Raw genomic sequence first — 118,994 nt, 5'->3', positions numbered from 1 at the left:
GAACGGAAAAGGCCAGCAGCCTTGGGGAGCATGTCATTCGGATCTTATCCGAAAGCACCACCCGATACAGTTCGACAGCTTACATATGTGCAAATGGCAATCCTGCCCACTGGCAAGGATCACTCAAATGTGAAATGTATGTGAGAGCTTGAGCTAAAGGGGTGAGGAGAAATGTCAGCGGATAAATGCTTTTTCCGCTGTTTTTTGTATTTCTACCTGTTCATGCCATCAGGATGAAGAGTTAGCCCAAAGATATGCTTTTCAGTCAAATGGCTGTGGATCAAGCTGTGCATAATGTGTGTGCACCGAAGTAGTTTTGTTTTAGTCATTAGTCAAGATCACGAGGCTTCATCTGAGTGTTGGATGAAGTCTTTTAATCTACACAAGCACCACCTGCAAAGATGGTTTTAATAAGCAGTGCTGGGTGGTGATTAATTTCTGATAACAGTAGTGAAAGCTCCCCAATAACCTAAGCACTAAAGTAAATGATTTAAACACGTGTTATTATTTAACAAAACAATATATATAATTGTTGATACAGAGAAGCTGTCTTGTGAGAAGACTTTAATTACCATTTATGGAAGGAGTCTCCAGTGTTAGCGTGTTGTAATGGTCAGTAAGTTTTCTGCCATAGTCTTCAGAACAGAGGTCGTTGCACTTTACAGTTTCTTGGTAACATGACAAGCTGTGTTTTTTTGTCTTATTAACTTCAAGAGAGATGAAAAAGAGAATCTGGTGAGACAAATTTTTTATAGCTGCTATAACATGAGCAATAACAGGAACTAATGTGTCTTACGTCATTCCACAATATTAAACGTAACAACCAAATGTACACTATATGGCCAAAAGTATGTGAACACATGACCATCACACCCATATGTGCTTTTTGAACATCCCATTCCAGATTTAGTCCCCGTTTACTGTTATAATAACCTCCATTCTTCAGGGTTGGCTTTCTATTAGATTTTGGAGCGTGGCAATGAGGATTTACCCATTCAGCCACAAGAGCATTAGTGAGGTCAGGCACTGATGTCGGGTGAGGAGGCCTGGGGTGCAGTCTGCGTTTCAGTTCATCCCAAAGGTTTTCAGTGGGGTTGAGGTCAGGGCTCTGTGCAGGACGCTCGAGTTCTTCCACTCCAACCTTGGCAAACCATGTCTTCTTGAACAATTGTGTGCTTCCAACTTTGTGGCAACAGTTTGGAGAAGGCCCACATATGGGTGTGATGGTCAGGTGTCCATAAACTTTTGGCCATATAGTGTATGTGTCATTCATTTATAAATGAAAAATTATTATCATTGACAAATTCCTGTGGTATAAGAGGAATAAAATACTTTGGGACATGCCATTATTGGAAAATTATCAATCCACTTCATGTAGGGCCGCATCACACCTCCATGTCATTGATTATTTCCTTGTCCTCACTGGAAGTGGCATTAAATGTGTTATCATTGAGACTGTAGCTTATCTAATTCAGGTTATTTATTAATTATTATTAATTATTTTATGGACATACAGTACATTAGAATTCAACACTGGTACGAGTGTGATTTGCATATAAGCTACTTCTTTTGTATTTCTCTTAGTTCTTAGTAGAGAAATTGGGAGTGGTTCATCAATTTATGGTGATGCCGTTGTTGTACTGCATGCTTTACTTCTAGGATTAGCTCCTACTCCTCACCAAGAGTTGCTCTGAGAACTTTTAAAAACTTTTATTTTTATCCACAACATTTAACTAAGACATTTTATGCACTTAAGTAAGACTATTTAAGAGTAGTTTAATCTTCAGTCACAGAAAGTAAATGACTGAAGGTGTTCCCTGGACAGTGCTCTCCAAATCCACTTCTGTACCATTGTACAATGAACATACTGTACTCCCTACCATGGGAAAAGTTTCCTTAGAATACATGGATTGAATTTAAAAAAATTGGCATTCTTATAAGATTTGTGTCTCTTTTCACCATGCAGCGCTGAACATTATCTTGATCACATCTTCTTTTGGGGACTTTAAAATGGTAGTTACCTATGAACTTTTGACACTGAGATGGTTACCCACCCTCTGGGCGTCATGGTGGACACTTCCTCTGATGAGGGCGAGCTGTCAAATGTAAATGTGATGCAGTTTGAGTGTCCTGGCCTAGATGCATTGAGGTGGAAAAGCAGGGTGTTGCCCCTCAGGTCCTCCTGTCATGCTTAACAAGCTCCATAAAGGAGAGCAACGGACCTGTTCTTCCTACTCTGACAAGTAGACAGGAACTGAATTGAGATCCTGAAATAATGTACCTGAAATAACCATTCACAGTAAATGAGCTGTTTGGTCCACTGCTAAGGTTTTCGGGTGGTTACTGTTCACATTATTGTGACAATCTGAGATTGTATGCTTTGCACCATCATGGCTCAACTAAATTCCTGGAGTTTAGTTCACACACCTGGCTTTAATCTTCAGTTGTATGGTTTGGAGCTTATGTCATGTTGGGTAACTGTAATCACCACCTTACACCTGGGAAAAATGTTCATGTCAGCCTCCGAATGGGTATTTGAAGCTTTATGACAATCCTCATCTCTCCAACCAAATCTAGAAGTGAAGCATTATGGCTGCCAACATGAACATGCCATCTATCCAGGGCAATAAAATCCTGAAAATTCATTCATACATTTTCCTTCCACTTTCCTGGTGAGGGTTGTAGTGGCAAAAGGCTGAGAAAGTCAGTCTGGACTTCTATCCCTGGCCATGGATTCCAGCTTCATTTCCAAACCAACCGTGTGAAATAATCTGTCCAGCAGGTCCTGGGTCTGCCACAGGGTCTCTGTCTAGGGGAATGTGACTGATACAGCTTTAGTGGAAGCCAACTAGGTCACTGAACTACCTCAACTGGCTCCTCTCAATTTGGAGATTTAGAGTCTATACTCTGAGGCTGTCCCTGATTGTCAAGCTCCTCAACCTTGACATTAACACATATTACCAATAACAATGTTATTACCGATAACATTTCAAGGATATTTCAGCTTTCCAGTTCAATCGCAGAACCTCCAGCATGGTATTAGGGACACTCTTTACAGAGATCCAGAATCTCCCTCATCAGAAGGGGCTTTCTTCATGAACTGTGCACATTTGCTCTCACCTCTTCAATAAGATCACTGACTTTTCCCCTCTTGTTGGAGGCCAAAAGATCTCTAGAGACAAGTATTGATCTAAAAGGCAGTGGACTCTGTCAAAAATGCCTTTCTATCCTCCCTGCATGAGCTTTCCACTCTGCTGAGCTGCAATCGTGGAACCATATTCACTGGTTCGGAAATGTGGCACAGGCGTAAAGAACAAGTTCTTCTTACAGTCAGGGGAAAACTTCTCAAAACTGTGGTTGAGTACTGGGTTTATGACACATAGAACAAAGGAAATAACATTTTCAACTGAGAGTTTGAATGGCTGCTATAACTGAGCCTTCATTCAATCTCCATTTAACAAAAAAAACCTTCTGGTCATTATTAAATATATGCATAGAGTATCAGAATGATCAGAGATCAATCCTCACATTTGTCACAATGGAAAATATCCAATATCCATCCCTTTTCATTATGTTGCTTCATCACCCGGACATCTGAAACCATGAGGTACCCAAATGCAAGGTAATTTTTGTACAGAGAGAGTGGCAGCTGGAAAGAAAGTGAATTATTGATGGCAAACATGGCAGGATGCAGTATTTATCAGTGTGGAGCTGGAGACCCAACATACAGAGATGCTGTAAGCGGATCTTTGGAGAAAGTGCAGCAGCCATTGTCCTCTGAGTGCCGGCGCTCTTGGGTGTGCGATACCTCACCATATCTTATCGCCTCTCTAGTGAAAGCAATACGCCTACCATGATGTTGCCGACACTGTGCTCTTTCACGCGGGCTTAAAGGGGGTTTGAAAGAGGGCCTGGGGAATGTTAGCATGGTGATATTATAGAATCATCATCGGGGGAACATTTCAAGAACTGCTTCTGGTTTAAGTCAGTAAATGGCACTAGATATTTTTCCATGTGTGGCTAGACTCACTAGAAACTAAAACACTACTGAAAAAAGTTTTTGTCTTGTCATTCCTTTCAGGTTATTTGGCTACAGTAAGTGTAAAATGAATACAAAAAATGTAGATCATTTAGGCTAATGAATGCTATGCAAAATCTAATAAATCTTGATAGTTTATGCTAATTAAGTTCTGTTGTTTGTAGCCACTCATTTATTCTTAGTGTAGTACTGACTATTGGAATAGATTGAGATCTTTCTACATCTTGGTGCTACTGAGCTGTTTTTGTCACTTTTTAACACAGCATGTTTCACTTTGACTGTGACTCCTTATCTTAGACTGACAATCCATTTTATTTACCCGACCATTGCCATGTGAAACAATGCTAACAAACCTGGTATCACAATAAGCTGCTATCACAAATCCCCAAATAACAAAACAATGTCTTTTATGCCTCCTTCTCCTTTCCCTGTCTCCTTTTCTTTACGTGATCAGAACTGAAAGCTTATATCTGCCAAAGCAAATGTTAAGCTACGGCGTGTGCTGTGGGCACAATAGGCAGGGATCAAGCTCCCTTCTTAGCCTTCGATTTCTTGGTGAAAAGGTGCATCTCCAGTTACCGCTACTTGCTTCTTCTCAATCTTGTTTGCAATTAAATATTCCAACGTGTCATTAAGCGGAAGGCGACGTGAGCTGCCACTCAATGTGGATGAAGCAGCGTGCCCAATGTGACAGGTAAACAGAGAAGCGAGAGCGAAAGGCACAGCTAGGGTTACAGGCCTGCTCAAGTCGTGCCACTCACCGGCTCTGTTTCCACCGGGAAGGGATCGATTTACTCGCGGCTGCCACATAAAATGGTCCGGTCCAAGTATACTGCCTGCCTCCGTGATGGAATGATTACTTATTCATGGAAAGTTGGCAGGGGGAGGGAGGGTGATGTGAATGGGAGTCCTTGTTTTTTGGTGGGGTTGCAAGACATGGCTGACATAAGGGTATCTATTACAAGCGTGTTCTGAGAGTCTGGCCCCCCTTATTGCCAGAATTGCTGGAGATTGTCTCAGCTCTGGCTGGGAGTGACAGATCTGGAACATACCACTCATGTTCACCATGGGTTTCAATCACAAAACATACCAGATTGAACACAGCATTCTGCATGTGCGCCCTAGTTATGGAGCATGGCACCTTGAATGTATTCCAGCAGGGGCATGTATGCCAGCTGACTTCATCTCCCTTTCTAAAGTCACCCCAGGTAGCCTGACACCTATCTACTGGCCTTGAAGGACACATTTGCTTTCTCTCTCTCCTCTGCTGCTCTGAACATCACCACCCTGACACTAGAGAGTCCGCGCCATGTTTCGGGCGTGTGAAATCTCACACTACCTGCGGATCTGAGGGCACTGGGGGCTGGAGCTTTAACAGGCAACTGCATGAGAGGCTTTTTTTGCTCTGAGCCAAGATAGGCTTATTCCATGCAAACCTTAATCCTAATCAGTATTTGAGACCCCACAGACTCTACCTCTGGATAGACACTTTCTACCAAACATTCACACAGAATTCTCAAGTATCATCCAGCTCCAGGTGCTGCATTTTCATAAAGCCTGTGTTTAATTCCCCATTTTTTCCCCCCTACCATGCCTTCTTTCAGGCCACCGCAAAACTGGCTGACCACTTTAATTAAGCTGGAATTGTGCATCAAAAGTTTCATTCAAGCATGTCCATCAGCATCTTTTGGATGACGACTGAAATCTGAGACTTGTCCACTATTCCACCTCTTCTTATCGCAGTCTGGCGCCTTGCGCTTTCACTGTAACACTCCGCCGCTTGGCAGGAACGCGTAACCTAAGTCACCCTGGAGTCATTGTGCTGGTTGTAAGCAATATGTTCCACTGTGTGATGGCCGAGCACATTAACACAGATTCTTTTCACTCTTGCGCCCATGATACCCCACCGGCATTTGTGTTACAAGCCGCTTGATTTCCAGCAATTCAAAGCCAAAGTCTGGCGAAGGTGTGAGAGGGCTTCTTTAGCAGCACCGAGGCCAAGTGTAAGACTACTGCTGGAGCACCTGCTACTGCGCCCAAGAATCCAACCTGAATGCTAATCAGGAATTCCAAATAGGGACAGTTGGTACCACTGTGACCGGGCTAAAAAGTTTCCCAATACGTAATTCTTCTTCTATGTAGCCTCCTGAATTTACAGGGGTATGAAACACATTATAGGTAATGCACCACATTATACTTACTAATTACTACTAATAAAAAAAATCTGAATTCACAAATGTATTGAACCTATACCACCTACAAAAAAGATTAAGAGCCAATCTTCTTGCATTAGTATTCAACCTCCTTGAACTTTTCCACATTTTGTAGTGTTGCAACCAGGAAATTAAATAGGATTTTATAAGAAATGGATTTAACTGAGATTATATTTCTAAATTTTTGCTTGCTAATTAAGATTTACATATCATTAGCACATTTTTTCTGTGTTTTTCTGACCTTTGGTGTGAGAATGGCCTATATAAATTAAAATTATTATTAGTAGTAGTAGTAGCAGTAGTAGTATTAAATAATAATAATAATAATAATAATCAGTAGGTGAGGTTATGGCCATGGGTTTATTGCTTTACTTTGCCCTCTAATCATGGAATAACAGAGACACTTTATTTCTCCGAAACTTTCAATTCAATTATGTTCATTTTAAATTAAAACACAGATCATAAATTATGCTGGGCCAGATTACAACCTTTACTGGGACATATATTTGACAACCCTCTTTTAACATGCTGTTTGGGTGAGGGTGTGAGGGTTTCTTTTTCTAGCACAAAAGGCAAGACAAAAATAATGCAATACAGAGCTCATTTGTTTTCAAAGAGCAACACTGACCTAAGCAATAGATTATCATAGGGACTAAACAGGCTTGATCAGCTAATATCAGCAAGCATAACTATTCTTGACACACTTAACAACAAATGTTTAATAGTAGGCTTTACCAGTGACCGAAAACGGTTTGAAAATGTTGTTTCATTACCGACAGCTACAGTGTCAGCTTTAGTGGACTCTGCTGACCCCTACTGGTTACTTATAGAAATTCGTGCATAATGGAAAATGTCCTTTGTCCTATGTTGTTGTTAATACTGTTTGATATTTTTTACACAGAATTATTTTACATCATTTAAATACTATATCCATAGTATTCTAGTTTGTACAAATTATTTGGAAAATGTAAATGTAATAAGGAAGCTTTTATTATTATATTCTAAATTAGTTGCTGTATCAAAGATGGCCACTGGGTGTCAGTGCTTGCCAATAATTCTCCCAGTTGATCAGGTCCATCTACCATAGTATGCATTAGAGTCACTTTAAAAATGGATTTTCTCACTTGTGCATCATTTTCTTAGTATATTTTGACGATTTAATAAACTAATATGAGGTTTTGGATGTAGTCAGAGGTTTCCATCCATCTATCAATCTATCTATCTAGCTAAAATTTGTTAAAATATCAATAAGTTATGTATTATAGAGAGTGGGAGCATTAGTGATAATAAAAATGCATTATTTTTCCCCCCTTTTTCATAATGTTCCTTTATTCCTTTTCTGCTAACTTTGTAATACATCCAAGTACCACAGTCTCCCGTTGTCTAGGCAACAGAAAAAGCTAACTTTCACATGGACACATCCAGCACAGCTCCAGTCTCTTGTATTGATTTTGGCTTTAACCCCAATGCCTTTTTTCCCCCCTCTATTGATCAGACTGCTATCTGATAAAAAATAAATTGGAGAAAGAAGTTATTACATAAACTATTACTAAACTGTGTGCTTTGGAAATATACAAACAAAGGTTCTGAAATTCAGAGAACGTTTTGTCCGCTTCATGCCAGACTGTTGAACTTGAATTCATCAGATTTCAGATTCTGATGCCTTTATGATGCCTTTTTTTTTAAGTCAAAATGAGAACTAGCTCATATTTTCTTGAAGATTCCCTAAATCCTACATTTCAAAATCAAAAACGCAATGGCTGCACCAAAAATGCTATACATTATATAGTATATACTATATAGCATAAAATAATGGTATAGCTATACTGTAAAGCGAATGAGGAACGAATTCAAACACAGGCCAGGAGTGATCATGGAAGTGATTCGTTTTAAGGAATGTTGTTACAGAATCAACAACAAAAAAGATGTTGCTCTAGGAACATGTTCTACTTGGAGAAATTATGACAAAAATGACCATATATACAAAACATTTCCCTCAAGTGTAGGTTAAACAGTCATCCAAGACCTGTATGGTGTAGTTTTGCACTGCAGCCATGAAGCTAAGAGGAATAAAACACTTCATGATGTGCTGTTATAGGAAAGTAATCAATGACAGGGTGATATGAGGCGGAGTTACTGTTTCCACCATCAAGTTGATTGTTTTCCAATAACGGCATGCCATGAAGTGTTTTATTCCTCTTATACAACAACGATTTACCAATTATTACAATTATTTATTGAATAGGAAATGACATGCTGTAATTCTTATCCATTTATGCTTACATTATATTTACATGTTGTAGAATATCCACAAAAGCTTATCATTTATTTTATAGCCGATATAAACAATCGTTCCCTTTCTTTATGCTAATAAGACAAAACACACAGCTTGTCATGTTACCACAAAGTGCAAAGTTCTCTGTAATGAAGAATTTCCCATGACAGAAAACATACTGACTGTTACAAACCGCTGACACTGGAGACTCCTTCCATAAATGTTAAATAAATGTCACCATACTGAAACCTTTTCTTTGTCAAATAACAGTTTTTTAAAATCTGTATATTATTAGTCTTAGATTACATGGTGTGTTCGCCATACACATAATCGTGAATTAGCTGTTACTATAGAAACAATAACATATTCGAACCAGCTCATTAATATAAACCTGTGATTTGATCTGATCAATCAGATTTGAGAATTCACCAGTGTAATTTTTTTAACCCAGAATTGGTCAATGCATAGATTTACATTTTTAAACAGATTTATTCTGCTATGTTCAGCTAAATGTTTGTATATTATGTTTGATACTTATGTTGTTATGATGATGCTGACTGTTGACAAGCTTCTGATATTAAAGAAGCATGATTTTGACAGTAAGCTTGTCTTTGCCTGCTGGCTACATCTGAGGTAAATGAAACTTTTGTATTTTTTTTTCCTTCAATTATTCCCTTCAAAGGTCTCAAGCTGATGTTTATTTAATCAGGCTGTGGAGCAGGTGATGTCTGCATGATCACTAAACTTTGAGCTGAACTTGAACCTAAAATTGAGGTTGCACAAGACTGATATTTCACTGTTCTTAATCAACCTGTTTACACAGTAGTTGGATTGGATGCCACTGTCTGCATGATACGTTTGGGTGAGCTCAGGTCAAAGGTGCTTCAGTATTTGAAGACTTGACTCTATCTACAATTAGCTTAGCATATACAATATTCTAAAGAGAAGTAATGGATATCAGAATGTGCATGTGGGCTGTTATGTTAAAGCCAGCTTTCTGATGAAGCATTTTGACATGTACATTTTGCTCATTTGGAGGACTACATTGTTGGACAATGATTTTATCCAACGTGACTTACAGTTGAGCTGAGCAGATGAAGGTTAAAGGTCTTGCTCAAGAAATCAACCATGGCAGGTTGGAGGTAATGGGATTTGAACTCACAACCTTCTGATCAGTAGCCCAAAATGTTAAAAACCGAGCCACCATTCCCCTTCAAGCTCAGTATGATAGTGTCAGAATTACTGATCCCATTATTCCATTTTCATTATGATACTGACACCAAAATATCCCTTGATACCCAAGTAGTTCTTCCAGGTTGATGGGTTGCGACTGTATCAGTGCATGGGTACATCAGCACACACACAGACATCATTAAATAAACCTGTAAAATTCAATCCAATACTGATCCAGAGTTTCAGGCCAGTAATGACTGCTGTGGAATGAAATACTCAGTAATAGATTTATGAATCCGTGGTCCAAACATTACATCAGTCAGACCTAAAAGTTGATTCCTGTCTTCCAGTTCTTTCACTTTGTTCACTCAAGAATTACAAATATATTATCATTTTTTCTCAGAACTCACTGAGCTGTCCATGCCAGTGTCAACTTCTGGAATGACAAATTAATACTTGGACAGTGTTTGTTCTTATGGAGTTTGTTCTTTCCAATAAAATTGTCTTTTCATATTTGTCATCCAGTGAACTATAGACTAGACCAACTTAACAACACTATTAAACTAAATTGATCTTTTGATCTTTTTGTTAATGCTTTGATAAGGGAATATTATTTAGACTTTGTGACTATTACTATCTAAGCAATTATATTAGTTATATGTTATTTGTGTTACTTGTGATAATAGCCCTTGTCCAAAAAAAAAAAAAAACAATCCTATTGGAATTTCAGTTTATCCTGTAGGATCTTATTTGATTTTTAGAATCGTATTGGAACTCTACTTGTATTTTATTGGAGATAATGTCTTGTTATTGGAAAGTTAGTGGAAATTTACAGAGGGTGCTTTTGGGAGTTTTAAAATCCTAAAAGATTTTCTTTAAAATGAGAGTATTTTCTATTTTTTTTTTGTTTTGTTTTGTTTTTTCTTAATTAGAGTATTGTATCCTAAGTAGGTTTTGTCTCTCTTTCTTATTTGTTTTCCAATCAACACCCAACACAACAGCACTACCCTCTCTGCTGCTGCCCCCCACATGTTGTTCACATGATGTTGCTGTAGGTTGATCAGTTGATAAGTTGTACAATATCTACGCCGATATATATATATATATATTCAACAATCCAAAAGGTTTATTTTTTCCACTGTGTGTATATATATATATATATATATATATATATATATATATATATATATATATATATGTGTGTGTGTGTGTGTGTGTATATATATATATATATATATATATATATATATATATATATATATATATATATATATACGCAGTGGAAAAAATACACCTTTTGGATTGTTAAAAATATCACATTGAATTCCCACATAGGAACCCACTGAAAATCCTTTAGAAGTGGTCCTACAGAATATTTATGTCTGTAACTATAGACATATATACTTATGACTATAGAAATCTTACAGGAATCTTATAGACATTGTTCCAAAATATGATAGAAATTCTAATTAGAATTAATTAGGTTCTTATTAAAATCATTTAGGATTTTTTGACAAGTGCAGCACCTGTGAAACCCTAATTTTTATCACATTTTTTTTTTTTTTACATTTATTTCCCTAAGGCTATACAAACTTTTGCACATAAGTATGTGTGTGTGTGTGTATGTATATATAATTAGTTGTAGCTCTTTTGCCCTTATTTGTTATTGACCTTCCTGTCTATTGCATTGCATAATTAATTTATATTATGTGGTATATAAATAAAAAGGAAAACAACTTGAAACTAAACTGAAAACGATATCAGGATGTCACTGTGACAATTACTTTCCTTTTTTTTCAGAACATCTTTCCCTCCATCCTGATTGTACCGTCACCTTTAATTTCTGCACTGATTTGAGTCGGATCAGGCGATACCGCGCACAAACACGCGGTTCTCGAGCACCTCTTTCTCATTGGTTACACCTCTCCTTATTTGCATGTTTGATCCCGCCCCCGCCTGAGAATCGAAATCCTATTGGCTCAGTCTTGCAGCGTGAGTCTCTTAGAGGTCATAGTTCGACGGTCTGCAGTAACCTCTTTCCTTAACGACTTGTTTATTTTTTCAACCCACATTCCGAAATAACACTTCCTTGTTCTGTGATTGACTGGTGCAACTGGCCAATCAGAGATCTGGTCTTGGGTGTGAATTCCCGTACGACCAATCACAGTGAGGGAGGCGGGAGCGTTGAATATGAGTGGGGTGAAAATAACGCTTCCGTATCACACCACAGTGGTGTCGCTGTCAAAGCGGTGCTTCGCGGAAATGTGAGGCTGTAGCCAGCGCTGGAGGACGAGACATGCTGTTATTTAGAGGACAAAATAAGTAAAAATATATATATATAGTTAATTCGTCGGAAATACCTCTTCAGAATAGCTTGCCGACTCATTTCTCACGGTGAGTAGTTAAGCTTATTAGCGCAGAAGCACGCTAGCTGGATGTTAGCCGGCTCGTGCAACATTTCAATGCAGCAAATGTAACTAGAAATGTTAATATTAACAGAAAAATGTCCGACAGTTTTAAAAAAAATGGGATTACTCAATGGTGACCCATTTTAAAAGCTTGGAAACGTCTGTGAACATCACTGACATGCTTTATTTCTAAATACAATAACGCGTCCCATCCCCTGCACGCGCACACAACCCAAGTAAACAAACAACGCGTTGTTTATTTATCGATATTTTTCAGCAACAATTCCGTCTACTAACTAAGCAGCAGTGTGTTTTGAGCTCCCAGCAGCTAAGACACGCGTGTGGACTCGTTTATCAGGTTCAGCAAGATGGTCTTAAGGTGTGTTCAGGTCACATCAGACCCTGCAATGAGTTTTAGGAGCATTAAATATTCGATATATTATTTAAAAAAATATTTTTCTGTGTCTATACAACACATCTCAGGTGATATTTTAGCCTGAAAGTCTTATCTGTATATTATTTTCAAAGATCTTTATACAGTTGTGGGCTTTCTTCATCAAGACCACCCACTACTCATGAATATTCATGACGCAGAGACCCGATACTCATTAATATTCATGTTACAGCTACGTTGTTGAATTCTCGATTCTGATTGGTCAGGAGGTGGGAATAGATTTTCTATCATTTCTAATACATTATCGTTTCTATAGTAATGAATAATTCACAAAGTTGTTTGAAGGATGCTCAGGATTATATACGGTGCTCAACAATAAATAGATGATTAAAATTATAATACAATAAAAAAAATTTATTTACCAAAAAAAGAGTGATATAGTGATATAAACATTAAAACTAAAAGTTAACGTAGTAACTCAGACACAATAAATACAGTGAAGAAATGTTTTGAAATTGTTCGTTAAAGAGTCAAAACTAGGAAACATTAGTACATGTCTGATCTCACTGAACTGAATCATATTGGATCAGTAGTGAATCGAAGTGTATCGGTGCTGAGATTAATAGTATTGGGTCAGTAGTGAATCGAATTTTATCTTTGCTGAACTGAATCAAATTGGTTCGATGCTGAACGGAATCATATTAGATCAGTAGCGAATCGAATTGTATTGGTGCTGAAATGAATCATATCGGATCAGTAGCGAATCGAATTGAATTGGTGCTGAACCGAATCATGTGGGACCAGTAGAGAATTGAATTGTATTGGTGTTGAACCGAATCATATTGGATCAGTAGTGAATCAAATTTTATCAGTGCTGAACTGAATCATAATGGTTCAGTAGTGACTCGAAATGTATTGGTGCTGAACCGAATCCTATTGGATCAGTAGTGAGTCAAATTGTATGGGTGCGGAAACTAATCATATCCCATCATTAGCGAATGGAAGTGTATCATTCCTGAACCAAAACTGTATTGTCTCAGGTGTGAATCGAAGTGTATTGAATCGTTTCTTGTTTAACTTTATAGCTTATTTACAGAGATGTGTATTATATTGTCTGAAAGAGAGAAATACACAACCCTAGTTAAACTCTTCACTATCAGCTCTTTATAACAGTCAGATGAAATGCTGTGTATATCTGCTATAACAAATTATAGCAGAGATGCACTAATCAAGAAATAAATCAGTTTTTTTATAACACTTTAAGATGCTCTTTAAGTTCAGTCACTTCAGTTCCACAGTACAGCTGATCTGAATGACAATATGAAGAAAAAATGGAGCAATGTGTTTAATTTTAAGACTCGTTGTTGGGGTCTGAGGTAAAGTTAGCTTTCTCAGGTCAAGTAACTAGAGAATATAAATTTATAAGCTGTCTTCAGTCCAAACCTGAGCAGGAGCACGTTTCATAGTTTCTCAGTTTTTTAAAAAAGTTAACCTTTTAAAGTTTCTTAAAGGAATCTGATAGTGATGATAGTGACACAAAAGTTGGAAAGAATGTTCACAGTGTTAGTCAAAATGTAGCCTTGAATTTAAGCCATTCTTGATCGTGGACTTTATTAATACCGTCTATAATTTTGATCCAGTGGTGCGGAAGTGACCCTCAATCCATTTTGAGATGTTTTTTGCTTTCCAGTCTGTTGAAACCGAACAGGGTGTGGTTTGATTAAAGGAGGTGGGGATTCAAACACCCCATCATGTGGGCGGCTCCTAAAGTGTAAAGGACAGACGAGATATCATCAAATTCATTTCTAAATTTTACAACAGAAGTGCTCATAGAACTGAAATTACCTCCTCAGAGACTACAAAAAAAAGGGTGGAGCACTTTCTACGCCACTGTTAAGTCTGAGTCCAGTGTTGTGTTTAATGCATGCTGTCCATCTTTATCATCCCTGAATATTTCATTCATCCTCCCTCTTTCTTTTTGTCTTCAGTGTTCGGAGCCTGCCAGTGTCGTCCGGCCATGGCGGAGCAGGATCCCCCGGCGGAGAAGCCTCCGGCCGCCTCGCACTTCATCATCGGGTCCGTGTCGGAGGACAACTCTGAGGACGAGACTCTGAGCAAGTTGGAGCTGTCGGCGGAGGACAAGGAGTGCTCGGAGTCTCCGTCCTCTCTCAGCTCGGACAGCACTTTCGAATGCCTGGACGGGCCGTTGCACAGCATGAGGTCAGCCACGTGTTCAGCTCTTGTTGCGAAACACGTCTGTGTTTGTTTGCGTCATCACTGTCATTAACCGTCTGAATTGCGCTCATTTAGATCATTATCCGGAGTCAGATGTGATAAAACAGAGGGCAAGTTTACTGCAACTACAACGTGTTCAGTCTCAATTCTACACAAATGACCTTTCTTTCATACGTTATTGCATACGTTTTAATTCTAATTGAGAAAGCAGTGGTGTGAAATAGCATAGCAGTTAGGTCTCAACCTTGTTGGGCCCCTCACGTGTGTGTGTGTGTGTGTGAGTGTGAGTGTGTGTATGCGTGTGTATGTCTGAGAGAAAAGCTTTGGCTCAGTGTAAACTCATCTGTAGCTCTCACTCTCTGCCACAAATAGCTCTGTTAGATACAACACTTCTATCTGTGTTTTCTGTCAGTATATTGCTTTATAATCTATATTGCGTTATTACATGCAGCATTAGCAGCACTAATAGACATGAACCCTCTGTTCAATCACTAGATTAGACGTGTGATGTTGATTATTAGTGAAGCACTGAATCAGACTGAAACTGTTTCTACTTCAGTGGAAGCGCTACCCTTTAATGCGGTGTAAGGTGCATTTAATTAAATTTCTCACCTTTTTTTAGCTGAATCTATCTCCTGATTCATACCAAAGATTTGCTGAACCAAAAGCCAAAGTAGTAACTACTGTAATATAATGACATGAGTTATTATAATAATATATACGTTTCTAACGTACATCATATTTGCGTCCTGGACAAAAAGTCAGCAAGTCGTGAAAAACTGCTGTTGTGAGACATCGAGACCCTCCCCTGTGCTCTACCACTTTCCTATTGGTGGACAGGAGCATCTGCGTTGAGCAAGTAGAGAACAGGCAGTGCTCTGTGTGTGTGTGTGTGTGTGTGTGATTGTGTGTTAGGGGTTAGGGAGGATCACACCATGCCTCTATTTCAGTTACTAGCATACCAGTGATGATGTAACGGCGCAGTATCAGGCCAGGCAGAATTCAGTTAAACACACACACACACACACACACACACACACACACACACAAGGAAGATTTTTCTTCACACTCTGCCCCCTCAGTCCCTCCTCCATCATGTGTGTGCATGGTACAGAATCCTGTAAAACACTTTCCAGGAAGCAGTGCTTTTGGATTTGGAAATCAGTGCAGCAGCCATTTTTTTTGGTTGTAAAGTCACCGAGTGTTACACTTCAATTTTTTTGAAAAGTGTCATTATTTTTTCTGAAAAGAAAATAGATCTTCTTACAAGTAATGGATGTAACACTGGCATACAGCATATGATGATGAACCTCATTTATCAAACTGAACATCAACACATTTATTGGTAAAAAAAAAAAAAAATTGTTCGCAGGAGCATGAAAATCCAGGTAGTTCATAAAAACTTTTGTGTCATGTGTAAGGATACTAATATGAACCTCGACTGATCGGCATTAAATCACAAATGTCGATGAGTTACTGAGAAGATTTAGCGCACATGGCATTCAGAAGGCGCTCTTTCACCGTTTACTTGTCAGTTTGTTTTCCGCTCTCAGTGAGCTTTGCCTTTTATGGAGTTTTGTGGGCGTGACTAAATGTAAGTGTAAATGAAGGTGCTTGGTGGTTGACATTTATGAACATATATAGAAAATCGGTGTTTCTGAGTGTTTTGTAAATCTAGCAGGAATTTTGGTTTGGTTTGTCCAACAAAAACATTTACACACAACTTTACTAAAAAAAATGGATAAATGAGGCCCAATAAGTCTGAGTCAGTGTAGGACGGGAGTCCTTTTATTATTCCAAAATGAGAGTGATACATTCGCTGTCCACTATACACTTTATACTTTTTAACTACAGTTATCCAATCAGCCAATCATGTGGCAGCGGCGCAGTGCATACAATCATTCGGATACAAGTCAAGAGCTTTGGGGACCATTCTGTGTATACTCAGTATTTCAGCATTTTCTGAATTACTCAAACCAGCCCATCCGGCACCAACAACTATGCCACGGTTAAAGTCTCAGAGATCACATTTTTTCCCCATTCTGATGATTGATGTGAATATTAACTGAAGCTCTTGACCTATATCTGAATAATTTTATGCACTGTGCTGCTGCCACCTGATTGGCTGATTGCATAACTGCATAATTGAGTAGGTGTACAAGTGTTCCTATTAAAGTGGATGGTGAGTGTATGTATTAATTGTCACGTTCTCTTGGGGAATACACACCAAAGTTTGTGGAAAAACCTCAAAAAATATAGGAAAAGTGTCCTGTTTGTCCAGGAAAAATCTAATGTAAAGAAATTTCCTACATTTCTCAAACATATTCTGGAACAAAAACCAGATTTGAAGCCAGTTCACACGAGATGCATTTCTGAAGTGTTTTTTAAATGGGTCTGAGGCATTAAAGAATGAAATAATGATATTTGATGCTTTTTATCCATTTATAGACAACGTTAAACAAGCGTTTAATGTTGTGGAATGTCCATGAAACAAGTTAGGAACTTGATTGCAAGTCAGAGCTCCCCGTGAAGTAAAGTGTAGTGTACATTCTCATTATATTGCCTGGTGTTTTTATTTTCTTTAAGGCCCAGTATGTCTGGTCTGCACCTGGTGAAGCAGGGTCGTGATCGCAGACGTGTAGAACTGCACAGGGACTTTACTGTGGCCTCACCTGCTGAGTTCGTCACCCGCTTCGGAGGAAACAAAGTCATCGAGAAGGTAAATCACATCACATCGGAAATTCTGAAAATGTTAATCGGGCTAATGAGGAATAAAAACTAACAAGTACCACCTTGGGATCTGAGCTTCATACTGGGTACTGGTGTCTGTTTTCTTTTTAGTAATAGTTAGCTAGTTTTTGAGGTGTAAATCATGCTAATTTTATGGATCTATTATGACTGTAACCCTGAACAAACCTGAACAGAACAGCACTTTACTCTGAGTAAGGCCATATTTAATATGTGCATGTACATTGATGTCGCAGGTGCTCATCGCTAATAATGGCATTGCTGCTGTGAAGTGCATGCGCTCCATCCGGCGCTGGGCATACGAGATGTTTCGGAATGAGCGCGCCATCCGTTTCGTCGTCATGGTCACCCCTGAGGACCTGAAGGCAAATGCGGGTGAGTGAACAATACAAGCCAATGAAAGGGGAAAAGAATTTATGCCATTCACTGGCGAGGGTGAATATATTATGTCAGTTTATTCAGTACAGTCTGGCTTTGTCCTGGCCAAGCGCGGCCTAATTACAAATACAAAAAGAGCCACTGATTAGTGACGCGAAAGGAGAAGTGTCTCCACTGATGAATGGACAAGGTCTCTTCAAGGCTCTTTGTTAGATTTAATTCAGATTGATTGTATGATTTGGGCATATCCATTTACCAGCACTGAACAACAGGAACTAACTTGTTTCACAGATGTTCCACACTATTTTAATGGACCTGTAAACAGAATAAAAGTGCAACATATTTTTTTTCTCATTGCCCACAGAGTACATAAAAATGGCTGATCATTATGTACCTGTTCCTGGAGGAACCAACAATAACAACTACGCCAATGTAGAGCTCATTTTGGACATTGCTAAGCGTATTCCAGTTCAGGTATTTATTACAGACTTAGTAAAGCTTTATTAGGAAAAAATATTCATTCATAGTAATAATTTATATCAGATTGCTTAGTTATAATGTTTACCATAGTGTATTCTATGATTTCTGTTTATTAATATGAATCTCCTTTCATTGCTAGGCGGTGTGGGCTGGGTGGGGTCACGCGTCTGAAAACCCAAAACTCCCAGAACTCCTGCACAAGAACGGCATTGCCTTCATGGGTTCGTCTCCACAAAATGTCCACCTGATTCCACAGCATGTAGACTGGATTAATGTTAGCCTGTTTTAATGGTGCTTGCATCTTTTTTTTCTATTCCCAGGTCCTCCCAGTCAGGCGATGTGGGCTCTGGGAGACAAGATTGCATCGTCCATTGTGGCTCAGACGGCTGGCATTCCCACTCTACCTTGGAGTGGAGCAGGTCTGTTGATTCTCCCCAGGAATAAATGAAAATGGCTAGTACATGGGAAAATCTCAAAATGCTAACTTACTTTGGGCTGAGTCCATGTGAAAGCCCAAATTGTTAAAATAGCTTGGGTCAAGGCCATGTAAAACCTCAAGATGTTAAAATGGCTTGGGTCGAGTCCATGTAAAACCCCAGAATGTTAAAATAGCTTGTTAAAATGGTAAAATAATTTGGGTTGAGTCCATGTAAAACCCCAGAATGTTAAAATAGCTTGTTAAAATGGTAAAATAATTTGGGTTGAGTCCATGTAAAACCCCAGAATGTTAAAATAGCTTGTTAAAATGGTAAAATAATTTGGGTTGAGTCCTTGTAAAACCCCAGAATGTTAAAATAGCTTGTTAAAATGGTAAAATAATTTGGGTTGAGTCCATGTAAAACCCCAGAATGTTAAAATAGCTTGTTAAAATGGTAAAATAATTTGGGTTGAGTCCATGTAAAACCACAAAATGTTAAAATAGCTTGTAAAAATGTTAAAATAGCTTGGGCTGAGTCCATATAAAACCCCAAAATTTTAAAATAACTCGCATCAAACAGAATTTGAGAGACCACCCCGCAAAAATATTAAAATAACTTTTATGGATTTATGTTAACAGGGTTAACTGTCGAGTGGTCAGAAAATGACCAGAAGAAGCGAATCATCAACGTACCCAGTGAGCTCTACGAGCAGGGCTGCATCCAGGACGTGGAAGCCGGTCTTAAGGTACTAATATTTTCAAATTTTTAATGCTTCATGGCTAGTTCCTGCTAGCTGCTAGCATATCTGAGCCGCACGTTCTGCCTGACAGGCTGCAGAGAAGGTGGGCTACCCGGTGATGATCAAGGCTTCGGAGGGTGGAGGAGGGAAAGGTATCCGCAAGGTCAACAGCGCCGATGACTTCCCCAACCTCTTCCGACAGGTCAGTGGTGCAGTTTAATTAGCTGCTGTAATGCTAGTACTGAAGAGCATGCAACAAAATTACGTAATCAAAAAAAGTCATGAGTATGTTTAAAACAGCACACTACTATAAAATAATGTCAAAGTTGTCGAATGGCATCTAGCTGCAAAAAGCTGCCAAAGCCTTATTTTAATCCTTTACTTTAACACTTATTTTTAAAGCCATAATTGTAATCCTTGGCAATAAAATAATTATTGGAAAAACAATTAAGTTTGGAGTGTAACATCAGGATGCATCATTGTGTCACTGATTATTTTCCTGTAACAGCACACCACAAAGTTTTATTCCTGACATAGTGAACTACCTATTATCTACAAGTTGGGGATTTCAGTTAATATAGCTAGCTAGCAAATATTAGCCAGGTTTCCTAGTGGTCAACTAATGTTAAATAATTAGGTAGTTAAATATAGATAATTAATTAACTAACCTAAGAGCTAGCTAACTAACATTAACAGGCCAACATTTGACATTAGGTGAAAATTAGTTTTCTGACTTACGCAACATAGCTAGCTAATGTTAGCTTAGTTAAACGTTACTTCCACCGAGGAAAGTGCGTTATTCAGTCAGCCTGAGGCTTCACATTGGTAATTTGTGGGGCTGAAGCTAAGCCCTTCTTAAACACAGTCATGTTTGTGGTAGTCTTTGTATTTAATGTAAGTAAAATTGTATTGATAAAACTGATTTTAAATGAAGAATTTTTGTCACCACAGGTGCAAACGGAGGTGCCCGGGTCACCCATCTTTGTCATGCGGCTTGCCAAGCACGCACGGCATCTGGAGGTGCAGATCCTGGCCGATCAGTACGGCAGCGCCATCTCCCTGTTCGGCAGAGACTGCTCTGTTCAGCGCAGACACCAGAAGATCATAGAGGAGGCGCCGGCCACCATCGCCACCTCCGACGTGTTCGAGAATATGGAAAGGGTATAAAAAAACAACAGCATGCTCTTTTCTCTTATAACTATAGTTATAAATATAGTCATAGTTGAAAAATAAATGAGAACTTTATCGTATAGTGATTGCTCATATGCTACAGATTTGCCATGTTGCCAAGTATTAGAAACACTTAGTAAAGATGTGTGTGTGTGTGTGTGTGTGTTTGTTGCTCTCAGTGTGCAGTGAAACTGGCTAAGATGGTGGGCTACGTCAGCGCAGGAACAGTTGAATATCTCTACAGTCAGGACGGCAGTTTTTACTTCCTGGAGCTGAACCCGCGTCTGCAGGTGGAACATCCCTGCACCGAGATGGTGGCTGATGTGAACCTACCCGCCGCCCAGCTGCAGGTGTGTGTGTGTGTGTGAGGGAGGGAGTTGCTTTGTTCTGTGTAGTAATATGTAAGTGTACATTTAAGGTGGGTCAGTGTGTGTGTTATCGCTTAGTCTTGTAATAGTCTTCACAAGGGCTCGTTTGCTCGCACACACACACACATACACACGCATTCTGTATTGTGCTGCATGTAGGTCAGCGAGGCTACAGTGGAGGAGAGTGTGCTTTCGGGTCAGTGTGTGTCTGGGGGAAAGGTTAATGCTCTTACACCATGCTCTCTGAGACAGAGGAATCCTATTACAGCACATAATAATTATGGAAACAGGAGAAAAAATTAAAGATGTAAGACTGTTTGGTGCAGACGAGATGTGTGGTTTTTTTTTTTTGTTTGTTTTTTTTTTTGTTTTGTTTTTTTTTTCCCTCTCGGTACTGACCGACATGAAATCCGATTTAAAGAAGCTAAACATTGCGATAAATGATGATGATCAATAGATATAATATTCATATGGTTAAAAACTAAGCACTAATACGTAAAGAATTAAACAGTTCAGGATGTGCTGTTATAGGTAAATAATCAACGACGGGGTGGTGTGATGAACTCCAGTGTGAAACAGAGTTAATATCCCGAAGTTGATTATTTTCCTTAAACAACACATCATGGCATGTTTTATTCCTTTTATACTACAGTGATTTTTGACAGTGATTGCAATTTTTTATTTATTAAAGAAGAATTTTTGTCCATTTATAGTTACATTTAATGTGGACGTTTTGTGCTTGTGTCTCAGATTGCCATGGGCATCCCTCTGCACCGCATCAAGGACATCCGCATGCTGTACGGCGTGCACCCGTGGGGAGACTCCCCCATCAACTTCGAGGCGCTCTCTACCTCCCCCTCTCCACGAGGACATGTCATCGCAGCTCGCATCACCAGCGAGAACCCAGATGAGGTAGGTGTGTGCGTGGGTGTGTGTGTGTTTTTCTGTGTTTGGTTGCATATGAATATATTGTGGATTCATTAAACACACCTTGCGTAGTTTGCTAAGATTGATATGAGGAAAAACTGTTTGTCTCAGGGTTTTAAGCCGAGCTCGGGCACGGTGCAGGAGCTGAACTTTCGCAGCAATAAGAACGTGTGGGGTTACTTCAGCGTGGCCGCCGCTGGAGGGCTGCACGAGTTCGCCGACTCGCAGTTCGGTCACTGCTTCTCCTGGGGGGAAAACCGTGAAGAGGCCATCTCGTATGTACACTTTCATTATAATATCGTAACTGTGTATAACTGTGTGTCATTGTGTGTGTCTGTGTGTATTAATATGGCAGTATGATGCGTAACATACATTTAACATCATTCCCACATCTTTTTTTTTTTTTCATCAGGAACATGGTGGTGGCTCTGAAGGAGCTCTCGATCAGAGGAGACTTCAGGACCACAGTGGAGTATCTGATCAAACTGCTGGAGACTGAGAGCTTCCAGCACAACAGCATTGACACCGGCTGGCTGGACCGCCTCATCTCAGAGAAAATGCAGGTACAGATTCTTACACCACCATAGTTCTTACTCTAATGTAACCTCTGCTATACTGCTACTACCTTTTCTATATGGCACCTTTTACACACTCAAAGTTATTTCACCAGAAACCTGTTTGGATTAAAGTTCTTCATTCCTCCATGATGATATAATGGAAATTTTTTACAATGCATTTAGAATTTTGTAATTTAGAAGGTGGAAAGAGTGAGCTCGTTTTTTTTTCCTTCCAAATTCCCACGTCATTTATTTACTATCTGTCTTTCCCCTCTCTCCTTCTCTCTGTCTCACGTAGGCTGAGCGTCCAGACACCATTCTGGGGATAGTGAGCGGAGCACTGCATGTAGCGGATGTAAACTTCAGGAACAGTGTGTCCAACTTCCTGCATTCTCTCGAGAGGTGAGACTTACTCCTCTCTTCTCAGCCTAAAAGGACTTTCAGAAACCTGCACTGTGTTTCAAATATCTCACTGTTTACCACGTCCTTCCTTTCTTCCTTTCTTCTCTGCTTCTATCTTTTCATCATTCTTACTTATTTTGTTCTTTCCTTCCCTTCTTTCTTCCTTGCTTCATTCTTTTCTTTGGTCTTCCTTTCCTGCTTCTCCTTCTTTCCTCCCTTGCTTGCATTCTTTCTTTTTCCGTTGTTCTTCCTTTTTTCTTTCCTTAATTCTTTTTTTGTTTGTCCATTCTTCCTTCCTTCCTACTTTTTCCATTGTCCTTCCTTCCTTCCTTTTTTCCTTCCTTCATACTTTTTTTCCTTTGTCCTTCTTTCCTACTTTTTCCTTTGTCCTTCCTTCCTTCCTTCCTTCCTTCCTTCCTTCCTTCGTCCTTCCTTCCTTTCTCTCCCTCTGCAGGGGTCAGGTGTTGGCAGCACACACACTACTGAACACAGTTGATACCGAGCTCATCTACGAGGGCGTGAAATACGTCCTGAAGGTGACTCGCCAATCTCCAAACTCCTACGTGCTCATCATGAACAACTCGTCAGTGGAGGTGGACGTGCACCGGCTCAGCGATGGAGGCCTGCTGCTGTCCTACGACGGGAGCAGTTACACCACCTACATGAAGGAGGAGGTGGACCGGTGCGACTGTTACTTTAGCTACTCTTTGGGTTCGGGTATTAGGATTTTGAGGCAGTAAGACCTCCAGTAGCTCTAGACGTGTGTGTTGTTTTCAGTGTGTGCTCTCTGGTCTCGTAGGTATCGCATCACCATTGGTAATAAGACGTGTGTGTTTGAGAAGGAGAACGACCCGTCGCTGCTGCGCTCTCCGTCTGCTGGTAAACTCATCCAGTACACTGTGGAGGACGGGGGCCATGTGTTTGCGGGCCAGTGCTACGCTGAAATCGAGGTGTGTTTGGGTGAAATATTGTCACTACACCTGGTTTTTGTGGTATTGTTGCAGTCCCAGTAGTGCTTTGTGTGTATATGTATATGTGTGTATGAAGTACTATACTTGGAACACATCTTGCTCAGGTTTCACACACAATGGAGGAAGTGACTGAAGCGTGTAATTTTAACGTTTGCTTAATTTAAAGCTGCTGTATGTCTTTCTTTAAACATTTTTTTAAAGAATTAAGTAGCATGATTGAGTCAGGAGAAAAATAATAGCCTGTTGCACTGCTGCAAGTCACCATCAAAAGCCAGAAATATTATTCAGCGCTGTGGTGTTGGATTTAGCATGTTGTTTTTTTTGTACTCTCTAATGCAATTTAACTGCTTTTCAAATTAATCCAGATGTGCGAATGGGGTACAGGACAAGTGCAAAAAAATATAGCTTGAAATAATTCTAGCAGCAAGCTGGATAACCAGCAATTATTTACCGCTGCTTTAAGTAGTGACAAATTTAGAAAAATAGTACTTTTTAGTGAGTTAAAAGTGCTTAATAAGTAGCTTCTCCATCATTTGTGTATATGTGTGTTTGCATGCGTGCGCTTGCGTGTTCCAGGTGATGAAGATGGTGATGACACTAACTGCAGCAGAATCGGGATGTATTCACTATGTAAAGCGAGCAGGGGCCGTGCTGGAGCCGGGCTGTGTTATAGCCAAACTGCAGCTGGACGATCCCAGCAGAGTGCAGCAGGTAAACCTTTTAAACTGGTTTGCATTGCTGCTTGTCACATGATCAAGTTTACCATTAGCTAATTAAATTGAACTTAAGCTCTGGCCTTTGGAACAGCGACTTCTGTCACTTGGCAAAATCAGGATATGTTAGGACTCAAACTGGGATAGGTAGGTGTATAGCTGATTTGGTGTGTGTGTGTGTGTGTGTGATCTAGGCGGAACTGCATACCGGAGCATTGCCCAGTGTTCAGGCCGTGGCTCTCAGAGGGGAAAAGCTGCACCGAGTCTTCCACAACACTCTCGACCACCTGGTGCACATCATGAACGGCTACTGCCTGCCCGAGCCCTTCTTCAGTGCCAAAGTAACACACCCACATGCACACAGTCTCTATCTCTTTCTCTCATTATCTCTCTCTTTCACTCTCTCTCTCACACACACACAGTATAACCCAGTATCACCATTTTGGCACATTTTGGTATGTCCATTGTACAACTTTGTAATACAATAGTGTTACTAATAATAGTAATACAACATGTGTGTGTGTCCTCAGCTGAAAGAGTGGGTGGAGCGGCTGATGAAAACCCTGCGGGATCCGTCACTGCCCCTGCTGGAGCTGCAGGACATCATGACGAGTGTTTCGGGTCGAATCCCTCCCACTGTAGAGAAAGCCATCAAGAAGGAGATGGCGCAGTACGCCAGTAACATCACCTCTGTGCTGTGCCAGTTCCCCAGCCAACAGGTACACACACTCTCTCTCTCGCGCTCTCTCTCTCTCTCACTCACTCACACACTCAGTCTCTGTAAGCATCAGAATAAAAAAAATCATGTTTGATTTTCAAATTTATCAGTTTATCACTTTAAAAATGAAGCCTTTTTAAACTTAACATCCATTTTTATTCATTTATTTTTTTTTTTAAAAAGTTCCATTTTTACCTAAGGCCTGTTTTTGTCAATTTATGTTTTTATTTTATATGTATTTATATCTTATATTTATTTATATTTTTATTTTTTATATATTTTAAAAATAAATTTTTCCCTAGCATTCATTTTATAATGAAAAAAATTCTCCAGTTTTACTCAACATGCATTTTTTTTTCTTAAAAAAAAACTTTTTTACTAAATGTGCATTATGTTAAGTAAATTTAAGTAATTAAGCATTATTTTATTACTTTCACTGCTCGTCATCTTCTTTCCTCTTTTTGTGTCAGATTGCCAACATCCTGGACAGCCACGCGGCCACGCTGAACAGGAAGTCGGAGCGCGAGGTCTTCTTCATGAACACTCAGAGCATTGTGCAGCTCGTCCAGAAGTCAGTAACAACATGTACAAAAAACACACACGCATCTGTTTCTATTAACTTAACCAATATTGTAACCATAAACATAATCTTAGTTAACCCAAACCATTGTTGCAATAGTTCTGGCACCTTTTATTTATACACAAATGCATTAAATGTATTAACTCTTTGGAAAAGTGTCATTTTAAATACGCAGAAGCTTCACACGTGCACTTGGACACTGACTGACTGACTGACTGACTGACTGTGTTGCGTCCACAGATATCGCAGTGGTATCCGCGGCCACATGAGGGCAGTGGTGATGGATTTACTCAGGCAGTACCTGAAGGTGGAGGTGCAGTTTCAGCACGGTGAGGTTTCACTCTTCCACTCCAGCTGTTTTTTCTCATTCACGCAAATATCACGCAAATAGAACATTTATTTTATATTGAATAATATGCCTCAGATGGAAACACTCAGTGATGAAAACACTCAGTGAATATCCATGACCACTTAGTGTTGCATGGTCTGCATTTGCATAATGGACTTTTTTAGCTTGCGTCTTAAAAGAATGCAGCAACATGCTTTTTTTTCAGTAATCTTTGCACTCAGATAAATTTACCCTCAAACGATTCAAGCATAAAAACACGTTTTCTGAAGTTTAGGGTGACTTATAGATAAAAATGTTTACTCTACAACCTCGTAGTAATTTCTATTACATCCACTGTCTGCTTAAAAAATCACTTTTTTTTGCCTTTCAAAAAGCCACTTAACGCTGCAATTTTTCAGCAAACCAAAAAAAAGACTTACATTTGGCTATAACCAAATCCATAAAAATGCCATAGATTTGTCCAAAATGTACACGTGGACATGAGTGTGCATGAAGAGAAATGTTTATATTTGTGTGTACATGTGTTTTCAGGTCATTATGACAAGTGTGTGTTCACACTGCGTGAAGAGAACAAAGGCGACATGGCCAATGTGCTTAACTACATCTTCTCCCACGCCCAAGTCACCAAGAAGAACTCTCTGGTCACCATGCTGATCGTGAGTACACACCTGCATCCTCACGCAAACACACACACACACACACACACACACACACACACACAGTATAGAATGAGTTGTTTTTCCTCTCTCAGCTCAACTCTTATTATTTTTTCTCTCTGTCTGTCTTTAGGATCAGTTGTGTGGGCGGGACCCCACGCTGACCGATGAGCTCATGGCCATCCTTACCGAGCTCACGCAGCTCAGCAAGACCACTAACGCCAAAGTGGCTCTGCGTGCCCGCCAGGTATACCCAAACACTTACACACATGTGCGCACACACACTGGACCAATTTGACAAAAGCTGTGAAAGCTGCTTGAATCAGTCCTGCGAAGATACTGAAGCGTTCCTGGCTTTGATTTTAAGGTGCTGATCGCGTCTCACCTGCCTTCATACGAACTGCGCCACAACCAAGTGGAGTCCATCTTCCTGTCTGCCATCGACATGTACGGCCATCAGTTCTGCATCGAGAACCTGCAGGTACACATTTAGACTATAGACGGCTTAAACACTTTCAGAAGCTGTGGAATATGTGCGCTTGTTATACTGTGGCCCCATCTGCTGGTCATTTATGGAACTTTCTGTTAGGAAACTTCAGTTGCTTGGCTGATTTTTTGTGATTTTAGTCAGGTCACATTTTCTCCATCTATTATTTACTCTTCACACCTGCCATTAATATATTCCTCAGGGGAAGCTCGGAAGGTGTCTGTTTTTATAAATATTGTTTATATTACTAATAATTTTGACATACAGGCATGACCTGAGTTACTACTTTCTTTCCAAAGTAGTAAACAGAACATGAGGGTTAATTGAATGTCTGTTCATTAAGTCAGTCATTAATCCATGAGCAGATTCTTGAGCTGATTAATGCGACGTCAAGTTGTCTTACATCATTTTCCCTCTCGTTCTTCATTATCTAGAAACTCATTCTGTCCGAGACGTCCATCTTTGACGTGTTGCCCAACTTCTTCTACCACAGCAACCAGGTGGTCCGAATGGCCGCGCTAGAGGTAAGTGGAGGACTCCTCACAAGATAACTTTTTTTTTTTTTTTTTTTTGAAAGATTGTTTACAGAGCATGATTTTTCTTTTTTTAGGTGTATGTTCGGAGAGCATACATAGCATACGAGCTCAACAGCGTCCAGCACCGGCAGCTAAAGGACAACACGTGTATCGTGGAGTTTCAGTTCATGCTGCCCACATCGCATCCCAACAGGTGCCCCAAACTCATGCTTAGAATCTCTAAAATACCACTCCACCTCACCCCACTCCATTCCACCTTTCTGTTGACACTTTGGAGGAGGACAGGAATAAAGGGAAGAGGGAAACTGCCCAGGGATTTTCATCACTAACTTTGCATAAACATAAGCTAAGCTCCGCTTTCAGGATTAAGGTGTATTCTCTCTATCAATGACTTCATAAAGAGTGTTTAATACATTTTATATCAGGGCAAACGCTTTAATAGTGGTGTTGCAGAAAAGATTCTGTATCTGATTGATAACTGAACTGGACCAATACGATTTGTGCATGCTCAGCATGTTGGCTCTGATTAGCCTTGCTTAACCACTCCCACTCTCTCTTCACTTGCACAGCTTGAACTAAAAACCATTTACAATATAGCCAAAAACAAAATGGCTGCCTGCTTGTAAAGCCTGTTCTCAAACACATTTCATTTCATTGCATGCCTCACTCTTGACCTTCTCACCCTTTTGAATCAGCACTTTTGAAATCTTGAAATGCTGTGAATGTTGCATGTGTGTGCGAGGGAGGAGGACGCAGTCTCTAGAGTGGTATAGTTTGGTGATTTTAGGACATTTAAAGGAGGAGGGCGTTGTAAAATTGTTCATCTTTTCTTTCTATCTACTAAAGAAATATGTAAAATATTTAAGTGATAATTAGCGTCACACCATTTGAGACTGCCTCCTGTCCCTCTTGGCCTGACACTAACCGATCAATAATCAATGTTATTTGATTGCAGAGGGAACATCCCCACTCTAAACAGGTACAGTACACATTCTTTCTACTGTCAACCAATATGTCTAGCAGTCTGTTCCGAGTAGTGTAGATCTAGAGTAAGTAGTCTCAAAAAGCAACATGGCCAAACACTTAGGCATCCTATCCTATGGACTCAAAAGCATGCTCTTCAATTATTTTTGAATTGGAATAGTTGAATTACTGCTAGCACACTTAGAAATCCCCCCTAACCTGTCAGAATAGCTCATATTCACTAACTGACCAGATTTGGCAGGAAATATACTGAATTTTTATGAATATAACTTAGAAATTCTGTCAGATTAGCTCATGTTAGCTAGTGGACTAGCTTTTAGCAGTAAGTATTGTTAACATTAAGGAATATGACAGAAATCCTCTCAGAAATTCTGTCATGTTAGCTCTTTTTTGGTTATGTGGTTAGCTTCAGTAAATATTCTGAATATTTATGAATATGATTTAGAAATCCTCTCAAATCCCTTTTAGGTTAGCTTATCTACACTAGCTGACTAGCTTGAGCAGTAAATATTCTGAACATTTATGAATATAACTTAGAAATCCTGTCAGATTAGCTCATGTTACCCAGCTGACTAGCTTTAACAGTAAATATTCTGAACATTTATGAATATGTCTTACAAATCCTCTTAGAAATCAGGTCAGCTTAGCTCTTGTTAACTAGCTGGCTAGCTTTAGCAGTAAATATTCTGAAAGTTGTATTCAGCAGTAAATATTCTGAAAATTGTCTCTCTTTTTTTTAGCATTCGTCTTACACATCTGAAAGAAATGTTGACATTTCCAGAAATTTTCTCTCATTTCAGCTCTTACTCAACATTTACACTGACCTGATAACAGACTTAATGTCAATATGCTAGCTAATGTGATGACTTCAGTCCTTAGCTAGCTTATTCTAGCTAGCTTTTTTTGGCTCTATATTGAAAAATGTCACAACTTGTTGACTTTAACTAAAATACTGATTTCCACATAAAGAATGGGTTGGTGGGTGTAAATATGTTGCAGACAACTCTAGTTAAGAATTTTTTTTTATTTTAGATTTAACAGCAGTGTTTGCCCATGATACTTTTCTAGTATATGTATCTGTGTGTGTGTGTGTGTGTGTGTGTGTGTGTTTATGTGAGAGAGAGCGTGTCTGAGTGTATAAATCTACTGCTGTGTACAAATTCATTCAGAATTTTAAAGCCTGATTTTAAGACTCCAAAACTAATTTAGCATGGCTTATTGTTGTGTTTATGTGTGTAATACGGTCCAGACATCATGCTGGTTTTGAATTAAGTGTCTTAATTATTGAGTTTAATTGGGACGTACCCCTTGCCGAGTGTGTGTGACTGTGTGCCAATGTTCTCTCAGGAAATTCTCTACACCACTACTGGACAACAAAACTAAATCTAGAGCAGCTAACCGTCGAGCCAGTGGTGCTAGAACTGCCACGACTAGCTATGACACCTCTACGGCTAGCGCAGCTACATCTAATGACCTTGTGGACAGGTAGAATGAGAACAGCTCACTGAGTTAGAGCTTTTAAATCCCAGGTACTGTTGAGTGCAGTGTAAGGACGCTGCGCTCAACAATGCTAAACATGCTAACACTGTGTGAAAGTTAACGGGAAACAATTAACATTTATTATTAGCGCTGGAATTTTGAGTGTAGTATTCCCCTAACATCTGGGATTGTTCTTTAACAGAACATGATGAGATATTAGGGCTTCTTTTAGGGGAATCATGGGCTATAAGGGTGAAGGAGTTCTCGGCTGCCATTTTGACTAACCCCAGAGTTTTGATTTGTTTTCTTGTCAGGGTTCATTTGGAAAACATCTTGTGGTGAAAGTGAGAATTTGACTGGTTTACAGGGAGCCATGTTGTCTTTGGGTTTTTATTTTTTTTTTTAATATATATTTTCCATTTCAACTGTAATTTGCCTTATGAGATGCTTTCAGTAGAGTTTAAGACTTTATATATTTGAAGATCAAGCAGCTCTTAAGAAGGCAAAGCTGTTCGCTCACATCTTGTAGGGCACAGGGTTTATTACAGGGTTTGTTAACTGATTGTGTGTGTGTGTGTGTGTGTGCGCGCGCCCGTGTGCGTGCGTGCGCGTGTGTGTGTCTGTGTGTATTGCACTCTCAGAATGTCCTTCTCGTCCAACCTGAACCACTACGGCATGGTACACGTGGCCAGCGTGAGTGATGTTCTGCTGGACACCTCCTTCACACCGCCGTGTCAGCGCATGGGTGCCATGGTGTCCTTCCGCTCCTTCCAGGAATTCACCAGGTGTGTGTGTGTGTGTGTGTGTGAGAGATGTGCATCTTATATATTTACACTCTTGTAGGAGTATTTAAAACAAAAACTAAACAATAAATTGTCCTCACTTTTCCAGTAATATGTAAAAAAAAAAATAATAATAATAAAAAAATTTAAAAAATTTGTCATGCTTTTATTTTTACAGAAATACTTAATTGTATTTGTGGGTTTGATATATTTATTAATAACTGAAATACTTTTAACGTAATAGATTACAGATGTGATTTGAATTTTGAGTGTCATACTTTGACTGGACATATTCAATTTTCAGTACTTCTTATGAGGAATGCACTTTTTTCCCTCTCAGAAACATTAACGACATCCTGAGCTGTTTCTCGGACTCTCCGCCCACCAGCCCCTCCTTCCCCGAGGGGGGAAACCCTGTACTGTATGGAGAGGAAGACAACAAGGTGAGGCTAATGTTATTTTTTTGTAATGTTATAAAGTTATTTCCTTATTTGATTGCAGCAACAGCTCCAGCATCACACCATATAACAACAGGGGAACTCTACTTCTTGGAAGTTGCCGCTTTAATTCTGACTTACAAAGTGCTAACACTGGAGACTCCTTCCATAAATGCTAAATAAACATCTCCTCGCAGAAAACTTCACCATGTCAACAATGACACACACTTTACTATGGACACTATAACATATTTGAACGAGCACATTAATACGAACCTTTGATTTGCCTTATAGCTGGAGCTACATTCCAAGCCGTCCAACATTTTCTTTGCTCATTTAAATTCTAAATCTGTTGAAAGTTATCAATGCCGATTATCAAATTTTGAAAATAAGAAACGTTGAGAAACAATTAAAAATTAGAATCGGTGCCTGGCTCTAGGGGAGATCTGAGAGTGTAAATGCAGGAAAATGGTGTAAAATACTGATTAATTCTGCCATGTTCAGCAAGGTGTCTTGTATGTTTGTAGAGCACACTAGATGAACCCATCCACATCCTGAACGTTGCTATTAAGACCGACAGCGACATCGATGATGACGGTTTGGCTGCCATGTTCCGGGAGTTCACCCAGTCCAAGGTAACCCCATTTCAGACTCTGCAAAATTGAAAGCTTTTCTCTTTGCCTCATCTAAATTTATTTACTGGAATCTTTGCTTTTCAGAAATCGGTGCTGTTTGAGCACGGCATCCGGCGGCTCACCTTCCTCGTGGCGCAAAAGGTAAGAACTACGTTTCCTCAGGATGTAGCACGGTTTTGTTCTTGTCCCGCCATCCCGTTCCTCTTATCCGTGTCCGAGCTTTTACTAAAATGATCCAAGAATGTGAATGCAAATGATGTTCAGACGGAAACCCGATCTTAATTCAGACTCAAATCTAGCTGTTCCACTGCATGTTTCTTTCTGTCTCTCCATCGCTTTGCTGTCTCGACGCTGTTACTAACAGGATTTCAGGAAACAGATCAACTGTGAGGTGGACCAGAGATTCCACGTGAGTATTTCTGGGTGATTTTATGTAAGAGAACAGATCTACAAATACCGGTCTCTTCTTAACTCATAATTGCAGCTTGAACTGATTCCAGTTGACTGATCGCCAAACAATTTGACTTTAGTCGTAGACAAATCCCTGAATGCTTTGGGGTTTGTTTCTGGGGCATATAGCTGAGGTAACTGATGTTTTCATTTATCTTACACAGAGGGAGTTCCCGAAATTTTTCACCTTCCGTGCAAGAGACAAGGTGAGTAAATGTTAAGTGTAAGTGCAAACGTAAGGCCTGGTGTTTACATGTCGGGTTACTTTGCTTACATTGTTTTTGATACTGACAGGTTAAACTGATAAATAACAAACAGCAAACAATTTTGGAGTACAACAAAAACAATTGTAGTAGCTATATGGGCTGGTCCAGATATAGTTATATTTAATAAATGATTAAATGTGTCCTTAGAAATGATAAAGTTTATCAAACTGCAGTAAAGCAGCAAAACTTCTGAAAGAAAGGATTTCATAGAAAGAATGAAGGGAAAAAATTGGAGAGAAGGTCTGGAAGGAAAGGAAATAAGGGAAAAGAAAGACAGGAAGGAAGAAAAAAGAAAAGGGGGGAGGCAGGTAGGAAAAAGGGGGGGACAGAAAGAAAGGACAAACAGACAGAAGGAAGAAAGGGGGGAAAAAGACAGGAAGACAAGAAAGGAAGGTAGCAAAAAGAAAGAGAGGAAGGAATGAAGGAAAAAGAAAGAGATAAAGAAAAGGAAAAGAAATGGTGGGAGGGAGGAGAGAAGAAAAAAGAAAGAGGTGGAGTGAGGAAGGAAAGAAGACAAAGAAAGGAAGGACAGACAGAAATAAGGAGGAAGGAAGAAGGGAGAAATGAGAGTGAGGAAGGAAGGATGAAAAGAAACAGCAAGGAAGGAAGTAAAAAGAAAGAGGAAGGAAGGAATGAAAGACTCATCCTTCTCCAAGACAGAACGATGAGGAATCCACTGTAAAAAGTGTCAGTTTCATTGAGCACAGCGGTTCATTTTAAACCGGGGTGTGACTTGTTTTTCATGGAAAGGATAAAAGTTGCTGTTTTATTCATGTCAAAACAGAGCTGTTATCTGGAGTGTCCTTTCATCAAAAGTGTTCATGTTCTGCCCATTTGGTAGGAAAGTTGAACACTCGGAAGGCTTTTTTCACTTCAAAACCGTTCTTTCTTTTCCATAACGCTAGAGTAGAGGAAGTCCTCCCCTCCTGCGCCTGCACTCTCTCTGATAGCCTCTCAATCATGGTTGATAATGGCTCCTCCTGACTGTGATAGTTTTCTAAAATGGTTCCACCAAAGCTCATTACTTTAATGAACTTTTTAATTATTTTGCCCATTTGAGAGAGATGACGTCCATTAGCTAGCTGTGATTACCTACATTTACTAAATCTAGCCTGCTATTAGCGCTGGGGGAGGGGAGGGGGGTGGGGTTGGGTGGAGAGCACCACTTTCTGCTCTCATACACTCCGAATTTAAAACAACTAATTTCGCCCTCTTCTTCTCCAGTTTTCTTTTTTTTTCTTTTTTTTTTTTTTTTTACTTACCTCCCCATGTTTCTAGGAAAGTTGAATGTTTTTGATGACTTGTTTTACGTGGTTGTGTGTGTGCTTCCAGTTTGAGGAGGACCGGATCTACAGGCACTTAGAGCCAGCGCTGGCCTTCCAGCTGGAACTGAACCGCATGCGTAACTTTGCGCTCACCGCCATCCCGTGTGCCAACCACAAGATGCACCTGTACCTGGGCGCCGCCCGCGTGGAGGTGGGCACCGAGGTCACGGACTATCGCTTCTTCGTGCGCGCCATCATCCGCCACTCAGACCTCGTCACCAAGGTAAACACAAGCACGCTATAGGAAAAACATGAAGGTTCTTCTTCTTATATTCCTCCACACAAACACAAAGGATTTTTTTACTCCACACAAACATACAGGATTTTTTTTCAGGCTAGGACTGTTTTTGAGCTTTGCTAGTCACTATTACAAATAAAGAAAGTATTTTAATTACACAGAAAAGAATTATTCAGAGGTTACTATTGATTGAAATGTTTTACGTAAAAGCTACGAGAACTTTGAATGTTTTTCTAGACATAACCATTGCTTTAAATATGTAAGGTTGGCATATTGGTGTCGTATTATGTGATTATTATTATTTTTTTTCTATTTGTTGTGCTTTTTAGGAAGCCTCTTTTGAGTACCTACACAACGAGGCTGAGAGACTGCTCTTGGAAGCCATGGACGAGCTGGAGGTGGCCTTCAACAACACCACAGTTCGCACAGACTGCAACCACATCTTCCTCAACTTCGTCCCCACCGTCATCATGGATCCCTCGAAGGTTGCAAATCTTTTGTTTTTGCTCAATAATTCAGCATTTTATGTTGCTCAAATACAATAGTGAACTCTAAGACTGAAATATTGTGTGTGTGTGTATCAGATTGAGGAGTCAGTGCGCTCCATGGTGATGCGTTACGGCAGCCGTCTGTGGAAGCTGCGCGTGCTCCAGGCCGAGCTCAAGATCAACATCCGGCTCACGCCCACGGGCAAGCAGATCCCCATCCGCCTCTTCCTGACCAACGAGAGCGGCTACTACCTGGACATCAGTCTGTACAAGGAGGTCACGGACTCTCGCACGGGACAGGTGGGGCCCAATGACCGCCAGGTGGGGCTCACACGTCTCTCACTCACACACACACATACACACAGACACACACAGTTTAATGGTTTTAGCACTAATGTCATCATTTTTACACTCTTCCACATTATCACAAGAAAGCAAGTAATCAGTAATGAGCATACTAAGACAAAATAAAAATGTGTTACAAGTTTTTGTATTTTAATTTCTACAGCAGATGAGGTAGGTCTCTTCATCATGTTGTCTCTTCAGGTGTGATTTGTCCGCTGTAAAGTGTGCACTTGCTAAAGCAATCACATGCATAATTTTATGCTATATGTATTAGTCGATGTTTACCTTCTATTGCCAGTTTTAAAAACAGTTCTTTCAATAATGTTATGTTGTACTTACTATGCTATCCCTGTTTGGAAAAAATTTTCAATTGAGTTTATTTTACGTAATTATTTTATGTATGATTTTTTTTGTTTGTTTGTTTGACTTTCATCTATTTCATTTATAATCAGATTATTATTATTATTATTATCATCATTATTAACTTTATATAAATGTATTTTTGTATTGTATTTATTTATTACAAATCAATGTATAAAGTTAAACCAAATTACCTTTATATAAATGTATTATTATACTGTATTAACTAATAGTATTTAATCAAGTTTTTTTAATCAAGATTTTATCAATTATTTATTTATTGTTTTATTTTAAACCACTTTGACCTTTATCTCAAACAAAGTTGATCTAGAGAATAAAAAAGAAATAATAAAGAAATAATTAAAATAATTAATAAATGATGATAATAATAATCAAATATATCATGTTAATAATTATGTAATATTAGCACAAACTTTGATGATTTATGCTGAAAGAAAGGCTTTAACTGTGTGTTTTATGCTTAAACCCAGACATCAGTATCGTTCATGCTCATGTCATTACTGCAGTGTGCGTCAGACCGCTGTTCTGTGTGTGTACCAGGAAGGGATTGCGTGTATGTTCTTTTCTTCTTCTTTAACACTCTTTGCCGTTTTTTTTTTTAAATTGTTATTCCAGATCATGTTCCAGGCGTACGGAGACAAGCAGGGGCCTCTTCATGGCATGCTCATCAACACGCCGTACGTCACCAAAGACCTCCTGCAGTCCAAACGCTTCCAGGCCCAGAGCCTCGGCACCACCTACGTCTACGACCTGCCCGAGATGTTCAGACAGGTACACTCAGCAACAACAGCAATATTAATAATAATGATAAAAAAAACAAAAATCAATAGGAAAACATCTATGTAAAAAAAAAAAACAGATGCAGGATGAAAAGTAATGGAAAAATAAACAGCATGTTAATGGACATGAGTGAAAAATAATCAGAAATAACCAGTGCACAGAATAAAACTCATGAATCACTCAGTGATGTATTATATTTTTTATTTAATAATAGCAAAGTATGAAAGGTAGGTTTTGATGTCTCTAATTCAGGAAATTGTTTTTGGGGGGTCATGGTGTAGTGCTGTGGCTTTTCTTTCTTTCTTTTCATTTTCCCTCCCACTTTCGTTCTGTCATTCATTCATTCAGGCTCTGAAAAAGCTGTGGCAGTCCATGGACGCGTACGCTCACCTGCCCAAGTGCCCCCTGCCCTCTGAGCTCCTGACCTTCACTGAGCTGGTGCTGGACTCGCAGGGTCAGCTGGTGCAGATGAACCGCCTGCCTGGGGGCAATGAGGTCAGACTCTTAGCACTATGTACAATTTTAACCAAATGGCTAAAGTGAAACATTTAGATGTCTTGTTAAAGTGAAATCATTACAAGAGGCACCAGATGAATCATGTGCACTAAAGGAAAGTCTTTAACTGTATGTTGTAGATTGGCATGGTGGCATGGCGGATGACCCTCCGGACACCCGAGTACCCTGCAGGCCGTGAAATCATCGTGATCAGCAACGACATCACCCATAAGATCGGCTCTTTCGGGCCGCAGGAGGACGTCCTCTTCCAGCAGGCGTCGGAGATGGCGCGTGAGAGTGGCATTCCGCGCATCTACATCGCTGCCAACAGCGGCGCCCGCATCGGCCTGGCAGAGGAGATCAGACACATGTTCCACGTGGCCTGGCAGGACCCGGCCGACCCGTACAAGGTGAGACACTCCAGTGTGGTGTGCGCATGTGCAGATAATCAGTGATAAAATACCCTACAATATTCAATATTCTACAATATGCACCTTGTGAACACGTTCAAAATTCTCACTACAACTACAACTACCTGGTCAGGAGTATAGCGTGCATTTGATGCTCTAAAATACACATAGAACTTCATACGTGGGTTATTTGGTTTTGTCTTGCAGGGATTTAAGTACCTCTACCTCACACCTCAGGACTATAAGAAGGTCTCAGCACTGAACTCTGTGCACTGCGAGCACGTGGAGGACGAAGGGGAATCGAGGTGTGCACACAATTATGTTTTCATTTGTTCATGCTGTTATGCAAATGAACTTAAAACTGAAGTGCTAGTACTCAGCTATGCACATTTAAAGGGTTTAATATAGAAAGAGAGTGTGTGTGTGTGTGTGTGTGTGTGTGTGCATGCATGCGCGCATGCAGGTATAAGATCACAGACATCATCGGAAAGGAGGAAGGCTTGGGTGTAGAGAACCTGAGAGGCTCAGGGATGATCGCTGGAGAATCATCACTCGCTTATGAAGAGATCATCACCATGAACCTGGTACGCTTGAAACACGCACAATGTTTTTTTTTTTGTTTTTTTTTAATTCCAATTCAGCATTTATTAGAGTTGGGAAATAAGACAATTTTTTAAACTCATTTTTGCTCATTTTCTTTGTTGTTAATAATTAAAGACTGAGTGGACACAACTGATTTAATGTTAAAAATTTGCACTAAATATTTCGCATTGAAGCATTTATACAATATATCTTATTTTTTCTTCGTTTTTGGTGATAATATATTTCGTAGACATTAAATAAAGCATCATTAAACACAGTTTTTCACGGATCTTTTTGTAAAATGCAACACTACTGTCATGTATTGTCGATTTTTTTTTCGTATCACCCCTAGCTTATATTCATCTTGAGTATTAGTAACATAAACAATTTTTATGTTCAGCCCAGAAGATAGCTGTAATCATTGTAGCTGGTGTTGCTACTACTAATTTCACACACTACTCAGTTGTTATGATATTTGATTTTAGAGTGTGATTTGGTGTTAATTCAGCATGTGTGTGGCGTCGTTTTGCTCAGGTGACATGCAGGGCCATCGGGATCGGAGCATACCTGGTGCGTCTAGGCCAGAGGACCATCCAGGTGGAGAACTCGCACATCATCCTGACGGGAGCCGGAGCCCTCAACAAGGTGTGTGTGTCACTGCTAGAGCCATTCCTGATTGTCCCAAATTTCTTCTGACTGAATGATTCCTGCAGTTATCCAATCATGTAGCAGCAGCGCAATGCATAAAATCATGCACATACAGGTCAAGAGCTTCCATTCATGTTCACATCAAACATCAGAATGGGAAAACGGGATCTGGTTGTGGGTTCCAGAACGGTTAGTTTGAGTATTTCAGAAACTGCTGATCTCCTGGGATTTTCACATACAACAGTCTCGCACGGAATGCTGCGAAAAAACCAAAAATCATCCAGCGAGCAGCCGTTCTGCAGGTGGAAACGTTGATGGTAACTCAACACAACTCTTTACACCCGTGGTGAGCAGAAAAGCAACTCAGAATGCACAGCACCTTGATCCTTGAGGCGTTTTTTTCAGGATACCATTTTCAGAGAGATGAAAATAATCGTATTTCTACAGTAACAGCTGAAACCATTTTTAATAAATAATCCAGCACTTTCCTTAACAATATAATTTTTTTGACAATATCCTCTTAAAAAACAGGAATAAACTATTTATACACAAATCCTTTACTGTAACAGCTTAGAGTTGTGAGATATCTACGTAAGTGTACTTCAGATCGTGATATTGCATAGATAAGCAAATAATTCAATTTTACAGTACTAATGCAATTATACAACAAACTCCAAATCCATATCCACAAATCAGTTAACGGAAATAGAACAGAGAATTAACAAACAGACCTATGTCTGGAATTATTCTAACCCTAATGCTGAAACCCGTTTGAAAATATACTCTATAATCGGTTCCACTTTCTGACCCGCTGCACGTTAATTGATGCAGCAAAAACCATTTTCCCCTTTTAGCCTCCCGTATACAAATGGCCGTCATAACTGTTTGCTCACATGCATAAATTTCCACGCTGCCCCGGCAGATAAGGGCAGTTTAATTTGCTCCCGCTTTAATTGCATCAGTAAATTCAGGCCGTGGAGTGCAGCATGGTGACAATGTAGGATCTGTTTTGTTTTGTTGTTTTGTTTTTTTTTTCTTTCCCCTCAATCAGATTCTCTCATCTGTGACTCAATAGATTGCTGTTTGGTTCGTGCAATTAGTACATCTACATTTTGATAGCAAGGAATGTTATGAATTGGTATAAAGGAAAGTGTATTTGTTCCTCGAACAGGTCCAGGGAACAACTGCGTTTCATCCATTTCCTTATATTTGCTCTACATATTTATTAATTATCTGGATCAGTGGTAGCTCAGAGATTAATGTGACCAGACGGTCATGAGATCCAATCCCAGCACGACCATTATTATTCTCTTTACCCTCAGCTCTGTGTTCAGATTGTATTCCACCACACATAGAAATCATTCTGAATTGTTTGCCCATCAATTTCACATTTTCCCTCCTCAGTAATCTCCAGCTTCCTTCTTTACTTCCTTCCTTCCTTCCTTCCTTCCTTTCTTCTCTCAGTGTCCTGCAGGTCTGGTAGTGTTAATAGAAAAAAAGAATTGTGACGTCGTTATTTGCATAGAAATAGCTTGATGCCCGAGGCTGGGGAAAAGGGCACGCATATCATTCCTCGGGAAACTATCTCTCCATTGATATCCATAGATTTTTTTTTTTTCCATTTCATTGTGGTTAAAATGCTACTTATTGCAAAAAATGGTTTGCTTTGTCCCTATTTTTCAGTTCCGTCCCTCTGTATGCGTGGATGCAAATGAAATTAAATGAGGTTCAGTAGTCCTGTGCACTAAACCTACGCCTGACACTGAAATCCACAACAAACGTAACACTGAATTTAAACTGAAATTACGCTAGTATGCATTATGTATTTACTACTACAGCTAGCATTGCGTTTGCAGAGAGTTTAGCCATTATGGAGGATTTCACTGAAGGAACAAGGATGGTCAAGAGACTCGGCTTGTGCATCGTCTCTACATGATCTTACACTGCCATGACATCCAGGGACGTTTACTCCGATTATATCATGGTATATTACTTTTCTGACTTTTATGCGTTTTGCGTCGAAACTCTGAAATTTAACACTGAAATACGCTAGTACGAGTCATCCCTTAAGATATGCTGAAAGAGCTGTCTCGCTCTCTCTTTCTTTGTCTCTCTCTCTCTTTTTCTATCTGTCTCTCTCTCTTCCTCTCTCTCTGTCTCTCTCTGTGTATCTGTCTCTCTCTTTTTCTTTCTCTCTCTGCCTCTCACTGTTTCTCTTTGCATATATTGCTCTCTCTTTCTCTCTTTTCCTCTCTCTCTCACTGCCTCTCACTGTCTTTCTCTGTGTGTATATATCGCTCTCTTTTTTTCTTTCTCTCTCTCTCTGCCTCTCTATGTGTATCTCTCTCTTTTCTTTCTCACTCTCTCTGTTTCTCTCTGTCTCTCTCTGTGTATATATCACTCGCTCTCTCTTTTTTCTTCTCTCTCTCTGCCTCTCACTCTTTCTTTCTCTCTTTTTTTTCTCTTTCTCTGTCTCTATGTATATATCTCTCTGTCTCTCCCCCTTCTGTTACTCTGTACCTCTCTCTGACTGTCTCTGTCTCCTCCTCTCTGTCTTTTTCTCTATTTCTGTCACTTTATTTCTCTATCTCTCTCTCTCTCTCTCTCTCTCTCCCTCTCCCTCTCGGTGTTTTTTGAAAACAGTTATAAATGAACAGTTTCTGCTAGGCCTGTAGTCATGCTAGTCTTATATGTATGATCATCCACAGAGAGAAATCATTTCTGGGCTACATGCACCGAGTAAGAATCTTCCTGCTCATTTTAGATTTTGGCCTTAAAAGAGTAAAAGTTGATTTTTAAACAGTAAAACATGGTGTAATGGGTTTATCAGGTCAGTGGAGTGACCAGGAGGTCAGAGCACACAGTGACCCTTTTCATTATTCTTTATGAGCTCCTCTGGCTCACAGGCAGGTGCTAATGTATCCAGTGTAAACACTCGATAGCTAAACTTCACACAGCGCAGAGTACGGCGGAGTAATTTATGAGCTTTAACGGCTGCTCTTCAGTGAGCAGAGGTCTTAGTGCTCCACAGGCTTTGAATAAGTCAGCGTCAGTGAGTTGGAAGCCTTCGAGCACTGACGTGATAGCCGGGGTGATGGTGTCATCCACACTGAGGGAAGCTGTGTGACTGCAACAGAAAACACACAACGTTCACACTCCAAAAACTAAAACCAGATTTGTTTGTAAAAAGTGGTGTTAGTCAAACCTGCTATGAATTTCTACCTTTATCATCATGTTGCTGAAGATTTTTAGTTTTCAAGTTAAAAGGAAAAAATTAAACATGAAGAAGGTTTCTAGGTTTCTTAGTCATGTTTTCTAAATAACCAGTGAGATCGTTTATGAGATTTTCTAAATATACTTCTAAATAAAAATCTATTTGAAAAATCTTTTTTTTTTTTTTTTTTTTAAATCGCATTAACCCTTAACTGACCTTATTTAATATCTTAGTTAACATGAACATTAATAGCATTAATACAGTAGAAATAACATTAACAAATTAACTAACACACAGAAGTGAGGCTGAAGCAGGGTTTAATATTTACACTTGAGGATCATCCTGCTGTAATTTAGTTCTGGATCATTTCTAAGGACTTTTTTTTTTTAATTCAATGCCAGTGCATTTCATTAACGTTTAAATAAACCTCAGTTAATACATGCATTAACTTATGGTTCATTTATGCTGATGTTCATGGTTTAAAGCATTATCAAAAAAATAATGAAAAAAATATCAAATGGAGTAAGTAACTAAAAAAAACGAGCACACAAAAAAATGTATACCAATATAAATATAAAATATATAAAATATATGCAATATAAAAGCAGGTTAAATTCTAAAAATCTAGAAGTGTGTTTGACGTGTTTGCTCTCCCCCTCTCTCTCTCTCTCTCTCTCTCTCTCTCTCTCTCTCGCTGTCTTTCTCTCTTTCTCTCTCTCTCTCTCTCTCTCTCTCGCTCTCGCTGTCTTTCTCTCTCTCTCTCTCTCTCTCTGCAGGTGCTTGGCCGGGAGGTTTACACGTCCAATAACCAGCTAGGAGGCGTGCAGATCATGCACAACAACGGCGTCACACACACCACGGTGTGCGACGACTTCGAGGGCGTTTACACGCTGCTGCAGTGGCTCTCCTACATGCCCAAGGTGGAAAATCACATCCACTGCACACTGTTTTTATCAGATAGATGTGTTAAAAGACCCAGACAGCTGATGACATCATGAAAGCTGGTGACATCATGAAGTATTGGTGACGTATTGATATCGGTGCTCTCTGTCCACGCTGTGGTAAAAGCTGTGATGTCATTAGATATGACTTTGTGAGCATCAGCTAGATATATAAAGTATAAGTCTGGTCACATGTTCAAGAAAAACTAACATGGAACTTAATTCTATAGTTCAGCATACATTAAAAAAATGTTATATGTTTTATGTAAGGTACAGAATAAAATACGGTAGGCATGCTTTTATAGGAAAATAATCAACCACCATGTTACTGTTACCAAAAACAGCGCATTTTTCACTTTTTATTCCTCCTTACATCACAGCAGCATTTGCTGACAAGTACAATTTTTTTAATTTATTAAAGAACAACTGGACAAAAAGTACAACACTTCATACTTTTTATCCATTTAGAGTTACGTATAATGTAGTGGAACATCCATGAAACAAGTTATTTACAGAAAACTTCACCATATTGACGCATTTTTAAAACTGTAGTTTAGTTTGTGCAGTGGTCTTCATGAGGTATGGATTAACGGCATATTTTAAAAAATAATTATTCATTTTATTTTTCAGAACACTTCGAGCCCCGTGCCGCTCCTGGCAGCCAAGGACCCCATCGACCGGCCGGTGGAGTTCGTACCCACCAAAGCGCCATACGACCCACGGTGGATGCTGGCAGGAAAAGCCAATCAGAGTGAGCACACACACACACACACACACACACACACACACAGTATACACACCTACACTCGTATACAATCTGCATTTATTTTCCCAACTTGCTCTGTTCAACACTTCATGTTCAATTCATCCGCATTATTTTTTGCATTTTCTACCAGTATTAACAGAATTGTAAAATAATGGTAGAAAATAAATGAAATAATTATCGGATGAATTATAGGATGAAAATTATATTTTATGTATATTAGAGAAATTTAACACATTTTTAAAGAACATAAGGATTTGGAAGGTTTTTGTGCCTCCCGTGTTTAATTGGTTTGTGATGAAATCAGATAGCAGTGATATTGGAGAAGAGTGTGTGTGTGTGTGTGTGTGTGTGTGTGTGCGTGTGTGTGTGCGTGTAGCGCATGGCTGAGGGGTCAGGAACTGCACCAGTAGATCACTGTAGACTCGCTGTAAGATGTTCAGGCTCTGGGTTCACAGAGATAAGGCCGCGATGGATGGCCCACGCTTTCCAGCCAGGAGAGATTCCACATCTCTATAATTACAGCAGAGGGAACGAGACACGGCCTCGAGCCCAGACACACGGCTTAATCCCACACTGACGTCATACCTGCGACTTTGTTGCTGGAAAAAATTGTGAAATCTTGGCTGCCAGGATGACTTGTGGAGATGCTGATGAACATGTGACCAAAAAAACAGACTGTCTACTCTGTCTAAAAAGAGTGAAACTGAACAGTGATGGAAGTAAAATGGCAGCTGAAGTTATGCAACACAACTCATTTCTACAGTATTCTATAAAAGCAGGTTTATACGTTTCTCTAACAGACCTCAGCACTGTGGAAGTGTCTTTCTGTCTCTCTCACTGACTGACTCTCTCTGTATGTCTCTCCCTCTTCATCTTCTCTCTCTCTGTCATTCTCACTGTCTCTCTGTCTCTGTTGACGTCTATATCTCTGTCTCTCTCTCTCTCTCTCTCTCTCTCTCTCTGTCTCTTTTTGCTTTCTCTTTTTGTATCTGTCTCTCTCACGCCCTCTCTCTCTCTCTCTCTCTCTCTCGCTTTCACTCTCTGTCTGTCTCTCTCTCTCTCATTCTCACTGTCTCTATCTCTCTTGATGTCTATATCTCTGTCTTTCTCTGTCTATCTCTCTGTCCCTGTCTGTCTTTCTGTCTCTCTCAATGACTCTCTTTCTCTCTGTCTCCTCTCCCTGTGTTTCTCTGTATATGTCTCTCCCTCTTCCACTTTCTCTCTCTCTCTCTTTTTTTGCTTTCTCTCTCTGTCTCCATCTCTGTCTCTCTGCACACATATCTATCTCTCTCTTCTCTCTATTTTTCTTTTTGTTTCTCTCTTTCTCTCCCTCTCTCTCTCCCTCTCGCAGACCCTAAAGGAGCGTGGATCAGTGGGTTCTTTGACTACGGCTCGTTTATGGAGATGATGCAGCCGTGGGCACAGAGTGTGGTGGTGGGCAGAGCTAGGTGAGTGTATCTATATAAATACATTTAGACATAATCAAGGGACACATACTGTACTGACATCGTTTATTTCCTATTGCCATTACACTAGAAATGCAGGTCACTAAACCTTCCTAATGATTAAGCTCTCCTTCAGAGCTACTCCTCCTCTCTCTGACCTCACTGACCTCTGACCTCAGTACCTCCAGGCTAGAGCATTTGTCCAGAAACACACCCAGCTCTCATTAGCACACTTTAAAAGCTTTTCATGGAAACCATTAGTTCTTCATCAGTCTTGTGCTGTACCGCCCTGGGTCAGAGTGTTCTGAGAAAGTCTTCAGGTTTTCCCTTTTTTGTGTCTTATCAGCTACTGTTTATAGCTGCTCTAACATAAGTTATAACAGGAACAAACTTGTATCACATGTTCTAAAACGTTTTATGCTACTATAAATGGATAAAAAGTACTGTGCTCTTTAATAAATATAAAATTTGTTGGCAAATTTCTATGATATAAGAGGAATAAAACACTTTGGGACTTGCAGTTATTGGAAAATAATCAACTATGGGGTGGTAGCTTTAACTTGACTGTGCGTCAGGCTGCATCACACCACTCACTCACTGATTGTTTTCCTATAACAGCATGCCCTCAAGTGTTTTTTTTAGTTCATATTGTATAGTATAGTAACAATCTAACTGTTAAACAGTTAAATCCGACTTTTCAGAATCAACATATCAGTATCTTTTCTTTATTTTTCAGAACTAACAATAATTGACAGCAAGTTTCATATAGACCCATAACTAAATATTATTAATAATATAAGTGCTTATGCTATGTTTGCAGGCTGGGAGGTATCCCAGTCGGCGTGGTAGCCGTGGAGACGAGAACAGTCGAGCTGTCCATCCCAGCAGATCCAGCTAACCTGGACTCGGAAGCCAAAGTGAGCCTCACACTCACACTTTCACACACTGACACTGCTACACGCAGACTCACCGTTCTCACCATATGTGTGTACGTCCGTGTGTGTGTATCGTGTTTAGATCATCCAGCAGGCCGGACAGGTGTGGTTCCCCGACTCTGCGTTTAAGACGGCTCAAGCTATTAAGGACCTGAACCGCGAGGGACTTCCTCTCATGGTGTTCGCCAACTGGAGAGGCTTTTCTGGTGGCATGAAAGGTCTGTGCATTGATAATAAAGTTATATGGAGTGAAATAAAATGTAATCTTCCACCCTGAAGTTGATTATTTTTCCTCTGACAGCAAATATATAAAACCACCTCTGTCCAACTTTAGCTCTGACTGTTACAAAGCACTAAGACTGGAGACTCCTTCCAAAAATGATAAATAAAAAAAATTTAAAAACTGGAGCGTCCAGTATACGAGTCCCTGTATAAGTTGTTACTGTAGAAATGATGCTGTATTAGAACAAGCACATTAATATAAACCTGTGATTTGCTTTGAAGAGATAACTACTCTCAGAGCTGCTGTTATTGAAAATAAACAAACAATTTCTGACCAATCAGAATTAAGGATTCAACAGCACTGCTGTATAAAACGTATTATAAAACACATCTCGCCTGTAGACATGTACGACCAGGTGCTGAAGTTCGGCGCGTACATTGTGGATGGCCTGAGGGAGTACAGACAGCCGGTGCTGGTCTACATCCCGCCTCAAGCCGAGCTCCGTGGAGGATCATGGGTAGTGATCGACCCCACAATCAACCCACGCCACATGGAGATGTATGCAGACAAGGACAGCCGGTAAGAGCTTTACATTTATATAAAACCTAATACTGTATCAGTTTGTGTTACAGTGCACATATTTATTACTCATTAACAACACATGAATTATTATTAGTTATATAATGAAAGTTATGTTGTGCAGTGGTGGCGTGTTGGAGCCGGAGGGGACGGTGGAGATCAAGTTTAGAAAGAAGGATCTGGTCAAGACCATGAGACGTGTCGATCCCGTTTACATGGGTCTGGCTGAGAGACTTGGTGAGTCCAGAAATCGTATGGAGTTTCGTGATTAATAATAATACTATAGATTTTTAGAGCAGGTAAAATGAACAAATTAACTCCCAGGCAACAAGCAGGTATTTAAGTTGAGACTTTCTCAATTCTATGCAAATTAGGTATGACATGTTAATACAGAAAATTCAACACATGGCTCGAATCATTCCTCGGACCAATGCTCACAACTGTAATTACTACCCGCAATTACTGCTTGATGTGCAAAAAGAAAAAACTTACAACCATGGTTTCATCTTACATCCTCTCATTAAATGTAAAAAATAAAGCTTAGAAGGAAGTAGCAGAGATCGTTTGTTGGTACCTCTGGTGAGTGAACGTAACTAGTACGGTTAGCTAATCTGCCAAAGACGCTAGTGTGACATCTAGCAAGTGACAAGTAAAAACCAGGTACACTACGGTGAAGCATGGTGGTGGCAGCATCATCATAAACACAAACAGGATGCTCAATTTGCAGTATCTTAGCCAAGGGTCTGAATATTTTTCAGTCCTGTTTTCCTCGGGTCACTCCAATTTTTTTTCCTTAACCACAGCGAATAACGTTTTACTTTTCTACGGGAACGTTATTAGCCCAGAGCAGATGACATAGTCACATGGATCATTGTATGTGGTGCTGTTCTCTTGGTTCATGCTAATCCTCACGTTATATCTGCAGTCTATACAGCTGTGTGTGTTTGTGTGTGTGTGTGTGTATACACAGGCACGCCGGAGTTAAATGTATCAGAACGTAAGGAGCTGGAGAGCAAACTGAAGGAGCGAGAGGAGTTCCTGCTGCCCATCTACCATCAAGTAGCAGTGCAGTTCGCCGACCTGCACGACACGCCGGGCCGCATGCAGGAGAAAGGAGTCATTACTGTGAGCCTTTGATTTATTTTCATTCCATTATGCTGGCGTGATGACTCATTATGTTACTGTATTATATTCCAGCTGCTGGGGTAACATATGATCATAATTAGCTTCTCACCGTTAGTTATAGCTTCTGTGGTGAATGTACCTTCGGAAAAAAAACAACATTGTTCTTTTGAGTAGGGCGGGAATGTATTTAATGGAGGTGATGTTTTGCTTTAATCAGAATTCACTTATTAGCTGCTTAACTCAGAAACTGAGGTGATTTCCTTCCTGCTCACTCGACCTCTGTGTGCCTAAGTTACAACAACTAGTTAATACAATATAAACATTATACAATATAACAAAACTTGTATGACAATCTTACTTCTCAATGTTTGCATTTTTAGAAAGCAGAAATGATTAAATGTTTGTTCTGCGTCGGCAGGATGTGTTGGAGTGGCGCACATCACGGCAGTTCTTTTACTGGCGTCTGCGGCGGCTCCTGCTGGAGGACACGGTGAAGAAGAAGATCCAGCAGGCTAACAGTGAGCTGACCGACGGCCAGGTGCAGGCCATGCTGCGGCGCTGGTTCGTCGAAGCCGAGGGAGCGGTGAAGGTGTGCATAAAAAATTAAACTAAAAAAACTTTTTCTTTAATATTTAATTTGATTCATTTAATTAATTTTTTTATTTGGTAATGTTGTTTAATTACTTTAACATTATAAACACTTAACACTAAAATATTTTTAATTGTTTTTAGGCTAAATATAGTCTCATTAAATATAAATAGTAAATTTAAGCAATATTTCTTTAATAGTTATTTAATATTTAAAAACGTATTCCAATTATTAAACATAATTGAGATGATCAAATTTGCATATATACACTTCTAATTATTTACTATAAATATATATACCATGTATTTACATCAAAATAATTATCTCTGCATTAAATATTTAAAATATTAAAATATTTCACCTATACTTATGTAGATTTTTAATTTACTTTAATGTATTTGATAATAAATGTATATTTATATATACACTGGTATAATACTAACAGATTTTACTTAACATTTGTAACTTTTTGGCCTTTAAATGGAAATAAAAAATAAATAGTAGTAAATAATAAAGCCGGTTTATTAAAGGTGCCATGTTTGAGTCCAGCTCAGTCTGTGCGTGAGGGACACACCAGGCACCTGGCGCGATGCCAAGCGCCGGCGGCACCTCACAAGTATCCGTGGAAGGAGACGGTGGCTGAAGCGGCTAATGCATTAGCCCCAATCAGAGCGGGCTATCTTAAGCCACAATTAATCTCCTCCCTGGCACGCACAGATAGGAGAGCAACATGCTGTTTCTTAATTAAAAGCAAACGGATTAAACATGATTAATAAAGGCCGTTAAATGTTCCCGTCGACTATGAGCTCAGGTTATTTTTTTTTTCCCCCTTTTCATTAGCAAATCTTTCAGAGTCCAGCTTTGTTCCAAATCAGCCTGGATTTATCTGTAGGGCCCTAATCAAGAGAGCGTTTTATTAAAATTTGGACTGTGATGATCATCAAATACACACACATTCTTCAAAAGCAGTTTATTTAGTCTGACAAAGTTTAAAAGAATTCTTGGTGCATTTCATAATTACTTTTCTGTATACGTGTGTGTGTCTCAGGCGTATTTATGGGACAGTAATGAGGACGTGGTGGAGTGGTTGGAGAAGCAGCTGACGGAGGAGGAAGGAGCACGGTCTGTCATCGATGAGAACATTAAGTACATCCGCAGGGATCACCTTCTCAAACAGATCCGCAGGTAACGTCTCCCGTCATCACAGCAGCATTCCTAATTTACAGTCTTCTTTTTTTTTCCTCTGCCCTCTATGTATTAAAATAGACATGAGTCTGGAGGGACTTTCAAAGTCATCTTTCTGCTCATTGCCTCAGTTTTTCCCCTCTCATTGTCTTTGCCTGTCTATGCATCCATCCATCCATCCATCTGTCTATCTCTCTGTCTACCTGTTTATCTATTCAGCTGTCTCTCTGTACACCTGCCTGTCCATCTGTACATCCGCCTGGATGTATTTGCCCCTATCAAACTGTCTGTCTGTACACTCATCTATCCATCCCTACATCTACCTGTCTGTCTGTCTGTCTGTCTGTGCACCCAGCTATCCATTCATACATCTGTCTGTCCATACATCTGTGCACATCTGCCTATACGTCTGTCCATTCTTACATATGCCTATCAGTCTGTCCATCTGCCTTTGTCTGTGCATCCGTACATCTGTCTGTCTCTGCCCTCTCTGTCCATCCATTCATCTGTCTGTCTGTGGCCTGTCTGTTCCTCTGTACATCTGTCTGTCTGTACCCATTTTTCCATCCATACATCTATCTTTCTTTCTACACCCCCATCCACTTATGAAAGTATCCATCATTTTCTCTCTTTAATCATCCAAACACTGTCTGTCCCTCCCTCTACCTGTCTCACTGCACTGTCTTTCCACTTTTATTTTTAATTCTTCTTTACCTTTAGCACTCTATTGCAGCATGTTTATTTTTATAGACAAGCTAGCTTTCCTTCTATGTCTTTATTTCTGTTTGTCTATCCATCTAGCTTCTTTTCTTTTCTTCTTAATAACATTAATAATTCACAACATACACAACGAACAAAGAAAACCAAAACAAGTCTATGAAATATGCTAATGTCTCCCCCCCCCTCTCTCTCTCTCTCTCTCTATCCTTCAGTCTGGTTCAGGCGAACCCCGAGGTGGCCATGGACTCCATCGTGCACATGACGCAGCACATCTCCCCCACGCAGCGGGCCGAGGTGGTGCGCATCCTCTCCACCATGGACACGCCAAACTCCTCCTGAACACCACACACACACACACACACACACACACACACACACACACACACACACACACACACACACACACACACACACACACACACACACACACACACACACACACACCCCAAGAGGAGCCGACACACCAGCATGGTGGCTATGATTCTGGACTATAACTGTATTGTCTCTCACTCGTCTCAGTGGTAAAACTTCATGGTGAGAACTTCACTGTGTACATTTTTGGGAAGCGCAAGTCCAAATTTGTCGTAGAATTGCACTTGTTAATCACGTGTAAATTAAAAAACGAAACTAGACAAGCAGAGACCAATGTGATTACAAAAAAAAAAAAAAAAAAAAAAAAGACTGATACTGATTGTAGTCAAAGAGCAATGTGTCATATTGATGTTATAAAAGGTGTTTATTTTTGTCTTTAATGTTCCCTTAGGCTCGGTTTTTTTAATGCTCTGAACACAGCCACTTCGGAAGCCGCAAATCCATTTCCACCAGGTAGAAAAGAAAAACACTGTATAATATATTTTTCCTTTATTTTGGGTGACAGCAGTATTCTGAAATTTTGACTTATTGTCTTAAAATTCTGACGACTTATCTCAAAATTCTTACTCAGTATCTCAAGATCTTGACTTATTGTTTTAGACTTCTCATTTACTCCCCCAACATTCTGACTCATTATCAAAAGATCTTGAATGCTTATCTCAAAATTTCAAAATCTAAAAAACTCTCATTTATTACCTCAATTCAGACTAATTATCTTGACTTATCTCAAAATTTTGCCTTCTCAAAATTCTGACTCATTATCACAAGCTCTTGATTTAGCTCCAAATTCTGACTCATTGTCTTAAAATTCTACGTCATTATCACAAGATCTGCTTATCTCAAAATTCTGATTTATTATCTCAAGTCTGACTCATTGTCTCAAGATCTTGACTTAACTCAATATTTTGACTCGCTTTCTCAGAATTTTGACACTATAGGGCTATGCAAGTAGTGAAACAATCTTACAGTAATAAATGCAATCAAATAAGTCAAATTTGAGATAAATCAGAAATCTGAGATAAATCAGAATTTGCAATTTTTTTCTTTTCTACCTAGCTGAAATGGGCTTCCGTAGCGTCCTTTCTGTCTAAACGAGTGTGATCAGCCCAAACTGATCCCTGATGAGGCCAGAAAGGTGCATTTTTTTTCCTTCCAAAAGAGAGCAAAAATGTTAAGCTATAACACTACACACACTACTCTTTAAAGCCAGTACAATCATAACTCCGCTCACCTCCGCATGCACCTTAACCCCTTCCTTACATGTTTGTGTGGTTGACAAATACTTGTGTTACACGCACAATATGGTGTTGTTTTGTTTTTTTTTATCATGCGTTATGCAACTCTGTAATTTATTAACTGAAATTGTAGTTTGGAGAAAAAAAGGTTATTTGTGCTAACAAACAATGGTGAAGTGTGTGTGAAACTCAAAACTATACATTTAGGACCAAACTTTTTTTTTTCTTTTTTGCTAGAAAGAGCAAAATGGTTTAAATAATACACTATGCTTTAGTAACTAAAAACAAGAGAATTCATAATAAAAAGGAGGCAGATGGAGGGATTCGGGGTGGAATTATAGGGTCATTAACGCTGCTGAAAGTGTTTGGGTTCTGTGAAAGGTCACGTTTTTGCACAGACCTGGATTAAAAGTGAATCCGTTGTAACGTTTGAGCGTCTGAATCACTACACTAACCGTGCTACCGATGAAACGATAGTGGCTCGAGGACTGACCCGAACAGAGGAGTGCGTGATTAAGGCGGCGAATGTGTTCCCACTGATTTTAACTCAATAAAATCAACTTCATCCAATTATGAGTCTGATGGTTTTTATGAACTGAGTGTGTTGTGGCCTGAATGAAGGAAAAATAAGGAGTAATGAAAAATGAATGAAGAAAAGACCAAAAGTCAATACTATGAAAGGAATATGGAAAGAATGAGCAGAAAAAAAAGCAAAGAAAGAATGAATTATTTAAAGAAAGAAGGATGAAAAGGAAGGAAAAGAAGAAAGGGATAGAGGGGTCTCCTGTGTGTTAAAACTAATGACTGAAGTGCTTTTTTTTTTTTTAATTAATGGAATGAAGTGATAAATAATGGGAGAAACAGACAGAAAAACAAAAAGGAAAAGAATAGGCAGAAAAGAAGCTAAAAATAAAGGAGGGAGACAAAGACAAGAAAGAAAAGGAGAAATAAGACTGCATGAAAGGACAGAGAGGAAGTAAAGTCAGCAAGAAAAGCGAGGAAACAGAAAGGCAGAATAAATAAAAGAAAAAGAAGAAACCTAAAGAAGAGGCAACGTCAGAAATACGGCATGAAAAGACAGAAAAGAGCAGGAACACAATATAAATGGAAGAAGAGAGAGAAAAAAAAAGGTAAAATATATGAAGAACGTGAGAAAAAGAGAAAGAAATAAAGAGGAAAGGTAAAGGGGAAAATAGGAGCGTTAGAATGTCAACCTGCAGTGAGTGTGAGTTTAAAGCTGGAAAAGTTGTAACGGTTGGCAGATCGCTGTGGTATAAGAGGAATAAAACACTTCAGATGTTCTAGGGAGGTAACAGTGACCCATCATTGATATAAAAAATAAATAAAATAAATAAATAAAATCTTTTACCAAACACTAGCATGTGAGATCCAGCACATGCGATTTTCTGCTGTAAGAAATTTTCTCTCTCATATTGTGTGAAAAAAGTCACTTTATATTACAAACGCAGATTCAGCAGATCAGAAATAAAGTCTGATTTCTATAATTATTTGCAAAGAATAACAATGACATGAGATTTAAAAAAAAAAAAAAAAAAAAAAAAAGGAGTTGTTTTCTGCGAGTCCCAAAATTCTGCCGGCTCACATCAGTCCAGATCACTGCAATGTCTTTTTGCATCTCTCATTGCACAATGAGGGGTGTGTGTGTGTGTGTGTTCCTTAGTGTGTGTGTGTGTGTGTGTCTGTTTGTGTGTTCCTTAGTGTGTGTGTGTGTTCGTGTGTTCCTTAGTGTACGTGTGTCTGTGTGTGTGCCTTAGTGTGTGTGTGTGTGTGTGTGTGTGTGTGTTCCTCAGTGTGTTACACCTCCCTCAGTAGCATCACTGAAGCATCTGGGATCCAAACAGAGATCGGTACAGCTCGGACCTGAACACAGAGAAACCACAAGTTTACAAAACTTTATTACAAAATAATCCATTTAAAAATGACATCACACACATCACACACGAGTACATGAACATTTGGCAAACATCAACACAGCAAAGACGTCTCGGCTGATCGAATCCGTCTGGAGAAAGTAGAAAACTGTGTAAATGAGATTTTTCGCTGAACTATTCCTCATTTTTTTTTGGTCTTAACTTCAAGAGAGTGGGGGAAAAAAGATAGACTGGTGAGGGAACGACTGAACAAGAAGAGGAGTTAATATTCATGAGTGAAGTGAGGGATTTAAAAAAAAAAAAAAAAAGTAAGGAAAAGTAAGGAAGAAAAACAATGAGATGGAGGAGGAGACAAACACAAAGTACGAAAAAATAAATTAAATGCAAGGAAAGAGAGAACGGTAAAAGGAGGAAGGAGAACGAAGGAGAATAAGAAGATGAAAGAAAGAAAAAAGGAATCAAAAGGAAGGGGAGAGAAGGAAAGAAAATACAGGAAGAAAGAAAAGGAACAGAAAAGAGAATATAAAAAGGAAGGAAGGGAAGTAAGGAAGGAGAGGGGGAAAAAAGTAGGGGGAAAGTAATAAAGAGGAGAGTGAGGGAGAAAACAGGGGCCTGCACTGTGTGTGTGTGTGTGTGTGTGTGTGTGTGTGTAAGTCGTAATTATTTCTCCTGTAACAGCATGCCCGTCGTGTTTTATTCATTTCTTAATAATTAGCAACATTTGCTCCAAATGAAGGAATCTTTCCAAAGTTCAGGCAATTAACAGTTTCATACATTTTAAACCTGTTTGATTCTGATTCGATTTGACTCTTCATTCTAATCATGACCTGGTCTTTAAAATTTAAGCCAAATTCAATGAGTGAATAAAAAATTTTAAAAAAGAGCTCCAAAAGCTCATCAAAATCTTAATGTTGATCATCTGGAAATCACGAGTTCGAATCCCAACAATGCCACAGTCAACCCTGGGGCCGAGAGACACACCCTCTCTCTCCACTGTCAATCACAGACACACCAGCCAATCGTGGGCGTCTGTGAGCTCAGGTATGAGGAAGAGGGCAGACAGCGCTTTCCTCTGAGAAATATCCAGCTGTACTTTTCATTGATAGTGACACCAATGTGTATTTCTTAGAACATATAGAACTGTTTACTGTTAAAAATCTTGATCAGGTGCAATTTCATTTTCAAGAATCCCCCATTGTTGGTTTTTACTTTCTTTAGGTGGTTAAAGTATCAATTAAAGAGATCAGACCTAGACACACACACACAAGAAATGAAGGCAATCTTCTCTTAGATATTTCACCAATGTTTTGATGGAGTGTCCTGAGCGCATTCAAACCGCAGCCACTAGGTGGCAGTGTAGCGCTGATCAGCCAACATCAAACATCATCCTATAGAAGCGTACCACTCTTCCTTACATCCATCCTGATTATATATATATTTATATTTATCCTGTTCATATAAACCTTTAAAACCTATGGGCACAGTTATAGTCCTGTTATTCCTGATGTTCCCTCCCTCCCTCACACACACACACACACACACACACACACACACAGGTGGGAGTTAATGTCCCGAGGGTCCCGGGCCGGGCCGTTTAATCCTCAATCCCTGTTTGAAATGCAGCGGTAGTGGCAAGGATTATGGCACCCTCTGATTATCATATAATGCATACATTCTTATTCTGACGGGGCCATGGCAAACATGTGCGCGCACACACACGCACACACACACGCACACACACACACACACACACAGGTGGGATCAAAAAAGGAAAGTAATGGATGACTCCATATCAAAATGCATCACCAGCCACCATTAGAACTAAATGCAGAGTGCTAATCTCAACCCACTATGGAATACCTACAGAGTGTGTGTGTGTGTGTGTGTGTGTGTGTGTGTGTGTGTGTTCTCCTATACGGCCACATTAACATTCATGGGGCCAGTGGTCCGTGTCAGTGGGGGGTTGGGGGGGAGGGGGTGGCTACACAGCCACTGTTCAGAGCCGATGGGGGAGAGGAAGACGTGTGTGTGTGTGTGTGTGTGTGTGTGTGTGTGTGTGTGTGTGTGCATGTGTGTGTGGAAAAGGTCACCTGGAATCCCACTCCTGCAAAGGTCAGTGGTCAGCCGGCTGATGCCGTTGCCATACATCATTATTATTACTGTAGTTCATTGATAGCTATGTAAATGAGAGAAAGCGAGCGAGAGGGTGAGAACAGAAAAGGTCACAGTGTGTTTCTGTTTTTCCCATGACAAGCGCTAAAAAACAACACCACGCGCATGACAAACTAAATGTTTATTTTTTTTTTTCATTTAAATCAAAATTTAAAAAAAAAAAAAAAAAAAAAAAAGCAAATTTCTGATCTCGCGAGAATTAGTGTGAATTAGTGCGAATTGAAAACGCGAGCCAATAGCCAAAAGAAGATACATTCCTTCTTTCTGAATAAACAAAACAGAGGAACTGTAGCCATGTCAGACTTTTTTCTTCAATATCCTTTCAATGTTGCTTGTTAAATAAAGATCCAAAAAAGCAAACTAGCTACCTCATGCTAGCTGTTCAGTGACGACACCCATGTCATCCACATAATCACTCATTTTTTTCCAATCCTAGCAATGATAAAAGCACCTGATATCACTGATATGTCAAATATTCCCAAAAGGTGTGACACTTGCTACTAAATTTAACAGACAGCCTACCGGACAAGTAAAAGCTCCAAAGTGCTGCCCAAGCCCATGGTTTGGTGGCCCAGAAAGCTAATTTACTAGGCTAAAAAGTAGTAGCAAACATAATGTAATAACATACTGCAAGTTAATTGTTGAGTGCGTTAATACAGAAGAAGTGTATACATGATTACTCTCTTCTATCAAAGTACATCATGTTTGCATTGAGAAAAAGTCAGCAAATCACTAGCGAATGTTTAAGAATAAATGGTTGATCGTGAATAATCATCATTAAATATAAATAACAAAAAACATGTACAAGTTAGCATGCAGAGTGTCCTGAATTTTGCCTTATGTTGTCACTAGGATTTTACATTCATTGCACTGCTACTCGCTACATCATCAGTAATTCCGAAAAGGCTGTTTCCATCACCAAGTCTCCGTATCAACACACCAACTTGAGGCTTCTTTCCCACAGAACTCGCTTTTTGTGTTGGATGAGACAGAAATCTTAAAAACCAAATTTCCTGGTAGAACCTTGTTTTGTTCTTCTTGATCGTCCTGGAGATAAAAAATTCTCTGAGCTCTTTCTCGTCGGATTTCTCTCTCACTCAGGATGAGTGCACTGTGACCGTGACCACCAGACTGGATCCATCAGTCTCCTCAGCCTCTTAGTAAATCCTCTCAGCACCCGAATCCGTCCTCCTTCTCTAAGCCATGCCTTGACTCCGCTCCTATCCCTCCATCTCCACCTATATCCCCCTCTACAACACCACCGTGACAGATCAGAGTGACCCTCAACAAGGTCTTATCATGTCATTAAAATGAGAAAGAGTGCTGAAGGTGGTATCAAGTACAGTGGTCTATGGACCAGTCATGTTTCTGCACCAATAATGATTTCAATGCAGCCTTACTGCTCAGAAGTGTGCATCAGGTGCACATATGAGTGGCCACATGCAGCAAAACAGAAGAGCGTACAGCTGCTGCGGTTATATAAGCTAGGCAGCAACCTACTTTCCTAGATGACTAGCTAGTGGAATAAAGCAATATATATGGAGTTCACTATGGTGTCAGAGGTAATTCCATGTCAGAGGTAACACTGTGTACAAGGTGACACTGTGTCAGAGGTAACTCTGTGTACAAGGTTCCCCCATGTCAGAGGTAACTCCGTGTACAAGGTGACACCATGTACAAGGTTCCCCCATGTCAGAGGTAACACTGTGTACAAGGTGACATGTCAGAGGTAACTCCATGTACAAGGTGACACCGTGTCAGAGGTAACACCGTGTACAAGGTGACACCATGTACAAGGTTCCCCCATGTCAGAGGTAACACTGTGTACAAGGTGACACCGTGTCAGAGGTAACACTGTGTACAAGGTGACAACATGTCAGAGGTAACTCCATGTACAAAGTGACACCGTGTCAGAGGTAACACCGTGTACAAGGTGACACTGTGTCAGAGGTAACTCTGTGTACAAGGTTCCCCCATGTCAGAGGTAACTCCGTGTACAAGGTGACACCATGTACAAGGTTCCCCCATGTCAGAGGTAACACTGTGTACAAGGTGACACCGTGTCAGAGGAAACACTGTGTACAAGGTGACACCGTGTCAGAGGTAACACCATGTCAGAGGTAACACCATGTCAGAGGTAACACCATGTCAGAGGTAACACTGTGTACAAGGTGACACCGTGTCAGAGGTAACACCGTGTCAGCGGTAACTCCATGTACAAGGTAACACCGTGTCAGAGGTAACTCCATGTACAAGGTGACACCGTGTCAGAGGTAACTCCATGTACAAGGTGACACCGTGTCAGAGGTAACACTGTGTACAAAGTGACACTGTGTCAGAAGCAACACCATGTACAAAATTACACCATGCCAGAGGTAACACTGTGTACAAGGTGACACCGTGTCAGAGGTAACACCATGTCAAAAGTAACATTGTGTACAAGATTACACTTTGTCAGAGGTAACACCCTGAATGAGCTGACATCCTGTATGAGGCTATGATGTGTATGAGGTTACACCAAGTATGAGGTAACACTGTGTACAAGGTACAAGGTCACAATGCGGTAACACGAGCTTCATTGTTGGTCATTCTATATGGAAACCCTCAAGAGCAGGGATCTTCATTCTTATCTGCAGAGGACCAGTGTGGCTGCACGCTCTCATTCCAGCCAAACAGGAGACACACTTGATAGCTGATTGCAGCCCAAGACGAACTGAAAACAGGTGGGACTCCTGCCTGGTGGGAATGAAAGCCTGCGGCCACACCGGCCCGTTGCGGACAAGACTGAAGACCCCTGCTCAAGATGATCAGATCTTCACAGCAGAGCGAGCAGAGAAAAGCTCATGAAAGTATACACAAGTTAGAAGTTTTGCTTTTCAAGTGAAAACTTGTTTATGCTCTTTTCCATGTCAGACTATTTTTATTGTTTATTTCATTCTTATTTACTGTCAGAAAGTGATAGCAACAAAAGCACAAAAGTTTGAAAAAAGGGAAAAGGACTTAAATTGCTTTCTTTGTGTCTATACAAAAAACAAATTCTGAAAATTGCGAGGCAGCGAGTGTGTGTGTGTGTGTGTGTGTGTGTGTGTGTGTGTTAATGAATGTATATCTACAGAGGGAGGGCGAGGCTGTTTGATTTGCCAGCGCTCTGTTTGAGGGGGGATTAGGGTTAGCTGACAGGCAGGCACTGAAGAAAGACAGAGACAGACAGAGCAGCACCATTAATTAAACACACACACACTCGCGCTCGCTCACACACACACACACACGCAAACACACACCGCCCTCTCCAGCAGGATCCTCAATATATCACTGCAAGGCAAACTTAAACTGGCAAACACAGTGTGGATTCAGGAGCTGAAATCTGCTGTATCATTTTAATAATAATTAATAAACCAGCAGTCATGTCTGCAGGAAGCATTAAATCACAATTAAATTAATGTGAATTCAAACCATCATGGGGTGGATTTTCTATAGATTCCTAGGGATATTAGCAGAAGACTGTTCTGCAGGTAATATCACTGTGATGTGAGGGATGGATGGATGGACAGATATGTTTGTAAGTAATAAAAGTATAAAGAATAAAGAGAATTCACTCACCGAGCTTCATCACTCATGGTACTGTGGTCAATAGGAGCCATAAAATTCATCAGCTTACTGTGTACATGGAATCTGAAACACACACACACACAGACACACACAGACACACACAGACACACACACAAAGGGTCAAAGGTATTAGATAATGAGCCTAAACACAATCCCAATTTTTTTTAAATAAAAATTAAAGAGAAATGAAACAAAAAAGAAAGGATGAAAAAGGAAACCAATAAGGAAGGAAGGAAGGAAGGAAGGGGAAAAAAGAGAATAAGGAAAGAATGAAAAAAGAAAAAAGAAGGAAAGGAGAAAGAGAAAAAGAAAAGAGAAAAGAAACCAGGAAGAGGGAAGAAAAGTGGTAACAAGAAAAAGAAAAAGGAAAGTAGGAAAAAAAAACAGAAGAAAACAAGGAAGGAGGAGAAAAAAAAAAGAATCAGGAAAAAGGGGGAAAAAGAAATGAACAACAAAAGAAGGAAAGAAAGAAGGAAGGAAAGAAAGAAAAACAGGGAAGAGAAATAAATTGAGAATGTAAGTGAAAGGAGATTTCTGAATGCAGAAAAAGACAGAAAGAGCAGGTGAAAGAAAGAAAGTAATAAATACGGAGAAAGACAGAAAGAGATAAAGGGCACTTGGTGAAATGATTTCATTTCCTGCCATGTTGGATTACGTTCAGTGTGAGATGTCTCTCCTCGCATGTAATACCTATAAACAAACAAACAAAAACAAACAAACAAACAAACAGTAAATAAAGGCATACCTGACTTTCCTGCCCTTACTGGCCTTCGTGTCCACTTTCCTCTTGATCTTGCTGCGAAGCTTCTGGATGGCCAGCCACTGCCTGTGGAGATACAAAACAAGTTTGGGTATTAAGTGGAGAGTCAACAATCACACACACACACACACACACACACACACACACACTCACCTGCCCATGGCCACTTGGTCATTAGGATCGGCAGCACTCGTTTTGCGCTCAATCAGCTCTCGAAGAAGCTGCAATCAAAACAGTAACCAAAACATGCAATACGCAAGGATTAAAACACCTTATACCACAGTGATTTTCCAATGTTCACAATTTTTCTATTCATTAAAGAATGACATCATAATTTTTTATCCATTTACAGTTACATTTAATGCTGTGGAACATGACATGTTTTGTTTATGTGCTCTGTGCACTACACAAGTCCCTGTGTAAACTCTTACTATAGTGTATTTGTTACAGCTGTTTTAGAGATACGTACCTGGTGATAAAAATCGTCATCGTCGAAGATCTCCTCGTCCAGATCTTTGAGATGCGCATTAGCTTTGAGCACTGGTTCGACTGCCTAAACGCAAAAAGACAATGAGGTGATGTCCATGACATATACACATACAGTATATACGTGCACGCATATATATATATATATATATACACACACTATATTACCAAAAGTATTCGGTCACCTGCCTTGACTCACATATGAACTTAAGTGCCATCCCATTCCTAACCCATAGGGTTCAATATGATGTCGGTCCACCTTTTGCAGCTATTACAGCTTCAACTCTTCTGGGAAGGCTGTCCACAAGGTTGAGGAGTGTGTTTATAGGAACTGATGTTGGACGAGAAGGCCTGGCTCTCAGTCTCCGCTCTAATTCATCCCAAAGGTGTTCTATCGGGTTCAGGTCAGGACTCTGTGCAGGCCAGTCAAGTTCATCCACACCAGACTCTCATCCATGTCTTTACGGACCTTGCTTTGTGCACTGGTGCACAGTCATGTTGGAAGAGGAAGGGGCCCGCTCCAAACTGTTCCCATAAGGTTGGGAGCATGGAATTGTCCAAAATGTTTTGGTATCCTGAAGCATTCAAAGTTCCTTTCACTGGAACTAAGGGGCCAAGCCCAACTCCTGAAAAACAACCCCACACCATAATTCCTCCTCCACCAAATTTCACACGCGGCACAATGCAGTCCGAAATGTACCGTTCTCCTGGCAACCTCCAAACCCAGACTCGTCCATCAGATTGCCAGATGGAAAAGCGTGATTCATCACTCCAGAGAACGCGTCTCCACAGCTCTAGAGTCCAGTGGCGGCGTGCTTTACACCACTGCATCCGACGCTTTGCATTGCACTTGGTGATGTGTGGCTTGGATGCAGCTGCTCGGCCATGGAAACCCATTCCATGAAGCTCTCTGCGTACTGTACTTGGGCTAATCTGAAGGTCACATGAAGTTTGGCACTCTGTAGCAATTGACTGTGAAGAAAGTCGACGACCTCTTTGCACTATGCGCTTCAGCATCCGCTGACCCCTCTCCGTCAGTTTACGTGGCCTACCACTTCGTGGCTGAGTTGCTGTTGTTCCCAAACTCTCCCATTTTGTTATGATAAAGCTGATAGTTGACTGTGGAATATTTAGGAGCGAGGAAATTTCACGACTGGATTTGTTGCACAGGAATTCACTGAGCTCCTGAGAGCGGCCCATTCTTTCACAAATGTTTGTAAAAACAGTCTGCATGCCTAAGTGCTTGATTTTATACACTTGTGGCCAGGCCAAGTGATTAGGACACCTGATTCTGATCATTTGGATGGGTGACCGAATACTTTTGGTAATATAGTGTGTATATATATATATATATATATATATATATATATATATATATATATATATATATATATATATATATATATATATATACACACACACACACACACGTCTAATGATTATATCTGCTAATGTGTAAAGAATAACCATGGCCCGTATAGTAACTAGATTTTCAGTAAAATTCTGTACAGAAGCTCCTCGTGAGCAGAACTGAGGTGTACTGCATGTCTGTCTCCCCAGCAGAGCTCGTACCTCAGGCTCTGTGCTGCCGGACTGTGTGGTGACAGAGCTGAGCTCCGGTTTGCCCAGCACTCTGTAGTCAGACCTGCGTGTCTGTGTGCGCTTCAGCAAGCGCTCCTTATCCATCAGCACCTGCTCCACCTGCGTCAGGATGTTCCGCTCAAACGCCCCGAAGCCCTGAGACAGATAGAGGAAATGCAGTAATGCACGGATGAGTGAAGAGAAAAAAAAATATTTAATATACAAAATTTTTAAAAATACATAAAAAAAACAGATTTAAAAAAATTTTAAATTTAAATTTTAAAAAACAGAAAGACTGGTCCAATGGATGGTTGGAGAGATGAATAAACAAATGGATAGATGAATAGATAAATGATGGATGGACAGACAGACAGATGGATGGATGGATGGATGGATAGATTTACTGATGGATGTACAAATGAATACACTGATTTATGTATGTATAAATGAATGACTGATGAATGAATTGATAGCTAGATAGATGGATGATTGCATGGATCAACGGACAGACAAAAGGATGGACAGATTTATTGATGAACATGTGAATGGATGGATGAATGGATGGATGGACAGAAAGATGGACAGATCTATTGATGGATGGGCAAGCAGGTGTAAATGGCTAAATGCATAGATAGATGGGCAGGTGGGCATCCAGAAATGAATGAATGGATGAATGGATGAATGAATGGATGGATGGATGGATGGATGAGTAGGCAGAATAGTTGAATAGACAGGTAGGAGTGGGGCAGAGATAGATGGGCAGGTGGGCATCCAGAAATGAATGAATGGATGAATGGATGGATGGATGGATGGATGAGTAGGCAGAATAGTTGAATAGACAGGTAGGAGTGGGGCAGAGATAGATGGATGGATAAATGGATGGGTAGGTGGAAGTGAAGATGGAGGGATGGATGGATGGATGGATGAGTGCTCCATTACCTTGTTGTTCTTGCCCGTGGTGAGCCGTGTCTTGTCGTACCATTTCTGCAGCGTGGCGTCGCGGTACGGCTGGAAGGCTGCAAAGCGCTTTGCCATGAAGTCTGGATACTCCGTCATCTCCAGCTTCCGCTTGGAGGGTCCGCTTCGACTTACGGGCTGCTTTTCTTCCTCATCACCATCTTCCTCGTTTTCACCCTCGTCACTATCGACCTCTTCATCTTCCTCTGACTTGCTGTTGGAGGAACGTTTACAGATTGAGAAACCTTTCCACCCTTTTAAATCTGTTTTAACACACGCTTCCTGGATGCACAGAATTCCTGTTACACACTCTGAGATGAAGCTCTAATCAGCAGTAAATTACAGAAAGGCAGTGATGTGGTGTGTGATACCTGGTGTCTTGGCCCCATGTCTTCCCCTGTGTGATGGCTCTGGTTTCTGGGTTCTGATACAGCAGCAGGTCCTGCAGCTCTAATAAAGATCTCTGTAGAGCCTTCAGAGCTTTGTGGCCTGTTAAACACAGAAATAAGGTATATAATAAATGCTCATGGTCAATGTTTCACATCACAGGGACGAAGCACACCATTAGGTACTGTACCATCCTACCTAGGGATGTGTTACAACAAAAATATATCCTTATCACCAAGATTTATAGTGATATTACATGGAATGGTGGCCAATGGGGGAAAAAAGCACAATAAAGCTTCCTGGTGCCAAAAGATCTGGTACTGTGTGTATTGGGGGGGGAAGAAGAAGGAAAAGAAAAGAAAAAAAAAAAAAAAAAGGCACATCCAAAATGTAGCAACTCCAGAAGTGACAAGTAACACTCATCAAGACTAGATAACGCTAAATATTTTGGTAAAAAATGACAAGTCAGTATGTTTCCTTTACCAATAAAAATGCAATCAATATTAAAATTTCCCCACAAAGAACTTTCAAAACAGTGTATGGTAGCAAAAACTAGCTATGGCCTAGCAGCGCAAGTGTACAGTTTGGTCTTATATAATACACAGCACTGATCTATTCTCGATTCTGATTGGTCAAAAAGTGTTGATTAATTGTCTACAGGAGTTCCAGCTGCAGGTTTATATTAATGTACTCATTAAGCTAATTCCACAAAGGTTAAGTCTAATAATTAAAAAAACATTAATTATTAAAAAAACCGTGTTTTTATTTTAAGAATGTTGATATGTTGGTGCTTTCTGTAAGGAGAAGTTTATTGAATGTTTATGGAAGGAGTCTCCAGTATCAAGACAGAGGAGTTTCTCGGTAACATGACAAGCTGCATTATTATTATTATTATTATTTTTTGTCTTATTAAATTCGAGAATTTTTTATTTATTTATTTTTTTTTAAAGAGAGGCTGGCAAGAGAACGTAAGCAGTATCAGGAACTAATTTTCCATTCCGCAACATTAAACATAACTATAAACGGATAAAAAGTATGATGTGGTGTCCTTTAATTAATACAAAATAGTAATAGCTAGCAAATTTTCAGTTTCATAAAACATTTCAGGACATGATGTTATTGGAAAATAATAAACACCAGACTAGTAACAGTAACTTGTTGATTATTTTCCTATAGCAGCATGTCCCCAAGTGTTTTCACTCCTTATTTATCACACTGAAACGTTTCCATCCGAGCATAAAAGGACAGATTTTCCGATTTCTGTTTTGTATTCCGTAGCCAGGTTTTTTTTTTTCATGTAAATTTTGAATAACAAGAAGAGGATTTAAAAACACTGCATGCAACTCCACTCTCTCCTGTCAGACCAAATCAGAAAACAAAAGCAGCAAGTCGGGAAAAAAAAAAAAAAAAAAAAAAAAACTCGCAGCCTATCTGTGCAGCCTCCCTCTGCGGCTGCCAATCTGACAAATTCATCCCCCACCAGTCATACAGGAGAAAACCTGCAGCGGGGCTTTCGCTCGTCCCTGTGTCAACAGTTATTAATTCGCATCAGAAGAAAACAATCCTGTAATCCATTATCATGGAGAAAGAGAGCAAGAGAGAGAGAGAGAAAGAGAGAGAGAGAGGGAAGAGGGTGCGAGGATTCCATCATCTTCAGTGCTAATCAAAAGTACACGAGCTCGGCAAAAGCCGCCGCCCCCTCTCCCTGCTCGCCATTCAGGAGGACGGCCCCCCATCAATCATTCGCCGGCGAGAGGAGCAAGGCAATAAATATGCAAATGAGGAGCAGCCAGGCTCTGAAAGGAGGCACACAAATGGATTAATTGTCCACAGCGTGAAGAATCCGCAGAGTGCGGCCTCGGATCATAAAAGTATGAGAGGTTGGGGGGGGGGGGGGGGTTTGACGGTGTGGAAATCCGCCTGGACTGCCTGGTGTATAAAAGCGAGATTTAATCAATCATAGAAGGACATTTAGCAGTGTAACGCAGATTCATCTATAGCTATGGATTCAAAAACAAAGCGAAATATCCGTGACCCAAGAACAGGACTATTAAAAAAAGATTATTATGGGGAAAAAAAGGCTCAAGGACATTCCATAACATTAAATGGAACTATAAATGGATAAAAAGTACACAACACTGCCACTGATTATTTTCCTGTTATGTTTAATTCCTTGCTTGCAGCTTAACATTAACACAAAAAAAATAAAAAGAATATTCTCGGTTCTTGGTAGGGATGGAGTGGTGTACTTTTTATCCGTTTATAGTTACATTCAGTGTTGTGGAACGTCCAAGAAACAAGTTAGGTTCTGTTTTTCTTTACGTTATGATTCCCTCATCAGCCTCTGTTTTTCTCTCAAGTTAATAAGACAAGCTTTCTATCCCGACAACTTCAAGGTACAGCTTTAGCATTGATTGTTACGAAGCTCGCTCGGTGCTAACGGATACAGCAGTCAGCTCTCTCAGCCTTCGTCAGAAATGAGCGAAGGAACCGTGTGGTAGCTGTAGGTCCAGCCATACAACTCATACAAGTGTGAGTGAGCTGTTACTATAGCTACAGGAAATAAATCAACACCTTCTGACCAATCAGAAGCGAGAATTCCGCAGCGCTGTGGTAGAACGTTATACGTATATATACACGCATATATACACGCATATATATACACGCATGTTATACGCATATATAATATCAGATGCACTCACTGTTCTTCAGCGCTCCGGTGTAGTCGGCTCCGCCTTTGCTCTTGAACTCTGGGAACGTGTCAGGCTGAGGAAGCTGATTGGCTGTCACGAGGGCTTTCTGCATTTTAATTCGTCCTTCGAGCATCAGGTCCCAAAGAGCTGTGGAGCCAAAAAAGGAAGAGATTTAAAAGAAAAAAAAAAAAAGCTTTCGCATTAGCCACATACGAAAAGTACACCGTAAACATATTTAATGTGTTTCAGGTTGTTTATTTATTTATTTCTTTATAAGTAAATATATTTATCAGATACTGTGATACACCATAAATTGTGTTGATGAAAAAGAACTGTTAGAACTCTTGCTGTTTTCTTCCACAGGTGTTAACTCATTTAAAATGTATTTTTGCACCCATAATTCCCTGCTTGCTTTTGCTCAGACCACATACCGAGCTGATTCTTCACTGCTTTGCCTTTCTCCACCTCTTCATCCACCTTCTCTTTCGAGAAGGTCATCACACCTCCTGAGTCAACATCCTCCTCATATTCCTCTTCTGAGCCTTCCTCGCTTTCTCCTTCAGAATCGGTCTCCCCTTCATCCTCGTCCTCGCTCTCTCCCAGGTCGTCCATGCCCTCGGTGAGTTTGCGGAAGTCTGTCTCTTTAGGGAAGCTCAGGTCAGCGCCCTTCATCTTCGACACCAAGCTGGACAGCTGTGAACCATCACCATCACTGAGGTCGTCTTCATCTTCATCATCGTCCTCCTCATCATCATCGACGTCATCATCATCATCATCATCTTCCATGACTTCATCCAGCTGTCCAGTTTCTTCGTCATCATCCTCATCATCGTCATCAGCTGAAAAAGTAAAAGTGCATCAGTCAAGAAAAAAAAAACGGATACATTCCCTTTTCACGCTTTTAAATTCTGGCAAAAATGATAAGCAGGTGAAGATTTCTAACAGGAGAAGTAACAGAGTGCCGCAGAGAGCAAAGATTATTCGGTTTACACACCGGAGTCGTCAAACTCCTGCTGCAGCTCCTTGCGTGACGTCACTTTGCCACGATAGCGTTTATCCGAATCTGCCAGCAAAGCAACTGTTCGCTTCCGCAGTCCACTGGCTGGGAGATCTTCATCTTCACCTCCTTCATCAAACTTGTCTACGACTCTGGCTTTGGTCTCTGCAAAAAAAAAAGGAGCGACATTAAACATCATAATTAACATCTTAACTTCAACGCCGTCCAAGATCGATTTTGTAAAGAAATTCTGAGTTGACTTTTTTTGGTCATTGGTCAATGTTTCTCTATTTTCCCAAAATGCTGTTCTGTAACCTTTGCTTCATCTCTACCTAAACAGAGTGATGCGGCGGTGCTTTAATCCTTTAGTCTGTCCAGCTGTTTCACCTCCTCATCTGTATACTCCACTCAAACAGATCAGCTTCCAAAGCGTCAGCTTTCATATTAATACCATCGGTCATCTTTAATCATCTCATAGATCGCTAACTAGCCAAGCCAAGCCCAGTATAGATATAAGTACACTACATTTTTACGTCAGATTTCTCTTTATGTTACAAATTTTGAGTGGAAAAAATTTTGTTTTTCGGAGCTTACAGAGAAACCTGGGTGTTATCCGTCATGTCTGAGATCACTGAAGTCTAACTACGCTAGCGATAACAGTGTCTCCCTGTGACATCAGCGCGGCACACAACCCCTAACTTCTCACGAAAATACCGCACCATCCAACAAATCAGCACCAGAATCACTAAACACATCCCAATTATTTCAATGTAAACATATTAAATAGTTTCAGGGTGGAGTTTCACTTTAAGAACATGTGTGTGTCAGGTATTACATGTTTTGTTTTGTTTTTTTAAGAAGAAGCAATGATCACGTGACACATAATATTAGTTAAAATGGCTTTTTCAGATTTCAACCCTAGAAAGCTCTATGTTAGTGACTGAAATCTAATTGCTTCACCTTCACTACATAGGTGCCCTATGTAGAGTATATAGCGCCCCTAAGGTATATATTGTATTAAATTTTTAATAAAGAGTTAAAAATAAGTTAAATACTCATGAAAATATAAAAATGTAATGCCAACAAGACGAGCAATAACAACATAATTGGCTAAAACACTAACACACAGCCACAAATAACTGACAACAGGTTAAAGTCATCGGTTGTGTCCCGAATTGCTCCCTACAGGACATTTATCGCACTATATAGCGCGCACACGTCATTATTGTCATCCCCTATGTAGTGCATGTATATACGGACCAGCGAGTTATTTGGGATTTAACCACCAAGCCATGCACTCCCAGCGTGCTACACAACTCATTCGCATTTAAACCTTTTTATTTATATTTATAACATTTTAAAGAGCCAGTAAAGACAGCAGATATTTATGTTTAAAATACCGTCATCCTGGTCGTCCTCGGGGTCTGCGAAATTCGGCAGCGGGTTCAACAAATCTGCGAGCTGCTCCGATATGGACGCGGCCATGTTTCTCACTGCGCTGCACTGCCCGGCTGTGTACGTCATCACTAGGCGCCTTCCAGCTCCCTAACGCCATAACCGCGCGCCAATTGTGTGTTCTTTATGTTTTTGTTCAAACACGACATGCAAATGTTCAAGGGAAAGCTCTGTTCAAGTTTTCTGAAGAATTAATATGTCTGCAAAAGTTTAGTTGTTCACTTGGGGACAAAAAAAAACATTCTTTCTGCACACACACACACACACACTATGTTGACTATACCTACACCTAAATCTAACCCTAATCTTATCCGCAATAACCAAAAGGAAACCTTTTGGCTCTTTTAGTGTTTTTAAAACATAAGTTAGAGTTTTTGTAGAAAAGCAGATTTGGCCTTGTGGAGACCAGCCAAATGTCCTAATTGACTAATTTTGTGTTACATGTTTTTTTTTTCTTTCCGTATTCTGCATTACTTCATATAAGTAGAAAAGAACGCATGCTTACTTGGTGGAGTTAATTACTGTTTGCTGCTCTTTGTAGTTATCTCTTTTATGTAGAAATGATTTTTTTTTTCATTATTATTAAAGGCATCTTTATTTTACAGAATTTCTTTATGTCCCAGCTGTAAAACCCAGCCTGGACTTACCAGCTACCAGTTGCCAAAACACAGGCCAAGCTGGTCAAACTGGTAGACCATCTTGGTAAACTATTTTCTACTCCTAATTATTTGAGTAAATTGATCAATACATGTTTAAGCTTTTCTAATGAAAATAACTTGTCTACAATGTGGCATTAGTAATTCAGAAACTCTGTCCTTTCTCCCAAGTTTGGACCAGCACCTGCTAGCTGGTCAGACCAAGCTGGTATTCTCAGGAGGGATGTATATAAACCCCTGATGGAAATATCCGATCTTTATTCATCACAGCTCACAAGTGAACTCAAGAAACCCGACTTTGTCTTTAGAGTTGAAGTTAGATTTAATTTCAAATAAAGGGCTTGAGGATGGTTTTAAAGTTACCTTTTCAAAGGTATGAGATTTGGTAGAGCTCCTAAGAAAAAGCAACTGCACACATGGGTTTTGTTTACATGCCAACTCAAACGAAATGAGATTTCCAATTCTAATACAATATAACATAAACAAGTGATACAGAATGAAGTGAACAAAAAGAACATGTCCAGACATGTTTTGCAAATGCACACCATCTATTATATGCTAAAATCAGCAGATTTTTTTTTTATCAATAATAAACTATTTATTAGCAATATACAATTTAAAGCGGTAGATACCGTGGCTCCTTTGTATTCATGGAAATAAATAAATAAATAAATAAAATTCTTGGCAGGATAAATAATAGTGCTGCTGTCAAGACTGACAGAACCATTGTTAGCATTTACTGTTATTATGCAGTCAACTAGGGGTACTCAGCAGTTCAGTGGTTCAAATCCAATGACCGACACTGGACACTGGTTTCTGCTTCATTCGTAATAAAAGCGCTTTGTATAAAATTGTCTGCCAAAGGAATAAATAGAAATGTAAACAAACCAATTAAAGTCATACAGCGGCCATAAATAGATAAATAGATTAAATAAATAGATAAATACATAACATAACAGATCAATCAAAATGTCCATGTTAAGGTCAGGTCCGTTTTTTTACAGGCTGTATTAAACCTGAGTCCGTTTGGCCACGTCTCTCGGCCCGAACGCTCACAGCTACCACACGGTTCCTTCGCTCATTTCTGACGAAGGCTGAGAGAGCTGACTGCTGTATCCGTTAGCACCGAGCGAGCTGATCGTGGTGAACGCACCACTCATGTCCGCCGAGATGCTGTGCTCTGGGCTGGGGGAGTCGCCCGGATGCTGTGGTACCATCTCGCCAAAACACTGGCTCTCTCCGGAGGGGTGATGGCCAGAATGGTGATGGTCCATGGTGCCCAGTGGAGTGCCAGCCGGGCCTGAGGAAGGAACGTAGCCCAGATCGCTGGGAGTTTGGGCCTGTGAGGACGGAGGGCCATGGGGGAAGTAGTCGTAGTTGCCTCCTGGTCCGTAGTATTCACCTTGATAATCTGGAGAGATGCAGGTTCAGGGTTGAGTGTTATTGTACATCATAGACCACGGGATGTCAACCTGCAGTATTTCACCTAACTGACCCAAGCATTTGAAAAAACTCTTTAAGAGTCAAATTAACATAAGAAAAACTGGCCATAGTTCAGCAACTCTGTTTAAACATACAGCTTCTCAAACATTCATTTATGTAAATTATTTAGCTGAAGGCAGCTCATCGAGACAGGAAAGAGCTTTTACAGTCTTTCATAGATTTGTCATTTCATTTACCCTCTCTCATCTGATTAATCGCTGAAAACAAGATGTTTAGCAATGACTGGAAAGAGAGGAAAGTTAAGACCAAATGTATCTCATCTGTTCAGAGTACATGGCCCTAGTTATAAGTGGTAACAGTGAAGCACCAGTGAGAAACAAAACAGAACCACTTCAAAGCCTTGTGTCTTATTTATAGCTATGTTAGTTAGTTGCTCATCTGGATCTGGATTTAAACAAGACATTTTACATAGCTGGACCACAAACTTTTTTTATCTCAGTTATGAGAAATCACTACTTCTGCATGTTTAAGTTTGGTGTAGAAAGGTTTTCTCACCTCCGTAATAAGAGAAGTGGCCATTGGGCATCATGAGCTCGGCAGGCTCCACTCGCTCCCCCAGCGCCCTCATTCTCCTCGCGCTGCGGAACAGCACGTGACGTCTCGCCCCCAGTGCACTCAGCTGCTTCATACGTCTTTCCTTCGAGCGCCGGTTCTGGAACCATACCTGCTCAAAAAAAAAACAACAATACAACTGGTCAGTGTATGTTGTGCATGACAGAAGTCCTTTAAGACTTTTCCTAGAGGGACAACCCTTAAAGGTTCCTTATTTAACCTTTGTACACTAAGTTATGTACCTAAGGCTTCCATATGATGTGATTTTGATTCTTAAGGCGATGATATGATATGATATGATATGATATGATATGATATGATATGATACAGTTTGATTTTTTAGCCTCTGATCGATATGTGACCAGCTTTGTTCAGAATCTAGAGTAGGCCAACCATTAATTTAAGAATGATGACTTAGTGAAGGACTATTTTAAGTATTGGAGTTATGGGCAAATCACCTTGCTAGCCTATTTACACCTATATGATTTTTTTTTACAAACTACCTGACTATCTGTTATTGATCACATTCAATTTATAATCAATTATAATCAATAATAATCGATTTATGATTGTTTCAATGATTGCCTCTAAATTGATGCATTGATTCAACTTGTCTGATGGTTAAACCCCTAGTAACTATTATGTTGACATAAATAACTTGACTAGTAACTAGTAGCGTGTGATTTGGGACAAAGCCATGAATCAAGGTAAAACAATAGGCCTGTATTTACTTTTTTCTTTCTGTCATTCATTTATTCTATATTTTTCTTTTTTCTTTCAAGACATAAATACTCAGATACACTTTCCTTTCACTGAAAGTTAAAAAAAAAGCGTAATTGGCAAAAAAAAAAAAAAGGTTTCATTTCACAAAAGGATCTTTTTTGCGTTATCGCTTTAAACATACAGTGTTTTGAAACTATTTTATGATTACCCAGTGTACACTGATCACATGATCACACTGTACATATTATATAGATATCCATTTGAAACAGTAGTAGATTTATCGCCTTGGCCTGCCAGTTAGATCTCCCTAGTTTGCGCCCAAAAGTATAATCAGACCTACAGACTATTGTTATCATTTGAATATATACAAAAATTTTTTCTCCTGCTTTGATGGATTTGATGGATTACACTTCTCGTTATCGCTCACATCGCTCCATCACGTCGGTTATGACTGTGAGCTGAGTTCATTCTGTCTGTTGGTCCTCCACCATTAGCACTGATACTGTGTAAAGCACACATATGGATTAAAAAAAGCAACTAGTGAGCAATATGTCTTATATACATCACGATCCACTTCTGTGAGCACGTCTATCATCTGTTTATCATTAAGTTTCCACCATTAATGCATCTGTTAAGCATTATACAAATAAAAATATAGAATCTTTCTTTTTTTATTCATATTATAAGACGCAAATGACCTTGAGCTACACAATATAGCGTAGTGCTTAGTAAATGTTAATGTGATACTCAGCTTTTCAATACTAATATGATAGAAGGCTGAAATATGCAGATAAGACATTTAACTAGTCCCTAAATTACACTAAGGCCAGTCTTAATGAAGAAAATCACAGGATCAGCAGTTGGTTTAATATATTCCCAGGCTTATCGCAATCAATTATTTTCAAAAAATCAGATTACAGTATTTAGTTCAGTTGTAAAGCTCCAATTAGAGACAGGTGAGATGATCAATTAATTATGGTTATTATGATAAATCATATCACAGGACATGGTTATGAAGGTATGGAAAACTGTTTCATTAAAAAAAACACATAGAAACAGAATTAGCCTAAATCAAACAACAACTTTTGTCAAATTAAACAATTAGTTTAAACAATTGTAGCCGATAAAGTAGCTCATGGCATTTTTTCTGTCAATTGCTTCATTTTCCTTTCTTATTGTTCATAGTTTTTCACACATCCCAATTTGTTTTGCATCCGGTTTGTGTCAGATTCAATTTATTATCCAATTTCTGTTTCATCATGGCCAAATAAAACCAAAATAAAAATGTAAAAGTAAAAATTAAAACAGTAATTGATATGGGCTCTGTAATGGCATTGACCCTTCATTTTAAAATCTGTTTTTTAAAAGCTGAATTTTTTTTTTTTTTTTTTTTTTGGTGGTGGTGTGTTGTGTTCAATTTCGTATTTAAAAAAAATAATGTACATATTTTCAAAAGACACATATTGAAACCACAGCAAAGTAACTGATGGCCAATTGTGTGTTCGTTTGTAAATGTTCCACTACTCCTGTTATAATAGTGTATGATTCGAGCTGTAAACAAACTCCATCCCAACAAACAAACAAGCAAACAAACAAACAAATGTATATTCTAAAAAGCAACACATTAAAACCACAGCCAAGTTGATGTCTAGTTTTATTGTGTAAACGTTAAAAAAATATTGGATTGTTGTTGTTGTGGTTGTTTTTGGTTTTTTTACCTTTGTCTATCACTCCTGTTTTGTTGGTTTGTAGGTGTTTAGTGTTTGTTCTGAGTAATAAATGAAGAAATATTTTTAACCAAATTTTAAAACAAGTACCAATTAGGCCTAACTGATGGTTGGGCCATTACCTTTGTTTTATCAGCTGTTTGATTTCTTTTCTTTCTTTTTTTTTTCCATGTTACTTTAGGTAATGAAAGTAAAAAAGGTTGTGTTTTTTATCTGTCACTCCTGTTTTCTTGGTGTTTGGTGTTCAGGTTATTACCAAACTTCAATCATCCAAAAAAAAAAAAAAAAAAAAAAAAGATGCATTATTTTAAAAAACACATTAAAACCAAAAGCAAGTAGCTGATACCGAGTTTTTATCAACTGTTTTATTCTTTTCTGTTCCCTTTTTTTCTTGTAAACCTTTAAAGTAAAAACAATTGTTTTTCCCCCAAAATCCTTTATCTACCACTTCTGTTTAAGTTGTTTAACTTCAATCCTAAAATTTTTTTCAATATTTTCAAAATATTTAAACAGACTTCAAAACCACAACAAAATTGATGGCCATTTTTACTTTATTTTTTTTCTCTGCTGTTTGATTCTTTTAGGTTCTTTTTTGTAAACACTGAACGAGCAAATATTTGTTGTTATTGTTGTTGATGATGATGATGATGATGATGATAACCTTTTATCTACCACTCCGTTATGCTGGTGTTGTTAGTGATCTTGACTTGTGTATACATTTCCACGCCGCTCGGTCTTACCTGAATGACCCGCATGTTGAGGCCGGTCTCCTGCGCGAGCTGTTCCCGGATGTGGCGCGTGGGCTTGGGCGTGGCCGCGAACGCCGCTTTGAGCGTCTCGAGCTGTTTGGCTTTGATGGTGGTGCGCGGGCCGCGTCGCTTCGCCCCCGCGCTCTGCTCGTCGTTCTCGTTACTGCACGTGTCTTTATCCGAGAGGTGACCCGCCTCCGAGTCTTTCCCATCATCCTGCGGGTCCTGAGAGTCCGGAGACAGGCTCGGCTCACTGCACGTCGTTACTGACAGAATAATAACAACAACAATAATAATATTAGTATTAATATTAATATTAATATTAATAACAATAATAATAATAATAATAATTACTTCACTAAAATCATAAACAGATGCTTTATGTCTAAACTCAATAGTCTACAATCAGTTTGTTTACATGCCTCTGTTAGTACTCCATTTAGGCTGTCTGTTTAAATTCCTTAAAACATCAGCTTAGAAAAAAAAAACAAAAAAACAAAAAACTTACTGTTTATGTGGCCTAAATGCACCTGAGCAGGCTATAAATACTAACACTTAACTAATATTTGTAATAAAAATGCAATACTCTTCTACAAACACTGGCATTAACAGCCTAATTATATGTGTTGCATGTTGGCCTTCACGTGACTGCTTTGTTAAAAAGTGGCACGTGCACAATGCATGTTAGAAACACTAATATCTCTATTTATAAGCTGATGTTCTACTAACAGCAACATCTGTCATGCAAAAGTTAAATTACTACATCATATTATACATATTATAATGAAGATTACATTTCCAAAAGCTTCATGCACTGTGTATTTAGGCTATAAGCTATAATAAATATATATATTATTTCAAAATGCACGCGTACTGGAGAGCAGGTTTGCGTCCTTGCCGTTGCTGTTGCTCAGGTAATCCTCTTTGCAAACGAATTTTGACTCATCCAGGATGTAGAGCTCTTCACCGGTGGACAGTTGCTTGTTGCATATGATGCACGTGAAGCAGTTGAGGTGAAACACTTTGCTTCTGGCCTTCCGGACGAGGTCAGTAGGGGAGATGACCTGAGAGCAGCCTCCACACTTTGTGCCATATCGTCTGCACAGAAATAACAGAGTCAGTGCACATTGCATGGATGATGTGCAGTGGAAAAAAAAAAAAAGAATGCATTGATGTTATGAAGGTAATGCACAAAGCGCTTTGGGGCATCTTTTGTGCATGCTGAATGTCTGGGACATTTTTAAGCATCTGAAGAGAAAAAATCACCTTAACACATAAATACATGTATTTATGCACAAAAATACATTCAACCCCTAGTCGTGGGAAAAAAATGCGAATGCAAAACATTTTTCCTTCAAACATCACCAAATGTATGATATGCACAAGTAATAATTGACTACAATTATGCACGTTTCGGCTGCACGTGCATCTTGAGCCACGTGACGTTATTTGGGCCGTATTTACTCTTTTAAATATCCTCTTCATTGTGAAAATCTGCAATGCGGAACGCATGGATTTCACGCGCAGTTTTTATTAAAAACAAACAAACAAAAAAAGGTTTAAATCAGTGATTAAAACATTTAGGATTCGTGGATAAGTTTGAAATAATAAGAGCCACATTACTGACGGAATAATTCCGGATTGTTGTGATGGATTTACTTAAGCGGAAATCCCATGAAACGCACCCGGGAGCGCGTGCCATGTCCTATCACTTTTACACTTTTAGCTAAATGCGCTGTTTTTTTTCTTCTTTTCTTAAATCGGTTAACAAACGCTGCGTTTTTTTTTTTTTTTGTTCAGCCCGAGTCGCTTTGTTATTGCTCTAATCCTCTTATCGCGTTTTCTCCTCCGCGCTTTGGCGCACCGTGTAAACAAAGCGCACAGCCTCGGAACACACACGGATGAGTGTGTTTAAGAAAATATCAGCTTCATGCACGCTGGTGATGGAGAAAAAAAAAAAAATTTGGATTGAGTTTTAGGGGTTTTGAGATTTTTTTGCCCCTTAATTTATTCCAAGAGTGCGTAAAAACAAGGCGTTAGATGTGCTAATAAACAAAACTATTAAATAAAAAATATTAAATATTACATTCCTAAAAAAAGAATCTTAAAATGCCAATTTCTTGTACTTATTTATTTATTTATTTATGGATTTGTTGTTGCTTATTGTTGTTGTAGTATGGAAGGGAAAAATATGTGAGGAAATTAGGAATGGGATAATGATGAAAACAAAATGACCATTATATTTATCTGAATTCTATTTTTTTTTTTTTAAATTAAAAGGTTCTTTGAAAGAACCAGTTTTGTTGCCCTAAAGAACATCTTAATGGTAACCAAAAATCTCAAAACATTTTTGCTGTTGCTACAAACACACAAACAAAACATTGCTTGTGGAGAGAATTTATTATTATTGTTATGCAATTCTTTTTTTTTTGTTATATATTATTATTATTATTATTATTATTATTATTATTATTATATATTTTATTCTTATATATTATTAAGCATCAAAAATGGTTAAAGAACCATCTCATTTATTAAAGGGATCTTTGGGAAGACAAAAAAGTACTTAGTCTAAAGAAACTTCCCTTTAAACCTCAATTATTTAATTGTAATTATATATATTATATTTATATATATAAACATATGATTCAGTCTTTTTTACATAAGAAACATTTGAGACTAAAATGAAAATGCAATATAAATAGATTCTTCTTCTGCTTCTTCTTCTTCTTCTTCTTCTTATTATTATTATTATTATTAAATACTCTACACAAGGCGAACAATTTATAGTTTCTTAAGGATTTTTAAAATGTCAATTGCCATTGTTTTGTTAATTCTGTAATTATTATTAACTAAATTTGTGGTCGGAAATGATTCGTTAGTTTTTGTCACCAACAAAAAAAAATAAATCATTGAAGGAACATCTATTAGAAGGTTCTATAGATAAATAAACACAGTGCAGCCTAATGATCACAACACACACATATTTGCATATAGATGAAGAAGGTCCATGTGTCTCATCTCCGGGATTTGCACTTCTCTCCCTCAGTGCTTACCTAAAAAAGTCCGTTTTGCAGTAAAGCCTGCCCTCTCTGGAGAAGCATTTCTCCGTTAAGTTGCACTTGCAGTCGCAGCACTGGACGCACTTGGCGTGCCACGCGCGGTCCAGCACGTTCAGGAGGAACCTGTCCAGGATGGGCCGCTCGCACCCGGCGCACTGGAGCATGTTTACACCCGAGAGTCCACAAACACGCAGAGAGCTGATGTGCTACAAGAAAAAAAAGTGTGGAAGCAGAAGGTTCTTCAGTCCAAGTAGATGAGAAGTCCTTGAGAAGAGTTATTCATCAAATCCGACTTAACATCCCAAATGCGTTTTCTTGCAAAATTCGCAGCCAAAGCATCCCGAGATAAGATGAGATAAGATAAGATGAGATGAGATGAAATGAGATTGTCCAAATAGTCTACAAAAGCCTTGCATGTAGGATTAATTTGTAAGCATTATTTTTTTCCCTATTCGTCCATTTTGTCACCAATAATGCCTGTATCCTTCTGACACCAAATTTAAAAAAAATAACCAAAAATGCGCCAAAAATGAATTTTCCTGAACACTTTCCTGAACTGTCAAACTGCAAACGCTGACATGCTGTCAGTCCAAATCTACAATGCTACAACCCGCTGCCTCTTTGCGTGAACACCTCTTTGCGCGCGCTCCTCCGTGCTCGTCACTTTTCTACACTGGCACGCGCCTGCCAAGCCGGGTGAGTCGCTACGATCCCGCCCACCACCGCCGCCACGTGACGTCACGACGGACCATGACCAATCAGATTTGAGCCGTCTAGGTGACAAGGGCGCCACCTTGGACCGGAACCAATCAGATTGGGAGTCACGCTGGACCGGTGGCAGTCGTCTAGCTGACAAGTTTGGACCGGAACCAAAGAGTTCGGAGACGTGTAGAGGAGGTGAGCAGGACTGGACTCAGAAATGATCCTCAAACTCCCTACACAGAGGCACTAGATATAAAATAGACATCCAACTTTCCATATGCGTCCATATTTAGTTTCTGAGGGACTATTTAATGGAATGTTTTTTTTTTTTTCATTAAATTAAATCGGATTACTGCCCTAAATTCTACAAGCAGTTATGTAGGATGTAGAAGCGTTTTTCCCCCCTCTTTGGGTTTGTATGTGAATAAAATCAAAATTTAACTCATCAACACTAGCCCCGCCCCCTTTTAATACGAACAGGCCCGAATTTTTACGATTACTTACGAGCGCATTAATATAAACTTATCTTTGAAATTACAGCCGGAACTACTTTCAGTGTTGCTGTAACAGAAAACTTCAACAGCACTGTGATTATAAATCGCCTATATTTATAGATCAAAATATACAGATATAACACAAAACAGGCTGGATGGATAAACAATGAGCATAAGATCAGCTTTTAACAGTTTGAAAACATAATTTTTTTAATTACACTGACCCTCAGACTGATTTTCATTCACTGCAATCCATTTTAAACTCTTTTAAACATTTTAAACATCTACTATGATGCTATACATATATCTTTTTTAATCTTAAGATATGAAAATATGGCCACAATAAGTAGGATATGAAATATAGGAATTAAATCAGGGGGCGCTCCCTTTCGCATGACAAGTCCTTTCATAGGCTACGAGTCGACTTCATTTTTTTATTTATTTTTTTTTAAGCATTTGCAGTCGTGCTGCTTTAGCCCAGCTGCAGGTTCAATGATATGCGAAATTACAGTGGGAAAGGCAAAGCGCGACAGTTTCCAGCTCGGCTGCACTGAGCGTCTCTGCGCGATTATTCCGCAGGGAATCAGTAATGATCAGAGCACGGAGTCCGGTTTAGACGTTATCGCGCGCTGGGGGCAAAACGTGCGCGCGCCGGGAAGCACCAGATAACAAAGAGAACAGAAGGCACGCAGCTGGCACCGGTTCCTGGTCACCGCAGATATCCCGGGATATCACCGAGTGATGGATCTTAACGGGATTTGAGCTGCATCCTTCGTTTTAGAAGTTCAGTTTGGTCTCTCTCTCTCTCTCTCTCTCTCTCTCACACACACACACATATTAGGAAGAATGAATTTCAGTACTTATTTCTAAACAAATGCATATCTTGTAAAAATCGTGTAAAAGAATCCTGTAAAAATCATATGTGGGTAAAATGAATCACGTGAAAATGTGAAAGTAAAAGAATCATGTTAAAATAACGTGGAAAAAAGAATCATAAAATAACATGGGAAAATACATGAACTGTACAAAAATCACATGTGAAAATAAATCAATTACGTCTAAAAATCACATGTGAAAATAAATTAATTACGTCTAAAAATCACACGTGAAAATAAATTAATTACGTCTAAAAATCACATGTGAAAATAAATTAATTACATCTAAAAATCACATGTGAAAATAAATTAATTACATCTAAAAATCACATGTGAAAATAAATGGAAAAATAACATTTGAAGAAGTATAAAAAATCAGATGTGAAAATAGATGAATTGTGTTAAAAATCACACGAAAACCACTTAATCGTGTAATAATCACATGTAAAAATGAATAATGTGTGAAAATCGCCTGTGAAAAAATAAAATGCATTGTGTAAAAAAAATGTGAAAATTAAAAAATCATAGAAAAACTTAACACGAGAAAAATGAATCGTATGTAAAGTCACGTGATTCGGGATAATTTCAGTAGGATGCAGATCTTGTATGTCTGGATTTGATGTCCAGTGGACACTGCTCAGTCCTGTGTAGTGGGATGCATATCCAGTCCGTGTAATCTGAGATGCAGCCACTGTAATGATGTGTGTGAATCAGGAAATCTCTAATATTTAAAGCGTGTGAACACAGAGCATTATTTAAAACTGTAATTCCTGTAGTATGAATGTCTAGGGTATGTGATTTGAGACTCAGCCGTAGCCATAATGAAGTCCCACCATCCATCTTGTACTGAGGCTCTGCAGTGCCCTGCTTATGTATATTAGCTATACATTTCATCCACTTCTTACACTCCGAACATAAAACCGTGCTAGACGATGGTGATCTATCCATCCATCACTCAGCAGAAAGGAATGAAGCATCGCTCTCTGTGTGATCTATGGGCTATAAAATGAACTCCGTCCTTCGCCCTGTTATGGCCCATACAAAACCAAAGAGGACCAGATTGGCAAAATAATAATTCACACCCATGACCCCATTCCTATTTTTTTTTTCTCGTAATCCTGTGGTTAAGATCTCTAGTGCACATAAACAGTACACTATACTGCAGCATATTTCAGTTAAACACTTACGCCTGTGCATATTGATGGCGAGGTTTGTATAATAGAAGAAATTCCCTTATAGAAAAATCACATACTTCACATGTGAATAATCACATTTGGTTTTTAGTCACTTCAAATGTTATGTATAACACATATCTAGTGTATGTCTTTTTAATTTCATGTGTGATTTTTACACATTTTTTTATTTTCACATGTGATTTTACACCATTCATTTTTTTCACCTGTGATTTTACAAATGAATAAATTTTTTACGTGATGTTACATGATTCTTTTTCCATATGTGATTTTTACAAAATAATTTGTTATTTTATTGTTTTTATTTATTTATTTTTACGTATTTTTATTAATTTTTTTATTTCTTATTTATTTATATTTACGTGATTTATTTTTCATATGTGATTTTACAAATGATTAATTTTTGTCATGTGATTTTTACACAATTTGTTTAACATGTGATTTTAAACATGATTCATTTTATTTCACATGATTTTACACAATTTGTGTAAATCAAATTTCAATCAAAATTCCTGGCACCCCTACAATAAATATTCAATATGACAAAAATGCAATATTAGGATATACTCTTTATTATACCATGAACCATGAATACTACAGTATAACTAATCCCTTAACCAAGACCAAGTGTCTAACCCAATGTCAGTCCTCAATTTTGCTTTTAACATGGAAAAAAGTTTATTTTGTGCATGTAAATGTACTTGTTGTTAGTCTGAGTGTGTAGTACTTGATTTCAGATGTCAATAAAGGATTGGGAAGTTACTGTCAAAATATAGGCTTGTATATGTACTACATATAATGTTATGGAAGTCACATGTCCTGTTATTTTTGCCACTATTGCCTTACTTTTCATTGCTTTTAAAAAATTATTGCAACATCCAAATATAAATCACAAGCAGACTAAGAAACAAACGGGAGTGAATGCTCAAAGCACTGTGTTACACCGTGCTGTGTCTCTGCTGCTCTTATTCGATGCACAGTAATCAAACAGGAGCTCCCACTGTTTGTTTTTTGGATCCCACTTCATCCCATTAGCACGTGTTAATTGCTGCTAATTGGTCTTAACAAGATGAGATGGGAACCCAGCGGGGCCAGTCTCATTTGCGGAAAACACAATTGATTAACATTTGATAAATAAACCCGTGCAGCGCAAGGTCGGCACATATGGGTTTGTAATATAGTTCCGGAAGTAAGTAAGAGTCTATTATGGTCCATTGTGCACTTAGAGCCTGGGTTTTATAGGGTCTTAAATGTTAAAAGCAAATATGTTTAGGATAAAATGACTACATATACCAAATAAGGAATAAAAGATAATCGGGTGTGCTGAAATAGGAAAATAATCAATGATGGAATGATGTGATAATGACTGATGTGAAGTTTGGTTACTCTTGAAGATGAATATTGTCTGACAACAGTGTTTGACAACAGTGTGCCAATGATTATATTGTTTAGTATGTCAAGAACAACACATTATACATTTTATCTATTTATATAAATGACTTAATGAAACAAGTCACTTACATTATAGCAGCTATAAACAGTCGTTCCCTCACCAGCAAAAAAATGAAAAAAGTCATGTAACCCCAAGCCCTCACGGCAAGAAACCAGACTTTTACAAAGTGCTGACACTGGAGACTCCTTCCATAATGTTAAATAAACATGTCCTTACAGAAAACTTCACCATACCAACGATTGTACATTTTTCTTTGTTAAATAACAACACATTTTTTAATCCGTTTATTATAAGACTTAGATGGTGTACCTTGCCCACTGTACAAGTCCCTGTGTAAGTTGTTACTTGTATTAGAACAAGTGCATTAATATAAACCTGTGATTTGCTGTACAGCCAGCACTACTGTCACAGCTGCTAGAAAATCTTCTAGCCAGTCAGAATTGAGGATACCATCTCAGGTGTTTAGCAAGTGAGATATATGAGATTTTAATGGTGGTTAGTGGCTGAAAAAACATGTAAAGGCAGAATGCAACTGAGAGAAATACATCAGTGAACTCTGTTTTTTTTTTTTTTGCTCAACAATTCCAAAGGCACCTTCATACATCAAACAAGCTGTCAGTCTCTTTTCTTGCCACATTCTGTTCCTGTGGGTAACATTTATCAGCTCAGTGTCCATCCACAGAAAACTCTCTCCTTTGCATATGATATCATTTTCAAAGCTGCTCTGAAACCATATCAGCCCAATGCCTAGCCCTGAAAGACAGGGAGGTAAAAAAAAGATGACAGGCTTGTTTGCAATTTACAACCAAGGCGAGTAATTAAGAAATGTAAAGTTGAGCAATTGTAGAATAAGGACCTAGCTTAAAATTGGGCTCAGCTGTTGGTTAACTATGGATCTAGCTATTTTGAAAGTTAAACTCTGTACAAAATGATCAGTCAGCATTAGCTAGCTAGTTTGCATCATTAGGAAATAGTGGGTACGTGTGTTTTCTCCAGTCCACCATCTTGTTTTCTAATTGGCTCATACTTTCAGAGTTGTGGTGTTAAAGTTGACTCAAGTTAACTTGACACATAGTAAACGAATTCTTTTTCTGAATTTTTATTGTGTCCCTGCCTCGCCCCAAGTGTTCCTGGGATAGGTTTTCTTGTGGATTCCTGACCAGAATTTCAGTCAAAAATGCAATATTAGGATATACGCTTATTATACTATGAACCACGAATACACACCATACTGGAGTAGGAATTAAAATATGAACACCTGTGTATAACAAATCCCTTAACCAAGAGCAAGTGTCTAACCCAATATCAGTCCTCAATTTTGCTTTTAAAATGGAAAAGTTTCTTTTTGTTCAGGCAAATTTTATTCATTTCCAGTTTGACCATTTTCAGTACACTTGTTGAAAGACAGTTCCTCAGGAATTTCTTGGGAGTTCTTGCTTTCTAAAGAGGTTCTACTTGTAACAACCCCCCACCCCCCACCCCACCCCCTGTTTTCTGCCAATTCACACCCACCAGCCAGATCTCCCTTATCATACAACAGCTACCAACCAAGGAAGGTGAGGGCTAGAACGTCTTTCCTCCATGGCATCTGAAGCCAACTAACTAACAATACATGAGCTCACAGATGCCCAAGATTGTTTAGTGTCTTTGTATTTGACTAACGAGAGAGTAATGCCATCCCTCCCAACCAGAGACCACGGCCAGTTTTGCTTTCTATGACTCGCAGCAATAAATGGCTGTGGTATTCGAGGTCAAGATTCGAACATGGTCTTCTGAAGATAGGGTGAACGCTTTTCTGTTTCCAACCTGTTGTAGGATTCTACACTGAACAGTGTAGTGTTTCCCTAGAAGGACAACTCAAGGGAACTCTTGGGAATTAGGTTAAACCATTAATTCCTTGATTAAGGATTCATTAGAAGTCATATCTTCCCAGGGCATTTCAGTTCATTTCCGTTCTTTGAGATTAACCATTCTCCTTTATTTCCTGTATTGCTTCAAAATCCTGGTTATTAGGTTTAGACATCATCTTCCTCTTCTTCTCTTCATCATTAGGCTGATAGGGATCTTGTTATGAACATGTCTGTTAGGTGAAGACCCCAAAATTGCATTAGTCACTTACCACCTCTGGCACTAAACATTACAGATATATGCCTGTAACCATCTCGAGGCGCAAACACTGAAGTAAGTATTTACCACAGTTTTCTGTCAGCTATCCTTTGTTCCCGTGTTTTTCGTGCCATTCACATGAAAGCCCATGCTGGAAGCAACCCAAGAGAAGAGCAGAGGCTTAACTATAATCCGTATTGACATGCTCTCTCTCAGACCTGCCAATAGCCCACGGATTTATCTCACTCGATGATGTAAAGCTGCCATGCTCGAGTCTGCGGTGGTATTGTCTTGTTGCTGAAATCGTCTACACACCATGAAAAAACAGTGCAGCTCTACAGAGAACAACTACTAATATGCTAAAGCTCAGGTTATGCAGCTAAGCTAATGTAAATAAGGAAAGAAACAAAACTAGAAAACGCAAGAGAGCCGAGTAAACGTAAAGAATAAACACACTTTCTTCAGGCCAGTCCTGGTTTGCTGAAAAGGGCGAGAGCAAGAAAGAGAGCGAGTGTGAGAGACAGAGAAAGAGAGTGATGGAGGAGAGAGAAAGAGAGAAGGAAAGATCCCTCGAGACCCAGCGCCTAGAGCATGTTGATGATGGAGATTGATGCATGCGCCTTCGCAGACGGCCCAGACGCTGGGTGAAATTAAAAGGCTATTTTGCCGGGTTGTAAAAGGACAGAATGGCGCAGAGGGAGATCCCCCTGTCCCCCTTCCCCCATGTACCTCTTTAGTGTCATCATACCCTCGGGGACAAGAGCCGTTACATGCCTTTCACTCTCTTTCTCACTTTCTCTCTCTCTCGCTGTCTGCATGATCAGTCGCATATGCCCAAATACACAGACGCACACAGGAAAAGCGAGAAAAATTAGCAGCACAAAAGCTAATCTGTGTGTAAAAACATGTGCAATTGTTGAGACAATGTTTTCTGCAAGGAGATATTTATTTAGCATTTATAGACGGAGTCTCCAGTGTCAGAACCTTAACAGTCAGAGGTAAAGCTGTAACTTTATGTTTTTCCAAAATTCTTCTGCAATTTCTTGTTAATTTCAAGACCGAAAAAAGTGAGGCTGGTGAGGGAACTACTGTTTAGAGTTCCTATACATAAGAGATAAAATGTAACATTAAATGTAATTGTAAATGGATAAAATCTGCAATGTATTGCTCTTTAATTAATAAAAATCTTAATGTTGGCAAATTGCTGTGATGTAAAAGGAATAAAAGCCATCAAGACATGCTGTTATTGGAAAATAATAGACTTCAGGGTGGTAACAGTTTGCACTGGACTGCATCACACCACTGTGTCCTTGATTATTGCTCTGTAAAAGCATGACCCACATGTTTTTAGTCCTTGCTTGTGATATTATGATAAAAAATATAAGATTATTAAGTGTAGTTCTGTATCTTTTTTTTCCAACAACTTGTATTATTTCTAGAAATAATGGAATAATGTTTCGTTATAAAATAAATGCTTGAAATAACCAAAATTATCTTCCAATAGAACGAGGTGATTTTAAGCTTGAAATTAGTAAACAGCCAGATTTGAAACTTCAAGATTCTGATTCTTGTGGCCAGAAAAGTATAACACTTTTAGTCTTTGTAACAAAGTCTTATGAAATCCAACAAAATCCAATTTTTACAAATGTTTCATGTCCAAAAGTGACTCAACCCTATGAACATGGTGAAAACCTGAGACACACCTCTAGATTCTGAAACTTGTGGCCAGAAAAGTGCAACAACTTCATATGAAATGAAACAAAATCCAACCTAAAAACCAATCCCATACATCTTGCTTGGTTGAATTTGTACAAATGTTGCATGAGTACTTGTTCAAATGTGGATCAACCCCATGAACAGGGTAAAAAGCTGAGGCACACTTGTTTCCTATTGTTGTTTCCTAAAGTTTGGTGTGTTCTTTAGTTGTTTAGTGTTTGTTAGTTGCCCTAAAGATGGACAAAAATCAGGCAGAAAGTGTTTAGTATCTGCTAGGATTTAAAAAGTTGCAAGGGTTGAGAAAAACAATGTGACGTCCCTTACTGGACCAGACTCAAACTGACCCATAAAAAGATGTTGGTTTTGGTCCACTTTTAAGTCCTGATGCAGATTTGGCCTGTTTTTAACTTGGTTTACGTTGTACATCTCACATACAAAGACAGTAGATGTCTTTTCTACATCTTTGAAGAAATGTATTAAAACATTCTCTTATCTGAACCTCTTTTAAAAACCTTTGTGGGTACAGAGACAGAGAGAGAGAGAGAGAGAGAGAGAGTGAAAGTGCTATTTTAACATTTTTAACAAGAAGCCAGCAATCCATTCTACACACACTAACACATCACTGTTCCAAGATCCATTTTTTTTCCTCCCCGTCTGTTTCATTTCCCGACTCCCCACAGACAGAGCCGTGGCAGACGCGGTGTCCTCCGGCTGTGACCAGCTAGTCTCTAACTACACTCCACTCACTCACTTATTGGGACATAATTTGCAGATCATTTATCCTCAATCTGAATTTAATTGACCGGGAGAGCCGAGTGTGGACCTGAGGCCCTGGAGCCTGAGCCGTGCCTTGAGCAGTTGGCAAAGAGCAGGAGCAGAGTGGCAGACTGCGAGGAGGAGGGAATGCGTCAAGGCAACACACACAATTGCACACGGACAAGGAGGTCAGACCTTTGTCAAGAGGGGAGTGGCGGCCAGCTGAGTTGCTTTGTGTGGGGCTAACAGTCGTTGCAAGTGCTTCTGGATGGGTATTTCTGTATATATATATATATATATATATATATATATATATATATATGTGTGTGTGTGTGTGTGTGTGTGTGTGTGTGTGAGTCGGCACGGTTGGGTTGACCAAACCAGCAGGCAATGATGGCAGTCCAAAGACACATGTCTCACGCCTTCACTTCACTTACCAAACCTTTCATTATACTACATCATGTACTATTCTGCCCTTCATAGGTCAAACAAATATTTTTGGAAATATTTGTAAAAGTTGAGATCTGAGGTATCGATGCAGCTGTGTATTAACCAGGATCTTCATAATTAGTATAAAGATAACCTTATCAGAAGATTCAATACTGAAATATACTGTATAATATAAAATATTTTTGTTAATGTTCCTGCATTGTTTGGAAAATGTGTAATAATGGTTTGCTATACAATGTTCTTAGAAAGTTTGACCCACAACATTCGCAGTTAGACAAGACTCTTTTGCATATTAAAGAGTTCTTTTTTGTAAAGTGGTTCTACTTCGAACCCTCACTAACCCTCACTAAGTGTTTTGTAGGACAAAGTGAGGAATCCCTAAAGGTTCCACATTTAACCTTTATTTCTAAGCAAGCTGTGTTCAGCAGGAAGGTCATTTACACAACAGACTCAATGTTGCTGTTTCCTCTCTTTGAGTATAATACGGTTTCTGAGAACCTAGCATACTAAGTAGCTCTTCAGTCTGGGTGACTTGTAGAAACCGCATAAAGGTTCTACAACAGAAGGTTCCTTCTCAGAAAAGGTTGAAAGCAGAACTCTTTTATGAAGCCAGAAAGTAGCCGAAGAGCTCTTGAGGAAGTGTACACTTTAAAAAAAAAAAAAAAAGTGTTACACCACAGCACTGTTGAATCATTGATTCTGATTGGTCATGTTCCATAGAAGCAACTCTAACTGTAGTTTCATTTACAAGGCAACATAAATACTGTGTAATTAACATTTTTGGAAGAAGTCTCCAGTGTCAGTGGCTTGTAACAGTAAGAGTTAAAGCTATATTTTAAGATTTTACAGCACAGGAACATCTTCAAGACAGCAAAGCTTGCACTTTATGGATTCTCAGTAACATGACAAGCTGCGTATTTTTAACCTTATTAACTTCAAGATAGAACAAAAGGAGCGGCTGGTTAAGGAATGACTGTTTATGCTATAATGTTAGAGATAGAGACAGGAACTAACTTATTTTCCAGATGTTGCACCATATTGGATACAAAATGTTGTTCTTTAATAAAAAGTTACAAAAAAAAACAAGTTAAATTGTAGTATAAGTGGTAGGAGATTCAGGACTATGGGACGCCCTTGCTTATTTTCCTATCACAACATGCTCCATTGTGTTTTATTCCTTACGTAAGAGCTTATTTAAGGGAAGGAAAGTCAATGTGTCAGTCAGTTTTCTCACAGCTGCTCTACAACCTGCCAATAAACCCACCAAAGAGCAACATGATGTAAAATCAAACCTTTTTTTTTTATAACATGAATATGTTTCATCAAAAAGATTGATTTGGGGAATTTTTATGGGTGTAAATGATGCTGTTCTTAATTTGACTGTTGAGTTTACTGCTTTTGGGGCTCTTCTCTATTCTATTACATTAGTGCAAAACAAACAAAAAAAACAGATTTCTTGCTTTAATCAGATATAAGGTTTTGTAGTATGCTGTTTAAATGTTGAAATCAGATCACAATAACTCGTATTGTTATTGTGCATGTAAATGTCCTTATTAACTCTCTTAGCATCTCAGGTTTTATTAGAGAATTAAGCACTCAGATAGTCAGAACAGAGCAGAACAGCATAGCACTGCGTCAATACCTCTGATTTTCACCTTCCATGAAAAAAGGGCAGCAGAAAGGGTAATCGGCACCATTTTCTGACAGGTTGTGACCCCTAGCGCAGAGATAGCCCCTGCTCTCAGTCTCTTTCTCTCTCTCTCTCACACACAGACACACACACACCGCTTATCAGCCCCTGGTTCCAGAGAGAGCCATGGGATCAATCAGTCCTCCCCTCATCTGCTGCTAAAATGGTCTACAGCGCATTCAGCGAGAGAACAAGTGTACTTTAGCGCAGCCCACCGTACACAGCCTTTGTAAAAAAAAAGTGATAAGTGTGTGTCCATTTGGACTATCTACATCCGTCACTTCTGGGGTGGAAACTGTATTTATGTGGCAAAAACAATTCAAAGCCACATTAAAACAGTGCATTTGTAAGGTTTATATTCATGCACTTGTTAGACATTATTGTTTCGATAGTAACAATATATCAATATATAAAGGGACTGGTGTGGTGGACGCTCCACATAATCTAAACCTAATAATAAACGGATTTAAAAAAAACAAGAAAATGCATGATGCTAGGAGATTTAAGAATTGATCACTTTTGCGCTTTCCAGTTTTTGTTTTTTTTTTTCTTTTTTTTTTTGTTTTGTTTTGTGTAATAACTTCAAGAGAGAGAGAAAAAAGAGAGGCTGGTGAGGGAACAAATGTTTATAGTTGCTATAACGTAAGTGAGAACTAACTTGTTTCATTGACGTTCCACAACAAAAGTATGATGTTTGGTTCTTTAAGTAATAAAAGAAATTGTAATCGTTGGCAAATTGCTGTGGTTAAAGAGGAATAAAAGACTATGGGACATGCTGTTATGGGAAAATAACTAACGATCACCAACAAGCAACAATCCAAAACTGATTATTTTTCAGTAAATTATTTTTCATCTCAAGGTGTTTTATTCCTCGTACACCACAGCAATTATAATTTTTTATTAATTAAAACAAAAAACATGATTTTTTTTTTTTTACGATAAAGCATTTTACTACTTACATAAAATATCATAGGCATGTAATAGCTGCATGTAGAATTTTAATTTGTGAAGTTTAATTTGTCAGATTAAAGATTTTGTGGTTCAAGTAAATTTATAAAATGAGATAGCAAAACATTTTTTTAGGTGAAGTAAATGCATCAACACTTTATTTTTTAGTACAATAATCAGACTGCTTGTTATTTGTTAGACAGCAGAAAGAGAAATGAGATCGTAAAAGTAATACACATTACCACCTCTCCCCCACCCCATTAGTCAGCTGGGGGTGTATCAGCTGGGCACTGCCCCCTCACACACCCACCATTCACGGACATGTGCCAGTCACTCGGCCCCTCGGCCCTGAAGCGGCGTCCAGATGGAGCCTTCACACACCCTCACGCCCGATTAACCCCCAATACCAGCGGCAGTTGATACAGTGGCTCCCAGAGTCCCACCCAGTGGTCAGGGGTGTGAAAAAAAAGTGATTAAAAGCTCTTTCCTTTCTTTTTGATTGCTCATTATGGGTCTATGGGCCCTTTCGTAAAGCACACTAAGATTACAGGCCTTGCTCACAATGCATTAATGTGTTAATTAGCCCTGTAGTTAGAAACGGATGTCCTAGTGAGTCATTTATTTCTATTTTATTATAATACAGTTGTAACAGTTAGTTTTAAATATCCAATATCTTAATCTTCAACTTAGTACTTAGCAATAATAAACGATATTTACAGAAATATTACTTATAAATATTTATTTATTTAATACATTATTTAATTTAATATTTCATAGTTATTTTTAAAATATTTATTCAATTATAAAGTGAATTTTTTTTTTCAATGTTTTTTACCTTCTTATTAGAAATTGGTAATATAAACAATGTTTATAGAAACACTTTATTTTACAGTAAAAAAATACTGTTATGTAAATTTTGTTTTAAATACTTATCATTTTATTTTCTTCTAAGTACTAAGAATAACAATATACTGCTTATAGAAGTACTTTACAACAATAAAGTTGCAAAAATTCAGTTTTAATACTCAACATGTCTATCGTCATCTTAGTAATTAGCAAAAAATGTTTATAACAATTCATAACAATAAAGTTGAGAACATTTAGCTTTAAATACTAAATATTTGATCCTCATTTCAGTAGCGTGAAGATACAAACAATATTTTTGGGAAAAAAACACAAAAAAGGTAATATAAGGACAAAAGGATAGATGATAGATAAAATAACACCTTTTAAAGACAAATCCTTCTAACACTTTCAGTTCATTTTGTTACCATCAGATCAATAATTGTCTATGAACATAATAAATAGAGAAAGATTAAAAAGCAATTTTAAAAATGTGCAATATATATTTTATATATTATTTTATTTTATTTGATTTTATATTATATTTTATTTTATTTTTAGCATGATCACCTTTTAATAAATATATAAAATGGCCTATGTTTTGACCTAAAATAAAAATTAGATTTATAGAAATACTTAGCTCAAAGAATGGTAAAGCTGATTAGTCAACATTAGCTTGTTATCAATGCTAACTATTTGTTAAGTTTAATGGCATACCAGTGTACAATGTTCATGGTCTAATCTTATTCATATTCCTGAACCACTGACATCTAATCCATGACACGAATGCCCTGGTGGTCTGTAATGATACGGCTATGTGGCCTATAATATCATAATGGTGTGGGTACGCGCTGATCAATTGGCATAATGAAGGATAGCATTTCCTATTAAAAGACTCCAGCCGAGTTGTTCGTTTTGTTGATGGCCAGAAAGCGGTCGATTTGGGCCGCCATGTTCGTCGATGCGGTGATTGTATCTGAGGAGCTGTAAGCACCTGGGCAGTCAGGCGTGAATTACGAGAAAGGACTGTGTGCTGGAAATTGACAGAATGTGTCGGATGCAGATAAAATGATGCATTATGTGGTGTGTGTGTGTATGTGTGTGTGGTAGAGCGTAACATAATGCTCATGATTTATCTGTTGCTGCACAGCATGGTGGAGTTGCACACACAGTTCATCATATTCTGAATGTGTGTATGTGTGTGTTGTGTGTGTGTGTGTGTGGGGGGGGGGGGGGGGGGGGGGGGGGGGGGGTGTTTGCATATGTGCATGCATGTTTTATGGACTGGTTATTGTGCATAGCAGGTAAAATCCAAGTTTATCCTGTGATCTCAGTGACTTTGACTGTGGGATGGTTGTTGGTGCCAGTTTTAATATTTCAGGAACTCAGATCTGATCCTGGGATTTGTACACACAACAGCCTCTAGAGATTTTCATAGAATGGGGCAAAAAAACATCCAGAGAGCAGGCAGAAACACCTTGTTGACGAGAGAGGTCAGAGGAGAATGGCCAGACTGGTTCAAGCTGACTCAGAACAAAAAACCCTGAGTTTTGCACATTCTCTGCGGGTTTCCTCCTGGTTCTCCGTTTCCTCCTACTTCCAGAAAACATGCCAGCAGGTGGACTGGGAACTCCAAATTGCTGTTAGGTGTGAATGAGTGTATGAATGAATGTGTGCTTGGTTCGCTGAGATGGACTGGTGTATTCCCTCTTCAAGCCCAGTGTTCCTGGGATCAGGATAAAGTGCATGAATTGGTGAAATCTAAACTGAACAGGGCATCCACATGCTCAAACGTAAAAAATATAAAGAAGTCTGAAGGGGAGTCCGAGAGAGTCTGACAAGGCTTCACCTAATATTAACCGTGGGGGGTGCCAATAATTTTGAAACCTGTGTTTTGCAACAACAAAAAAAAAGTCTCACTTAAGAAAATAAGTTGTTATGTTGTAAATCATACTATTCAATGGTTCTGTATGTTCAAGCTCAAGAAATAACATATAATGTACTAATTTCTGCATATTTTCATACAGGGTGCCAATACTTTTGGGGCTGGGACCAAATAACCACTAAATAAAATAATTTAATTGTCACGCTAGAGCTGCATTGCTGCATGGAATTTAATGTCATCTCACTGAAAATACAGAAAACCGTGATGGATATCAGGTTGCTCAGGTATCATGCTGTAACTTTTTTATATCATAGCACATTTCGTCTGCATGTTCTCCAGCCTGTGTCCATGGGAGATAAGAAGAAATAGAAAGACATATAGAGATAGACAGAGAGAGAGAGAGAGAGAGAAACAGAGAGGAGATCATCTCATGCCTACATTATCACCATCTTCCACAAACCCCGCAGCCTCTTATCACTCTGCCGTGCTCTCCATGCGTTCTCTCCGTCCTCCACACTTCCCCTCCACACCTGTCTGCTCTGGAAGATATGCTAATGAAGGCAGCGGGGCAGGAATACTGCTGTCAGGTCATTACCATGCATTAGACTCGACTCATCTCCGCACTAATTCCTCATCTCCATAATCACATTTGGGAATTTTCTCCTCCCGTGAATGGAGATCCCAGATTTTTTTGGGTAAATATAATCTGCATTGATTGAATATCAGACAGCCGGAATGTGTTAACATCATTCAGAGTGATAGTGTGGATTATTCTACTCACAGGGCTGGAATTTCTAATCCATTATATTACATATTTATTTATATAAATACATATATTGTGGAAATTTATTTGTCAAAATGTAAGTATTAACATGAATTTAAATTGCACTTTTCTCAAATCCAAGATCATTCTGAAGTATGCGAACATACTGAAAGAGCCAAACTCACTAAAAAAAAAAAAAGTATGCTACATGGGCCGTATGCAGAGTTGGTCACTTAAACCGGACACCTAAATTTAAAAGATATGTCAATAGATGCACAGTGAAAGTTCTGTGTATTCAGAATCAGCTTACGCAGGCACTTAGCTTATTTTTTCATTATTAAAATGTCCTGCATGTAATTCACACCTCTGTGGTTGGCAGGTTTTTCTTGAGAAAGGATTTTTTTAGAACTGCCTTTAACACAAGGACATTTAGGTGTGGCAATAAATGCTGAGCAGATATTCAAGAATATATAAAAATACATTTTAATCTGATTGATAAATAACTGTAAATGTAAGTGACAGTGCATGTAGAAGAAACAGATATGCAGCAAAGTATATATGATCAGCAAATTGTCCACAATGAGTTGTATAATGCAGTTATATAGTGAGTTAGCAGCAGTGCAGTAAGCAGAATGCCACCAAGTGCAAAAATGCAAACATTTGTACGAGGGACTTATTCAAGGAACAGGCTCTAATGCACAATAATGTTCCTGAACAGTGATGAACTGTTGTACAGGGTGATCGCTGTTGTTAAACAAGACCTCCTGTACTGTTCCTTGCTACAGCGGAGCTGAATGAGTCTGTTGCTGAAGGTGCGCCACTGTTTGAACAAATAAATCATGGAGGGGATGTGATACATTGTCCAGGATGGACACTAGTTTGCTTAATGTCCTCCTTTCTAGGATGACATCAAAAGTGTCCAGGGGCATCCTAGGACAGGGCCAGCCTTCTTTATCAGGTTATTGAACTTCCGTGTTTCTCATGCTCTTATGCTACCTCACCAGCATATTGCTGCAAAGATGACAGCACTTGCAACAACAGACTGGTAGAAGATCTCCAACTCCACCTTGCTGCATACATTAAAAGACCTGAGACTCCTCAGAAAGTAGAGTCTGCTCATCTGCTTCCTGTACACAGCCTCCATGTTGACCTTGTAGTCCAGCCTGCTGTCAAGCTGGACACCAAGATATTTGTAGGTGTCAACCAGCTCATCATCCTGTCCCAGGATGTTTCTTTCCGCACCACTCAACACATTTGTCTACCAGGTCCCTATACTCCTCTTCCTGTCCATCCTTGTCAACTATACAAATGAGAAGTAATAGCTGTTATAGTAGACAATATATTGCGAATAGTGAATAGTCATGATAATCATGTTAATTTTTGCATTTTTGTCTCAAAATCATGGTTCTTACATTGATTAGCGATCCGGCGATAAAAAATAATACAGCAAACCCACTAGTTTACATCACATCCTCTTAATCCTCTTAACAAAAGAAGTCCAGTCTTGTGGTGTGTCCAGGTTTGTGTGTGTCTAAAGTTAAAAGACAAGGTTGTATTTCCAGAAATCTGATTTTACATCCAAACTAATATTAATGTACTGGCTTCACAGTTGATCTGTAGGTAACTATAAACTAAAGAACTAAAGGCATGTATTGAAAATAGCTATAACTACAAGAATGATTTAATTCTTTCATTTTTACATGATTTCCAGTGAAGTAATAGACCTTTCAGAGATTTGAAGTCTTACTCAGGGTGAAAATCACTGTTACAACAGAGACGCGTGGACGATTTGTATAATTATGTAGTATATTATTAATGTACTGTATTTTGTACATTTATATATTGAACAATCCAAAAATGGCATTTACAGGGTGAAATATTGTGGTTAGAATCAATTACCAGATTACCGGATGAACTGAGGTGGAAAAAAGATAAAGAGATAAATAGATAAAGAGAGAAAAAGAGAGAAAAACAGAAGGAGGGCAGCGTGTGTCACTAATCAGTACAACAATACGCACAGACGGTGGAATCAGCTGCAGTTCACGCCCCCATTCGAATACTAGCTAATCGCTAACCAAGCCCTCCTGAATGATACAGAGCAGGCCGACACGTACCTTGCCCCCTAGTTGACCTTTCACCTCAGGAAGTGACGTCGTCAGTGATTCACCTGATCAGCTGGACCAAATCTCCATCGTTGTGTTGTGTCATGTGCCTCAGAAAAAGAGCACAGGATGCAAAAGAAAACATCAGTATGTTCCATTAACACGTTTTTATTCCAATGACACATCATACTTTTTATCCATTTATAGTTACATTCAATGCCCACGAAACAAGCTACTTACATTACAACAGTTCCAACAGTCCAACAATCATTCCTGTACCAGCCTCTATTTTTTTTATCTCTCTTAAGAAAACAGAAAACATAAACTCCTCTGTCCTGAGGACTTTCCTGTGGCAGAAAACTTAAAGTTACAGCTTTACTTCTGACACCGGAGACTCCTTCTGTAAATAGTAAGTAAACATCTCCACAAAGAAGTTTAACTACTTTTAATTTTTTTTGAAAAATCTGTTTATATGGAGTGTCTACCATACAAGTCCCTGTGTATATTGTTACTATAGAAACACTAACATATCAGAATGAGCGCAGTATTACAAACTGCTGTTATAGGAAATTAATCAACATCTTCTGACCAATCAGAATCGTGAAATCAACAGCACTGTTAAGATGCCATCAAGTATACACTTCTTATTAGCTCTCTATGTCTCTAATGTGTGTGTGTGTGTGTGTGTGTGTGTGTGTGTAGAAGCGTCTGCCATGAGAATGAACGTAAATGTAAATATGCTTCTATGTCTTTCTTGACAAGAGACAGACAGGTGCCCAGCTGCTCGGACGGCCCCCTTCTTGAGTAAGCCCCGCCCCCTCCTTTGCATGTCTCATTTCAATATATTGAGTGGGCCATCTGTAAGCCATTTATCTCATTCAAAAAGCCATGAGTCTCTCTCTCTCTCTCTCTCTCTCTCTCACACACACACACACACACACACACACACAGCATGCCCTCTCCCTGCTCATTAACATAAACTCACACTGACATGCACAGGCACACACACTCTCCCAAGCACTCACACACACATGCATATGGATAGGCATACTCACACCTGCATAAGCACACACTCTCTCTCACGCTCACACACACACCCACACACACACACACACACACACACACGTTGAAACAACGATGTGAGCAGAAAAACACTGAAATATCAAAATATTATTTTAATATATTATTATTTTTAGATTATAATGTCATTAAGTTGGAGATTTTTTTTTTCAGATTACTCCAATGAGCCGTGGCTTTTATATTCCATTTGATTGCATTAACAAACATATAATAACACACACACACACACACACACACACACTGCACAGTTTCTACTGCTGCTTCATCTTCTCTGTGCTATGTTTTTTTTTTTCTGTCGTTCCATCAGTGTGAGACGTTTATTCATCAGCAGCTTTATCACACACTGGACACATCTTTCTCTCTCTCTCTCTCTCTCTCTCTCTCTCTACCTGTCGCTGTCTCTGTCTTTTTTGTCTCCTGTCTCTTCCTGGCCCTGTCTGCTTTTTTTTTTCTACCCCTGTGTATCTGTCTGTTTTTGTCTCTCTGTCTGCTTCTCTCTCCCTCTCTCTGTTGGTCTCTCTATCTTTTGTCTGTCTACCTGTCCTTTATTTCTTCCTGGCTCTGCCACTGTCTGTCTTTTTTCTATTTTTGCATCTCTCTCTCTCTCTCTCTCTCTCTCTCTCTCTCTATCTCTCTCTCTCTCTCTTAGTCACTCCATCCTTATGTCTGTCCTTCCCACCTCTGCCTCCTTTATTTTAGCATATTTATCTCTGTCTCTCTCTCTCTCTCTGATCTTATTTCTTTTTTATTATTCTTTCTTACACTTTCTCATATATCGATCCCTCTGTCTGGCTGTCTTTTCTATCCATCTCTCTATCCTTCTGTTTGGCTGTGTCTCTTTCTTTATCTGTCTCATTTATCTGTTTTTCTCTCTTCTGCTCTTGCTTATTATCCCTCTGTTTATGTTTCTCACCCTGTTTGCCCCCCACACTGCTAGTTTCTCTCTCTCTCTCTCTCTTTCTCTCTTTTCCTGTCTGTAGGTCCATATCAAATCTTTCTCTTCGCCCCTTCCTCTTTTTTTCTATTTTCTCTATCTCCGTGTCTGTGTCTCTCTCTCCTTCTTTTTCTATCAGACAGTATCTCTTGCTCTCTCTCCGCCATTGTGACAATTTTTCTGTGTCTGTCTCTCTCATTTCCTCTTTATCTGTACATGATGGTCTCTTTATTACTGTCTATCCCTCCGTCTGCCTTCTTACTGTTAATATTTCTGTCTGTCTTTCTGTCTCTTTCTCTCTGTCTTTTCCTCTTTCTTTCTTTTCCATTTCTTCAGGAACTCTCTCATGGGTCAACGAAGTGAGTGAGAATGTGGTAAATGTCAGCATCTGAGATGAGCAGAAATCTGGACAGCTTTTAAAACCGAAGATCATTTACAGCACAGCTGGGAGAAGATCATGAGCTCTGTCCCAAATGCTAGTCTAGATAGCTGTTATTTTGGAGTAGGTTTCAACCAAGTTTGTTTTATAAGTCATGACTCTACTTCAACTAAACTCTGTAATCCTTAGACCATGCTAAGATAAACTGCTAAGCTGTTTCTTTATTAGAGTAAATCAATTTCACTGCTAGTGTTGATTGGCTTGACACAAATTAGATGTGTATCTAAAGAAAAGTGTGCCATCAAATGTTCTTAGATAGAGAAGAACACATCCATGACTTTTAGTTTTTAATTTTTCTCAACAGCTCAAGAATGTTGCTGTAGATCCAGTTTTCCTAAATAAACCCCAGAAATCCTCATCTTTTCCGTTTCTCAACAGAGTACAGTGCAAAAACAAGTGCAAATAGATCAGCTCTTTAAAGCAGCCGTGTGATGAATGATGGAGCACCGAGCACCGAGCCTTCGGGCTTCGTCTCCTCAGCGCCTCCAGCCTCTCAGGAGTTAATGTCTTAATCTATTTTCTGCTGAGTGCTCGCAGTTGAGCGCCATGGCCAAGGGCGCAAAAACCCTAATGAAATGCTCTTTTAGCTGCCCCGTCATTAATTGGTCACAGTTAGAAAGGGAATGTCAACACGGCCGCCATTATCGGCTCTTAATCTCGCAGGAGCTGGAGGTCTTCACGTGAGCATTGAAGGTTTTTCGCAGATCACTCTGGGCCTGTCAAAATGGGAGGTCGTCTCACAGTTAGCTCAAAACATGCCAATACATAGGGACTGATTAGGGCTGATAAACACAGAGATGGTCAACTTTTACCAAAACAAAAAGGAGTCTCATGGGTTAAGGTTAAGGTCTGCGTCTACCATTGACAACTGGATTTATTTCATTCATCTGAGAAAAAACATATATATAGCTTATTGGTTGTTTTTTTTTTTTCCATTTCTCTAATTCTTTACTAACTTTACTAACTAATTCAAAAAAGTTAATAGTTAATAAGTTAATAAGTTAATAAGTGGATAATCATTTGAATGAAATATACATCAATTCCAAAAAATAAACCAAATTGTGTATGAAAAGAACATTCAAAACCTTTCAGCTTCATACTAATAATTCTTAAATACACTGTAAAGAAAAATTACTGTCAATTTTACAGCAACAGGGTTTACAGTGAAGAACTATAAAAAAATTACTCAACAACTGTAAACATTTTTATAGTAAAGTGCTGTAATATCTTACATAGTATAAAATAACACACAATCCATTTAATGTATTTCCTCAACTGGCCGATGCTTTAAAAAATTGACTTACAGTTGATGCAGGATGCACCTGAGCAGAAGGTGAAGGTCTTGCTCAAGGACACGGACATGGCAGTTTGGTGGTGACCTTCTCATCTGAGATTCAAAGATTTAATCACAACTTGCTCAACAAGCTTACATCAATTCAAACACCTCCACCATTGAACTTGCACTAAAACACGTGTATTCAAATCCCAGCACTGCCCAGTTACCATGGTTGTGTCCTTGAGCAAGACCCTTAACCTTCTGCTCAATTGTATCCTGCCTCAATTGTAAGTTATTTTTAAAGCATCAGCCAAATGAGCAAATGCACTGGATTATTTGTTATTTTAAACTATGTAAGATATTACAACACTTTACTGCAAATATGTATATCATTGTTTACTGTCATTTTTTTTTACTGTATTTTATTGGCAAACCAGTTGCAAGTAAATTACTGCAAAATTTACAGTCAATTTTTTTACAGTGTTGCTTAATTTACTTGTAATAAACAACAGCTAAGCAAAAACGAAAATAGTATTAGCTGTTTTTAACTGTTTACTGTTGAATTCTCAAATCTGATTGGTCAGAAGGATTTCGTTGTTGTAATGTGTTATCGTTTCTATAACACCTAACACACTAAATCTAAAAAAAAAAAGATTTTCTGTGCAGAAACTTTTATTTAGAGTTAGAGTTTGGAAGGAGTCTCCAGTGTTAGCACTTTTGTAACTCTTACCCGTTTCTCTGTAACATGACAAGTTGCGTATTTTTTATTTATTTATTTTTTTTAAAGAGAGACAAAAAGATGAGGTAAGGGAACGACTGTTTATAGATGTTATAACGCAAGTGGTAAGAGGAACTATCTTGTTTTATGCATGTTACACAACATTTATACATAACTATAAATGGATAAAAACTATGATGTGGTGCTCTTTACTACATAAAGAGTTGTAATCACTGAAAAATTGCTGTGGTGTAAAGAGGAATAAAACGCTTCAGGACATCAACTTTGAGGTGGTAACAGTAACTCCGCACACTAGCACACTATTATTTTTATTTACACTCCTTACATAACCAACTCTTCGACCCTATTGATCAAACGGATGGAGAACAATGTATCTGGATCCACCTGTTATGTTGAGTACATTACGCTGCGGGTGTAGCGACTAACCCGAGGTATGAAGCGTGTTAATGAAACAGCTGATCCTCTACCCTGACCTCAGCATATTTTTTTATTCAGTAGCTTCACCCTCTCCAGCTTGGGACTGAGACATATGTGCCTGATGAAACCTGGCCACACCAATCCAGCCTGAGGGTCCTCCAGAGATCACGGAGCCTCCAGGCCTCTCATTCAAGCCCTCAATGCATCACCCAGCAGGGGACATCCACAGCACTGCATCCCCCTTTTACACACTCCTCCACCCGTGTGAGGTTCCCCACAGAACGCCTTTCACTCTCCATCAGCAATTAAGTTGTTTCTGGTTTCCCAACATCTTAACCCTTATGTTCTGTCAGGGTCTGAATGACCTGAATTGTTTTAAAATGATACCATATATACTGAAGTTTATATAAGTGGTGTCTTTTCAAAATTGTTAAAAATTTGTGAAAGTTTTAAGATATGACAAAACAGTCATTTAAGGGGAATTTCCAACCAATCAGAGATTTTGTGCGCCAATTTCTATAAATACTGTATAATTATTGTATATTCCATATTCCATCCTGAAGACTCTCCTGTAGTGGAAAAACTTAAAAGAACATCCTTACCTCTATTACCATGCGCTGACACTGGAGACTCCTTCACTAAATGTTAAATAAATATAAAAAAAAAAAAATTTAAGCCAAAAATTTGTTTTGTCTAGACTAGCAAATCACTATGCATGTCTCAGAGGGCTCTAAAATGTTTGTACTGCACTTTTAAAAAGGATTTCTTCATTGGTATTTTGTGGTGACAAGCTAGGCTCGGGCACAAAGCTGTACCTTTCAACATAATGAAGATTAGTTGTATGAAGTTTTACTAAATATATAAAGCAATACATTTTGGGGAAAATGCCCAAAATGGATTCCACTAGCTGGAAGGACAAACTGCTCTGTTTGTTTTAATAATATTAAACTCATATTTGGTCTATGTTATTTCTGGTGTATTCTTTGAGCATGGTCCAATTATGAGCTTCTGCACAATATAACTATGCCAACATTCACATAAATATATTAATGATCTGAAGCATGAAGTTAATATGGTCTTAATTAAAAGTCCATTAAGTTGGTGGAATTGAAGCTTAATCCCACGAGCTAAAGTAACTTACTGTTAAAGAGTCTACAAATTGCTTACAAATGAATGGTAGAAGTCCATCACCGGAGCCCTAATAGAGCCGCGTAATTACTTTAAAAAGTGAATTATCTTCTACAAGGCCGTTATCAAAAGTTATCCGGCCAGGGCCAACGATTATTAAAGCCTTAATCAAATATAGATGGTCATTTGTTAATTGAATTATTCCAGACCATCAGAGAGCGTTCGGAAGGTGAAAGATGAGGAGTAATGGATATGACCGTATATCTAACAGATATGACTGCAGATGGATCAGACTTAGTGTTAAAGATAAAATGTGGGCATTACAGATGAAGCAAAAGTGATACAACCCTCCCTCCTGTATATTAAGGTCTCAAATAAGATCCCATCATTCTTCAGTAATGTAAATTAAGAAAGAAAGTTTGTCCTTGTTGCAGGACTTTCTCATTCTTTCCCTGTCTTTTAATGATAAATGGACATTAATGTAAGGTTTCAATTTAAGCATCCATATCAGAGTATTTGCTGTTAACAAATGTCTTAAGGTGGATTATTTGAGATAGTCATTGTTGCAGAATTGAAGTTCCAGGGGGTGGAGCTGGATTTAATCCAACTCCTCCTTTAACCCCTAACACTCTACAACACACTTACCAACAACACACATCCAGCCTGAAACACACAGAGTTGTCTCCACCCGCTGGACTTTTGGTTCAACTCTGCTCAGGTAGGAGGAGCTAGATCAGGTCCAACTCCACCCCCTTGACTTTCATTCTGCAGCAAGGGATACTTGGATTTTTCTGGACTTTGGAATCAAGCACAACAGCACCAACCAACAGTCATAAGAAAAATATACAGAATTATATGAAGAAGTGAGGCTAGGGCTAATTTCTTTCTAACCCAGACTATAGATTCATGCATGTTAAATACAGTGTGTGTAACGAACTTGAACGAGGTGGATTATCTACTCTATTATTCTTTTTTCCCCCAAAAAATGCAGACAAACTAAACATAGATACACTAAATACACATTGTACAAGTACAAATTACACAAAAGGACATATGATAGAATTGTAAATTTTGTGGTTTTGTTTTTTTATGTTTGGTATTTGGAGGAAACACAGCATGAAGTATGTATTAATAAAGACAAAAATTAACACTTAAGTGTTAAGGTGTAAAAAAAAAAAATGAAGAGATTGAAATATATTTCAGTTTCATACAATGATTTTACAAACAGCTGTCTTTCTCTCTCCTTCCACTGAAGGAGAAATCAATCCCCAGAAAACACCCCAAGTCTGAATACTACACTCATTACTCTTCTTCAGCAGCCACTGAAGCCAAGACAGGTGTGAGCGCTAAGCCTCCCTCTCGAACACTACCACCCAGCACACACACACACACACACACACACACACACACACACACACACACGCACGCTGAAGAAGAGAAAATGAAGGATCATAGGGCAGCGCTGCAGTTGAGTGGCAAACATACTGACAGCTCTGTGGTTTCACACTCACACATCGAGGGATGGAAGAGCTCCGATAACAACACTTCACTCCAGCACCTCTGCTTCAGAGAGGCTACATAGCGTGCTGTTTGGCAAAAATTAAACTTGGATATTTTTACCTTTATTCAAAGACATGTTTGGTGTCTAGGATTAGCAACTTTAATTTTGCAAGTGGTAAACGTTTCTCACCCAAACTCTTAATATCTGCATCAAAACCACATCTGGTTCTTCAGTGATGTCATGTCACACAGACTTGCTTCAATCAGACGTCATTCTGAGTGCAGATTTGAGTGCACAGAATGACGTATGAACGAATGTGAATCAACTGGAATCATGAACTTGTCATACGAGCTGTTATTTAAGCACAATGTGAATCAGCTTCAGCTGCGTTGACTCAAGCTCCCACTCACTCATCCTTATTTACATATCATTTGCATAGGCCACACCCAAAATGGTGAGCCAAAGTAAGCGATAAATTTGAGGAAAAAAAGAAAATTTCGGTGGACAACTTTTGTCTAAAGTTGCAAAAAAAAAAGGTGTTCTGTTTTTTCTATAAAGCTATTTTATGCCACAATCATAAACAGATTAAATGAGCTTTATGATAAAATATTCTGCTAAATTTTATGTTAAAATATTACATTCACGCTGACCCTTGTCTCAATTCTAAGGACATTCCTTTGAGGCGCCAAATAATTTCTTCTAATCATGTACAACACCAGATGTGTTTATTTTTTCCCTCCTTGTTATTCTGTTACTCATGCAGTCCAGCCGTTTCGCTCTGTATACACAGTTTGTCCAAATCTCGCCTGGTGATGCAGATGTAACATTTGTCCTGTCAATAAAACTATTTGCGCCGCATTGATTAGCTGTAGGTCTGCGTGTAGGAGGAGCCTGAACGCCTCAGGACTTCCTGACAGAAAGAGAAAGAGTGAGAAAGACAGAAAGATGGATTGTGTGTGAGGTGATGCGCGAGAGCTGATTCACCAAACACAGATTGTGTCACAAGCCCATGCTGACTGGCAGGAGGATGCCATGTGTGTGTGTGTGTGTGTGTGTGTGCTGCACAGGGCTGATACAACACTCTGGAGATTCCTAAGATAAGAGAGCTGCTGTTGTCTCTTCACACCACGGCTCCCCTGAGAGTGACAGCGACAAAGCTGGATGGCGAATGACTGTGTGTGTGTGTGTCTGTGTGTGTATTTAGAAACCTTAGTCCAACCTTATAGCTTTACTGCATGTGTCATAAATCAACACTTACATATTTGTGTTATTTTGCACATGACATAACTCGGAAGTCGGAATTGGGAAATGCGTCATTTTCAACCCGTATATATATATATATATATGGTATAACACAGTTAACTAAAGAAGTGCTATGTTGTTTATTGCTGATGCTGTAAGCAGCCATGTTGATTCAATGTCACATGCTGATCTTGGGGTTGAGGAGACCTTCCAGAGTTTCTGAGTCCTCAAGATTTGTCAATCTAAGGTTTTTTTTGTCTACTTAACTGAAAGAGAGAGAGAGAAAAGAGAGGTTGGTGAGTGAATGACTGTTTATAGTGGCTATGACGTAAGTGATAACAGGAACTAACTTGTTTTGTTAAATAATCACCGTAACTTCCTGCCAGTATGTGATGAAAATAGAAAGCTATTCCATTTATCATCATCGCACAACATACAGTGATGTCACCTCTCTACATGATAGCTTGCACCTTCAAACACAGCATATGTAGACATCATGCTAAGCTTCCTGTGCCTCAATCAATCAATAACAGGCCTGAGATCTATAACATGTCCATTATCACCTCTGATTAAAAGCGCCATGGGAGGATGTCCATCTCGAGCCGATTTGACAGGGCGTAATAGAACAGGCAGCATTCAAGGAGAGCGAGAGGACAGCGCTGATAGCTAGTGTGTCTAGCGTGATGCAAACGGCCTTGCCTGCTCAACTTCATTACTTAAGAAAAGTGACAGAAGCAACCCACGGGTTTCTGATGCACAGAGACGAGCGCGATAACGTCTCGATCCACAATCATACATAAAAGCCAGGGTAGTTAAAAGCGGTGGCCTGCCCTTGGCCGGCGGCTCTTCTCATTCATCTGCGTATTAATAAAGACAGGCCAATTCCTCCCCTTAACTCGGCAAGTGCCTGCAAAATGAGCAGCTGACTTTGAATTTAGAGTGTTCATTAATAGGATATTATGGCCGATTGTGGGGTGAGGGGGGAGTCCGAGGATGAGGACGATGTCTGACATGAACGTCGGAGGATTTCTTGAATGGTCATGGAAGAGGTGGAATATCAGAATGTATAAACAGTGCTTTCTGTTGAACCCAAATAAAACCAGACTGATGTAGATACACCGTATGTGTTCAGTTAATTGTTAATCTGTTATTATTTATTTCGGAAATGTGATAAGTAAGGAATAAAGCACGATGGGGCAAAATGCAGCTTGTCAACAACAACAAACTCCTCTGTTCTGAAGACTTTCCTGTGGAGGAAAACGTACTTTTACAAAGCGCTGACACTGGAGACTCCTTCCATAAATGTTATGTAAACCTAACACCATATCATACATTTATCTTTGTTAATAAACAAATTTTTAAAAAAGTGTTATTTATTAGTCTTAGATTATGTGGACATGGAACTATAGTCAGAGCTGCTGTTATAGAAAATTAATCAATAATAATTAACATTTTCTTACGTAATATTAGTAACATTATTTTTTTTCAGTAACCTTTTCTTAAGTAGCATTCTCAGTGTGTATTCTGGGGATCCTTAGTGGTCCGAGAGGTGTAGCCGGAACTCTATTATTATTTTACTATACCTAGTAGAAAATAATCAGCAATAACAAAAATGTCTTGCTAGAAAGGATTCGATGCGTTTTGGGCAGTTTGTATTGAGAATGTCAACATGAACCAAACAGAAACTCTAAGACTGAATGCAGGAGCAAGTAAGCTCTTGCTAACAGCCCAAGCTAATGCACCTGCTCAACCCTTAAAAAAATTAGCACTTAGATTGACATTGTGATACGTTTTATCAGGCGCACACAGCTGTAGGACTCTATCTGATTTTTGGGGATTAACCCACATAATCGCACACGTCTACTACAGTCCAATTCAAGGCCACGCTTGAGTTCTCTTTCACTTGGGACTAGGAAGAGCAAAGCAAGCACATTTCTAAAGCACACTGAAATCCTCCAGTTATTACACAGCTAGGAAAGAAATAACACAAACCTGACAGAATCCTAACTGGTCCAATCTGCTAGTCTGTGTCCACTAATTAGAACTGTGACATTAAAAGAATTTTACTATCTAAACACAAGGGATGCTAATGCTTTTGTGTGGCTAATGCTATGTGAAGATAAACCGGGTGTTTTGTGTTTACAAACAGTCCACTTTTAAAGTGTTCACAAATTCAGAAGTGGATATATCCGAGTTTGAGTCGTGGGGCAATTAGGATGTTTTGCAATACAACAAAACATGGTTAGCTGTTGTTGCTAAGTGTAATGACAGTGTAATTGTAGTTACACAGAGTCTATTCTTAGTCATTTACCAACACATCTGAGGAAAATGTTGATATTTCCAATAGTTTTGTCTCATTTCCAGTTTGTTTCTGCCACTATATTGTGACTTAACTGCTTCATGCTTGGTTGATAAGTTGTTAGCTTTAGTATTTAGCTAGCATCATTACTTCACATAGGCGTAGTATTGTGTTTTCTGCCAAAAAAATTCATTTGAAGAAGTTAGAAGATATTATTAGAGAATATAGTGTTTAAAAATAAGACAAATATATTTTTATATTATATTTTTTTAGGTGTTTGAGATATCTTTTTTTCCTCCAATTAATAAGCCTTGCACCTTTTAGTCAATAAGAACAAACCTTTTTTGGCTTATATAAGATAAGAATGATGCAATCTTGTTTCAAAATGAATTTGAATTTGAACACATGATTAAACTGATTATTAGGTATGATTATTAAAAGAATAAATGTAAAAAGCTGTAGATATATGGACATTTACTGTATATGGTGTGCACACATGAATGCAAATTAATATACTGTATATTTTTTACATTTGGCATGTAAATCTGATACATAATCAATTTTTTTGTTTGTTTAAAAAAAAAAAAACACCTCTGAGCCTGTCAGTAGCCTGGCTCTTGTCTCATTGTCATATCAGGGCTTTAAGGAGAGGGCAGGACAGACTGAAGAGCAGACTAATGGGGTACCAATCATCTCCAATCTCCATCTTCCAATAAATGTCTCCTGAAGTCTGGGGTAATTGGAGAGGAGGGAGACAGGCGTCACGATGAACAGCAATATTAAAATGAAGCGGGTCAGTGGGAAGGCAGCCACTTTGGATATTCATTGCCATCAATGTGCGAGAGGTTGTAGATGTGAGGTGAAAAGAATCGCATGGAAAACTGAACAAACGCAACTGAAATAATTAATGTAAGCAGATTTGTTTTGAACATGTCTCTATGTCCTGGAAGACCTGAAAATTTTGAAAATTTACAGACTTCCTGAAAACTTCCTGGAAAATGGGAACAATATTAGTGAGATCCTGAAGAAGTGTAAAGTTGTTATATATGTTAGCATTTGTTAGCATATTTTCTTTTCAATAACATCATGTAAATGCAATACACTTAAGAGAAAATAAATAATAAAGAAAGAAAATATGCCTATATACTGTACATCTGTATTCATATTCCTATTTATAGTTTGGAAAGGTAAAGAGGTTAGCAATTTTCTTTTCTTACTGGTTAGTATCAGATAGCCTTGTTGGGTCCCTTGTTAGGTGTGTTTTTCATTCCCAACCCAATGAGCAATATAAAACAAATTGAGATGACACCTTCCATTAGTGAAAGCTGACATGCATATATGTCATGATATATTGTATATCAAAAAATGATTCCTTTGTAAACATTTTTGCCACTTTTCCTGTGAAAAAAGCCAGGCATTGCTGTAAAGGGAGCCAACCCATATCTCACAAGAACTTTACTGTACCTTAACCATAACTGTTAATAATTTGAATATGAGCTGGCTGGTGACAATTCTTACAAATTTGCAATATTGAGACATCTTAACACATCATATGCTATAGCACCAAGTGTCTTGATCAGATTTGCATCAAAAGCTTCCTGAATAATGACAGCAAAAGCGAAAAGAAAGAGCAAGGACGAAGGATAAAATGAGAGGAACAGTGTAAGGGGACTGAAGAGAGAGATGGGAGCAGGTGAAAAGGAGGCCGGCAGATGGCTGCGAGAGCTCTCCACAATGCGCTCGCCAGATCTATATTCATACCATTGGCCCACCTTTGAGTTTGAAAAGGATTACACCTTGTGTTCAAACACACAAGGGCCCAGGATGCAATGGGGCACCCACTTAAGGCAGTCTTCATTCAAGCTTAACTCCTTATGGCTCATTATGGGTAATCCTTATTAGAAACGCAGTAAAGCAGGTCTGAATGGGCCGCCAGCAGATACAAGGACATGTGTTACTATTGTGGCCGGGTGTATCGGGTTAATCCCGAATTCAAAGGAGGAGAATCCGGGCGCTCCCTACACCCTCTGGAGGCCCTCCCTGGGGGTCTCGGCAGAGGTCCCTGTCGGCATGGCAACACGCGGCTCACGCTATTGTGAACCGACCTGTTGGCACGGCACCTTCCTTGGCTGTATGCAAATGGGGATCATGAGGACAAGCTAAAAGAGACATAAATGCCACAAGAGCTTTTTATTAAGATACAAAAGCAGGGAAAATGACTTTGAGGCATAATCCTGCTGCCGAACAGAAGCCGGGTGAAGAAAGATCACAAATGTGGTCATGTCGAGCAAGGGGTTTTCAGCTCTGGTTCTGAAACGACTTTGTGATTTTTGTCTTTTGCCATTTATTAGGTAAGACACAATAGAGACAAGAGAATGTGTGCTAGAATGCAATGAAGGAAGCCTAGAATTATAAGCTTTTTTAATCAAATGTAGCTACACTTTGCTTCATTACACAACCATTCAAATATTATATTCATAATAAACTTGCTGTCCGCAACCACTTCTCCATTTTATAGAAGATGGAAATTATATATATCTTTAAAATAATAATTAAAAAAAACCCTTAGTTGCCCTGTATATACTGTATACATCATGGGTTTTGAGTATTAATATTTTATCTGCATTGAGATTATTCACATTAAAATTCATGTGTGACTGCGTTTAAATGCTTTTTAATGCATTTGAAGCCACATTTAACAACCAAAACCTCTATGAATAATGCATATGGTCCATGAATTCCAAGCCCACCATACAACAATCATGCATAATTAGGGTACACTAGAAACAAATAGCTGATTATTAGCAATCAGGATATTAGTAATGAATAAAACATTTGGGGGCATAGGGGTAATATTCGACATCGCGGTAGTGTTTTGTGTCTCAAAGTGAAGCCACGCTAAAAGCATTTCAGTTCTCTTATACCACAGCAATTTTCCAATGCTAACAATTTATATTAATACGTACTCCAAACAAGCTAGTTCCTGTTATCACTTAAGTTATGAACAAATAAGAAGACAAAAAAAAAAACCAAAACTTTTATGTTACAGAGAAATCAGAAAGGCAACAATGTATCCTGAAGAGTTTCACATGGTGATCTTACTTACTGAGTGTTATAAAGCGCTGATACTGGAGACTCCTTCCATTTATATTAAACAAACCTCTCCTTCACTAACACTTCACTCAACGAGCATATGTTTTTCTTTAGTAATGACTACATTTTCAGTAAATCCTGTATTCTAGTCAGGGTTGCAGTGATTTACGTTACAAATTGGGTTATATTTTAAGAAGTAGAACCAAATAAGTTTATTATAATAAATTATTATATAATAATAATTGCAGGAATGGGAGAGACTGGGCAAACTTTTTCTGCGAATGGGCAAGATGGGATTAAAACCCTAATCCCTGTTATTCATTATTTAATTTAAAGCAAATTTTTATGTAACTGCGGTGAAAACTATAGGAAACGTAGTTTCAAGAGTAAGGAGCGTGAGCACCTATGAGTACTAGGATGAGTACTGGGAATTATGGGGTTAACTTCTTTTCAGGAAACAAGATGTACAAGATGCACACAGGGTCTAGGAGTGAAAAGAAAATGGAGACATGTGTCCTTTATGACAGCTTGTTGGTGTTGGCTCTCGGCCCTAACGAGCTCCTCTGGAGTTGCATTAGCAATGCCTCATCATTGCAGGACAGAAATTAGCGGCTTGTTTTAGGGTGTTAATGGCAGTGTCGCCAGCATGCACGCGCTGACCGTGAGAGAAGCGAAGAGAGACATCGGTGTATTTGGTGGTTTATCTTTAATGTTACCATACTAATTTTGTTGTCATAAACAATGTTATAAAAGACTTTTTTTTTGCACATATATTGTGCTCTCTATAGTATGGAGGTCGTTTTCTTATACACTTGGAACATTTTGTGCATGCCACGCCATCTTAGTGAAATATGATCCAGTGTGTTTATTATTTTCTAAACAGAATTCATAACTATATTTGACAGTTGTGACTGAGCACTCTGGGGAGCCGCTCCAAACCCTTAACCCTCTAATGTACTTCATAATAACAATGCGTTGGCTTCGATTAAGCATAAAGATATGATATTATCCATTTCCCCACTGTGTATCAATCTCTCACCAGGGTTACTTGCGTTCTAGCCTAATAGCCCAATGCACATGTCAATGCCACAGAGCCTACGCTCTCTAAATGCCAAGTGGGATGATGCATATAAATGCTATTGTCCAAGTCTCCGCATGTCACTGGTTTATCAGGCGCTGCTTCAGGATCAGTATGCTTGGAGAACAATGTTACCTTACAAGGTCATCTCTTATGCAACAAAAAGCATCAGATGCATGCAAAAAGGGTGGTATGGCAGCTCACCTCTTATCTATCTTTATCACTAAGCTGGGTTCCTGTTCCTTGCATATTCTTTGACATTTCATCCTTCAATAAATAAGGAATAAAACAGAACCTGGTGTGCTATTATAGGAAAATAATCAATGCAGTATGATACTGTACATACCTGTAACAGCATGTACAATGTTTAATTTATTAAAGAACATGTCATAATTTTTATCCATTTATAGTTAATGTTGTGGAACATCGGAAACAAGTTAGTTCCTGTTACCCCTTATGTCACTGAGGAACCAGAAAGCGCGAACGCCTCCGTCCTGAAGATTTCCCATGATGGAAAAAAACAACTGACTATTACAAAATGCTGACACTGCAGACTCCTTTCATAAATGTTAAATAAATAGCTCCTTACAGAAAGTTTCACTACATATTATTATATATGTTATTCTTTTTTAACCAACATTATTATCCTGAGATTATTGTGAAGCTCCTGACTTAGGCTAATCTTCCACAAACAAGATTTTGATGTATATAATGTTCCTGTTAATAATTATACTGAGTATGTCATAACATATGGATTGCCATTAAGACAACTCACTGATGTGTTTTTCTTTTTCTAAAAGAGGGCAAATTACCAGACTATCCCGTACCCTTTGTTCACACTGACATTCCGTGCCTGGAGTAAGATCAAGATCACCCCTATTAGGGTTTAAACACACATACACACACACAGACACACACACACACACACACACACACATGTAGAGGGAGAGAGTGCACCCCATTAAAGTGTAATTAAATTATGGAGTGCTGATATACATCGCAGTGGTGGCACTTGTTTGTCTCTCCGTTATTAGAGCGGAAACTTTGCACACTGAGAATATTACACAGTGCTCATGACTCGCTCTCTCTCCCCTTGACATGTTCTACAGCTGCTAATGTTCCAGCAGAGGGGATATGACTGAGGGGTCTGTGTTGTTGTAGCCCACTGAATTTTGAGTATTAGTAAATTCATTGTGAAACTGACTCTTCTATATTGTTGCATGTTGTATTTGCATTTGAGTTAGACTTTAAATTGTGTTATATATATGGTCTCATAACCTTCCCCAAAGGTCTGGCTTGAAGCTTTTTAGCCAAAGACAAGGCTCAGTTGCATTTGATGCACCAATTTCATTTCATTTTGTTTTACCATTGGCCAGCAAACATGGAGGATGATGGGATCGTTGCAGAACATGCTAGGGAGGAAATGGAAATATTCCACAAATAATGAAGAGACCATGCTAAAGACACAAGTCAAAGTCATGGTGCAGAAAACTGAGAAGGTCAGCCCAGACTTCTGTATCTCTGACCACAGATTCAAGGCCTCCAAGAGTATCTCCAGACGATCTGACGCTAAATGTGAGATGTAAACTCTCCAGCAGGGTCTGGGTCTTTCCCAGGTTCTCCATCCAAGGAAAGACGCCTGTTATATGTAGCTCTAGTGGGAGCCGAGCAGGGGGCATCCTTGTACAGTGCCTGAACCACCTCAAGTCTTTAATTTCTGAAAAGAATATACACTTTCTGGTAAAGGGTCACTTAAGAGTTTCAGCTGCCAAACAGGTTCTACATGGAACGTTCTCTGGATAAAACCATCTGTTGTAGGATTCTACATGGAACAATTAAGGGTCTCCCCAGAAGGATAAACTGAATCTATTTAGGGTTCTACATTTACCATTTTCCAATAGTGTACCCTGATTTCAGCAAGGACAGCTTATCTTGTTATCTGCTGTTCCTGGTGGGGGTCATGGTAGCAACAAACTGAGAAGGTCAGCCAAGTCTTTTGTATCCCTGACCAGAGAATCCAGCTTCTCCAGGCAGATCCCCAGATGTTCCCAAGCCAACGACAACATATAATCTCTAGTCTTCCCTGGGGTCTCCATCCAAGGGAACACGCCTGATATATTTACCTGTAGTGGGAGCCGACCAGAAGGCATCCTTGTACTGTGCCCAAACCACCTCAAGTTTTTCATTTCTGGAAAGAACAAGAAATTTATGGTAAAGTTAAGAGTTTTAGCTGCCCAAGGGGTTTTTCTTGGAATTCTACATGTTGTAAGGTTCTACATGCTGTAAGGTTCTACGTGGAAGATTTTAGGGTTTCCCAAGAAGGACACACTAGAACAGTGAGATATTGGGCTACATCATATAACCGTATGAACTACCCCAACAAGCTTGTTCATATATATTGGGGCACAGCCAATTTTGTTAACCACAAGAGCACAACATCAAAAATTTTCTGTCTGTAATACATCCAACCATGTTGGCAAAATAGGTCTATACCAAGTTTTTCCAGCACTGCTTCAGTAAAAAAAAAAAAAAAAAAAAAAAAAAGAAGAATACAAGCCTCAGGCTACAACACCTTTGACTACTTTCCCAGAACAGCCTCCAAATTGGCCACTTAAATCCTACAGACTACGCTGATTTCCTCTCTACAGTTGCACACTTGTTTTGTTCACCTTCTGTATCTGTGTGGTCTTTGTTGTGGGGGAAATTGCTGTTGTATGTCTTCCCTCTTTATAGGGAGCATTATAGTATAAGGAACGCACAGCAAGTGCCATTTAGGTGGGGGCAATTCAAAAATTTTCCACTGTTCAACAGCTTAAATGACCAGTGGTGCGTGTCAGTGCTGTTTAGAACGTGGCACAATCGATAAGTGGCATAATTGGGGATGATGGGACATGGTAACGCATAGTGGTGGGACATGGCTGTGTAAACACTCATTATTCCAAAGGAGGCCATCCTAACCAAGTCACGTGGTGGTGAAGGTACAGGTGAAGAGGAAGCACATAGAACAGCAGTAGCAATCTATTGTAATCACCTCGCCATTTGCTAACGGCAAACAGCCTTCTATTCTGTTATTGTGAATGGCAGGCAATTTGTGGCAGTTTGCTGACTTGTTAGTGCACTTACATTGTGGTTTTCCTGGTACATATTGGTTCTTCAAAAACAACATTTTGTTTTGCTTCAGCGTGAATCGACTGTTTTTAACCCTTGTTTCGTTTTAATGTTGACCATTGCAGATAATGTTTTGTGGCTGTAGCATAAAAAAGCTCATTTGGTAATTTTTTTTTTTTTGTGAGTAGTATTTTTTCGTCATTCTGTCTTGTCAGGTTATCGTTATCGACTGATTTTGATGAAGTCTAAATGGCACAGCTCTTAATTTGCCCATGCACCTGTGATTAATTAGTAGATTAAGGAGTATCAGCATCACTCTTTCAAATCAATTCTGCCTAATTAACAGGAAGAGCTCTCCAATAGAGAGACACCTCATTGACATGCTGATGCCACTCAAACTGATACAAACTTACCACAATTAAGGCAATTACACATGGCTGATGGTACTCAAAATAGAGTAGCGCTTTGAGAGACACTTAGCTCAATGGTACGATGGTTCCCAAAGCAGTAAGGACAGGACAGAGGCTCACTTAGGTTTAGCATCATGCTGATATTTTTCTATAAAACTACACATTGTAATGCCTGATTACAAAGCTTGTTATTGACAGAACTTGAGAAAACACTTTTTTTAGTGTAGACCATGCTTTTAACTAAATGCTGTGGAGAGAAGAACTCTGAGAATGTGGGCTGGAGTTCTGGGTAGGAACTCAGAAAGGGTGAAAGTACAAGATAGGAAGGAAGTTAACTAGGAAGAAAGTGGAACATTAGGCATGGTTTAGGCTTTCTCCCAAACTTCAGTTATTTCATAACTCATTAAAATTTTGGACCAGAAATGAAGGAATTCCATAATGGTGATGGTGGAGATCTTAATAACTTTCCCTTTTAAAATCCTGGCTTTATCCAAAAACACTCTGCACGAAATGAATCGTGGCACTTTGTCCATGTATTTACACTAAAGCTGGTTAGTCATAAGTAGAAACGAGCAACATATTGTGACACAATAATTGAATTTTAGGGAAGCGTTGCTCTGCCTCATGGTGAAATCCAATTGAGTTACATATTGCGCAGAAGCAGATTGATTAGATGTGCCTGCCAATACAATCCCAGAAATTGAAACGTTAATTTTACGGCACATTATTACTTGCACCAAGACAGCAGATGTGAACAATTTCTTCTTCTTTCTCTGGTCTGCCACTTTAATTGTAGGGCTTTGAGATATAGAAAATGATACATATTGAGGTAATAATACCAATGAGCAACCATATGAAAGCATTTTAACAGTTATGATGTTCAATTCACACATGGTATCTACTTTATATTAGAGCTTGGACACGGATATATTATTTATGAAAGACTAGTGCAATTTTGTCCAATTGTATTTTTCAAACATTTACTAAGTCAGTAACGCAATATGGATGCTATAGTTAATATAAAGTGTTTAGCATTACATAAGGGATAAAACATGAAGGGGCGTACTATTAAAGGAGTTACTGTTACCACCGAAAGTTGATTATTTTCCTAGAAGAGCATGTCTTATTACAGAGCATGTAGTGTTTTATTCATCTAATACCACAGTGATTGTGTACAATCACTATTACAATATTGAGACAATATTTAAAACACTTTACTGAACAACACCTTGTACTTTTTATCTATTTAAAGTTACATTTATAGTCACTGCTATCACTTATGCTATAGCTATAAATGGCCTCGTTTTTTTGTTTTTCTTTAATAAGATAAAAACCAACAGTTTGACATGTTACTAAGAAATTGGAAAGCATGATGTCCTCTGTCCTTACTGATTGTCACAAAGGGCTAAAACTGGAGACTTCTTCCATAACTGTTAAATACACATCGCCTTCCAGAAAACTTCACAGTGTCAGTAATTATACAGCATGTTTTTAAATTGTTAAATAACAACATATTAAATTATAATTATTAGTTTATGATTATGTGGAGCATCAGACAGACCTAGTGTAAGATATTACTATAGAAACGATAACGTTAGAATGACTGCATTAATGTAAACCTGTAATTTGCCTTCTGACCAAACAGAATGGATAATTCAACAGTGCTGTGGTATAAGAGACCTTGACGAAACCTTGAAAACAAATTATATGCCATTATATGAATGATTTCAGTTTCTTACAAGAATTTCTCAAATAGTCAATAAACGATGATTTACGTCAGGTTTAAATAATGCTGTTGTAAATAACAGTGCAGTTTTGTATTTCTTTTGCACCATTGAAAGAAAAACAGTTCATGCTTTTGGCCTCAGATGGTTACATCCAACGGAATAAGATATGAAGATCAGTGTAACCTCCCTGTATACAACTTTTCAACATGTTTCAAAACTTATGCCTTCTTATGATCATCTTGCCTTCACTGTTTTGACTAATCTCGATTTTGTGTCTAAGACACTGAGAAGCTCTTCCTCTTTCTCAGAGAAGAAGCTAGTACACAGTTCGTCTTTGAAAGTCTCTCTCAAGGCCCTGTTTACTAGACAATTAATACATTAACCTGCATGCCAAAGAGTTTGACAGAGAGCTCTTGTCACCCTGCTCCCTGCCTCAGAGGGATGAGGAGCGCAGACTGGCCTCCATCAATATCCCTGACCTCTGCCTTCATCTCTGCATCCTACGAAAGCGCTCATAACTCTTCCACACAGCCTTTGCCGCTAAGGAAAGCCATATTTCCTGGTGAAGTCATGTGACCCCTGGCCCGTGACAGCCCTCCTCCTGAAGGACACAGTGAGGTCAGTGCCAAAAGATGCAGCATAATAACAGACTGGCAGATTATATTCAAAACAAATTTAGATGTAATATATCATATTTTCCTGCCTTACAATACTTTACAATGCCTGGCATAAGCATGTAGATATAGTCAAATGCATAATGCTTTATAAATCATGAATATATGACTTTATAATGTCTTCTTATATCTGTTCATAACAAAAATCATTTAAAATAGCTCACTCCACTTTCACAAAATGCTCTATTATCTGTAATTTACAGATAGGTTACAATTGAGTAGAATTTGAGAAACCATTGGTGTGTGTTATAATGCATTATAAATTGTATATGTGGTAGAGGTATTATTCCAGAACCTGAGTTACAGTGCACTACAACATTAGTGAACAAATTATAATGTTGTTTCACGACGTTCTATACTTGTACTTGATGAAGTGTTATTCATATAGCTACTTATAAAACAAGCAGTTTGTTTTAGGCATCATAAAATGTTTATAATGCTTTATAACTGTTTATAACTGATATAGTGTTCCAAAACATTAAACGTAATTCGAAAAGCATAAAATGTACACAGTGATGATTATTTTCCTATAACGGCATGCACAATCATGCTTCATTTCATAAGTATATGTTATATATGCCTTTATAGTGCATTATTATGACATAATTAACAGGAAAACCATTACATACCATTACATATACCATTATATATAGTATATATTGTAGAATTGAGGAATATAATTCATTCAAAACAAGAAAGTAGTGTATTTTAGTTTCCTATTGTTTTTTTCTTTTTGTCACCCTGGTAAAAACCAACCAGGACAATTTAATCTACATTTCATGCATCCTGTAGGTATTCAGCAGTACACATCTAGTAATCCTCTGAGTTTTCACCTGGTCGTGAAATTATTCTTATTAATGCAAAAATAATGTGCTGCATTTTTCTCTATGGTTTCATAATCTAAAATTTGAAAATAATTTTCATCATCTGAAAATGGACTGAAATGACAAACGAGTGACAATGCAGGCTAAGACAGGCGAGTTCTTTTAATATAAGCTCTTCCAAGATTCAACATACACATACAGTATGTGCATATATTAGAAACGTTAAAACACAATAGGAAAGTAAGAACGTGGTTGCTAATAAACAAAGAATCTAGAGATACTGCTTGGAATTCCATATTTGACACTCTAATGTGATGGGGAATGCATACACCGAGACAATGACATAAGAAACTAGACACAGCGGAAACACTGTATCCAGAAACCTTTCAGAGAGAAGCCAGAAATTTCCCATGACATTCAAAAAAATTTCAATAGAAATGGGAGAAAGCCATGGCAGCATTGGATAGGAGGAATCTCTCTGCTCTGTATACCAGGCTCAGTCTGCAAGACATGACAATTACATCCAGAGCTTCATGCCAGCATCGGCCAAGTAAGCAAATTCAGGATTTCATTTCGATTTAACCATGAAAAAAGGTGCATAAGCTGGCGTTCTGTGGCAAATTGTGTACAATGGCAACAAACAAAATGGTTCTGTGTTCACAGAGTGCTTAGCCAGGAGTGATAGCTAATCACTGAATCAGTGCAAATGCAATCAAACAAACATTTCAATTCTTATCGTCTCCTCTGATAAGCCTTTGTAATCACAGAACTAGAAATTGAAGGTGTGCTCCAGTATCTGGCACAGATCAACCCTTGTCTTGGGCTTTTCAAAAAAATTATAACTTGGCCTAATCTGCATTGTGGAAGTCTTTTTTTCCTCCTGCCATGTGGTCTCTCCTGTCCCATTTAGCCAACTGACTGATTGGAGTGTAATAATGAGCTGTAGGAGGGTTAAATAGACGGACGTATCTGGATGGAGCCGTCACAGACCCCTGCTGTCGCAGGCCATTAAGGACGGAGGGATATGGACGGCTGGAGGGGCCATGCTTCTCCAGGGGGTGGGGGGTGGGGGGATGCACTACCCAGGTTTATTCGTTTA

General features: G+C 38.9%; 3 protein-coding genes and 1 long non-coding RNA gene across 16 annotated transcripts; 1 reads left to right on the top strand and 3 right to left on the bottom strand.

Annotated features, from left to right (window-relative positions):
- The first annotated feature begins 11,952 nt into the window (after positions 1-11,952).
- acaca (acetyl-CoA carboxylase alpha) lies at positions 11,953-52,559 on the top strand. Of its 12 annotated transcripts, none has more exons than XM_034300722.2 (55): positions 11,953-12,094; positions 14,491-14,722; positions 17,324-17,456; positions 17,722-17,860; positions 18,228-18,337; positions 18,483-18,564; positions 18,664-18,762; positions 19,401-19,507; positions 19,593-19,703; positions 20,453-20,662; positions 20,851-21,021; positions 21,790-21,951; positions 22,078-22,241; positions 22,379-22,529; positions 22,822-22,925; positions 23,380-23,607; positions 23,725-23,875; positions 24,473-24,607; positions 24,804-24,950; positions 25,140-25,328; positions 25,798-25,898; positions 26,148-26,236; positions 26,788-26,912; positions 27,046-27,159; positions 27,280-27,393; positions 27,834-27,923; positions 28,010-28,128; positions 28,891-28,914; positions 30,267-30,404; positions 31,040-31,183; positions 31,521-31,623; positions 32,145-32,252; positions 32,337-32,393; positions 32,617-32,661; positions 32,867-32,908; positions 34,301-34,516; positions 34,861-35,016; positions 35,116-35,319; positions 36,361-36,516; positions 36,874-37,020; positions 37,161-37,430; positions 37,638-37,735; positions 37,894-38,014; positions 38,547-38,657; positions 42,651-42,794; positions 43,446-43,566; positions 44,933-45,029; positions 45,847-45,943; positions 46,044-46,179; positions 46,586-46,763; positions 46,888-47,000; positions 47,734-47,888; positions 48,307-48,477; positions 49,526-49,662; positions 50,595-52,559. In XM_034300722.2, the coding sequence occupies exons 2-55, from the start codon at positions 14,520-14,522 to the stop codon at positions 50,719-50,721; spliced, it is 7,164 nt and encodes a 2,387-aa protein (XP_034156613.2). In that variant the 5' UTR covers positions 11,953-12,094; positions 14,491-14,519; the 3' UTR covers positions 50,722-52,559. The 12 variants fall into 12 exon arrangements, 11 of the variants coding, with proteins under 11 accessions (XP_034156613.2, XP_034156612.2, XP_034156617.2 ...); XM_034300721.2 differs by having other exon boundaries at positions 35,116-35,340; XM_034300726.2 differs by lacking the exon at positions 30,267-30,404.
- LOC128317583 (uncharacterized) lies at positions 12,011-16,086 on the bottom strand. Of its 2 annotated transcripts, none has more exons than XR_008301093.1 (2): positions 15,350-16,086; positions 12,011-14,266 (listed from the first exon to the last, which is right to left on the bottom strand). It is a non-coding gene; the product is annotated as an uncharacterized LOC128317583 (long non-coding RNA). The 2 variants fall into 2 exon arrangements; XR_008301094.1 differs by lacking the exon at positions 15,350-16,086 and adding an exon at positions 14,348-14,497.
- An 863-nt stretch (positions 52,560-53,422) lies between the features above and the next one.
- Positions 53,423-69,087, bottom strand: aatf (apoptosis antagonizing transcription factor). Its single transcript, XM_034300732.2, has 12 exons — positions 68,924-69,087; positions 67,521-67,688; positions 66,958-67,365; positions 66,536-66,673; positions 63,818-63,935; positions 63,429-63,660; positions 62,481-62,645; positions 60,892-60,975; positions 60,576-60,643; positions 60,408-60,488; positions 59,654-59,725; positions 53,423-53,870 (listed from the first exon to the last, which is right to left on the bottom strand). Exons 1-12 carry the CDS (start codon positions 69,045-69,047, stop codon positions 53,825-53,827), a joined length of 1,704 nt encoding a protein of 567 aa, XP_034156623.2. The 5' UTR covers positions 69,048-69,087; the 3' UTR covers positions 53,423-53,824.
- Positions 69,088-69,228: 141 nt separating this feature from the next.
- On the bottom strand, positions 69,229-78,604 carry lhx1b (LIM homeobox 1b). Its single transcript, XM_034300526.2, has 5 exons — positions 77,945-78,604; positions 75,763-75,986; positions 74,880-75,154; positions 71,633-71,801; positions 69,229-71,045 (listed from the first exon to the last, which is right to left on the bottom strand). Exons 1-5 carry the CDS (start codon positions 78,112-78,114, stop codon positions 70,693-70,695), a joined length of 1,191 nt encoding a protein of 396 aa, XP_034156417.1. The 5' UTR covers positions 78,115-78,604; the 3' UTR covers positions 69,229-70,692.
- Between the last annotated feature and the right edge of the window lie 40,390 nt (positions 78,605-118,994).

This window comes from Pangasianodon hypophthalmus, chromosome 27 (genome assembly GCF_027358585.1).
Source record: "Pangasianodon hypophthalmus isolate fPanHyp1 chromosome 27, fPanHyp1.pri, whole genome shotgun sequence".
NCBI lineage: Eukaryota > Metazoa > Chordata > Actinopteri > Siluriformes > Pangasiidae > Pangasianodon > Pangasianodon hypophthalmus.
This window is presented reverse-complemented; position numbering and strand designations above follow the sequence as displayed.

Coding starts and splice junctions, on each gene's coding strand:
- aatf (XM_034300732.2), bottom strand. CDS start 69,047: ATGACGTACACAGCCGGGCAGTGCAGCGCAGTGAGAAACATGGCCGCG. Junction 67,366..67,520: donor GCAGGAGTTTGACGACTCCG/GTGTGTAAACCG, acceptor TTACTTTTTCAG/CTGATGACGATGATGAGGAT. Junction 60,489..60,575: donor GACCAAGTGGCCATGGGCAG/GTGAGTGTGTGT, acceptor GTATCTCCACAG/GCAGTGGCTGGCCATCCAGA.
- acaca (XM_034300721.2), top strand. CDS start 14,520: ATGGCGGAGCAGGATCCCCCGGCGGAGAAGCCTCCGGCCGCCTCGCAC. Junction 19,704..20,452: donor TCCCCAACCTCTTCCGACAG/GTCAGTGGTGCA, acceptor TTGTCACCACAG/GTGCAAACGGAGGTGCCCGG. Junction 22,242..22,378: donor AACCGTGAAGAGGCCATCTC/GTATGTACACTT, acceptor TTTTTTCATCAG/GAACATGGTGGTGGCTCTGA.
- lhx1b (XM_034300526.2), bottom strand. CDS start 78,114: ATGCTCCAGTGCGCCGGGTGCGAGCGGCCCATCCTGGACAGGTTCCTC. Junction 71,802..74,879: donor TCAACATGCGGGTCATTCAG/GTAAGACCGAGC, acceptor TTTTTTGAGCAG/GTATGGTTCCAGAACCGGCG. Junction 71,046..71,632: donor CCACTTCTCTTATTACGGAG/GTGAGAAAACCT, acceptor GCATCTCTCCAG/ATTATCAAGGTGAATACTAC.